Below are 144,179 nucleotides of genomic sequence, written 5' to 3'. Positions count from 1 at the left end.
CTACTACTACTACTACTACTACTTCTACTACTACTACTACTACTACTACAACACTACCACCACCACCACCACTACTACTACTACTACTACTACTACTACTACTACTACTACTACTACTACTACTAATGCTACTACTACTACTACTACTTCTACTAATACTACTACTACTATCAATAATGACATTAAGAACACTAATGGACATGATAAAAACATTAGATAATTTTCAGGTGCTTGTTTTTGTCGGAAATTTGAAAGGGGCACGTTTAATTTGGGGGTTTGGGATTTAAACGTAAGGGCGCTCCCGAAATCTACAGTGATATGCATGATCATTAGTAGGTAAATAGGGTAGAGAAGGGGAGAGAGAGAGAGAGGTCGACAGGTAAAGATGTGGAAAGAAATAGAAGTGGGAAAAGAACAATACAATAATACATAGTGAGAAACGTCACTCTGAAATTACATACTGATGTCAAACTGGTATAAATTCCAACATCAAAACACAGCGATAGCTCATACCACCCACATGCCATACATCAACAAATTTATAGTAAATAAACCAAAAACAAAGCAGAATAAAAGAGTAAAACAACGATTGAAAAAACAGGTTGACAGATGGCCTGGCCGTATTTTTCTCAAGCTACAATAGATACCCTTAATGGTTCTATGAATGGCTAGAAGGTTAGGTTGCACAAACGCACAGAGTTGAGAAGAGAGAAACAATTAGGTTAGACCGGTTCTCTAACGCTCCCTCGAGAAGAGAGAGAGAGAGCGTATGTGTTTCTACTCGTTCATGCGTTGTCAGTCAGGTTTATGCATACCTTCCGTTTTGCAGCATTTCGTGCGAATCGGATTCGACAGGTATACGTTTAGCCGATGCGAATTTTTTCAATCCGGATGTTAATGCATTGAATACACTTCATGTTGGGAAAAAATGCTTTAAAGAAACCTATTGCTTATGAGGTCATTATAAATAGGTGTTATCGTGAATGTAATATAATAATAATAAAAATACCTTGGATTAATATAGCGCTTAATACGGAATACCCGGTCATCGGATGCATTCACGCGCAATGTGTACCATCTCCACTCCCTGGGGAGTAATCCTACCAGATGATCACCGTGAAGGCATATCGACATTTCTAACACTAATGCTGCCTTGGCAAAGGAAATCAGTGCCGTGTCCGGGATCGAACCCACGACCTTTGACATTTAAGTGTTCCTAACTTTTTTTTCCTGAGTAATGCTTTCTTCACATCTACCTTAGATCGCAACGTTAGAAATTACACCAAGATTCCGCGAAATTAATTTTGAATGATCTAGTTTCTAATCATAACAATTACATAATGTATTTTTATTTTACTTCTTGCTTCGAAGGTTATCTGATATAGGTACGACGAAGACAATTATATGCCTTGAAGGGTCTGACTCAGAATAATTTTTAATCGCCCTCGTCTTTTCTCCTTAACTCCTTTTCATCTACAAGCGACACAAATTAATTTTTGAGTCAAAGAGCAATTGTAACGTCCTTTAATGGTAACTTTGTTGCTGGACCTGAATTAAATGTGTGTATTTAACAATGTAGGTACAATTTAAACCCTCAACGGAAAATGTAAGCACTTCTTGACCTTGGCGTTTTAATGACCTGTATTATTTTGTAATCCTCCCCGCACAGCGTTATCTCATGCATGTACAATGTTAAGTTGCTTGGAAAAAAAAGGGATATTTGACGCACCTAATGACGATCCTCAGTATAAACGAGTTCGTCTTTTAAATCGACCTCGTCTTTTCTCCTTAACTCATTTTCATCTACAAGCGACAAAACATTATTTCTAAGTCACAGAGAAATTGTAACGTCATGTTATTGTAATTTTGTTGACGGAACTGAATTCAATGTGTGTATTTAAATATGTAGGTGCAATTTAAGCCCTAAACGTAAATTGTGTGCATCCAACTTGGCGTTTTAATGACCTGCGGTATTTTGTAATCCTCCCCGCACAGTGTTATATCATGCTTGTACAATATTGTGCTCCTTTGAAAGAAAAAGAAAATTTAATAACCTTAATGAAGATCATTAGTAACTACTTTGTTGATCTATTCTTAATATTATGGAAACAAGTTACATGGACAATTAGAACGGTTATTTAAGAAATTGATTTGGGTTTTTTCATAATCATTAACACGGTTATCACTTGCGCATATTTTAGAGTGTTATTTCTTTTATCTAAATTATGTAATTTAAGGAAACGAAGCAAGCCATAACCAAACGAAAATCAATATTATGTATGATTTTTATTTTGTCATCACCAAAATATATTAATGTTTTGTATCAAATTTCTGTTCTTGGTAAATATGTCTGAGCCTTTATTTGTATACAGTCAAACCTGTCTACAGTGACCGCCCAAATTAATTTCTTGAAATGCTAGAGCGTATTGGCAGCCATGCTATAAAGCCGGGTAATAATTGTGGAGTGACAAGTCTGACAGACATGTGCGCTTAACAAGAACCCGCTAATGTTATTATTATTGGTCACAATTCAATTTATTCACGTCTACCGTGAGGTTTTAGGAATGATACAAATAAGGAATAACATTATTCAATCAATCTTGTTGAAATATTACATGCGCTTACCATCAGAATTATGCAACTTTACACAAGTCGCTTATTAACATTTTTGAAAAACCTAAGTTCCAGTGAGTTTGCGTCACATTTTGGATTTGAGAGCATTTTGGGAAGTTTGAAGAGCAATCCTTGTTCTTTCGGTGGCTATTTCTCCATGTACGATATTTTTTTGCAAAAGTAACACATACAGAGTGAAAACGTTTACACATTAGGTTTACCTTTAGCAGAGATCGACATTCTCTTAAATAGACTGCGAGTGCCATGTGCGCACATAATTTTTTCAATATGGAAATATCGAAACCTAAAAATGACCATTTAAACCCGGATACTGAAATATTTTTCATTTTGTATGGTCCAACCTCCTGTGCGGCTGCAAGGGCTGGAAGATGATTAAATGTGGTTTTTAAAGGGATCCGGTAACTTTGTCTTAGATCTTTAAACAAAAATCCTTGATTTAGCTCATGCTGCAATGATAATTATAAACCTTTAGGTAAGTCAGGAACCCCATGAATTTTAAAAGCCGATCGCCCGTCTGATTATCAAGATATTTATGATTGAAAATCGAAATCAAATTTTGCGTTTGCCAAACGGTTTTCATAACACTACAGTCTATTGGGGAAAACGAGTATGGTAAAACCGGTCACTCAAAGGTTTTTACTTTTTTGAGGCACTTCTTAATCATTCTGAAGCGCAATTTTTTAGGGCTTCAATATAACACCATATCATAGACACTGATAACACGTAGGGCCGTGCATCTCAGATTTAACATTGTTAAACGATCCCTTTAAGACAAATTCTTAGGGTACATGGGACTGAATATCAAACGAAGAAGTGCTCATTAAGGCATGTGTCGATAGACAACTGTATATTGTTGGGCACATTATAAGAAGAGAAGGCACAGTAAACAGGAAACTGACAGGACAAAACTTGAGGGAAAGATAAAAGCATCAAATACGTAGATAAGTTCATTGGGCTGCCTGGTAACAGAAGTAACGTCACTCTACAAAGAAACAGAGATAAGAGTAGATAGAAAGCCCCGACCGCCGACGTCTGGAACAGACAATGCCCCTAGCGAGCAAGCAATATGGACGTTTCAGTAATACAACAATTACCCATGTCCTTCTTTGCGATCGAGTGGGTATAAAGAGTATGTGCGTATGTCAAACTAAATATTTTGTTTCACATTAGGTCTTAATGAATAGTTATCTACGAAAGGAAAATGATGAATAAAAAAAAGGAGGTTTAGTCCATGTCACTGATACATGAAAGGGGAAATGGTGTTCTTTTCGTACGATAATATGTGCTTGCAGCAGAGGTCAAAAATACAAAGTAAAGTAAAAGAGAGCAAAAAGCAATGTCCCTTCATCCTATACAATTGAGCAAAAACAAAACATTTTCAGGACATACCGGTTTCCTGTTTAGTGAATGAAAAGGCCATTTAGAGGGAATATATTACGAACTTGATACATTAGCAGATCACGTCTTAAAATCCGCCTGATGTATCAAACGTAGATTGACGTATAGCTTTAGATTTTGAAGTATTCGAGGTGTGTGATGCGTGGGAAGGATGATTTACTGAACAGGCCGATTCAGAGTAGAGGAGTGCGCATGCGTGTTAAGCCTTCTCCTAATTGGCCCAATAACGATGTGATTGCAGCCAATCGCGTAATGGCAATTCTATCAGTAAGGCGTATGTGCATTGTGACGTATTACGCTCGACGAGATTATACTAATGAAATAAAGACGTGCGACGAGCTTTTAAAGTGCCGGTTGCGGTAGCCAAAAAACTTTTTTGTTGTTGTTCGCTGGTCTTTTCTGTCAAGTAGCAGAACGTGAGATCCCCCACGCGCTTGAACTTTTATAACATCTTCGCTCAGACACTGGCATGTTCATATTGCGTTGCCCTAGTAACGAACTATCCATTTTACTCCGCACTTGCGTTAGTTATTTTTGCACGGTGACGATTTGACGGGCTGACGCTATTGCGTGTGACTTTGCTGCCAGGTCTACGAGCCCCCTTCCGTTCGGGTGGAGCCGAAAGTTGCCGAAAGAGATTGGCCGAAGCGAGAGGGAGCGAGGACTTCCTGATTCGTGTAATAAAACAGCGCCGCTGTCAAGTTACCATTCATTACGGAGTGCTCACCGACGAACGAAGCGTGAAAGAGGTTACTCATTTATACGGTATCCTAGTGAAAATAATTGAATAGAAAAGAAGTAGCAATATGGCGTTGAACCGACTGAAAGTGGCGTGTTGCGTTGTTTTCGTTTATCTCTGCCTCGCTCTATTGACCAGTGCTAAAGAATTTTCTCCCCTAACCGGAGACGATTTTGCCAAGAACTATGACCCGCAACCATGGGGCGTCGACAACCCTGCACCGATGAACCTCCAAGACCCCCAAAACACGTTTTACAACGAAGCCGATGTCGGTAAGGAGTTGGACGAAAAACGAGGCACGAAAAACGACCGACTCCGTGGTCTACGACGCCTGAGCAGACTCTACGGTGAACTCGGCCTTGATCGACTTCGCCCTGTCAAGAAAACGCCCGAAACCGCCGACGATATGTACAGCCTAGATGACAAGAGGAATGATGCTGGTATGCCGAAAAGGGACGCTGGTCCTCATGCCTGGTATGGTACCGGGATGTTTGGCAAAAGGACCGATGAAAACAGGGGAAGATGGCGAATCCGATCACCACGACCACAGCCCTACCGAGTCGGACTCTTCGGCAAGAGGGACTTCGAGACAGTAGACATGAATGAACTTGCACAGATCATCGAAGCCATCAGAGGTAAGAATACAAATCATCCGTATTACGTTTGATCAGTCGACCTGGGCATCGTTTCATGAATCCGTCAGAAGTACAAGTTCACCAACATCCCATTGATATGTTTGCTAATTTACACGCAATTCAAGAGAATGTTGGCGAACTTGCACTTATGACGGTTTCGTGAAACACTACCCTGCTTACTGATGTATTTCAATTAACGCATGTTCCTCCCCTGAACCCCTGGGTACCAACCATGTTATCCTCCTGTTATGTATAATGCCATCTCTATGCATACGTTATTGCTATGCCAGGAATACTTCTGACAAATTTTTCCGAGCAACTCGTTTTCAAATGGTATGCATACAATTAGTAAACAAGTTTATAGATCAACCTGACATAATGGACCATATCGACAATTCAATAATAACTAAATACACGTTAACTTACCGGCAAGCCAATACATTCCCTTGTTAAACATTATGGTATCTAAATAGTCAGAATGCATACTGCATACATTAATTATTGCTATAAGTCGGACAAAAGAGTAAGGCTTTTTATAACCTTGCAACATGTAAAGTATGGAGTTTGCTTCTTACAAATTATTGAAATCAATTATCCATGACAAGGTGAATGAAATAACTCCTAACGAGGCACATAACAAAGACGCATGCATTCATTTGATTTCATGTCGGTAGCCTAAGCTTGTACGTCACCTAATGAAACCTACGAACTTTTCAATGATTTATTACGTAATACGAACAATCCGAATTGTACGAGGTATTCTATAGTATTGAAGGATACTGATTGACCTTAAGTTGATATCTCTCGAGGCTCTTTGAGATGTATTATTGTTGACATCGTATATTTGCCTCGAGCGCCGACATGCACACTCCCTGGTGTGCCAGGGGTGCTAATAGTCACACACAATTATTCCCAGATTAACAGAAGTATTTCAACCTCCATTTTAACAACAATACATCTCCGCTCATTATTGGCAACTTGTATTGTATTGTAGTTATAAAACATTTGTGGCATACTCTATTTTCATATTTTGCTTTGATAAACACCTGAGAACCCTGGCATAAGCTTGATATAATGGTTTTCTACCGGAAATAAGAATAAAAAAGGAATAAGAAAAACATTCATTGGTAAAATAACAACTTGTAAAAGTGATGCAGGATAACATCTCAGAGGGATTAAAGAGTTAAAAGGCAATTTTGCCTTTGTGAGATGGACTGAGTTGGTAAAAGCAGGAAGGGAAAACGTGTTGGAGAAACACGTTTAGTTTGTCGGTTTGAAATGATTAGACAAATGATGGCCGATTTGTATATGTTTGAAAGCTGGGATCACTAAATCTATCACAACCACAAATTGCCGAACTTGTTTAAAATACAATTCAACAAATAAAAAGAATAGCATATAGTTAAGAATGCTAATATGTAATCTATGAAAGCCTCAATTTGCCTCAGGGGTCATGTTGTTTAAGCAGAACACTTGAAGCAGAACACTCTTCTATGAACCTAAAGTTTGAAATGATTAGACAAAGGATGGCCGATTTGTATATATTTGAAATCTGAGATCACTAAATATATTAAAACCACAAATTGCCGAACTTGTTTAAAATACAATTCAACAAATAAAAAGAATAGCATATAGTTAAGAATGCTAATATGTAATCTATGAAAGCCTCAATTTGCCTCAGGGGTCATGTTGTTTAAGCAGAACACTTGAAGCAGAACACTCTTCTGTGAACCATGCAGTTGTTGTTATCTCGAAAGAAGTTATGTCCTTATCATTGCGCTAAAGGTTCATGTATTTGTTACTATAAACTTGTTTCTTTGAATCATTATTCAATCAATCAGTCCATCAATCAATCAATCAATAATCTTTGGCATCATTAATTCCAAATACTTTCTGTACTATAAGTATGTCAACAATCTTTAACATGAGCATGATTACTCTTGTTTTCGAGTTTTGACGTACAGTTGCAAATACGATGTTATCAATAATTATTTATGATCACATGACAGCTTTTTTTTCCAAATACAAATTCCAATAGCAATTACATCTACATACCATATCATAAACAAGCATGTCATAATCCTTCTCAAGCCTGAAGTCATCGAAATTGAAGACAAAAATTCCACGCTGTCCGAGACCAAAATTAAACGAATAAATGCAATAAAATAATAATATTAATGATGATATTCCGCTATAGTATACAATCAACCCATCATTCAAGTCCCGATGGTGATCATTACAACACTAATCGGTTTTGTCTTATTGCATTAACTTCAAACAAGGAAATAAGCTAAGTTTATCGCTCTGAGACTTTAATTTTACTCGAAGGTGATTAACCTTCTATCTCCCCACAATTTTCCTGAGATCGGTAAACAATTTTAGCCTAAATATGTCACATAACATGAAATACCGTTGATGGCATTTGTCCCCGTAGATTCAAACAAACATTTGCTCAACCACTGTCCTCTTTATAATAACCTTATATCAGCCTCCAATATAACACGCTAAACTGTTTCACATTACATGAACTATATAACACTGTCGATGTACGTTGTCTCTCTTTATACATGCCTCCCCTACCCCCTGAATAAAACATACCGGATCCGCCACTGAAATAATACGCTCAAACATGTCAAATGTATCACGTGACGTAGATAAGTCTCGAAGTAACATTGCCCCCGAAAAATAACCCCACCCCTACTTAAGTAATCCCTGATCCGCCACAGATATGACACGCTCTAATGTGTCGCACAACATAAAGTAACATTGTCGCTATACACATGTAATATCTCCCCTGACAATTCAGCTGCCCATTACACCTGCACAGCGAAGGCTCCCGGGTAGGTTTAACTGCATGATTGATGCGATTTTATAGAAAAAGACAAGAACACACTCCTCCAAAATAAAAACGATACTCATCAATTCATTCGTGATGGATGCAACACGGCGTGTTAACACCCACCATGGGCGGCAGGTGGGACAGTGAACAAAAAACGATGAAAAGAGAGAGAAAAAAGGTATCTAAATATCAATCGGGGGATGCCATAGACACTGATATATCTGTGTCTCTTACGTCAGATAAAAAAATAATCTAGATTTCGGGGATTTTATCGTGTTATAATGAGGTCTAAATTCCATCTTCAATTTCTCAATAGGAATTTAGAAGAATAATATAACATCATGTTACTGCTATAAGAGGACTACCTGTGTTATTAAGTTGTTCAATATTTAAGTAGGTATTTTCCCTCTCTAATGCTATGACTTTATATATCTGTCCCCAGAACAGCAAAAGCAACAAATGCAGAAGCCTTGTACCATTCTTTCTCTACTTATTTCTCATCCCTACTGCTACTACTTCAAATACTACAACGGCGACGACGATGACGATGAAGACGATAACATTTTAGTACAGCTGTGTTAAAAGTCAGGATCTTGCGGTTAAAAAAAAAAACTGAAAGGAGGAGAGGGGGAGGGGGTACCGTCTTCATTGATGGATGAAAATTGAATAATGTCATTAATTAGGAAGAGAGTTCGGGAGTAGGTCGTATCATCTCCTTTGTACGATCCCTTTCCTACTCTCTATCTGTCCTCCCGTTTTGTTCCTATTCAATGAATGAAGGTAGAGGGGTGCATGTCTATATGTCCCCCGAACCCCTTTGTGGCTACGCCACTATTGTTACGGAATCAATTATTGAGGCTGTCTGTCAACGTGTTGTAATCACCCCTTGGGGAGTGTGTGGGTGAGGGTTGTGGGGAGGACTATCATCAGACGTATTTACCTAAACTGATAGCTGGACAAGTTCTCTAGGCCTTGGGTGTACGCATGGTGTAAGAGACTGAATAACCCCGATACAACGAAGGTGCTAAACGGCTTCGACGGGTGACCCCATAAGGCCTTGCCACACAACTATGGGAAGGTGTGTGTGCGTATATGTGTTTGGTGGGGGGGGGGATTTGTCAGAAGAAATTTATCTCTAGGTTATCCGACCATTTTCCAACAAGAAAATATTTATTGTCATAGGAGGTTATAAAAACAATCCATCATGCTCCCATACCTCACCGGAGTTGATCCCCTTGCATACTCTAATTACCCAATAAAGGACGTAAACTCCTAATTTATCTTGTTCTCAAAGATTTCGGAGGGTGTCTGGTGAAATCCCTCTACAAATTTCCAAAAAGAAAAAGAAGGTCCTCAGATTTATTGTATAGTCGAAGGAGATCCAAAAAAATCCCCAAGCCCACCTTCAATAAATGGTATTTCGTTTGTTCTGCTTTTCAACAAAATTAGAGTCTTCTTTGTAAATTGTAGACATACATTTGGCATGATGTCTTGGCTTGAAGTTCAAAAAGGTCCTCAGATAAAGTGTCGAAAGACATTATAAGAACGCCCCACCGTGCATCCTACTCCCCTAAACATGCCAAAGGCCTTCTCTTTTCGGATTACCCATTATTAAAAGGTCGAAAGCTCCTAACTTGTTGTCATAGATTTTAAAGAGTACGTCAGATGTAATTCATCCAGTACAACTTAGCCCGAAAATGCCAACACGGAAATCGTTTTCGGATGTTGGTAATACTAATAGTAAAAAGAGGTTCCAAACACATTTTCACACATTCACTTTTCCTAGGTGAGATCCTAATTTGTCTTTGTTAAATGGGGATGGAAGTGCCACATACGTCCTTGTTTAATCTCAATACCTAGATCACGCCAAAGATGATAAACAGTCTCCTCGAACCGCCATCTTTAAGGAGAGGCTTACACCTGCCGTTATGAACTCAACCATCTAATCAACCGGAAGACTTCAATTAATTATTACTAGAAGTGAAGCTCACATAAACATTCCTTTTCTTTTCTTTTGAATCAAAAACTCCTAACAAAACTAGTTGATATTTTAAACGGCTAGGGGGAAGGAGACACTGTTGAATGATACTTCAAGAGCATGGCCCATTTCTAAAACCCTTTCAATCATGAACTCACTATATTTTCTTAGGTTCGGCTATTCTTCGTATTTACTCATCCATCAAATAACCGGGCGAATTTTTAAGACGACGTAAAAGGTAATTATACGCTTCACTATTTCTGAATCTTATAACAAAGAGCTCATATACGCGCAAATCCTCTGTTGTGCGTCGTTGCCGTTCCTTTTTACACATAAAAGATACCGCAGCATTTTTGTGTGTGCTCGTTTTAACGTGCCATATTTGAACAAGCCTTTACTTTACCATCTCCTACACAGTTTCATGAACTCTAAACTAAAATTCCTTAGAACGACACGTTTATGTGGCATAAAAGGAGTTCAGAGAGAATGAGGGGTGAGCTCGAGACGGTTGATAGATTCACACAACATCGAATGTTGAAAAGTTAAAATGTGTATAATTATTATAAGCGTCACAAAGTGAAAATGCGGTTACTATTAGCAATCCGTTTTCTACAAACCCATGGTGTAAAGGTGTGTAGGGGACGACCAGGTTTGGGTAAAACATTTAAATCGTATACGTGTTCATCAGTTCATACTCCTTGATTTTTATTTTAGTTAATTCTAAAGGCGTGTACAGGAATGGCTCGGTATACCGCCGCAAGAAAACCGCCGCGGTTATTTGTAAAGTGTGAAATGAATGGTAACAACGCGCGACAGAAGACTTGCGCGTATTTAGTGAGCTCTGTTTAAAAGATTCAGGAATGTGCAGCTTTTACATTAACGTCATCATACAAAAACCGCTGTGGTCTAGTCGCGTCATATCTGAACAGGCCTTTAATCATTTCATTAAAAATGATATCTTTCAGAGGGCTATTCATGCACATGAGTCATGAAATCTCTGTTGACAAAACAGAACTTGTCGTTGAATGTGCTATTTCATTTCGCAGCGAAGAAACTGCTTATTAGAAAGCACAACTCCATCCAAGCTTCGAAATATACTCTGGTTTCATAATATAAAATGTTCGTATCCATCAATGACCTTTGAGTTGGACGATTTCCTGTTTTGCAATCCGCATTTTCACTTAAAACTCACATTTGAAAGCAGTCGATTTTTAAAGAAAACGCACATGTTCATAGAATTACACTTCAATATTCTGCTTAGAATGATAAAAAAGGGATTCCTTACAATCTCCTGAGCATTTGTATGTCCAATAACCTAATATAAGAATCATTTTGGATTAATAAAAAACATTCCTACAATACGGAAAACATGCAGAATAACGTATTTCCTTTCTGCCCCCGAAACATCACTGGCACTTTAGCGGAGGTTGCTCAATACCATTGTGGTGTATATAATAATGTGGAGGCGAGGTTGGTACGCATTTTTTCTTAATTGATGGAAAGTTTATCCGTTTCCGGATCAAAATCGTCTCCCAGTGGATTGCAACTCCATGATGGCCACGATCAGTTATATATTCCCGTGCCATTAAAAGTCTTTGAGGAGCTCGGAGTTCACCGATATATCAAGATTTTCAATTCGCAAACAAACAAATTTCACGAAATGCGTTTATTCTTTCGGGCTAGAGAGGCGAAGGTCAAAATGGCAACAGGTTTGAGACGGTAGTTCCATTTTGTTAAATCATAAAATAGTAATAACTGTATATTTTGCTTGTATAGCGCATACCTCAAATATTTGCTATTTGCTGTAATGGATAGAAGGAAAGGAATAGAGAAGAGTGATATAAGCTTACCTCCTCAAAGAGAAGATTGAGTTCTTGGGAGAGATGAACGATTATTTGTATAAAACCGTTTTAATTGTTATTATGCAAGTGTGGAAGAACATCAAAGGAAAAGTCTTCCTTGAAAATCATGGCTCTTCAAATGCCTTCATATTCTAAATATGACATGTAACAGCTTAAGAATATGAGCCTCATTTTTATGCAACTGTTTGTGAAGTCCCATATTCACCTTTATGCACTTGTTAATTTTTACCTAGACTGGGCAAAATTTCTTATCGTTGTGATAATTCCAGAACCTTGCAGTACACACCTATCCATAATGCTACATGATCCCCTTTTTCTAATCGATTCCACACCGTGGCGTTTCTTTCACAATGAAATCGCATGAACAGAACTCAACTTGATCTTTAAGTTAGGTAACATCGGAAATCGTCTCTTAAAAGAATTGTTATAAGACGTTTTTTTTTAAAGTAGTCTCTAGTATCCCATTGAGGTCACTGAAATCTCCGGAATCACTCATGCGTGACCGTCTAGGCGCCATTTTGTCCGTTATCGGCCGTACTTTAGGCTTTTATTTCGCCCTACCTATCTCCACTTTCCCAGAAGCTACAGACTTCTTACAAATTGCTCTGGATAGTCCGAGAGAAGCTCTTTCGTTTGACACGTAGAAACACGAGCGTCATTGCACGCATATCGTTGTGACACAAATGCATAAATAGTTCAACCAAAAAGCTCTTTGCATCAACTTACTTCTCCACGATGTTTCGCCAGTCCCTACCAACTTCTTCAGGCGGTCTGATAACCGTTTAGTGGGACTGTGGGATGAAGTTACGAAAACGGGGAAGAAGGAGAAGATGACCGAGGTAGTCATTGATACCCAAGATCATCATGACCAAGAAAAAAAAGGGAAAAGAAAATACGGATTAAGAATAAATCGTCATTGTTATCGGGTCTGGCAAAGAGTGTCATGATTTTGTTTTCGTACAAAAAAATATTTGTAACAAGATACGAGACAGCTCGTCATTTGTAGCAGTTCTATCCCACTCTCAATCATCATGAATAAAGACATTGATATTGTCATTAATTAATCAGAAAATGAACTTTGAAATTTTATTGGAATACATTTTAACATGAAGCGGTATGTGATGAAATAAAACTTCGAAACGAATACAGCATTATAAATAATGTTTGTCTACGGTGGCAAGTTAAATCATGCTTATAAATATCCGGAGCTGGTAGAAAATGTTGACAAATTGTCAATGTAATCTAACGAATTATTAATATTGATGTTTACTAGCTTATCACTATTTTCGAGAATATTAGGCCTATAGTACATTGTTCCGTGGTAAACATAAAAACTCACGACAATAACAGTCGGTATAAATATTAATCTGAACTGTCTTTTTTGCGCATTTTATAGGATAAAGGACTGATTTAATTAGGGAATGCGGAAAAGAAAATGAATCGGAGAAGGATCGGAGGAGGAGGAGGAAGAAGATAAAGAATAAGAAGAAGAAGAAGAAGGAGGAGAAAAGGGAGAAGAGAAGAAGAAACAGAAGAGGACAAAGAAGAAGAAGAAGTAGAAGAGGAAGAAGGACACGGATAAACAAAAAGGGGAAGCTAGAGGAATCGAGGAGGAAAAAATATGAACAAAAGTTTTTGAAAAAAGGGTCACGTCGTTCAAGGGCACATCAGTGAAGAAGAAGAAAAAAAAAGAGAACATATGATAACAAAAATACCACATCTGACGACAAAAAACAGAAAAAAAGATTCATCCAGACGGCGCGAGCAAATTGACCGAGAAAATTCATTGAATTTTCCCCAAATTGAATTATATTACAAAAACCACGATTTTTCAATAAGCACAAATTTAGCCGTTTAATGAGACGATGTAATAACAATCGCCCTGCGAGAGAAAAATCACCTGTCACTATAGATTGCGTTCTTATTCATCAGAACCGCATCTTTTTATGGTGATGCTCAATTGAGGTGTTTCATACACGGGTACGTTCGCACTTCCCACAGAATATACACCCACGTTATTACCCCCACACTACTCAACCCTTGTGCCACGCATGCCTTGGTAGATTCTGATGTGCACTGCGAAGCGCGATTACGATCCCTTGAAATAGATGCAGTGTAAACGTTGCTTGGACATGATAGACTCTTCACCTCCCGTTGAGTCCAGCTTATTATTTGCCTTCTCATTTGTCCCCGATATTTTTTACGACACCATAGATAAGAGGGACTTCTCCCATGAGTTAAGTAATGAGCCTTGTTTTGTGGTAGGCAAGAGATACTCACTGATCTACTAATGAAGTACTCTCGTCATAGAATTCCAGAAAAAATGGGAATTTTTCTTATTGGTATATTTCATGCTCCTTGAGAATGAAGCAGGCACGGATTTGGAAGAATATGGAGAATAGGATGCTTCGCCGAGTATTTGATTGTTTATTGAAACATGGATCCTTTTTAATTTCCGTCTATAGACATTTATAGCCCTTTGACGTGCGCCAGCCCCCGCGTCTTAAGGCGAAAATCCGTCTCGGTTTTTCTTGTTGTTGGTTAATCCTTTGTCCAATTTCAAGCGGTAGAAGTTGATTGTAAAGTATTAGCAATATTGTTATGGCTGTAAATGTGAGCAAGAAGGTTTGTTTGAGCATTCCACTTTAATATTACAGTCCAATTTCTAATAAATTTCATGGCTAGAATCTCTGATATGTTTTCCCCATATATCGCACTATCGCCGCATGATATCAATAAGGCGTCTTTACACTTTTTGGAAAGGTCGGAGGACAATTTTCGCCAATCTTACACAACATGATAATGACGTCAACAAGTCATTTTATATTCATTGACGACGTGTATCTTTTCCATCACCTTTACTTGTTTTATTTTTATTCTAAATCCACAAGCAATTACTATTTCGTAATCTGTAGCAAATGAAGGATGAAAAGGGGACGGTATAAGTCCCTTTAATAGCCGATTCTTCTGCGTAACATATTCAGGCTTTTCAAGGGATTTTCACAATTTGCTGCCAAGATACAAGTCGTCGCTTGTACAATCATCCTCCGTCGATATTCAAGTTTGATGCATTTTCTCTACATCGCATTCCATGTTTGCTCCAATGGGTTCAAGATCCCCTATCAGTGTTAAAGCATGAATTACAAGGAAAATGGAAAAGCAGGAGTAAAATGGATTGGAAAGAGAGAGAGAGAGAGAGACAGGGAAAGCAAGTGGTGATATCAAGAGCGAATGATAAAAAGATAGATGCTGAGAGAGATAAAGAGTAATGGAAAAAAAGAGGGCGAGAGAGAAAGAGAGAGAGAGAGAGAGAGAGGGGGGGGGGTTTAGATAGATAGATATAAAGGGAAAGAGAGAGAGAGAGAGAGAAAGAAAGACAGAGATAGATAGATAGATAGAGAGAAAGAGAGAGAGAGAGAAAACAAACACACAAAATCTTGTTTTTCTGATGACATGATCGAGAGCCAAATTTAAGAAATTTCAACAGTTTATAAAAAGGTATATATTCGCCCTTCTGAATCAGTGAAATAATTGCATTTAAATGTGTTTTCGCGGTTTCCGCCGTTTATCTAGCTTATAATGGACTTTGATACGGATTCCATTTGTAAATGTGATAAATATTCAAAATTACAAATAAAGGAAAGTCCGTATAATTGTGCGGTAAGCTATTTGATTCCTAAAACAATACTACGGCCAAAGTATATCTGTATTAATCAAACCGCACATAGGATCTCACTTATAAATACAAGTTCATTTCATAATGAAATTCCGTTTACTCAATAGTGATTCATGATTCATGATGCAAGCTTGCTAGGTTTAACGTAGTGATAAACTAACCGCTTTTGTATAATCTTCAAATATTAAGTTGATTAAAAAGGGATTAGGCTGTTCGTTTCGATGAACTACTTCATTGCTTGTAAAATCGAGTGTTCATGATACATGTAATATATATGTACATGTTAATTGTACAGAGAGAGAGATAGAGGGAGAGATGAGGGGGCGGGGGGGGGGGGAGGGGGAGGGGGGGGGAAAGAAATACTGGCTTAGAAAAGAGAAGGACAGAAAAGAGTTTGAGAATGACGTAATGGATACCAAAGTGGTTTATCGTAATTATTATATTAAGTAATTATCTCGCTGAATCTTAGACACGCGAAGTAAAAGGCATACTTCAGCTGACTATTATGAAAATAATTCTTGTTGCGTGTTGCACAAAATGGCTTACTATAGAATCGTTATGGTTTCTGAATGAGTAACATCCAATCTCTTCTCTGCCTCGTCTGCATGCGAGCTGGAATCCAGTTATGTGTAAGGCCAGGAGAAGAATGCGGAAGATAGCGGCGGAATTATGATGAAGATACTCCACTTTGATGCTAGAAGGCTAATCTGTTACGGATAATAACATTATGTGGGTTTATCAATCAATTCTTAAATCTATAGTGAGATTATTCAAGAATGTGAATAGAAAACACTTCCAATGTATCAATTATATTCTGTCAAGGCCAAGGGCATTTGAAAGGGATTATCCATTTTGAGGGAATTCATTGTTTCTTACAGTGACCGGACATTCAATGACATTTGGGCAATCCCGTCCAGATCAATTGATGAGTTTTATTATCATCTCTTTCTGATGAGGCGGAAAACCTCACCCTTCTGCGTGGAAATGTCAGGGGTAAAGGGCAAGGTGGAGTTATTGCAACAAACGTTGTTTCTGAGGGGGCAAGGGGCCATGAACCCCCTTATGTGATGAAAAGTGCAGCATATATGCCGAATCCTAATGCACGTAATGCCTCAGATATCCCCTCCCCTAAGTATACCTAATTCTACTTAACATAGTTTATCACGATACTTGAACAAAGTGATCGAGATGGATGGTTTATGTCAGACATAAAACGGCGTTCTAAGTATGTACAAACAAATGTTGGCAGAGAGAAGAATAGAATAAAGAAGAAGAAGAAACAGAATTCAGAAGAATCAGGAAAAGAAGAAAAAAGAAGAAGATTACCATGATGGAGATGATGATGACGGCAGAAAAGCAATAAAATATAAACAAAGGGGTGCGGACATTTTCTAATTTGATCCGAAGAACCGTTTAGGGGGAGGTATAGTGTAGTTAGACCGAGGTTGCATGTGTGGGTTCGGTCGTTGTAGGATCTTTTACTAAGGAACCTTTTTTTTCATCGAAACATGTATCGTACACAATGATACACTCCTTGAACAGGCATACTGTAAAACTCCTTCAGACCAATGTTTTTGTTACCCGTCCCTCACACACTAAACCTCAAAATAAAAGTATTTTGAGTATAGATGGGCGGCAATTGGTGTTACGTTTAACGGTTCGGAATATCCAAGCATACTTTTTTCCAATCTGAGGCTTAGATGATATCACTTTGACTCTTGGCCAATTTCAAAGGAATTAATCGAATCTACCAGCGGACAGCGAGCGCGTTTCCTCCCAGAACTCCATCGGGTGCGACCTTACTTTCCGGTGGGGCTTTGAACACGGCATCGGAGATTTCCTGTCAATATTGAACGCGATCCTTGATAAATATCACCTTAAAAAGCTGGAAATTAAATCTGACTGAGTTCAAGATTACATGTTTCAAGCCGTGTACAAGTCGCATTGATTGATAAAGTGTTTTTTACGAACTCACAAGTATCAGTATTGGAAGGTCAGTTTGAACTTGGTCTTGAACTTTATCACCACTATCATCATCACAATCGTCGTCTTCATCATAATCACCACTATACCCGTCATTGTCATCGTCATCATCATCAAAACCGTCGTCTTCGCCATCATCATCTACGCCATCATCATTATCATCTTTATCATAATTGCTATCGTCAAAGTTCACGAATTATCTCTCTTTCAAGAAAACACCTATGCGATAGGAAAAAAAATGCAACAGCTCTTTAAAGGTATATTCGGATCGGACAAATTGAACAGCTCTAAGCAGCGCTAAAGAGAGAGAGAGAGAGAGAGAGAGAAAAAAAATAGGGAAAGAAGGTATGTGCATCGTATGTGCGGGCGAATGTGTGCGTTTTAACAACATAAAGAGAGAGAGAGAGAGAGAGAGAGAGAGAGAGAGAGAGGGGGGGGGGGGGGGGGGGGGGGGGAGAAGGACAGTAAATGGAATGAGGAGAAAACAACAACAATTAGACGGACGAAAAACAAACAGAGAAAAATCAAAATATCTAACACGATAAGGGATGCATCACCATGCAAGAGACGGGATGTTCCCCTCTGTCACTTCTTTACAAAATGATGCATTTTCATAATGCAACACCAGCGTAACTTTGAATAAATCCGCGAAGGATATGTTCTATTCGAAACACCCCTTCATGATGTGAGCCATTATGAAGTATATAAAGACAGAGATTGAAGAATAGACAATGTTGTATAATGATGTCGTCATGTTCTGTCTGACTTTATGTTGAACACTAATAGACTCATTAAGGTCTTGATGTCTATATTCAACAGTAATTGGATAGTTTTCGGAGAGGTTCATATATCGGATGATCTCGTCATTTCGCGCGCTTTTCTTTTGTCCCCACGACATTTCGCCCGAGATCGTTGTTTCACTCGGAGGGCGAGCAGGCGAGACATGTTCTTTGGAATAAAACAGATCCGCACTCATTAAACCCAGATCGAATAACTCACTCTTTCTCCCTCAAAAGGCGTCGGGTAGATAACCTTACATACGCATATCCTCCTTCCTCGCAAGATAGAGTAACTAAAGAATACATTCTGAAAAGCTTATTCCCCGATAGCCTTGGCGAACTCGAGAAGCAGTAGATAGAATTATGAAAACACCAGATTGCATTTCGCCATCTTCTCTATATATACGCCCTTTGTTTAAGATAACAATGATTGTAAGCCTTGTTATAGTAGGTAGGGGAAAATGTTGGAAAGAGTCATAACAGTTATTCATGATGATCCAGTTTCACCAAAGAAGTCGTGAAGTTAATTAAAGGGCAATTTCTGAGGCCATTCCGAAGATATTCTTCCTGCAGGCGTAAGCATAATTGTCGATGTTGATAATAACAAAAATGATTTAATTTGTCGGTGTGAAAATATATAATAATCTCTTCATCCCTACGAGGCGAAAGAATGTAATATAAACTTTGATAACATCAATTTATGAGTAGTCCGAAGGCTCTGTCTGTATGTTAGCATTTTAAAAATAATTAAAAAAGGTTTTGAAGTTTTTTTCTTACGAGAGAAAAATATAGTCCTCACAAAGCTTGAAATTTACACTTTCAGGGAAAAGCTCCTGAATCTTATGACGGTGACAAGGAAATCCAACCTTGATAAGGAATAACTCTAACAGAAAGCAGAAAAATCAGAGCGGCATACTCGTGAATTGTGAACTAAATCTGACGACAAAAAGACAAAGAAAAAGAGAGTTATGAATTATTGTGAAAGCTGTTATCACTATACTTATGGGAATTTCAAATTGGCGGAATCAGTAATGTCACTGTCATGTAAAGCCAGACATCTTTCCCATCTGTTCTAAAACCTTAAATGGTATAAATGTCATTTTTTCAATTTCTATGACTCTGGATGGTCTTTCCTTTTTAAAAGGCCTGTAATAATACACTATCCATAATATATTTTAGTGGTGCCCTAATGGCGAGGGCACTTGGGGTAAATTAGAAGTAAGTGATAATATTATGGTTGTATACGACAAGCGGGAAAGTTATCCGTCACTACGTCACAATCCACGGGCTATTTGCCGAATTGGGACTCGCTTCAATAACTACAGTAATATCATATTTCAAGCAATCATAACTTTTTCATTATAAGTCCGATTTATTTTTAATGTTGCCCCTCTGTTTTTCTTATTTTCATAACTTTTATTCAATTTAACTTTTTACAATGGTCGGATTGCCCTGTAGTAATTGTTCTTTGGACAAGGGGTCACATAGTTTTACGAAGCAGCATTTTCATTCCTGTAACATGTAATTATTTATTACATTTCAATTATGCTTTATGCTATTAACCTTGTACCTGTCATTGAGTGATTGTCAAATAATGATAATAACAATAATGAATGATGACTAATAGCACTACCCACCAAGATAATAGAACCAGGTACAGTGCATTTACAAGTTTTTGCCATGATGCAAAGGTGAGGGGGTTTTGCATGCCCCATTTCCCTTCTCGTCTGTCGGGAAACACCCCTGCTGCTCTATGACGTCAGCAAGGTATTATGAGAGATACCATAGCCATCTTCTTAAGTTGTTATATCGTCACAAAACAACATTTATTGTCCGAAGCTGATTTAATAACCATGTTGAGTATTGGAAGATATGAAAAATGAGATCTGTGCTTTTCATTATTTTTAGGTTAAGGAGGCGCGATGGCTCAGTGGTAGAGCAGTTGTCTCGTATCCAGAACATCCCGGGTTCGAAACCAGGTTGACGCGCTAGTGCCCTTTGGTAAGGCATTGATTATCAACCAAGTCTATTGGTGAGGACTTAAAACAGTCGGCCCTCTGGTTGCTTACTTACAAGCATACACATGCTTTCTTAGTAGCCAGGTAAAACAAACAGACAAACAATATTATCGTGGAAAAAGGTTCCAGAAAAAATGCCTCTCGAAAGGAATAGCTCTTCAAATGCCCTCTTCAACTCTCGTTCGAAAAAGGATAAATTTCTGGAAAAACACTTTCATACCACATGTTTCTTCAGTCCCTTATACACATATATGTTCAAAGAAAGATATTGTATCTTCCAGCACGACTGAGCCAATTTATTATCCTTTTAACCATTCCAAAACTTCACAGTATACACCGATATTACCCGTATGAGCTATGTACTCAAAACACAATCAAAACATAATCAGAAAAAGAAGCTCAAGGGGGATTTAATTATCCCATTGCACTTCCCATAGAAATCATATTCAGATTACGTAATACGTCACGCACAAGGCTTTTGAAATGTCCTTAGGTTTTCATTTTCGGAAGCAGATGCTATTGTGCTATAATATTCCCTAATCGCAATCAGAATGTCTCTTTCACAAAACAATTGCATCAGCAGAACTCATCTTTGTCTTCAAAGGCGACGTGGAGATCCGGCCATGTGACTACATGGTCATAGAAATTATCTGGAGAGGCTGATTACGTAGAACATGATAATTGATGTGTATTGTAAAGTTTTCAAATGATCAAAATACAAAGTAAATTTACTTGATGAAGATCGAATGTACAGCACACACAAATGGGTATAATTACTAGATACACAATTCCAAGTATTTCTTGTTATTTTTCGAATAGCAAGGCTTTTAATAAAGCAATGCTTTTTCAGGAGACATTCTACTCTATGATTTATTCCTCAAAACGGGCATAAAATAATGGAAAAAGTCGCACACACAAACACACACACACACACATATATATATATATATATATATACATAAATTTCCCTTACTTTTTTTAATTCAACTCAACCTTCTTTTTAAAAGAGATGTTTAGCAATATTCATGTACTTGCATTGTCAGTTGGTAGAAGTCTTTTTGAATGACTGGCAGTTTTGTGGATATATACCTTTCTTAGACACGCCGATTTAGATTCACCTGACAAAACAATACATTGACTTGACCCAAGTTGTCATAGTTTGATAGTGATGTTGCAGGTACCGTCCACCAATATTACAGTAGATAGAAACTTAGGATTAATATACATATTATAAATAGCTGCAATGAACAGTCAGATAACTACATAGCAATTAGATAATGGTTGGCCATGCAATAGATTTGAAGATTGATTATAAGTTAATATTTATTTTATAGAACCCTGATTTATTTATATTATTAATATCATTATTGTTAACTTTATCTGACCGTGAATGTCTTGAGAACGCTCTGAATAATCTTTGCTAGGACGCCCCTGTTTGTACTTTCATGGCTTTTCTCCTCTGTACCCGTCCGTGTCTCAATTAGTATCATGATCGTCCTTATCGCAAGATAACACATCACACTACACCTCATGAAAGGGCACCATGTGATCATGTTATAAATATTACATCCCCCTCTTTTTTTTTGACGGTGTCATGTATTTTCTCATAATGACTTCGGTGATACATCAATGTCAACACCAACCCATGAAAAGACCCAGGGAAGCACAACATGCAAAATGGAGGAATGACAAAATGTTAAGGGTTGAAGCGGGGTGTAATCACCGCCAACTCTTTTTTAGTTGTAAGTTAGATTGAGAAATTAATATACACGATTTGGTATTGAATTGAATCAGTAGGATTGATGAATAAACTCATCATAAAATCAAATTAATGAATTCCATTCAATTCAAGTTTATTTCCACAATCTGATAAAAATACCAAAAAAAATCAAAAGACAAACAATAAAACAACACAAGTATAACATAACAGATAAAGGTGGGATCGACAATATGCCTACAGGCCTTTCTATATGGTCAGTCTCTTTCTCATGAAAGTGAAAATGAATAAAAACCGAGGTAATAATTGAAAAGCGCCAGGAGTTTCAAGTTTGGCAGGCTTGAGCGCGATATAATAACCCACGTTTATTATTATTATTGAAATTATTATCATTATATTAGATAAATGAATAGAATAAATGAAATAAATGAATGAACAAATAACTATACAAATAAAAGTATAAATAACACACAAATAAATGATTGAGTACATCACATATACAAACTAGATAATTTAATAAATAAGGTAACAATGACGTATTGCAGCACAACCCCTTCTTTAATTTGTACACGTGTCATGCCACTGGTGCCAAGGCAATTCATGAAGGTAATTTCAAATTATTTGTCACGCCGTGTTGTTGTTTAGCGATCCATATCGCTTCATCTTTGAGGTATTAATATCCCAGCATTTTAGGGATAGACTCTTTATACATCAGACTATACTCTTTTTCCACTCACTTTTCCTGCCTTACTCTCTCTCTCTCTCTCTCTCTATCTATCTCTCTCTCTCTCTTTATCATCTCGGTATTTCTCTCTTTCTGTCTCTATTTTCCCCCTTCCTCTCGATATATCTCTGTTTCTCTCTGTATTTCTCTCTTTCGGTCTGTATTTATTTATTGCTCTATATATTTCTCTCTTTCTCTCTTTCTTTCTGCATTTCTCTCATTCTTTCTGCATTTCTCTCTGATTATCCCGGTCTCTCTCTACCACTGTACACGCAGACACATACCCACATCCCACATACACCCTCTGTATGTTTCCCATTGCACCTTCTCTCCCCATCTCCCCCTTTATCTCCCCTTCTCTTTCTTTCTCACTCTCTATTATTATCTATACCTGACTGTCTGTATGTCTGTCTCTCTCATTTTAATGTGACTTACGTCTATCTTTCTGTCTGTCAGCCTCTTTCTTTCCTCTCTCTCTCTGAACTTTATTCATCAATGATTAATGATCAACTTTTATTGATCACTGAAGTTCCGAGAAGGTAACGACTTTATCTATCAATAATAAATCATATTTTCATAATTATTATTTAATGGAAAGAATTAGAAAGGAATTATTCCAACTCTATTGGCAACATTATATGTACATACACACACCCACACACACACCCTCACTTTTTTAAATATAGGGTAATTTTGTTTTATTCCTCCTCACATATTCACACCCACACAAACACACCCACACACGTACAAGCAACCCCCCCACACACACACATAAACACAAATATATACATAGACACCCGCTCGCCCACACACTCCCATTGATAAATACTACATATATACTCACACGCACACATCTATCATCTACCGTCAAACTGCGGTCCCTTCACATCTAGCAAAGATATCATGTCCTCAGTTGGAACACCATCGGATGACGTCGTGCCTACGTTATGGTCACATGATATTGTCACGAAACATCGCTATTAGATACTGGATGATCGATTCATTAGCGTAATTACTGTTGTCATTTCTGTAAAAAAATAGCACATGAGGCCGAGACCCGCAAGGCCAAATAGATATCTGTATCTTTCTCTCTCTCTCTCTCCCTCTCTCTCTATCTCTCTCTTTATCTATCTCTCCCTCTCTTTCTCTTCGGTATTTACTCGCTCTCACTCTTCATCTCTCCCTTTATACCTCTTTCTTCCGCTTTCTCTTCTATACTTTAATCGAAATATGAGTAGCCCTCTCTTCCTCCCTTTCTCTCTTCTAAGCATTAATGGAATTGTGAAGATCTTTTTGCTTCTCTCTTTCTACCTGTCTCTCTCTCTATCTCTCGTTTTCAACTTAGTTTTCCCTACAGTGCTCTTATTTGTTTCTCTTTCATATACCCAAATTGTCCATCTCTATCTATGTATGCATATTTTTATAAAATCTATGAGTTTCTTTGATTTTCTTTTTTAATATTTACCTTCAAATTGCTGGTTGTTTTTCTACCTTCTATGTTTGCCCCTTCCTGTTCGTATCTATAGCAATGACATATGGAATAGCTAAGTAAACAACGATAACATTATTTTCTAGTAAAAGTTATATTCATTACTTAAAGTTAGTGTATTGCTTTAAAAAAAAATGTGACTCCCTGATAGAAAAATAAATTGAAACGAAACAAAGTCTTTTCAGAGAATCTCGAATGAAACAGGAACGATGCGGACAAGGTATATTTATTGCAGAAAAAAAACCAAACTGAAAGTGTAATCTTCCGCGTGAAAAAAAGCTGAAGATAATCCAAAATTTTCTTGGATTCTGTCATTTCTTTGTTCAAAACCTCATGAATTAATCCATATATTATACTGGCATTTAAGAGGTTTTTTCTACGTCATTGCCTAATTTGAATTGCTCACGTGAGACGAGACCAACATTCTTTTGGATAACGAAACTAAAAAACAAATGATATCCATTCCGAATATCAGAATATCATCTAATCCCGTCGATACCTGACACTGTCTTCCAAAATTCAAAACTACGATTATGGAAGAATAAACTGAGCCACCGCTCTTGACTTAGAAACCCCCACCTCACCTTTGCATCGCCAAAGATCTTGTTTCATTCAAGCATCATATGACAAACGTCAGCTAGAAGGGGCACCAGGTATTAGAGACGGAAAGATAGAAGCCGCTACAAATGTATCAGGTCGCCGAAAAATCAGTTTAACTTTGATTTTGTGCTTACGTTACATTTAATTGAGACCAGCGAACTCCGAGCCCCTTTGCCGTTTTATCTCTCCGGCACATAATTATGCTGGCATTTATTTTTTCGGGATTTCCTGCCTGTTCTTTTCTGTTTCTAATGTTTGATGCGAACCGTATTATTGACTTTTTTGTAGCTAACTCTTATGGAAATGCTATTCCTCTCTTGCCCATAAAAACTCAATGTTGCCATTAAAAACATCACTTTCAATGCTTCCACCTCCTAAAGTACAATAAAAATAATAACAACAAGAAGAAGAAGAAAATAAAGAAAAGAGGGAGTGAAGGATATGATGGAATAGAAGAAGAAGCAGACTGGAGGAGGAAGGAGAAGAAAACGAAAGAAAAGAAAGAAAAAAGAAAGCAAGAAAGAAAGAGAGAAATAAAGAAAGAAAAAGAGGGGAAAAAAGAAACAGAGAGAGAGAGAGAGAGAGAGAAAGAGAGAGAGAGAGAGGGGAAGGAGATCGAACGAAGAAGAAAAATGTAAATGATTGCAATTTCTATGTGTGATCAGCCATTTATCTATTATCATTATTAATGTCAGTTTTGAACGTAAATCTTAGGTTATGGTAGCGGCGAAAATAACCCGAAAACAAATTTCTACTTCATCTTAAAGTTGGAAGTCTTGAAATATAGAATATTGAGAATAAGTGTATATTGGGCTCGATAATTATGAGTCTTCATCGTCATTTTGGATTGTTCTCCTTTAAACAACCCATTTACGGCATCGTTAGCTGTGCAAAATGACCTTTCAAAATAGAGATCTATTAGGAGAACTCCAGATTACCTTTAGGTGTGAAAAACATCATAAACATTACCATTGCAAAATGTATCTGCCCTGGCTTTGCCGTGATCTTGTTAAAGAGAAAATTGAGTTCTGGTTTGAAACGAAATAAATGTCAAGCTTTCTCTATTTCTCTTCTGATTGTAACTTCCTTCTTTTCTTCTGTTTGTGATCACGTAATGTATATTTGCCATTTTACAATTATTCTTTGATAAGTATAATTCTGCTGCGTCATGATCTTTGTTGTTGTTCAACTTTTATTATTTTTTGTATGACAAATGGATCAATACATTAAATTCAATTCTATTCAATTTAATTATTTCAATGGCAGTGTGGAGGAATAGCAAGGTTAAAATCCCCCCAAACAGGCTGAAAGAGATTGCTTTCCAAATGTCTTCATATTCCACATAAAACACAAAATAGGTGAGGGATTTTAACATATGAACGTAGTCCCATGTACCCGTTTCTATGAGTACTGCATGCGTTTTTTTTCTTCAGAAAGCTCTGGTCGTATATGTACTAAAAATTTAACAAATCCCGATTGCTAACAGACAGTTCCTGTCACAAAAGAATCGCGTGTCCAGGACACGACTTTATCTTTAAAAGATTCTTTTACGACCGCGCTTGATTTCAACAAACGCAATTAGTTAAAAGGCTCCATAAATGTTTCATGTCTCGCAATAATTTAGTTTTACTTCTTGGTTTCACTGAATTCATCGTGGCCATCAGCATACCCGTAAATCACGGTAACCTTATCGTCTCCAGGGGTCTATTATATCCGTTGAGCTTTAGTCGTTTGGTGACTGATTCTCCCGTAAGCTGTGGGCGTTTAAAGGTGTTCAGTGATATTAGCCAGTTAGTGGTTAAAGACAGAATTGAGTTCTCGTAAAGGCATAGCTTAATTTGTGACTTTTTCATTCAACTTTCTGCAATAAAGGTTATGTATAAGGTAAACAATCTGTCACAGGGGATCTTAAATATATATGGAGGAATTTAACATTTGGATTTCCATTTTAAGAATGGATTTGAGTGTCTCTCGGGGATAACAATCTGCACATATTACTCTATCACGTGGGAGATATATTTCATTTTCACGTCGATTGGTAATATCTTGCAACCGGCTGAAACTGCCATTCAATTTCGCATTTTTCGTTTTTATTCCAAGACAATATAAAACTAGTTTATGTGTCACAGGCAATGCAGTATTTCAAATGATAGAGCAAATAAAGGAACATTAATGAGAAGAAAATAGGTCTGAATAATGAAGACAAATTTTTGCACGCTTTACTTCGATTGTCTGTCAGACTAGCGTGCCTATGATTTTCAGGGGAAATTTTCTTGAAAAGTGGATCAGCATTCGTTGGTAAATACTATCACACTGTGTTTCCCGCTACATTTTTAAAATTCTATTGCGTGGGTTAACATGACTCGATGTTAGAAGGGGCGTCAGCAAGGTGGAATTGGTAGTAACAGCTGAGACAATAACACAAATTAAACAAAAATGTATTACAAAATGTGAGGAAGGACTGACGAAGTAGAGGTAACCTGAAGATAACATATTGCGACCACTTTCCAGTTCTCCTCTCTTCCAGCGCCGTGATTTTCTTCACACCATCAACGCAATAATTCCGGTCCTCCTTCATTATAACAAAAATGAAATTTAACAATTCAGAGTAAAGTCAAAGAATGTGGTAACGCGACGGAGTATACACGTGTTATATACAAATCATAATTGTATTCATTATTTCTTACACAATACACTAGCGATGGCGTCATCATGAATAACCCTCATTCGATTTGAAAACCTTAGATGTTATCAAGATGAGCCAGTGAAAAATCCCAGGGGGCTCTGAATTATCTTTGGAATCTGCCACTTTTCGTACGATGTAGCACGCTATTGTAGCAAGAGGGGTGGAGCATAATCTGAAAAAAGAGGGGGAAATGTTTATTCTTGACTTCTCGAGACAACAAGTTTGGGGGCACACAACTTTATTATGGGGTGGCACATTTTATGTATTCAAGATATGCATGATATCCTTATTGCGGTTGACCGATACAAACAGGGCTTGGCGGGTGGGGGGGGGGTGGATTGGGGAAGTAAGCGTGATGAATTTTCTTGAGAGAGACTTGTGGCCTCTCTCTGCGGTGGGGTGGGGTTAATTGGAACTTTTAAAAGGGTTTCGCAGTTTAATGGCAGAGAATAAGGCAGCAGACTACACTCTAATCAATGTAGAACTTTTAATCAGCATTTAAAAAGGACAAGGTGTATAGCTGCGATCCTCCTATATACGTTGTTTTTAACAATCGATATTGCTTTTGAGCGCTGATACATATATTTGTAGATTACCTAAAATGTAACTTTACTTATACTTTACTTATTTCGTCTGTTTGCATGGTCTCAGTTAGAATGTTGGATGATTAATGATCTCTATTTCTGGCATGATCCTTCCAACGAAAATCATTTAACATGTTTAATTAAGAAGATTAGTAAGTGAGTGCTGCCGCAATCGTAGGATAACACATCTTAGCAAAAATAGCGAATGTGTTCACGTATGTGTTTCTGTTTATTTTCATTGATGTGGTGTATTTGTCATCGAGGATTAAGACATTGTTTCTTTTGCAGCAAACCCGAGCTGTATTGGTTCAACTTTGTTCATTTAATCAAGCGGTAAAGCCTTACATTATGTGTTCTATTTTAAATAATACGTCATTCAATCGGAGGTTGTGTTATGCACATCATCAAATCAACACGTGCGTGGCACGGCGATGCCAATATTTATACTATCCTATTTTCAAGCACATTGCTAAAGAACATTTGTCAACACGGATTATCGGAGTGCTTGCTTTGAAAATAAACCGGGCTTTACCGGTTCACATAATCAGTCAGTGGGGTAACCGAAGATAGAAAGTGCTGATTCAAATATAGAATCGCGGTCAATCCGGCGTAGCAGTATATCCGACGCCTAATTAACTTATAGGCTCGATTGGTATTATATTTCGATCGATATAACCGGGTGTCGGTGTGTCGGAAGGTATTTGAATTCTTGCAGACATAAATACACTTTTAAAAGTCTTGACATGTCTACTTTAAAGTTGTTTCAATTCATACGGTCAAAATGTTGACATTGTATTGCCAGCATATGAAAATCCTCCTTTGAATGTGAAGCAGATAACACTGACAGCATCAACCATCACTGATTAGGAATTCGAACTCTTGCCGATATTAATGCGCACGCAATAAAATTGCTCATTACACGGCTAAATAATCTATATTTTTCTCATATCGAAGTTAAGTTTTATTGATATAATATAATCGTAAACCACTCTCGCGATTACCTTAATAAAGCGTTTTCATTTTCCAATGTAAGTGTTTAATGTAATAATCACATAAATCAAATGAATTTGATATTCATTTCATCGCATATACTATATGCCGTGAATCATGACGACTATTTCAGTCCCATCGATAGATAAAGGTGTCATGTTTATTGGAATGCAGCAGTCGGACGTATGGTCACCGATGCATGCCTGGCCTCATGGACATATATGTTTGGGCCACCTGTTATGAGGATAACACCACATCTGCCAGAATGTTTACGACGAATCATCATTTTCTTTATATACCACACAAATAATCTCCCATGTGCCACATTGTATTAATCGTAGCATAGATATACCAAGGTCTTCAAGATTATTGAACTGTTTCCAATGCGAGATGAGTCCAAACTGGTGTTAAAAGAGTTGTCATGGAACTATATTCATGACCGGAAATGGTCATTTTACAAAGTCATTGTGTTGCACAAAGCAGTCCTTCTGTCACTGATTCAGCCGAGAACGCAGGTTCGAAACTGAGTCACGTCTTTCGGATGGTGACGTTAAAAGTCGGTCCCCAGACGTAAATAATCATATCTGATTGATACACGTCTGTAAAAAAACCCAAATACACACACACTTCTGTCATTGGTGTCTATTGTTTTGTGCAAAATTGCACGTGTTGCAAACAAGTGACCGTTGAGAGAGGTGAAGAAAGCATGGCCATATCTGCATATAGAAAAGAAAGATAAACAGAAAAGAAGCATTACAATTCACTAGCATTACATTTCGTGACATGTATAAGTACATGGTGCATATAGAGTCTTTTATTTAATTGAAAAGGAAGTATGTCTTGAAAATGGTTAATAAATACTTATTAACTTTCTTATCTTTTATCGCATTATACTCGTGTTACCTTCTGCGTATAAATACTACAGCCATTTCAAATCCACCTGTTTGAAATAATATGCTTACCAAAATCAGAAGTTCTAAGTCTTTAACAAAATTATAAATGTCCATCTTGTTCTTTTTCTCTCCTATCCCTATATCTTCTATCTTTTTTTCTTAAATAATTTCATGGAAAAAAATGTGATGTTAGTGCACCCATTTATTAAATATTACCAAGTTCGTTGTTTTATTGGAGATAGCCATCCCTAAAACGCTACTTCTGAAGAAATTGCCTGATTCTTTGATGTCTTGCAAAACGATAAAAAAAAATTGTCCATAGGCATAATTACCCCATCACGTGACCCAAGAGTGGCATTACCAAGCTACATGTGTTTTCCTCTTTTTTTCGTAATTGCAGGACGTTGAATATTACAGTACCCATCCTGGACATCCTCTTCTTTCTCGTTTTATTGCAGTTGTGTTTCATCTTGACTTCTGCAAATGTGGGAAAAGACGGAGGAAAAGGAACTTTCTGTTCCATCGATTAATATGTCAAGACCCCTCTGTGACCAGTTGCCTGGTTGCGTCATTCGAAATTCTTGAATGGTTGGGGGGGGGGGGGTAATTTGCGAAATATTGATGGGAGTCCCTCCGTCCCTTTTTGCGATGCCCCTGGCAAGTTTGTTCTGTAATTAAAGGTACCCTCAGTACAGAATTTCATAATTATTAGGATAAACATGTTCGTACTTTTGAATACTGCAATTCAATATTGCCCTACCTTTTAATTTCTACGCAAAGTTATTTAAAATACTACTCTTAATGTGAACAGAAGATTCTTCTTCCAAGAATAACAGAGGGCAAGGTCATTCCATGCAATTCGAGGTTCACGCCCTACGCCACTTTATTCGTATGTTCAAAATAATATTAGATAATGCATATTTAATAAACTAATAACAGTTTGGGTATTTGTAATGATGTTCCTCGGGGGATGAAACAGTACACTTTGATTTCCAATTTCCCCGTTATTCTAAAATGTTTGGTCACGTTTTGAGCCTTTAGGTCGCCAGAAACCATTTCATTAGCTATAGCACATGTTGTACAAGCACAGCTACACGTGTTTGTGTCTCATAATTGCTATTAGATTTCACCTGTAATCACCCGACAGACAAACACGAGGCAATTTGATTAAGCATTTTTATCATTTAGTACCTGCTCTTATTGACATTGTAAATAACAAAGGCAATGGAATCGTGGCATCAATTTGGGCATTTTTAAACTCAATATTTCCATTTTTCTAAAACGCGTTCCGGCTTTATGGGAACGTCATCAGTTATCAATGGCGCACATCCGGGATAGTTCACATTGCGCGCTGTGTCAACGTTACGCTATGCGTTGAGAATGGCAATGGAAACGTTTCCTCTCTGAGCTCATCAAGACAATAATATTTGTGATTGCATAAAACATGAAAATAATTAAACACTAGTCAAATCATAGTGGTAGCATGATTGATCACAGGAACGCCGAAACACCAAAGGGACGCCAAAGTGAAATGTAAACGCGCAGTAATGCGCAGGAAAATGTACGTTTGAAAATTAGATGTAGAAACCGACTCCAAACTAAATCAAATCAAGCAAAAAGCAAGGAGGTTATAGGCCTCAGCTTCGTTGAAATGATTTTCGTTGAAGCATTAAGATTAAAAAAACACAATATAAAGCTTGTAATGAGCTAATGATTGTATGTATATCAGGATCACAAATGATGACATGTTTAAAATGTGGCTCCATAAATGGCAGTTAGTGAGACATGACAAGACCAGATGCGATATTAATCGGTGTATACATCAATTATAAGTGTGTGCCTTTTCATTACTAGATAGTAAATCAATTTAATCAGCTGCCCCCTTCTAACATACCCATTAAAAAGAGCGATTAAAATGTATAATTTCATTCATAAAGCGCCTTCGTGAACAACCACTCCTGGTCGCCACAAGACCTTGGCTGGGATACGGGAGTAATGATCCGTGTTGTCCATGGCGACAGACTGACCTAAAAATGCTTAAGGATTCATATATCGGACAATTTCTCCCCCTCTCCCCTCAATGGCCTGGTAATTTCCTCTTGCCATCTTTAAGGGTAATCATTTAGCAACAAGCATCCTGACAGGTCTGCATCCTATCCAAAGGGCTTACCTGTAAGGCGATATTTGGGACCCCCTTCTCGTAATTGCTGTGATAGATCTAAACAATGTTGTACGCACAAATCGAACCCTTGGCGACAGATCAGAACGTGTGAGGATACATTTCATCATTTCCTTTTCACTTGGAACACTATCGCAGCTGTTTTCTAAAATTTAACCTAAAGCAACTTCCATAGCCTTGTGCGCCCCATTCGAAATTTGTGAAGATGAGAATAACGTATTACGTGATCCGAAATTATTTCGTAAAGAGTTGCGATGATCTTGGGGAAAATTTTGCGTTTCTATCGGCAGATATAAAATACGTCCAACTTCGTCAAGGCTAAGACCACTTTCAACGCCAGGCCGTCCAATCGGACGAGCTAGGGTCATTGATTAATCGGTAATTAAGCCGTCGACGTAGCCTTAATTTCCGGTGTTCTCCTTGTTTACTAGCTCCAGAAGCGATTTAGCATAACCAGATATCTTGACCATGGCTCATAACTGAGCGACAAAATTGAATGGTTTGTCCGAATTTTAATGACCAGTGGGCCTTGATTAATTACAAAAATGTGACGTCATGGAGGAAATTTGTTAATGGTGCTAGAAAGATATGCCAGAAAATATCATTCTCTGGTTTTTATATCCCGTGTCCCGAGATTGTAAACCTATTCGCAATTGGTTCCATTACTAAAAGTTGGGAGATGACTGTTGTCTAAATATTTTGTAAAAAATTGTGTTCATTTGTAACCAAATCAACCGCCTAATAACATTTTGAAAATGTCATTAAAACGTATTAAAAACGGTTCATATCAACCATAACATCAAGACTATATATAATGATATTTCATGAAAATAATGATGATGCTAATGATGATGATGGTACTACTGGGACTATTACTACAACTACTACTGCTATACCCATATTGTTACTGCTTCTACTATTTCAACTGCTACTACTTATAGTACTACTGCTGTTTCTACTACTACTGCTTCTACTACTACTACTACTACTACTGCTTCTACTGCTACTACTTTACGCCTTCTTCTACTACTACTACTGCTACTACTACTACTACTACTACTACTACTACTACTACTACTACTACTACTACTACTACTACTGCTACTACTACTACTAATAATACTAATCCTAATAATCGTAATGATAATAATATTAACTACCAGTGGAAGATCATCCGACCATGTGAGACATAGAGCATATTCGCTCACATATGATGTTACTCGCATAATCATGATTAAAATATCATTCAATCATGAATTACATGAAAGATAATAAACAAGTGATGATATATTTGCGTCACCGTCGTTGAGTAAACGGTCTGCTGCACGCAGTGTGCTGTCACGTGCGACCATGTTCATTGAGTTACCAGCCATCTGTGACTAACTAGGGACTGTAGGGATGCACCCAATTATTGTTCTATTCTTCACTTTTACCAGAAATGAAAAGGATGAAATAATTTGAAAATAAATAAATTGAATCCCGCTATAGTAAAGAATAGAACTCTCAAGGATTTTAATTTGAATCGTTTTAATTATTATTTGTATTTTGCAATGATGGATGATTTTCAAAATTGAAGTATGTGTTCTCTCTCTCTTTCTCTCTCTCTCTTTATATACATATCCTCTTTCTTAGAACCATCGTCATTGTATGTCAGTACATATTATTTCGATCGTTCTTGATTTTTACGCCCGCTATTCATATCATTATGTAGATCGTTATGATTATTTTCATTATTTATATTATTGATTATTAGTAGCTATACATTTGATAATTCCGCTCTTCGATATTTCTTAATTGTTGCAAATATTTGCAGTTTATTGATTAATTCTGATTGATTGATTTATTTAATCCATCAAACCTACGAGATCTACACAAGACAGTCAAAAGACGGCGCAAAATATTACATTCTTGCGAACGACTAAGATCGGTTGAGGGTCTTTGTTGCGAAACGGCAGAAGTTTTACTAACCGACTACATCTCGAAGCAAGCAAAGCTACCGCCTTCTCACCACCATCCGTCCAATATGTGATGAGCCATGTCATTATCCCTTTTGTAGAGCAATATAATCATTACTATTTTAGGACAGGTATTGGTCTCACCTTTCCCGACAAATGAAAGAGAATCACTCGCAAAAAAGGATGATGGATTGGTCTTCTATCTTAATGCCAACCTCACTTCCTATCTGACGAACTTCTGAATTGACACTATGTTGAATAAAAGCCAAACCAATTTGAAACCTTATCCAGTTACCGGTGGAAGATGAGCATTTAGCATACTGCGGTTAATTCGTTTTCAAAATATAATAGACTAATAGGTGAAAATAATAGGTGAAAATAGTGTACGGATTACAAAGCGTCTTATTAAAACACCCCTCTAACAAAGGGGAGAATGCTCCGTCACTGGCTTATGCAGACATATGACTCAAGAGGGGCAAACAATCTAAGCTTGCTGCCAACCATATAGTTCATTAAGGATACCGTTTTTTTGATGGCTCTGGTTTGTGCTACAGGGTGGGGATTTTTATTTTTATTTATTCATTATTATTATTATTATTATTTAATTAATTTTTTTATTTTATTATTATTATTATTATTATTTTTTTTTTTGGGGGGGGGGGGGGGGTGGTATTCTCAAAACATGACGTGTTTTGGGGATATAAAGTTTGTCTTCTGAGAATGTCTCTACATTTCGAGCGTTTCATGAGCACTGACTCACAAATTATTAATTATTCCCAAACCTGCATATTTACTACAAGGTTTTAAAATGTGGCGGCCTTCCTTTTCCTGAAATATGCCAGGAGGGGCAGTTTGCCCCCTCCCCTTTGCCCCTCCTTCAATTACGCCAGTGCGCCCCGCCCACGTATAGAAGTGGTATCTGCACTCATTAAGGTCAGGAGGAAAGGTGACAAAACAATTACACAGCCCATCTATCTAACAGAATGGCAAGAAACGCAGATGACCTCACGAGCAAGCTGGCTACAGTTTCCTGGTGATCCCGGTGTTTTCTCGGCCAGGCAATTCATAAACATGGTGTTGATTTTTGTGAGGAAAAAACCAAGGGCGAAACAAGAAAATCAATAGTGTATGACCAAAGAGCGCGGTTGAAAGACTTAGATTCACAAACAAAAATTGTTACAAGAAATCGTGCGGCAATTGCTAACTCTGTAATAAAATTGTTTAAAAAAATTATTCTGTTATCCACTTTTAAAATGCAATAGAAATCACAATACTTCTGATGTCGGTATGATTGTTGGATTGTTTGACTCATGTTGTTTGATTTTTTAGGGATTGTTTTGGTATTTAATTCATTTTAGGATATTACTACATGAGGGGATACACCAAGTTAAAAATTGAATTATGTAAAAAGACTTTTTTCTCATTATGCAATTACATTATAATTGCAATTGCAATTATTTTGTAAAGTCGTTTATATTGTTATTCAATTTTTGTGTTGTTGATGATGTGAAAAAAATGATCGTTTCATATGACGATTCCCTTTGTTTCGACATCGATACTCAACTTGAAGGAAATAAATGCATTCCGTGTCTCGTCATCCTTATAACTAAGTCTAAACCAACAAAAAATACTTCAAACCAAACCAACAAACAAGGAAAGAAAAAAAAAGGGAGAAAAAGGAAGAAAACATGAATAAACAGTGAATAGTTTCGTAATTGTTTCCGGTACTTTTGGTAGACTCTCTACATAGTTTCCTCTCGTCTAGCCCTCAACCTACGCACATAGGCAAACCGGAAAAGCATTGACACCATGTTTCAAAGCAATACATAACTTTTCAATTATCATTCCTGCACGATAGCCGATTATTGAGTGCTTGCCAAGACGATAAGGGCCATTATGACTATCATTATATTAATAATAATAATAATAATACATATGATTTATAAGGCGCCAAATCCACTTGACAGTCAAATGCTAATTAATTAATTATTTCATCTCTCTCTTTGTCTTTCCATTTTCTTTTGTCTATACAGAGGACGAGTCAAGGAGATAATTTAAGGGTGCAGATGCCGGGGAAAGAAATAGCAGTCTACGCTGGATGAAGGCTTACATACTTTACACGTCATGAGTTCCCTAGTCTATCCAGCGAAACAAGCAAATCATCCAACAGCTAACGCTCAATTCAATCTCAGAAACGTCCTCGCCCTTTTCTTCGGTCCATATGAAAAAATATTTTACAAAATATTTTGTAAAAGAAATCAATATGTATTCTTAAGAAATGAAACCAATTGGATAAAATATTCATCACGTTTATTGTCAAATTAATGTTATGAATGTTATGAAAAGCTTTAGAGAAACGAATTATCCTAAAAATTTCATTTTCTGACCGAGCCGGATGTAATTAAGGAATGAAGTAGTTTTATTCTCGTTTTCATTTCGTCAAGTTGTTGTTTGTGGCTTTTCTTCATGTAATTTTCATAACGTATTTAAACGAATAACCGAAGCGGAAGGCCTACAAATTGTGACAATGTTGGGAAACAAATCCCCTGACATACTTCATGGTCCATGCTATATCAATCGCATAAGGATATTATACATTAAATGAATTAAAGTACGATGTCCGATTTGACCAAACATGTTCTTAGTGTTAAATAATTTAAATATTGTGGCCTCCATTGAGAGTATAATTACACAAGTATTTAATATAGTTGTCATGGGATATTTCAAAACTTTTCGATTCGTTAATGGACTGTTTTACTAGTAGCGTAATAGCAATCAGAATAACCCGTTTAGATTGAATCACCTCAAAGAGCTGTATTTCAAGCCAGAAGGGTGTTAACACGCTTACTGGAACAGAGTCTTAAAGGGAGGCTTTACTACTTCAGCCAGAAGGGATTAGACCACCCAGTGAGCCAGCGAGGTCACTGTGACAGGTGGCTATCTCATTAACTCAGCTCCCATTTAACATAAGAAAAAGAGGATCATGGGGGACCAACAGGCACCGATTTGGGAAGTTTTCTATATAGAGGGAGCAAGTAGCTACAAGTAGGACAGTGTGCCTTTAACGCCATTCTTGCTCTAAATAGAAAACCATGAACACTCCTTTCCCATTAAATACTTTCTGGCTCACCATGGTCTTTTTTCATTTAATTTCCATTTTCATCTAAATTTGTGATGTTTATAATCATATAGCTTTAACCCTATATTTGTATGTAGCACGACTAAATAAAATATATGTCTGAAAATTTTATTTTCTGTTAGAAATAAAATTTATTGTAGACATTGTTTTACACTAAAAAAGAGGGCTCATGTATAATATTGCAAGTAAATTACTATTTTCTAAGCAGGTTATTATAGTGATGCTGTGGTTTATTTCATCTTGATATTCCTTTATAATGTCATGAAATAGAAATGATATTGTTAAGCTTACGTCAAAGACAAAGCAGTTGTTCAGTTCGTAGATTATGGACAAACGTTTACAAATCCTGTTTGGTTCTGTTTCTTCCCTATATTTCTTTTCATTTGTTTGTGTCCACATATCAATCAGTATGGTTAAAGGTCAAATCTTTCTTTCTGTTAGCTTTTGATGAAGAGACAAAAAACTTCGATGACCTTTAGTTTACGCGGAAACAACGTTATGGTGCGGTTAGCAAGGATTTCTTTGATTCGAACATCTGTCGAAATATTGCATCATAAACATGCACTCAGTACAGCCGTGCGGTGGCGGTATTCATGAAAACAAAATACCCTCTAATGCTCCTTAACAAAAATTGAAATAAATAAGAATACAACGAAATAAATTAAGCCTGCGTTAGAATATGTGTAATTTAATTCGGCTTAAAACTGAGCAGGACTCTATGAAATAAATGAGATGTTATTTGTGATAACCTTATCAAGTATTTTCTAGATAAAAGCGATATTTTGAGAACCGATCACATGTGTTCGCATCCATCTTGTATCTTTTCGAGGCAGCTATCAAACTTTATAAATACAATAGTATACTCTTTAACGAGTTCAAATTGAAAGTTTTATAATTGCTGATGATCGGTAGAGTTGGTGAATTATTAGTATAGTGAGATAAAAACAGATACATATGTATATTGCATTTGAAAATGGTAACTGTAAAATATGGTTATAATATTCTTTTTAATTAACAAATATTTAAGAGTCACTTGAGCTTTTTATGAACTTGGATAAACTCAGTTAGATTAATAAAGAAAATATTCCTTATTACTTTGCTTGTGTGCACATTTCTTATGTCTTGCAAAAGGACATTCTGAAGGCAAAGTGTATCAGTATTTTGATATTAATGATTATGTTGACGATGATAATGATGATGATGATGATGATACTAATTGCGATAATGATGATGATGATGATGTTGATGATGATGACGATGATGGGGATGGGGATGATGATGATGATAATGATGACGATGATAATGACGACGACGACGATGATGATGATGATGATGATGATAATAATGATTATTATTTCATTCTGGGCGATATGATCATTAATATCAAAAACTATGTTGCCAATCGTAATTATAATGATGGTGATATGGTGCTGGTGGGGGTGGTGATGAAGATTGTGGATAATGATGATAATCAAGATGAAGATTTCGATGATGAAAACATTAATTATGGTACTACTTGAGATGATCATGAGGATGACGATGATGTTTATGATGATGAGGGTTAAAATGGTGATAATGATGCTGATAATGTTAAAGGAAGTTATGATAATTATCAAGATGTCGACGGGGAGGATGATGGTAATACTGATGTTGATAATGATGAGGACGATTGTGATTGCTATAATGTGCCACTGATGGTGATGATAATAACGTTGGTAATCATGAAATCAATTATGGTTTTGGTGGTTCTGTTGGTGGTGAAGATTACGATTAGGACAATACAGAGAGATAGAGAGAGAGAGAGACACACACACACACACACAGAGAAAAATAAATAGATATACAGTTACATGGACAGAGGGAGAGAGAGAAAGTGCGCGTGTATGTGTGTGTGTGTGTGTGTGTGTGTGTGAGAGAGAGATAGAGAGAGAGAGAGAGAGAGAGAGAGCGAGCGTGAGAGGGAGAAACAGAGACAGAGACAGAAAAGGGAAACGAAGAGAAAGAGATATAGATTGATAGGGAGACATAGTATGCGTGTGTGTGTGTGTGTGTGTGTGCGTGTGTGTGTGTATGTTGTGTGTGTCTTAGATATATATATATATATATATATATATAGAGAGAGAGAGAGAGAGAGAGAGAAATGGAGGCAAGGGGTGAGAAAAGTCGAATAATATAAATTTGTGAATCGGTTGATAATTATTTGTCAAAAACATGAACGAGTATTTACCAACCGCTCCACAAATTTTATCCCTGATTTCATTTCATCCTTAACATGATCTTGAAGAGATTTTCTTTCTAAAGTTAGAAAATTGATGTCACGGACACTTAAATATTACGAACCGTCTTTATCTATATTATCATGAAAGCCATTTACCAGAAACGCCAAACGTTCTGTAACACCTCCTAAAACTTCGTTAGCACAGAAATAATGTGCGGTATGATCTAGTTCAATTCAATTAAAATGATTTTGTTTCTCATACAAAACATAATACAATGACATCGAAATACTATTTGCTATTTAGTTTAAGTATATTACAAAAATGTATACAATAAAAACAAAAAATGATATTAATGGCACGAGAAAAGAGGAACTAAATAAAAGCAGAACTTGTTGAAGTATTAGTTCCGTAAAGGATGTTTTACAATACATCTTGAAAACGCAGTATAATAGAAAATCAATATGTCTAAACATATGTATCAAAAAAGAAATTATGAATAGGGGGAACAGACGGGGAAAAAGGGGACAAATAGAACAAGGCAATACAGAAAGAAAGATAGAAAAGAAAATTGAATAATTATTGCAAAAGCTCTACAAAGAGGAGGTTAGTCTGGAAGGTGACAACTCGACTGAAACTATCTTTAAATTTGGTCAACAAGAGTGCATCCACCCATCCTTGCTGGAGTTGGAGGTACACATGTCAGTCAATCTCCGGTCTTCTGATAGGTGTTGCCCTACAAAGATAAATACACCTTAAGACAAACTGACGTTGAGAATGACGTCATATAATTCCATTCAATTAGTTTGGGAGGGATGATGTCATCGGTAATCACTTGACACCGCATACCTCTTGACTTAGTGATGCATGGGGAAAAGATAATTGGTGCTGTTTTTTCCTGTTTCCACGAACACACGCGCACACACGCACACAAACATGCACATACATACCCTCACACGCACAAACACACCCCACTCACGCACAAACACGCACATGCACAACCTCACACCCCACAAACCCCCACACACGCACACACAAATAAACACACACACCCTCACATTCACAAACACACCACAGACACGCACACGCTCACACCCACCCACACACATACGCACACATATTCCTCCTCACGCCCATACACGCCCGCACTCACCACGCTCGCAGTCTAACCCTTCCTTCCCATCTCGTCTGCGCATACAACCGTCAAACCGAGGACATTTCCGATCCCATCACACCTTCACCTGTACACACAGAACCCCACCCCTCCCCCAACCCCAAACCCCAAAAGAGGAAAAACAAAAGTACCAATTGCCTGCAGGATACCTATTCTTGTCGTAGTTTTTTAACATTTAAGGTGGTAATAATTCCGACTGAAACAGATCTTTGTAAACTCAACACCGAACCAGGAACACATTCCGGATAGGATAGTGAACGGCTAACGACAAAACATGATATAAATGATGATAGGATTGATTAAAATGGGAAGCATATTAACTTTCTCTCTCTTTGTAGGATTTTTGTTAATGAGAAACGCATTTACTAATTTTCTCTATGATACTCTAGATACTCCAAAATGCTTTGGCTTCGGAGGTAGGGGAGGCGGACGTCGTGGAGGTTTGTTTGGCTTGATGACCACCTGCTTTGTATGTAGTATTGTTAATGAAGAAATATGTATTCATTCGTTCTGAAAATTTAAATCAATTTTTGTTTGTAAACTATATTCGAAAAGAGATATGTTTAAAATTCGATCAAAGGTACTTGTAATACTTCAGGATGCCTCACAATAATTGTATTCTACCTCAAACTGATGGGGTGTCTTCTGTCTACAGAGTTGGGGACGGATCTTGTCAAAGTTTCTCATTTAAAATATCCGTTTAATATCATCACGGAATCGACCCCCACCAATTAAAAAAGGGTGGCTGCGTACGTCCCTGCGAAGCCACCCCTGCAGGAATTAGTTAAACGACACGGCTCCTTTGTGTTGAATACCTACACTGAACGAATTCTTAAAGAACTTATCTGGTGAAAATTCAACTTAATACATTGAATGGAAATGTGAATGAACATAGAATTCCAATGAAAAATAATAAAAAGTATTTTATTATTCAGTATTTCAAAAAAGCAAGTTCCGAACTTCTCTAAATTACGGGTCAACATGGGTCAAACTTGCCGCAGTCACGGCGACGACATAACATGTAAACCCGATTGGCTCACATGTATAGCTGAGGCGATGAGCCGTGCTTAGTTAAAAAGTCGTTGTGAATATGCGTACTGCACATAAAATGATGCCATCAAGTCCATAAGTATTTTCAAGGTCGCCGACTTCCGATTTTCAAAAAGCTCTAGACTTCGAGATTTCATAGATCCATTAGGCTACTCCACTTAATGACACACACATATCAGTCAATTGGTAGTATTGTTATTATTTGCTAACAAGCTTTCCACTGTCATATAATTCATCTATTTAATTATCCAACTTCACACAGAGTCTTTAACTAAAATTGTGGACCCAACACTATAAACGCAACTCTAACCCCAACCATAACTCTCAACGCTAACACCACTGACGAAATTTAGCCTGGAACTATTGCCGCAGGAGAACATTTTGTATCATCACTAGAACCACTAATAATACTTTAATTAAATCGATAAGGCCGACATTAGACCGTCAGCAGATCGAAAGCCAATATCTCCTTCACATATATTGCCACGAACCGGTCGGTTTGGGGTCAGTCTGAAGTCGGTCTGGTGTGTGTGTGTGTGGTGGTGGGGGGGGGGGGGGGCTGAGGTACAAAAGAACATACCAATTCCATTTAGCAAACTACGGTAGAGAACATTATGATAAAAGTGTAACATTGAATCTAAATGAGTGGAATAAAATGGAACGGTCAGAAAAGTAGAAATGAAGTTGAAATGTAAAGAGGTCAACAAATATTTCCGAAAGACCTACACGTTAAGAGTTTGAACATAAAAAAAAACCACTACGAACACAAACACGTCATGAAAGACCGGGCTTACAAGTGAAGAAGGAAACCCCGAAACACGTCCGGTTTATTTCAGCGTTATGCGTTTTTCGTTGTTTTAAATTGTTAAAATGGATACAAAAGTCTATTTACAGACCCGAAGTTGACTTCCAAAAAGTACGCCTTTCAAATAATATTATACTCTTGTAAATAGGGTGATGAAATTAAAGCGTCACGCTTGTGTTCAGCTGGGTACGTTTTTTAATCGGAAGACACTAATGAAATTTAAATGAAGTTTGACCATCGCGACTGGGAAAGTCATCATAGCAACATTCTTTTTCATAATATTCTCGCCGCTTTTGGCTCAAAAATGAGGACTGCGGGTAAATTGCGTTTTGAATGAAAAGAATGCGATGGATGATGAAAGATGACGGGTGGATTGATGAAGTTATTAGACAAAGACCCCCCCCCCCTACCAAGAGGAACGGAGATAACGAATTATAACCATACCCAAACCACATTTTGCCTAGAATTGTGTATATGATAAAGGGTTGCTTGATCAGCAGATGTAAAGAGCAACAGAGGTACCAGAAAGGTAACAGAAAGAGTTAAAAGTAGGAGAGAGAGAGAGAGAGAGAGAGCAAAAGAGAATAATAGACAGAGAAAGAGTAGTTGAGCAGAGAGTGGATTAAAATTAGGGAGGGAGAGAGAGAGAGAGAGAGAGAGAGAGAGGGGGTGAATACGAAGAGTGGAAAAATAAACGAAAGAAAGTAGAGAGGAAGAACAAAAAAAGCCAGGTCGTGTAATCACGGTGATAGTATTTGTATCTTTTCTCCAATTATTTGTATTTAAACTTGCTATCTCATTAATATTTATTACGCGTTGTTTTATGTTGAAGGAAATAAAATCAAACAATAAGAGTACGTGCAGGAGGCCTTATTGTATTTGTGTCACATTGTATGACTGACTGTTAATTTTTTGGCTTGCATGCTAATACCAAAGCATATCAAAATTTAATTTTACGAGCAGCCCGCGAGAGGGCGACAATGTCATGATCCTGAACTTTGGGTTACAGTTTTACCTCCTCCTAAAATCGTCAAGAGGCAATCATTATGTTTCTTAGCGAATAGCGTTCCCTTTCTTACAGTAGGAAATTTAAATTTAATCTAATTTCAATTAAATAAAGGTTTTATTGAAACATGTCTCGCAGCCAATAGCTGAATTGTGTTCATATATGGTGGTAAATTGAACAAAATGCATTTACATGAGTCGCTTGAAATATTACCATAATTTACACTTTATCAGCTTCAAATTGATTAAATCAAATGAAGATTGGTGTGAGGGGGAGGGGAATTCACTGGATCCCCCTCTTGAAATTAAATTTGTTTAACCTAAAAACACAATAAAACAACCTCCAATTTTGTTCTCTCTTGAATATATTTGGTAACGAATGACGGATTACATGCTTTTTTTATTTTATAATAATACAAATGAAAAAAGGAAGATATCAGAAACGGTGAGGGGGGGGGGGGGAGTTCGTTTATGTTCCTCGCAATTACCAAAGGCCTACATCAATGTACATTTCTAATGAAAAAACCCATTGTGTTCGCATAAACAGCAATTACTTTAAACAATTGACCAAGCCAAAATCTAGTTCTTATTAGTGATATAAATCAGACAAACGTGACCTTTTCCTTCAAATTGCGAATGATCGATTAGTTTTATCAGTGTAATTAGGTTTTAATTTAACTTGAGGTACAGCGCTATATGCTCCTATACGGATGAACGAAGTCTGATATCAAAATTGCGCTTGAAGTAAACTTGCACTGTTATGTATAATATAAAAAGTCCAGATCAGTCAAATGGCCCAGTGAGATTTTCTTTTTAAAAACATATCATGTTACATTATTCCATGAAACGCGGATCTGAGAAAAAATAGTTAGGGCCACAATAAATTTGTTATCATTAATAATAATGGCCACTTTCAAAGCACTCGCATTTGTCAGATAGTTCGTGGCGCTTAGACAATTTCCCCCTCATTGTTTATTGGTATCGTTCTTATTTGATTCGAAATGAATGTGCGATTATACTACTCCCGACTGCGGTCTAATTGGATAGTGAAGCCGCTTTTCTGAATCAGGGTGATGGGCCAGTGTACTCCTGGTAATATATTTATAACGTGCGACGTTCACACAATTTTGATTGCAGTTAGATTGAATTGAATCTTTATTTACCCCAAACATATCTCACAGATTTCTCACAGTTTTTACAATCACGATTTCATCTACTCTTTCTCGGAGAAAGAAAACATAATTTTAGTAATTCGGAAAAAAAAGTACCGAGATCACTGACCGAGAGTAGAGTGCACTATCTTTATAGATACTCTAACCGGGAGCAGAGCCATCTATACGCCATATTGTGTCCAACCAAACTCTGTGTATAGATGGCTCTGACCGGTAGCTCGATATAGCGCCATCTAGTGCTAGTCGCTCCTATAATACCATTTCCCAGCAGATATTTTTTCTTCTATCCTTTAATCACCATAAACAGCAATCTAAGATGGACCAATTCACACTTCAAAGATTTTTTTTTTTTTTTGGTATTACGATCGATCTCAAAACACATTTGCTCGAATAGAAAAGCCTTAAACTGTTAGGCCTTTATGCAACAGGAAAACAAAAAATGTTGAAATTAAGATTTGTATAATACCGTTTATTGCTATTCATTCTAAAAATGAGTTAATAGAGTGCATGTTGTTATATACACTTATTATGAATTGATTAGTGTTAAAAAAAAGAAATATATATTCCTCTGCCTTTTCAGCTATTTGTAGGCTGACTAAAAAAAGATACGAGGATGCATAATTAGGATATTCTAAAACACCCTTGCTATTGGGGAATTCGACAGTCTTTTCAGCAATACAGTTTCAAAAGGTGTATAAATAACTATTCCAGTCTCTTTATTCAGTTATTAATATAAATAATAATGCTTCAATATGTTCCACACAGAATAAGCCTAATTGTGCTTTGGTAGAAAACCTGATATCTCCTTAAAGGCATCGTTTAACAATGTTAAATGTGAGATGCATGGCCCTATGTGTTATCAGTGTCTGTGAAATGGTGTAATATTGAAGCCCTAAATAATTACACTTCAAAATGATCATGAAGTGCATGAAACAAATCTTTTTGTGACCGGTTTTACCATACTCATTTTCCCAACAGACTGTAGAGTTAAAAAAAAAAAGTTGTTTGGAAATTTCGATTTCCAATCGTAAATATCTTGATCATCAGACAGGCGATAGCCTTCTAAATTTCATGAGATTCCTGACTGACCTAAAGGTTTATAATAATGATTGCAGCATGAGCTAAATCCAAAATTTTGATTAGAATCTGAGGCAAAGATACCCAATCCTGAGTCCATTTTGATAAAATAAAGATGTAATTGCCACTCCAAATTGAAGAAAATAAAGATATGCTCCATTCTCTTTCTGCTACGAAAGAAAGTTATTACCCTTGATATAAATTGTTATGCAATCCCTTTGGCTATACGCACATCAAAGTTATCCCTCCCAGGCACGCTAGTCTACCAAAATATTTAGTAGCCATAACATAATATCCTTTTTAACTGCTTTTACCTCGAAACGAATGGGCGTTTGATAATGATCTTGATCTAAAGGCAATTAAGCCCATTAGAGAGATTCCTAACTCATTTCATAAAATTATCATATTGCTTTTATCTCCACCTTGTTTTCCCGTTTAGTGCATGGTAATGAAAAGGATTGAAAGCGAAACAGCAAATTTAACATCATTAAAAAAGAAGAAGAAGAAGTGAGCAAGATGTTGCAACTACTAATACATTTTGATTGGAAACATGTTTTTTTTGCATCATAAATTGAAAGAGATCAGAGATACTCACGTCAGACGATTTAATTTTAGACTGCTTCCTAATTTTTTTTTCTCTTCAAAGATAATCTTTATAAGTCGACAATCACAATGCGATATACTTTTGTACATTTTGTAACGAAAAAGAGTCGTTGTAAATATTTCGCTTAGATTTTGCCAAATCGCAGCCCTAATAACTTTTTTAAAGCAAAAGATATCTTGATCGAAGAAGAACTCTTGATAATTGGTTCAAACATTCATGACTCAGATTATCTATGCATGCCCATTATGCAGTTTATAAGATTTATACTTGATCATTATAGAAGTATATTCTTTAGCAGTTAATTTGGATGTAAGGAATGAAATGTAAAAAAAGAAAGAAAAAAAAAAGAGTTGATATTAAAAGTAATCTGAAGATGTATCCGCTTACCTTAAGCTTTAATGCATTTGCTGATTTTGTAAATATTGTCATCGAGTCATAGATGAAATGTTGTTGATGATATAATGTAATAACGTACCTCGAAAAAGGAAAAGAAAACCTTTTTATTTCCTTTCTGAATAATCCGGGAGCGATTTTTTTGTGTTACACTTTTGCCTTCCTATGATCCTTTAATATGCAAGCTAGAATTCTTGAAGTTCTGAACATGTGAGAGGAATTTAATCCCCAATACTTGAATGTACCTTTTTTATCGTAATGAAATTAATATATTCCATTTTTTCAATAATTAATGATCTTTAAAACGGTTGTGATGTAAATAACACCTTTTTTTTAAATCACTAAAATTTTCCCTTTTTTTATAACAAAGGGATATGTCATGAAAATATGCACTGCTAGCTTGAATTTTGCCTGATTCTTATTAATGCGAAAATGATTCGGAGTTAGCGAGCTGTTGTAAATGTCTTGCAGATATTTGTCCTAGTTCCCGGAGGGACAGTACTTTGATGTGCTATTTTTCTCTTATAAAGATACAATTGAGTTCTGGGAGTGCTTCACAAAGACTAAGATCGACTTTAAGTTGGACTTAAATATGCCAGGCCGTTCATGCCACTGTTTGCTATCACCATTATGATCTTAAGATAAAATATTTTTCCTTCAATAATGAATTATCAAAAAAAGGGTAAATTCTGTAGATTCGTGACCATTAATTGTACATCTCTTGAGAGACCAATGCTAGTAAAGGGTGAGAGCAAACAGAGGCATGAACAGCCTGCCACAGTTAAGTCAATCTTAGTCTTTTTGAAACACTCCTCTTTGCAATAAGATGGTGACAGAACCAGTCTGAGAGCAAATTTGATTGGCTGATTATGTAGCACAATGGGTTTTATAAACACTGTGAGGATTCTGATTGATTGAGTTGATGGGAAATTTATTAAATCTTTGTTTAAAAAAAGGAAAATGCTCTGCACCTAGAAACGGGTAAGTGGGACTACGGAGACATGTGGAATGACCAATGGCCTTAAGCTAATTATTTTGAATCACGAATACGAGGTCATTTTTAAAAGAGCAATCAATTTCAGGGGATATTTCTATTACTACTTACTTTCAAACTGACATTAACAAAATAATGTGTGTGCTGCTCTATCACTCTAATAGACTAGATATATTTCATCGACTGTTCAAAAAAGTCAGTTTGGGTCATAACTGTCTTTTCGAAATATGGCAATCATGCTGTTAGCATTATGGGAACATTTCTCCCTTACTGCTCAAAACACGACGCACCCACAGACGCACACAAATCACACACCCACTCTATCTCTACCCCCACTGCCTGTGTCTGTCTTTATCCTCTCCCTCCCTCTTTCTTTCTCCCTTTCCATCACACACACACTCACGCACAAAATACACCCACACACTTCTTCTTCTCCCCTTCTTCCCTTTTCACCCCTCTCTAGCTCTCTCTCACATAAAATAACAACCACATAGTGCACATAGCCACTCTATCTTCTCTCCCCTCCCTCTTTCAAATCCCTTTCTCTCTCATACATACACACACGAACACACACACCCACACCCACACAAACGCACACACACAATGCACACTCCCACTCTATCTTCCCACCCTTCTCCCTATTTCACTCACTCCCACACACAAACATCAAACACAAACACACACACACAAACTCTCTCACGCATACACACACTTAAACACACACATACACACGCACACACACTTTCTCTCTCGCTCAATCATCCATTCCATCTTCTCTGCCTCTCTCTCTATCTCTCTCTATCTCTCTCTCTCATATACAAACGCCCGCAACCACACATTGTCATTCACAATGCAAACAATTCTCTCTTCACACCCTCTCCCACATAGGCACACTCACTCAGGCACAATCTAACAATAAAAGCACAAAAGGCCACACATTTCTGTTTAAATTCATGGTGGGATTGTCATTGGTTGATCGTTTACATCACATCAAAACACGAAAAAGAAAACTTTGAACGATATATATCGAAAACAATTCATATATGAAAATAAAATTAAACGTAACCTAAAAAATAAAACGCAAGGTTATCCTGCAACTGTCTCGATTTACGCATACCCTCATGTACCTTTTTCTTCAATGTCATTTCTGTATTTTATGCAAAAAATCAATGCAGGCGCTGGTGTGCTTTGTCAGAAAAGGTCGCTTTGCATCTATCTAACAACAAAAACCAAAAAAGGTAAAGAAAGAAATACCTACAGCTTAATTATACACACATCAAATATATTCCTGCATCTCAATGTTACCTAAATAATCACTAAACTTTTCGAAAGCAGGATGATATTATCCTTATCCCTCCAGGATACGTTTTGTTTTTTTACATTATTTATATCAAGGAGATTGGAAGCCTATAATCGCGTTATTTCCTTGTTTTTAACAGAATGGAAATTTATACTAGTGGATAATTCCGAGCATCCGGCTTAGAGTTATTAAAACATGAGATAGACAAATTTACTTATAACAACCCAAACCTGTTTTTCATTAAAGACAAAGATATTCTAGATTGTATAACAGAAACCGTGATTTCAAAATCGTTGTAACTACCTCTTACACGCAATAGTCACTTAGTGTGTTTCAACAGATGCGTCACGTTAGGGTCTTTCAGAATTCAAACGCACAAGGATTTTCATCGTGAGCGTAATTTTCCTAATATAAAACGGTCCAATACACATGACACACGTCATCCATTATGTTCATTGGCTACTTGTTTTTCCTAAAATTATACATGAAAATTCTTTTCATATGAATATATAGAGAAATCTAAGATCAAACAAGATAAGTGCTATTTGCTTTTAAATTATATCGGCATTATGCTACTCCAAAATGAGTTTCATATTCAAATTTACAATATTTTTCATTTTAATAAAAAAGGAAAATTCCATTGAAAGATTTTCATTGTCTATAATATTTGGATACAACTAAATTCATATTCAAACAAGTAAATGCAACTAACTAATTTAAAGTACCGTAGATCATTATTTTTATGCCTTTTTCGGATAGCAATCGAGATACTACAGAAAAGTTTATGTAATTAAATCCTATAATCACTAATTGTGGTAGCGGCACTGACTCTTTAACAAAAATGTTAACCTGTTAATGTATATACAGAAACGTTTTAATGTTCATGAGATAAATTAGTAAATTTCATTCAAAACTTTAATTTTGAAATCATTTGTCACAGGCTCTTATCTGTAAAAACCCACTTCATTGACTTCAATTGGATGAACACGACTAATTCCTATTACTAACTGTTGTAAACAAAATCGTGAAGAGTATAGGAAAACAAAACCATCGACGTAAAAATGACAAAACTCTTTTACCATACAATTGCATACAACTTAGATATTCCTTTGTTTGCGTATTTTGGTCACTTATTCGGATTTAGGATAGAATGAATACATTTCACTGTGACGTAAGGTAAGTTAAATAGGTTTTGTTTTTGTACAGATAATAGTACATCTTGTAGAACGACAATTTTATGAATTAAAACCATGCCTGGTAGGTGACGAGGAAAACAATTAGGAAAATAAGAAGTATGACAAAACCTTTACTTTGCGATTTCTTGGAAAGTTTTTACCAATTCTATACTTTTGATCTGGGAGAAGGCCCAAGAAATGTTTTTAAAATGACGCAACATGACTAGATATTCTCTTTTTTTCGTGATTCTATTACATAATGAAATCGTGGACGTTTTGGAAGGATTGTTTGAAAGAAGTTTATCTTGGTTGAAGTCTCATGATGACACGAGATGAGGGGTCTTAACGCTTGCCGGCCTCTGAGAGCATCCTGTCCATGAGTGATCGGTAGAGTCTCCCGTTGGCCAGGTCTTGTCTGACCATCATGTAATCATTCTGGGCTAATGACCTTTTGTCAGTACTAGCGAAGAATATGAGGAGAAAAGAAAGAAAAACAGGTATACAATATTAATATTAATTTATTAATCATGCGACGAATTATACCTTCTTTTAATTGCATATTATCCCTCGTGACTTGCACGCCGGACAGAAGTTAGAGTAGGGATGCGCCTAAAATCGGCTTGTAGCGTCATATTGAAACAAGGCTCACCTATTTATTTCCTAATATAATTACTAAGAAATGTTATCAATAAAATATATATATATATATGATATTTATTTAGCGCATATCACACTAACATCCTTATTTGCTGTAATGGGAGAAAGAAAAAATAAAGAAAGAGGATACTAATACGACTCGGATACGCTAAGCATACTTCCGTACGTCATCGGTTAACATTGGAAATGGTTTCTAAAAAAAATGTGTTATTGTGTTTGAACAGAAATTTTCTACGTAAGGTATGAATTTGCTCAAAGTATGTCCTACTACATAGTCAAGCAGATCTATCGATATCGCCTCGTCGGGAAAAGAAAGATAAACTACAAACCGAAGTAAAGCGTTTTTAGTCAACATGTTTGTAAATTTAATTGAAAAGGAATATGCCCGATTCATCAAGAGACCACATATAATGATGCATGATTTGAAACAAAAACCTACAGAGAATAGCGTTTTACCAGTTTTTGTGTATTGCCAAATACTGCATACGTTGATTAATTGTAATATGAATCGTTGATGAAATAAATTGACTTGACAAACATGCCATTAACTGTCTACTGTCTGCAACATTCATATCTTATACAACATTTTTTTTCTTAACTGATACCATCTCGGTCTCTCCATTTCTATTATGTTATATGAAAGAAAAATACAATGCGGGTAAGAATACGAAATGTTACTGCAAAACGAAATTGAAAAATGGCGAAATCGGATCATCACTTTCGATTTTGAGCAACCACATGATTTGCCCATGGCCAGATACCAGACTCCATGTTCATTCAAATCATGCGAATTACTGGTGAAATTGATATATGGTGTATGTTGCCGCTAATAGGTATGGCGTAGGTATATTTGCCATGGAGAATAAAAAGGAAGAAAAAGAGGGAGAAGAAACAGAAGGCTAAGAATAGAGAAAGAGAAGAAGAAGGGAAAACGAAGGAAAAGATGGAGAAGACAAAGGAAAAGACAAAGAAGAAGATGAAGGAAAAGCAAAGCAAAAGAGAGAGAGAGAGAGAGAGAGAGAGAGAGAGAGAGATAGAGAGGGAGAGAGAGGTAATGAGAGAAAGAGAGACATAAAGGGAAGGAAATGGATATTCTTATGAAGGACCAGAAAAGAACACCCTCCCGCACACCACCTATCATCGTTAGCATCGCTAATTTTCATGTCATTCATGGAGTAACAACATTCCCCCTCTCCAAAGAAGAGCCATTGTGCCCGCTTGCTTCGTTCCCGCACCCACCCACCAACGCTTTGCCAATTGATTGAACAATTTCAAGTACTTGTGAAACTGATCGATGCGGCTTATACGTCGAAATTCTTCTCCTTACCTTGAGCGCTTTCCTGCTTTAGCCAACATTTCATTCATCGCCTGAAGGAGTCGGGTTCGTCTCATGGAATTAGAACGTTCTTGATGTCTCATGGCAGCAAAGTCGTTATCAGCTATCCTTTTAGCACTATAAAAAAGCAGAAATAAAAACAAAGACTTTATATAATTTCATGTGTTAGCATGGTTATCAGCAATCCTTTTGGCACTTTGGAAAATGAGAACAAAACACAAAGACTTATATTCGTTAGCATGGTTGAAGATGCTTGTTTAAAAGGCAATCCATCCTTTGTAATGAGTTCATTTTTATGGAAGCAGACAAATAAGTGGAATAAAATGGTTAAAGATTATAAATGAATTTACTTGAAATTACTGATTCAGCCAATTTGTAGTGCCCATGCGTCTTGCGTGTAATGATAGCAACTTCGAAAATTCTTTTTTTCCCCTGCAATTTCATTCACCAGTCTGCTTTTCTGATTTCTCTGCTTACTTTTAGATTTGCTATTGTTTACAAATCAATGTAATTCTCCCCCAAAATGAATAAAGAAAACATGTCGTGTCTTTTCACAACTTTTTTTCCAGGACAGATTTATTTAGTTGTCCCCCCAAAAAAAGAAAAAAGAAAAAAGAAAAGAAAAGCAAGGCAAGAAAAATGAATCAACAAGTCTAGAACAAGAAAATTATAAAACAAGAAGAAAGAAAAGCAGACTGACGCAATGAAAGTGACTCGGGTCATCATCATATACATGATGCATTTTAACGAGGGTAAACATTATTTGTGTTGAACCAAACCCATGTCATGCCTCCGTTCACTTTCGTATTTAGTCGTGGGATGCTTGATCGGTAATTGTGAATGTAATATGCCCGGCAAGTCTAATGGAACGGGCTGTTGAGTAGGGAATCGAGCATTAATGTTGCGTTATCAACTGTTGCAGGTAAGCCACTTACAGATAGGTTACCGATAGGAGGGGGAGGGGGAACCTTGCAAAACCCGAATATGAATACACAACTTAATTTCTCCCTTCTTGCTCAATTAACAAAAGGCTCCTTAAAATTATAATGACGATTTGTTTGCTTATTTAAAAAAATTGTTTTCTTGGTGAGTCTTTTTTAATTCCCCTTTTTCTTATTTGTGAAATATTGTGTGAATTGTGGCCCTTCCTTTTCTGGGAAAGTCCTTGATTCGCACCTGAGCTTAATAACGACTATAAGTCTGATAATCTAGCGCCTATAATTTGTTCTTTGACATCATTATCGTCCGGTTTAAATATTCAGTACAACGTTGAATATGAATGCCTAAGAGGCGATGCTTTCACAGTTGCCAAAAGAGAAATGGTAGCGGTAATGGGAAAAGAGCTATTGCTTTTATGCTTCTTACTCACACGTTTCTGTGATAAAATAGAGAAATATTATGACGCTGTGCAAAGTTCCTTTTTTAAAGCTTATAAAATGCATTCGGTCTTTGGAAGAACAGAAAAAAGAAACGCATAATAATACAAAAATCATGGTAACAAGACAAACCAAAAAAGGTCTTAAAAAGTCACATATGATCTTTACAACAATTGTTTCAGAGCGGTGAAGCTTTCGTGCAAAGCAAAAAATCTTGCATGTAATAGAGTTGTTGTGGTCTAGCGGATATGCCTCCGGACTGTGAACCACAAGGTACGGGTTCGAATCCTTGCCTGAGCGCGAAAGTCCTTTGGCACGATGTTAATCCACACATGAGAGGCAAATAGGTGCGTTGGAATGCACTGTATGCTGATTACACATGCCAGAGCTAATTAAAGCCGGCGGATAATTTTCATGTCTCTAGCAGCTTTATATCATAATGTGATATGCACTTTACAAGACCGCAATATTATTATTGATGGAGAAACCTACGAAAACATCTTTATGAACACCAACATTGCACGATACAATTAGTATCGCTACAAGGATTGGATTTTCTTTTTTCTTTTTTCTGGGGAAGGGGGATCACCGGCATGGGATATATTCCCAGTTCATTCGTATCTATCATACATCTGACTATTTTGGTGATCCTTAAAGCGAGTAATTGCTACTGGTAATGAACTTGAAATACCACTCAAGCGAGGTCCTCTCGCCAGGCTGTTCACTACCCTTTACTTCTAATGAAGCATAAAGAAGATCATCTGGTAAAATCCTCCCGTGACACTAAATCCCCCTTCAAGATAGCCTACGTAACGAACTTAAAGGGAAGGGGGTCCTTGAAAGGCAGACGTCTTTGAACTTGAGTTCAATGAAAGATGGACGTGGAGCTTAAAGGCAATGTTGGGTGAATTTCAATCTGCATTTTAAGTATTTGCAAAATTGTGTGAGTCTTTTTTTTTTAAAGCCTATAGATACAGTTGGTCGCATTTTACGAAGATATCTATGAGGTGAGAGTTGTTAATGAGGCCATTCTTTTACTTTCTTTTTTCAACATTTACAATAACTTAATAATTCTTCTATCAATTTTTTTGTTGTTGCCAGTTTGTAGTGGCCGAACAGCTTGAAATAAAAATATCTGATTCCCAAAGTGTTCCTTTGTTAGATGCCAAAACGATCAGGGGAATGTTATTACATTTGCATCCCTTCATAAATTTCTACCCCTGCCGTTTGATGATTTAAAATGTATTACATTGATAAAGAATTCGTCCTTTATTCTACAACTTCTACATCATCGCGATACAATGTAGCATAAGAACGGAGGAATAAAATTCAAAATCTGAAGCTTGATAGTGTACTCGACTGTTCATGAAACTAGACAGTATATAGAGCATGGGAGCGGTTTGATAGACACATTCTTCATGTATTCGCTTCTTAGGTTAATACATTTCGTGCTTTCCCATCGTGGCTGGGCGACCCACGATGGATGCATGACGTTTACATGGTGATCATTCTGTCACTTTCTTTCTGTTGTGATGGACATCAGAGGAGTGTCGTCATCTTGTTTTTGCCTAGGCACAGGTGTTATGCCACTCGGGTTCTGATTGGTCACGGCCAGTTGGTCACGTGCGTGTACCCTCGTGTGAAAACGATTTACGTGAAGGCGCCCATGCATTGAAACAACGTGGCGTGCAATTTGTCCGTTAATAAAGTGCTTGTTGGTTTCACTCAAGCCGCCAACAATTAACAACACCTTGTTTATCATGAGGAGGGAATGGAAGAGAGTGAGAGAGAGGTAGATAGATAGTTAGGCGGGGATATAGGAGAGGTAGATGAAAAAAGGGGAAAGCGATGATAAACAACTTGTTTATCATGGGGGAGTGGGATAGAGAGAGAGAGAGAGAGAGAGAGGGGGGAGAGAGAGAGAGAGAGAGAAAGAGAGAGAGAGGGGGGAGGGGGAGTAGTTGGAGGGATAGATATCAAAGAGAGAGGGGAGAGAGAGAGAGAAAGAGAGAGAGGGGGAGGGGGAGTAGTTGGAGGGATAGATATCAAAGAGAGAGAGAGAAAGCTCAGGTCGGGATGAGAGAGATGTGGAAGGAAAAGAAAAAGAAAGAAAGACAGGGGAAGATCGATAGAGAGAAAAAAAGAAGAGAGAAAAAATAGAGACAAGGAGAAAAAGAGAGAGTGAGAAAGAGAAAGAGAGAGACAGACAGACAGACAGAGAGAGTGAGAGAGAGAGAGAGAGAGAGGGAGAGAGCTAAATGTAGAGGTAATGGATCCTTATGTTTTTATAACAGTTTTTATGAGGGCATTGACACGGTTATTACTCTCGTTCCTCCATATCTGAATAATATATCATTCATGGCGGCAACAGTACACGTTTTATAACAAACTTTGAAGGTTCATAGTTATTGCCTGATTATGCTAAGATCAAGGAATATTTCAGATTCTGTCAACAACCGTTAAAAAACCTCACCCCAAAGCCAGCACAATGCCAAATTTATTCGGTGAAGATTTATTTTTTATTTTTTGTTTTTTATCAGGAAATCTTTGAACGTCAGAGATTATCAATGCTAAATTAAGTTTTAAAGAAAAATAAAAGGCCAAAAAAGGAAGGGGAAAAACGTCGCAAATTTAAGCAAATACTTGTCAAAAATCCCATGCGACAACCTAAACTATGCAATTAATTTGAGGATAATTTTTTGAACAAAAACTTTAACAATATTTTGGACCTCTCTATCGTTTATCAATACGAATATTCAATATATTCTTGGTGCACATCAATGCGTTTGTCCTACGTCCAAAACGCACATGAAAATTCATTAAAGCTATTTTTGCTCTGAGGAGGATTAAGGCAGGAGCCCGATTAATTAAGACCATCACGCTCGATTAATCTTAATCTGTCTGAAGTCTTGTTCGATGAATGTAAACTCTAAGAAGAAAATGAATGGTACCATAACACTTTCCTATGCATAATGAATTTTCAATCGGATTTGTTGTTTGGTAGACATGCTTATATTGCCCCGCATGTTTTATCCCCAAAATCGTTTCTGAAGTTGATTTCACACAATTTGCATGTTTGCGTAGGTTTAAGTCATTTCGGATTAACGGTAATCGGACGGGATTACCAATTCTACTCTAATTCGTTTTTCATTAAATGCTTCCGTGACTACGGATGCTATCGGTCATATTTTCTTCTTTTAATGAAATTCTCATTTTAAATTCTCATTTTATGAAAAAGATTGCAGACATGAATTCAGTTATATTATGATATCATAAAAGATATTTCCCCCGACATACTACAATTACGCGATGTCTAGTCGCATAAGCAAGTCTGTTTTGGTTTAGCCTTGTTGCCTTATAAATTTGCATGTGAAAGAAATAGGTTTTACTTTGAGCAGTCAAAAAAAGGAACCGTCCAGTCATAATTCCTCATTAACTGTGGAAAAGAGACAGACACGGTTTTAATTTTATTCTTAATTGACATGTATAAGTAATGCAAATTCTTGTTTTCAAGAACTAGACTAAACCTTTTTGCAGTCAATGAATGATTAAATTCACAATAAATTAACCGTTTGGTCATCTCATTCATAATTCTTATTAAGGAATAAATACAGACACGGTTTTCATTTCATTCTTGATTTGAATGCTTAATGAAAATCCTTATGTCGAAGAAAAAACTGAACTTTAGCAGTTTATGAATAATTCATTTTTCGAATAATTTAACCGTTCAGTCATTTAATCATAGTTCCTAGAAATTACTAAATATTGACAGACACGAAATTGATGTCATACTGGGTTTACATCCATACATGATGTATATTCTTTTGAAGAAAAAATTCACATCAGCCGCCTTAGAAACATGGCCGGTTGTTTGAAATTGTTCGTTGCTTAGTTTCAATCAGAACTCCATCATAACAGACAAAGAGTTCACAATTGTGAAATTGTTTGGAGGACCTACGATCAACCCAGATCCATTACAACTATTGTCTTGTGGTGAAAACAGTCACTAGATTTCTATTCGGAAAGATTACACCGCCCGAACTTTTTTCCATCAACTTGAAGGTGATTTTTGTTTGTTGATATAATATAGTTAGGCTTTAGATGCATCATAAAATGCAGTATTTTGCTGAACATTCATATTTAACCTAGTGATTTTAAGTAGCGGCAACAAAAAAGTAGTATAATGATAATATTATATATTTAACAGGGGATGAAGAAAGCCAAATCCTTTCGTCAATCCTTTTCTCACCAATTTTAGAAAATTGCTTTCTTTCCAAGTAACCAATGTGTTTAAATCACAATAAAGTGATATTAGCCAAGTCCCAAACTTTCAGAGCGAAAAAGGTTTGAAGCTGAAATACGGGTTCAAATGAAGCTGTATTCATTTCACGAGGTCCTATAATTGAGGGCAATAGTTAAAGTGGGTGGGTAGAAATTTCATCCTACGAAATTTAGGAACAAAAGGTTGTTGCACGGATGCGTACGTGCATGAATGCGTGTGTGCGTGTGGGTGTATGGATGGGACTGTACGTGGCAGTTTTTGTTCAAGTTATATTTCCTTGGAGTAAACAGATTAAGGTTAAAAATCTTCGACATGCAAATCCATCCAATATTGGCGTGTAGCCAAAATACGTCACACGTTAGCAAAATTCCCGGCAGTTGGGAATACAAAATTTTAAAGGAATGATATAAGGAAAGCAACTTATTATCAAGAAGGAATACAGAATAAAAACATAACTCCCCAAGACGCAAAAGAGGTCGAACAAGGGAAAAAAAAACCAAGAACAAACAAAAATGAAATGGAAACGATGAACTTGTGGAGAAATGTTTCTTTCTTGGAACACGGTAGAAGCAACAATTAGTTTAACACACAACAAAATCAGCTGCCGCAACAAAACCAAATTGAATTTAGGCAATGCTCTTCAGGCGGAAATAACAACAACAACAACAACATCAACAATAACGGAGACGACGGCGACAACAAATGAAATATGAACAATAAACATGTCAGTAATGCTTCCTAATTGGAGTGTGGTAATACAACCGCTCCTTAGGGATGGTGCATCAAAGTATCTGATGCAGGTATCACTTGATCGCGATAAACGAACATGAAATAATATTATACAAAGTTTACTTCTTGTTGATCAGTGTTTTTATGGCGATCAGTCAATTTTGACTATTATCACCAATAATTGTTATCTTTTTTTATAATCATATGTAAAATACAACTCACTTTCTTCTTGTTTTGGGGGTAGTTATTTTTCTTTTTAAAGATAATTATTATATATATATATATATATTTTAAAGATAAAATAGTATCATGGCAGGCTACCGAGTCCTGTTGGTTCTAAATTGGCACCATCCTGACAAACCTGCTCGTGTTTTGTACGATGGTTTCTCGGAAACAAGTTTCCCATGTCTCTCGAGTGCAGACAGGGGGCTCCCTTTGGGGTTCCTCAATATCTTGAAACTCGAAAAGAAAGGAATATCAAAAATCAAAGGGAACCAAAGAAAGATCTTTTCCAAGGAAATTGGTTTCGAGCGCAATCTCGCATTTCTATCAACAAGAACTCAATAACAAATCTCCTTTCCCTGTTATGACGGGAGGAGGGTAGGAGGGGTCGGAGGGGTGCGGATTTGTCGAAAATTGTAAAAGACTCACAACTCATTTGTCCTGAAATCTTCTACTTCTTCTGCATCATCCCACGTTCCTGGTTCGAACCCCTCCATCTCGTCCGACGGAGCTCTCCTTTCACGCTGTTGTCTAGTAGAAGGCATTACAAAGAAATAATAATAATAATAATAATAAGATATTTCAATACCGCAAATTTTATTTGCCTCTAAGCGGTTTAGAAGGAAAATAGTTGATATGTAAAGGAAACATTACAAATTACATCAATTTAATTAACATTACAACTTTGCAATTGAAAATAATACCTGTACATAATTACAAATCACTTACAACCAAAAAATAAATAGTTCATAAATTAAAAGTATCCTACGTCAATCTACAAAAGATATAAAAGGCAAAAGGTCACAGAAAGACAGAAAGAAAGAGACACCAAGCTGAGGTTGGGAGGCGTAATGGTTATGATAAGAATTGGGTTTAAGATTTGCTTTAGGTACAGGATTGTCGTTATGACGGTACAGTGAAACCCCCCACAAGGGAGACAAGAAAAGTGATCTTTATAGGCAGGTGGTCTTTACGTTCAGGTTCCTTTAGTGCATGTTTTAATAAAATGAGAAAGCATTTTCAAGGGAAACAAAAAGTGGTCTTTGTAGACAGTCGGTCCTTGACCATAGTACGAAAGCCATTAAATGCGTGACAATATGTGCCCAAGTCAATGTCATTTTCGAAACTCCTGTATTCGACATTTTCATTTCCATAATTTTCCATGAATTCTATTTTGAGATTAGATAAAACTCTTGATTTTAAGAGCCATGTCCCTTGGACAGATACCTGAAGTGGCACTAAAGTTATTAAGAATAATATTTTGCTATATTCAGCGAGGCTGAAACGAATTTATATTATTGTAATAAGAGGGGTCAACGTGGTATAGTAAAGGTTGAGTTCTGGAAAAGTCAAGAATAACAAGTGAATTTTGTATTCTGTTCTGTTCCCACGCAAAGGGTTATGATAAATAGCAATGGCAAGTGAGTTCGACACGCTGTCATATTTCAGTAACTTAGTCTCACGATGGAGCTCGGTTTTAAAAGGTACTACGTCCATAAATCTGAGAAAATCACGATATTTGAAGTATCATATTTACCAATGTTAGTTTGGAATGATACTTTGACTGATTTTACTATTGTATGATACAAGACAATTATAAAACCACATTAAAAAGAAATCTAAGTCGGCACAAATAATTTTTATGATTTTTCTTTTTAATGCAAAGAAATTGGATGTAGTACTTTTTGGAACCGAAGTCTTGCATACTGCATGCAAGTTTAAATGCATGGCTTGAATGGAATTAGAACCTTTTGGAACCGAACTGATTTTCAAATGCCATTTTAAAACCCCTTTTTTTCTCGGAAATTTAGCTTTTTAGAAGTGTCAGGGTATGAGGCTACTGGAAATGTGTACATTAAATGCAAACAAAAAACATGGAAGTAGTGCCTTTTGGAACCGAGCTCTTCATATATGGATGAGTGTGTATGGTCTTATTCACTGCATGGTAATTTAAGGAAGATTGGCTTGGTTTAATATATTTTTATAATTATTAAAATACGTATTTTACAAACGTCTGATTGCAATACAAATCAACCATTTCCAAATAAGTTGTACACAGTCAATTTCACATCATCATCAATCATCATGATCACTAATGCCTTGCCAAAGAATGTGAGTGCCGAACTGGGATTCGAAATCTTCACCTTAGGAATGAGAGTCAAGTGTAATAAACCACTATACCACGAGAACTTCACCCTGATCTTCAAAACGGGTTTGTCGTACTTACCGTCGCGGCTTCTGAAGAAAGTGATTTTCCTGCAAAAGTCGCATGAGTTAGCAAACTGTTGCCTTTCATTTTTATTTCTGAAAAGCCTCTTGAATATCAATTAGGGAGTTCTAATATTATGCTATTTGATAAGTGCTTGTTCTTAAAAAAAAGAGGAAAATGTGACCGTATATAACCTCTCGAGGTATACCTGGACTTTATAATGGGGATATTTTTGTCTCTGCTCGTGGAACTACATGACAGAAGTGTTCAGACACTTTGCTTTTTTAGGAGTCCTAGGGGAGAAAATCCCATTTGAATTTCAGATGTTCTGAGCATAACTGTTACAACATTTTGAATTGGAAAATCTTTTCAATTTCACCTCCTGAACAGATAAGATTATCTTTTATCGAAAGAGATATAAAATATTTTGCTTAAAGTATGACTTCAGTATGGTATTAATTGTATACAAGGGGGTCCTTTTCCTGAAGGCTAGTTCCCTTTTGACACAAACATGACAGCAAGCTTCTTTTCCATTGGCTAGTAACAAATACACCATTCTCTTACAGTGAAACACATATAAATTTACGTATAAATCGGGAATTAACCTACCAATATCCGGGAAACCGTCACCCGTATTCGTTCAGCGATGTGGACTATTTGTATTATTATAATGTTTTTCATTTGGAATCATGCTTTTAGATGAGGACTCGAATTATTGATTTGAAAATGATTTTGTTTTCTTAACCTATTAGTTCGATCTATTCCTTCGGTGCCTAAATTGAGAAGCTGGAAAGTTGAGAGACGGTCAAGCTAGAGACGCATTGCTCTTGCACGCTTGCACACGAATATATATTTTTAGAAAGAGCAGAAAGAAAATTAGGAAATAATGTACAGCAAAGCATCTGCTTCACTTTAAGTGAACATTCCTATAAATGGAAAACGCACGGCTTGAATAGCTACTTTCGAACATTATAGTGCGAATTTGATCTAGCGGTAAAATCTATGAGTGCAATTTTCGGGGTAAAATGCAGGGAGTATCATTTAGACCTTTTAATGTAGTAAAAGGCCTACTTGATTTCCGAAAATGAAAAAATGGATTCAGAGTTTATCAAAGAGATGTAATACAGGAGCATGCACTTCAATTTTCAGAGAGTGAAAATTGCTATCATTCATCAAACCAGTTAAATGTGTTTACGCTTATGAATGAGTCAAGTAGTCTGCTAACAAGTCGATTTTATATTCAACGAGATAAGTTTCTTTTAGAGAAGTAATTTCGAATCTGATATTTGATCATATAATACGGCATTGTATCAAAATAATTCAGACCAAAATATATTTTTTCTGATAGTTTTAAACCTTTCTCTCTTAGTGTGTGCCTTATTGGTCTATATACTTACGGAAGCACATCTGTGGCTGTAGCCAAGCCTAGTAGCACTGCCGCAAAGACGGCTGAAATAACGACTAGTGACGACTGCATGGTGAGGGTAAAGGCAAACCTAAAAACATAGAAGAAACAAAAAGAAGAGAAATTAGACAGAAAGGAAAATAAGAAATGTTGGGAATTCTATATTATTAATTGCTTCATAATTATAACATGCCTTTAAAGAAAGAAGGGGATTTGATGTGCATCGTGTATTCCTTTTTATGAACAGTATGGTAAGCAGTCTTAAGAAGGTCGAGAATTTTTTCACAAGTGTACATGTCGTATAATTTGTAATAATTGTGAGCCTTGTGACAACATTCTTTTCGTCTAAGCACTACCAGTTTCAGAACAATACTTAAAAAATTCTTTTAAAGAAAAGGTGATATAATCGACCGATATCGTAAAAACAGAACCGATTCTTAATTGAAAACATATTAAAAAGACTACTAGAACAGGTAATCCCAAAAGCTGACCTAGAAAATGACACTTTTGGACTACACAACTGTCTATGTATACCGGCTGCAGCTGCGTCACAACCTAAGCAAACCTTGATTCTTATAATGAAGTACGTGTATCTTGTTCAAATTTGATATGCATATCATTTTCAATACAGTGCGTATCAAAACTGGAGCAAATACATTCGAACCGAGGACATTCACACACGTTCGTGGAAACAGCGTACAAAAAAATGAGAATAAATGAATATCAGTCGATGCCGGGGTAATTGATAATCAAATCCAGGAATTCTGAATCACCTTCCCTCCCCGCAATGAATTGCCACACCACCATTTAAATCAACGCTCCGATGCTTACTCATACTGAAATAATTTGTTTAAGAAACGCAATTATGACGTCATCATCTCTATGAATAGAGGAAATTATCAACGTGTCCAAAGGTGACCCTGTACACGTGATAGAGCGTTTCAAGTTTTGCTTTTGAACGTAGGAGACTATCAGGTTTTGAGGGCATCCTTTTCATGCAAGTACAAATGTGCAAATTGTATTCCGTCATATGGTTTATATACATTGAAATATTTTTGAAATAAGGCAGGAAGATATCTGTAAGTTGGCATCGGAGGCTATGTACAGATGATTTTAGACTTCCCTGTGTCAAAATTTACCATTAGTAATGTCTGTTATACTCTCATATTTCCTTTATATTTTGAATGTTATTACGTTATTTGTACTATGCATGTTTATAATTTCATACTAATTTATATTTTGAAATGTACTATGCAAATTTATATGGGATTTTGATAATGGTAGTTAATTAAATTCAACTCATAGTTGGCGAAAATGAAGGGGAAAAGCACAACCATCAAGAAACAAAGAGTCAAACAAATATGGCGATGACTTGGCGATTGTTACTGATATATGTTTTCATCTGGTTAGTTTCTACCTACTTAAATATTCCGTATTAATATTTGCAAATGAAATTATATTTTTCAACCCTCATCATTTGTTAAAACACACTGATGCATTTGTTTTTATCTTATTTCGTGTTGGTTTAAAAGAAATATGAAAAACGGTGTATTTCATACCTTATGGGAGATATTCCTGATAATTTTTGATTTTCTATTGTTTTATTACCAGTTCTTTTTTTAAAGATTCTCATGTTACATGAACTTGAAGTAAAACAAAACTATGTCGGATACAAGTCAGAAAAGCGTTGACGGATAGATATTGGGTCGATTCCATGTAATTATGCATTGGTTTTTCAGTGTTTGGAGGAACTATTCCCTTTCTGATCTGCTTCTTTAACTATTTGTCTTCGTGATAGACTTAACTTTGGATAGAGTCAATCAAAATTGTCTTAGGATGGACTTGAGTTGTCATAGCGACAGATCAGTGTGGAACTTGGAGATTTTGATAGGATTGTAACAGTGAACCGTAAACAAGCAAAATTATAAACTAAATGGAGGGGAGGAAAAGGAATGGTTTCATAAGAGCGATGTCTTCTTGCAAAACCAACAGATATCAGATACCTTCAGGGCCTTCTTTGATAATAGAGGAGTAATTTTCAAAGCTCTTTGGAAGCGCACCGGGTCGTTATATCGTGATGCAATAACCGTTACTCAAGAACGGAATGTTACATTTTTTTTTTATTATCATCATTATCATCATCATTATTACTATTATAATTATTATTATCATTAGTAGTAGTAGTTGTAGTAAAATCATCATTTTTATCATTGTTAATGTTTATCATTGTAAATGTCATATATTTGCACATATGTAAGTTAAAACAAATTGAGACAAATGATATAGAAAGCAATAAATCGAATACAATACACTAAAATAAAATCTACTGAGATTTTTTATTCTCTACTTGCAATTCTATTAGGAGAATAAGCTTTAATTATCGTATTTATCCAAACAGATGTTGTCGTTTTTAACTGTTTTCTTGATTGTTTGTGTATGGTAGTTGGGTTTTTACAGACGTGTATCAATCAGATATGATGATTATCAGATATGATTATTTAGGTCTGGGGACTGACTTTTAGCGTCACCATCCGAAAGACGTGACTCAGTTTCGAACCTGCGTCCTCGGCTGAATCAGTTTGCAACTTCCATTGTTAGCTGGATAACAGGCGCACGCCACAATGCCTAGCTGATTGATTAATGTTTCTTTTGATAAGCAGTGTATGTGAATAATTATCCAGGTCAGCAGACTTTGGAACAAAAAGTTGTGACAAAATTGGTGCTTCATGATTATTTTTTCACATGTTTTCTTTAGTTCATTACCTTAATTACTAATCAGCTGGTCTCATTTTCATCATTTCCACCTTCCCGCGGAAAAGTTACTCTTATTTTACGTTTGTTACACTGCTTACGTTTCATATTTTTCATTTTCCTTCCGCATTCCTCGAGTCCAATGCAATTCATTTTCCACGAAATTAATCTTCGAAAGAAACCTTAGATTCTTCTCTGCTGTCAATACGTAGGCCAATACACTCCCGGTCAGCACGATCAGGGAATTCAATTACATGACTGAAAATAGCCTCGCTTTTGTGCTATTTCTCTTACGCATCAGCCCGCACGTTTTATTTTTTATTTTTTATCACATTCGTGCTTGTGCGTACCCGTTAGCCACTAAACAAATACAAGCAATACCACTACCGAGAGTGGTTCCATGAATAGTGCTTCAACACACATGAAAACACCGGTGAACACTCAAATGGCCTATACAATCACGGTGCAGAAAATGACACGTGATCCTAATGTTAAAAATATGTTTCATGTTTGTTTTAATTTGCTTAAAAATTATAATTTTGTGAAAATCAATAAATTCTACTTTTTCACATTATATGCTAAGATTTCTTTATTTGGATAAAGTTTTCCGTCATACAATTTTCGATTTATATTTTTTTTCAATTCACATTTAGTGTTGCCCGTTAAGCCGACAATTCAGAGAATACACCTGTCTACATATCAACAAGTAAAACAACAAATAAAGCAACAGCAGCAACAACAAAGTCGTCTTTGATAGCAATTAGTTATTGGAACTGCCTTTATTCAATTAAATATTTACTATATGAGTTTATTAAAAAAATTGTCTGAGTACAAATGGAAGTGGGTGACCGGTGGGGGGGGGGGGGGAGAACCCCATTGTATGTTTATTATCATGAGGCCTTTTGATCACACATGTTATTGTTGCCATGGTTGTACGTACTACAGTATATTTCAAGTAAAGCTTAAAAGTAATTTTTCCAATAAGCGCCCATGAATTATTTATGCAATAGATGAAAGACTAAGTTTAGCTGAGTAATTGGCGTTCACTTTACCTGGGGAAATGGTAAAGGTATACATATACAGTTAACAACTGATTTATTCATACCCTTTGTAAATTTGATGTTTTTCGTAACTAAAAAATGAAAGGTTGACCGGTCGAGTTGGGGCCATAATTGAAAACTTTAAGATGAAAGACTTAGGTTAGCTGAGTTATTGACGTTCAATTTATCCGGGGATATCCTTTCCGTAATTTTGTATTTACGATAAGGATACCGTTATTTTTAAATTAAATTACTGAATAATTACTTTTACCCTTGTAAATTAAATTAATAATTACCCTTACCCTTGTAAAGTTGATTTTTTTTAATGTGTCTAACGTATCCCAAGAAAGAAAGGTAGACTGTTTGAATAAGGACCTTTATTTACTAATTTTAGTTGTAAGCTTTGATATATCACTTTCTCAAGATACATAAATCGGGACAATCAATATTTCACATACTTTAACAAATCACAAATCTTGGTCAATATATGAATATATATATATATATATATATATATACATATAACTGTCAGTGTGTGTGCGTTATAGTGTGTATGCGTGTCTGTATTTGTGTGGGAAAGATGTCAAGGATGTAATGCGAATTGAGAAAAGCAGTCTTTCACATATTTGCATACTTCGAATACCGCGGACACAAGTTCAGTTGATTTTGGAAAGCTCTTCATGAGCAAGGAATTTTCCTAAAATTTGTTTTTAATTCATAGTCTTTAGTGATATTCCACATAATGGTCAATACCATTTATAACTCGATTTAAACAAAAACACAGTGCAACATAATGTTACATTTGTTCCTCTGCATAACCAAGAACATTTTACCCTCTTAACATTTCGCGTCAAACAAGTCAGGGCAGACCAACGGTTGTCATTATACAGAGGGGGAAGGTTGAAGCAAAACGTTATCCTCAAGTTATTTTCTTTCTCTTTCTCTCAGAAACGGCTCTCAACCTCGCCGCGACTTGACCAGAACAAATCCAAACCTTGCTCAACATAACATGATAATATCAATATCCGATGCGTAGGAAGCTAGATGAAAAAAAATCAATTCAAATTCAAGTAGCAGTCATCGAAAGGTAGAGGGGTTATTCCTTTTCCCTTACACTTCTACACCCCTAAAGGAATTCAACAAGATTAAATTCTTGTCCTTATTCAAACAATCCTTGCCCTCGCTCAAACGATACAACATGTAGTGTACTAAGACACATAATAGAGGAGTTCACACCAAAAAATAGTGCGATTTGGATCGCGATGCAAAAATTGATTTGTTTGGGCGACATTCACACACAGGAAGAATTCTCGCTCGACGGCGAGAATGTCCGGACTGCGCATGCGTGAATCTCGACGATGTATACGCGCATGGAATCATGGGATTGAATAAATCGATTTTTGATTCTCAATACCATTTACAAACAGCAGCGTCCGGCAAACGATCGCCATTATTCTGAAAAAAATCGCAAGACTTACTGCGAATTGCATCGCGATGCGAATCGCGTAGTTTGGCGAAATATTCTGTCCACACACGCAAAAACTAAATATTTTTGGATCGTGATGGCAAAATCGATTTTAAAATCTCACTTTTGTGTGTAGGTGTGAACATGCCTACTATGAAACGTGGCTGTCCAATCTACCTATATATTCTATTTAAATTCATGACCTATTCCTTGCATGTGGAATGCCTTGAACCAAAATTCGTTCTCCTCCTTGCTGTAAGGCAAGATGAAAGGAAGACATTCTTACGGTAATCTTTAGGATATCAAATTGGTCCGTGAAAATGACTTTTCATCATTCTACACCGACGCAAAAAGTTCCTTGTTTGAGCAATATCATATAGGCTAATTGTACAATGACGTCATTTTAGAATCAGACGGGTGTTGACCCTTCCATGAATTCCTTTTAAGGCTAAACTGATCACATATTGTTCTTTAAATTGGCAACAACAGTATAATGTGCTTGTATTGGTACGTTGTTAAAATAAAGTGTAATGTCTCTGAAAACAATTCACATGGGGAAGAATGTTGTCAAAAAGAAGGAAGACAAAAAACAGCGCACATTTTGAAGGAAAAACAATGATTTTGAATCTCTCTACGTGTTGCCAATTTAACGACTTTATAGCTTATATGCCAAGTAACATTCCTTGCATCAAACGAAATAGAGTCATGCAGCAACATTGGGTACAGTGTGTGGAAAAACAGACAGAATATATCAACAGCCAAATCAAAGTTATCATTTCCAAAAGATTAGATATGGGGATATGTCATTTGGTAGTGATTTTTGCTGTAGACCTTTAAAAATTCAAATAATTGAGTTTTATAGAGGCAGAAGCAATATTCTATAAGTAATTATTTTGTTTCTATGTGGATGAGCGTCCTCATAACCGCCAATGCTTCTACGATTAAAAAATTATGTATCTGAATAAAATGTTACGTTTGTAGATGCAATTATAAGTATTATGTATAATAGGCAGAACTTCATACACAACAAATTTGTCAGGGTTGTATGGTGAATACAATTTTGAAGGAAACATCAACAGTTGTACCTTGTATATGATACATGAAAGAATTTCACATACCCCGCGTTCCACGATCTCATTTGCTGTTTTCCTAAATGGGCGCAATGGGGGGGGGGGGGGGGGGGGGGGGGGGGGGGGGGGGGGGGGGGGGGAGGGGGGGGGGGGTTCGTTCGATTTATGTACCGAAAGATTCGGAAATCCTATTCAAAGATTCCAGTCAGGCATTACTGGGAGTAAAGTTGAAAGTGCATGCCTAAACGCTGAAAATGGAAAGGATTAGTTAGTGACATTTAAAGTAATAGATTTATCCGCGTGTAGTTTTAGTGGTGATTGGGGTCTCGCTCGAATATGAAATTGGCAACTTTGTTGAATTAAAATTACGCAATCCAACCGTATACAAGCGCTAGTGTGATGCAAAAGCAGGTCAACTTCTCCGTTTGTTCCCCCACAGAAAAGATGAATTTCTTCAAAATATTAACGATTTTGTTTTTCTTCTTTAGAATACAATTAGTAATAATAGTTTTCTCTGAAATTAAATAATGAGGCAGTCTACGCATAATTTTTATTATGATATCTCTCCCAGTGAGGATCTTTATCAATAGATCACAACGATTAATGATGTCATTTAATTAAGTCAAACTGATGTTTTAAATTTCCAAGAACTAGACACTTTCTGTAGTCTAAGTCAACAATGTGAATGTAAACGAGAATAATTTATATGCTAAATCAGATTAATAGACAATTGAATGAAGAAGAATACTTAATTCAATGAAATTAATTATGTCTGTCTAATATGATTACCTAATATCGTCGCATTCGTCTTCTCTAATCTTTTTAGTATGACCAAAACTTGTCAATGAATTTATCGGAAATCTGAGAGGATAGTGGGTTTCTACTGCAGCCGAGACGTCTCAAATCACATGCAAATCTGAGAGTTTTTAGCCGCTGGGTCAGTGCCTTTATATTGTGAGAATGTCAACTCTTTTCCTCTTTTAATCACTCATTTCTTCCATTAATGGAAGGAATGGCGTAGTCAGGGAAAAGGGGCACTACCCCCATTTCATGCCCCCCCCCCAAAGGAAAGTGAAAGAAAATTGGGATAAACAGAAAGACAGAGAAAGGGTGTGAGAGAGAGAGAAGAGAAACAAACCACCACGCTAGACTGTCCGAATTAGCACCATGAATGATACGTCTACAAAATAATTAGACAGAATCAACCGTCAGCCGGCTTGGGGATTTTTAAATAAGAGTGTCAATCCTCCCCATACACAGAAGGTTACCCTAAGCTCATGTACAAGGAGGGTGGGGGGGGGGGGCTCAACTATAGCTGGTTTTCACTGAAATCCGACGAACAGTTTGCTCTCGATTTTTCTTTATCTAGACTTAACAGGTTGATTTACAAAAAAAAGATGATGATTGGAAAGATAATAGATCTAGTTTTTCACTTGGTCAGGTCTCTGTCTTCACTTACAAACTGACTCAGAATGACCCCGGTTGAAACGGAATCACGTATTTCGGAGTGTGACGCTAAAGGCCGGTCCCCAGACGTAAACAATCATATCTGATTAATGCACGTCTCTAAAAACCCATTAACAAACAAACAACTAAGAATGTTCTATTCTGCTCAAATACTAATTAATTGTGTAACCGTTTATGCTCATAACTCTTCTTAAAAATAAAACTGACATGTGGGCGCAGAGAAAAGCGAAGCTAAAGTGATATTTGATTTTTGTAAGAGGAACAAGAATAAACTACATGCATCTTACAAAGATTTGACCGCATTACAATGTCATTAAATGGGCCCGTGGCTTTTGATCTGAATAATATTATAAAGAAGTGTGGGGGTGATTTTCTTTCTTCCGGTATCCGCCCCTGCTGGGCGCTCATGGCTCTTCCTCAAAATGTCTTTCAGAATTCAACGTTCCAGTGCGTGGACAACAAAATGCACGCAACTCAAAGGATCACTTTCTGAAGAGCGCCCTGTTCACCCCAATAAAAACGCCACCAGTTGCGCGCGTGACGCATGCCACATTAAGCTACACCTGTCTCTCGAGTAGGTGTCTAGCACCAACTTAGCTCTAAAGTTTAACCCCTTGTCAACAGAGCTCGTGTTTAATTTATGTGGAACAACCGTGAACGTTAACCGGGGGTGCAATCAAGGGGTTAAGGCGAGACCATGGCGTCACGCACTGCCCCTTGTCTTAATGAAGTTATGAGGGGTACATTGAGATATATTTACAGAGGGCTTGAGATGACGCAGTTTAAACACATGACGGTGGCGAAATCTTGGAAATATTATCTGAAAGTGGGAGGCGTTATTATTCAGGCGTTTTTGTATTATTTGATGAGAAGTGGGATACATGATCACGCGTGTAACCTGTGCCACGGAATCGCAAGGATGGACATTAAAGCAGCATGTCAATACCTTGAGCTATTCATTTCTCTCTCACCCCACGACCCCACTCCCCTCTCTCTTTCCACTTCGTGATCTTACATGCATTGCCTATTTTCATTTAACATATAAGTTTGTGGTAAATATTCATTATCAAAGAAAACAAAGCAAAAGGGCAATAGTTTAAATACACCAAACATATTAGACGATACCCGCTGTGGAAAATATAGCGTACAAATTAGTCTCACAGATTTGGGCGCAACAATAAGTAAATATGTTTTATTCGGATAGAGATAAAAAGAAGAAAAAGATATCACAAATATTTAGATTCCTTACAAATTAGGAAAGTAATTAGTATATGCATGGTAGTTACTAGTTCCATTGTATACTCTTGTAGGTTGCAGACTTTAAACTGATCAGTGTCCTTCAAACAAGAGATAAATTTTGGTTCTCAAAGATTGATTTTGCACTTCTTACCTATCTGTATATGTAGCACGCACTTCTGCATAAACATGTGTGTGCCTTACACATATTTTACTATCTATTTTCCCACAGTGTTTGCTATTTCCTTTGTGTGTTCTTATATTTTTTAATTCTATTAAGGAATGTCTTAAAATGTTTCAGAACATGGCGTCAGCAATTTATATAGATTAATTTTGACACAGTTATGACTGAGCGATGCTTTTTGCCTGCAGTGGAGATCATGCTGTCAAATTGAGTTTAACACGCACCCACAAAACATCACCCACACACAAAAAACTACACATTCTTACACATAAGCCAGTACCATGTTTTTCTGTATGCATTACGAGTAAATCTTCTTAAATTGCTAGCAAAATTAATCACTTCATCTCATGCTTTTAAGCCGTTATTTTCTCGTTCCACCCTCTAAGGATGTCGTAATAAATTCGTCTTGTTATTTCCGTTATAGAATTACTTTAATCCTTTTAACTCTTGCCCCATTTCTTATAATAATTTTTCCTGTCATCTTCTGTTTTCATTCTTAGCTCATATTATTTGTCTAATCCTCATTCTACTCCCACGTATCAATTCTTTCTTTCTTTCGACTTCTCCGTCACTTTTAGGTATATGGCAGTACTACAGAGCCGCAACACCTCGGATTTTATTCATGTAATTAACCCCTTTTCGACCCGAAGTTTAATTTCGGTGGGGATCCCATAACCATACGGGCAGTAAACACAAAACGATTCAGAGAGCTAACGTTTCAAACAGATAATTCCTCCCAACAAAAAAAAAGCCTTTTGAATATAGAAGACGCTATAGTATTACCGGTCACCGACTTCTGATGACGAAGAGGAGGGTGAAAATACCGAGCTTAGCACCTGCATCGGTTCGATCTCCGTTCAGTCCTGTTGCCAATATATTCCCTATGACACTAAACGCCAATGAATACCTCTGAAATGAAATTGGGTCCAGTATGGAATTATTGCCTTATCTAATTCCCAAACGGTCAGAAAGGTCGGTTTAGACGTCATCTTTCTCTCCCCTGCAACTGAGAAACCCTAGGTTGGTTAATCCGTGTATTTTCAGATACATTTAAAGCTGTCGGAACACGCCCTCTCCTGCTTAAACAAGGTATTTTTGTTCGTCTCTCTCTGACGGCCAGACAGCGAATCGTTTGGTATTTGTAACCAAAGCGTATTGTGATCCGCAGATTTAAGTAGGTGCCCCAAATCTTCGTTTGCAATATGTATAATTGCCAACTCCCGTTTTGTTTGTGGAAATGGACACGACGTGGGAGAAACAGTTTGCACGGAAGAGAGAGTGAAGAAAGAAAGAGAGAGGTAAAACGAGTGATTGGAAGAGATGGAAGTTGAAAAGGCACGAAATATAGGCATTAAGTGATATTTAGAGAGAGCGAGAGAGAGAGAGAGAGAGAGAGAGACACACACACACACACACACACACACGCACACACCACAGGAGGAGGGGAGTGAGTGTATCACAACGAGATGCAACGAATTAGATAGCTCGTCAGGTGTGAGAGAGACAGAAAGAGGCAGAGGAACAGAGAGAAATATTAAGAGAGATAGATAGAGTGCTAGGGAGAGAGATGGACACACAGGCAGAGAGAGAGGAGGAGGAGGAGGAGGAGGAGGAGAGAGAGAGAGAGAGAGAGAGAGAGAGAGATATATCAAGGAGAGGGAAACAAACAGATGAAGGCAAGAGGAAGAGAGAAAAGCAGAAAGAGGCCGGGATGGAATAGATCGAGATAGGGGAAGGAAAAAAAGGGGAAAGAATTCAAGATATGACAGTAGAGATGACGTGCCTGGTGCACTACTAGTAAAGACAGCTAACTTTCATCGGGTATCTTTTCAGTAAGAAGAAAATATCAAATTAAATGCTGTTACGATTTCCATTTTTGTTTTCTAATAAACAGAAATCACCGAAGGTGATTGAAATTTCGCTCAACGGCTTTTCGAAATTGTATACTTCGATCGAAGTTAAAAAAGAGCCACCTTTAATCAATCTGACTCTCCTGCTTCAATGAAAAAGCATATTGTTTATCTGACGGTTCGACCAACTAATGTCACATCATGCTAGATAGTCATCATTCACGCGTTGTCAAAACAATCATTTCTACATTATTTTTACCGAGGTTTACTCAAATGGTATAATTAGGCACACATGTTGCTTTAGTCAACAGATTAGGACTTCAACCCACGGGTAATAACAGTTGATATACCATGATTAAGCTTGTAATTGGTTTGCCTCATTCGGTGCTTTGACACGCCCATTCTTGCAATTTGGCGGGTTCGTCTTCAATCAACTTCCCCCTAATCGTCTGCGCTTAAAAACGCAGCCCCACTCTCATTTTCATCTGTCCTCCTAATATTCCGTTCAACAGCTATGTTGATGTACGATGACTTATGGTGGCAATTTTGACACAAAAACGGGCAATGATAAACAATGAACAATCAGTCTGCGATTCTCCCCTTTGTTATTCCGCTTAACAATTAACAATTTGTTGATGTATGGCCAATTTGGAATAACAAAAGAGAGAAGTTTATTAACGATGAGGAATGACGGACACATGGGAAGTGAGTCAGGGGTAGCGCTGGGAGGGGGGGGGGGGATAAAAGGATTTGCAAAACATGGTACACAAAATGTGCGACCATTTTCGAGCTATTTTAGAAACATGCTTTTTCTGAATTCTGAAAATGTGGAAATGTTTCCCATTTCAGGGTTGTAGGGATATTCAAGGTGACGCAAGTGCCCCTCCCCGTAATATTCAGGCGCCACTCCTCCAATGAGTGAAGGTATGGCCCGGAGGTGCATCATACATGAATAATAGCACGAAAATGATGAACACGCCCTAGAGACAAGCACAAGAAGTAAAAACATTCTCGAAAAAAAGCAAATCATGTGATAAAATGTTTTTCTTGCACATCGTCAATCAGTCGCGTGGGCATTAGAATCAGCAACATGAAAATGATCTGTTGTAAAGTAACATCCGAGCATAAATTCAAGGAAAGTGAAATACAATAACGTATATCATTCTCTGAAAGTATTAAATAATTAAAGACTGCGTTGTCAAAGTTTCCCACGGGCCCTAGTGACATGTAATAGGTATAGCGTTCAAATACCCTTTTGTTCTACTGAAAGCAGAGTAGGCAGTATTGCTCCTAGGGTTTAGAGACACCTTGTCAAACTGAGATCACTTTATTCAACTCATCTTTGCAGACAACAAGTGTTACTCTAAAGCCCAAATCGATGCCGTAGCGTGAGTCGAACTATTGGGGAGGGGGCACTGACTTGAAGACGGGGGGGGGGGGGTAATATACGGTCTATGTAATGCAAATATACAGTGCAGCCGACTATAGGAAAGGTGCAGAAAGGGGGCCAAAGATCATCGTTGTTTTTCGTTAAGCACCTTTTTTTCCGTGTCTCGTTTAGTGTTGTGGTAGAGTGGTCAATTTACTAGACTCTCAATCCTAGGGTTCAGGGTTCGAATACCAGCCCAGCACTAATAACCTTTGGCAAGACATTAATCTACATTTGCCACTCTCCACCCAGGTGTAATTCGGTACCAGTCAACTGCTGGGGTAATACTAATTGCAAGGCCCTCAAGAAGAACAGCATTGATGCTGATGAGGCTTCACTAAGTAAATTCTTTTTAAAATCTCCCTTTCTCTCTCAATGCCCCCATTCAATTGGACGGGGGGGGGGGTACGTGCCCATGTGACCCTCCTCCGTTGCAACGTCAGAAATCCTACTCCTTGTCTTCGGTTAGGAGGGAAATCCCTTCCCCAGCTGAGCAGTGGCATAAGGCAATGACCCCGCGGTAACTTGAAGGTAGCAAAGACATCCTGACCTTGGTATCTCCTGAGACCTCGAAAACCTGACGAACCTGCCACAGGCGAATCCACCAAAAGTTCCACAGACATAGTATTTGTCCCATTTCTGGAATATCCAGGGAATCTTGAAATTGTTACACCAACAAAGCCATTGGTCGAAAGCCTATCATCCCGTCACCTGGTTGTGACCTCGACAAGCCCCAGTGGACGTACAAGATCCGCCATAACAGGTCTATACAGTGATCCGCTGTAAATTATCTACGACCATGGTGACGACAATTGCTTCTAGGTTTAGTTCATCAACAAATAGGAGAAGGGTAAGAATAAAGATTGCGATAGGGATTTGGTGTTAGGTTTATGGTTAACGATGTGGTTAATAGGTATCGTGGTGGGCGCAGGGGGGGGGGGGGGGGATTGGAACTTTGTTTAGTCAAGTGACTCAGGAGAAATTGTCGCAGGTGCCTGTGTCGTAGAACTGGGCAAGGTTTCACAAAACTGTCATAAGTACAAGTTCGCCAAGAGCCCATTGAGACTCGTGTTAATCTTAATAGATGCGTTTCAATGAGAGGTCGGCAAACTTGTTCTTTTGGTGGTTGCGTGGAACGATGTCTGAATCTTGAGGGGGGGGGGGAGGGTACATCGTGTGGATTGGCAAGCATATTCCTCCAATCTGAAGCAGACATACAAAGACAAAAAATATCGTTTGTATTACCTTGTACAGAGATATGAAATCGATTAGGCAACCTAATTATCATGCTTTTTCTAAACGAATGGCATTAAAAAAAAAAAAAAACTTTCATATCAAACCGGATTTCCATCTATTTGGAAGCATATGTTTATTTGTGTACAACGTACATTACAAACACCTCTTAAATTCAGTGATGAACCTTTTAAGAGTAGAAGTTAAATCTACGCCGCTTTAATTCCCATGCATATCAAATTAAAAACTTCATGTTTTCATATCATGCTTGATTTGTTTCTAATTCTCTTTTAATTACGTTCACGGTTGAAATCGCTTGCCATAGGGTGAGATTTATTTGAAGTCAGAAAACACGATTCATGTTATTTTATGATCCCTGCGAAGAAAACGAAAACAAAATCATGAGAGGAACTATCGTAACCAGGTGATTATTATAACTAAAAGTTTAAATTCATAAAAATCCATCATTTGTAATAATGCTCATCTTTAGACCATTACTTATGCGCTATGTTCCAGGTGGTTTTTGATGTAGGTGAAAACGAGCAAATAAATCTAATTTAATTATCCTTATACATTGGAATGGAGAAAAAAAAAAAAAAAATATATGAATCTGTATACAAATATAGAAAACATAGAATTGTATCCATTAATGGTGCACATGTATTAATGAGCATAAATATTTGTTGAACTAGATATTTATTTGTTAGAAAAGTGATAACTATAAAATATGAAATTATGAAAAAAGGGCTAAAAGGGCTAGATGGGATATATAAAACGCCCTAGCCCCCATTCCGAGTTTTTTCTTTTCACTTCGTCTACACTTTTCATAATGCAAGTTAAAGTTTGCGGACATCAAGAAATTATTGTGTTTATTCGAAACTTATTGATTAGAAGTTATTTGCTGTCCAATTTAGTGCCTTATCATTCAAATACTAATGATTCTTCACCTAAAAATCGGACAGAATGTTTGTACAAGCAATTCCTTCCTTCATGTGACCGCACATAAACTCACGATTGCTATTAATCTTTACTTGTTTTTAGTAAGAGTGCATTCTGTGCGTGTGTATGTGTGGGAGTGGGTGAGCGTGTGTGTGTGTGGGTGGATAATTCAGTAGCGTTCCTCCTTCCCACACCCATACTGACGATATGAACCCGTTAAACTTGCCTTCCCTTACATTGTATTGAGTATGCTTCCCGTGGCCTTCGTAACTCCAGTATTCGAAAACTTAAACGGAAGGGGTTAATAAAGCGATATAATAATAACAACCGTGTCTCTTGCAATCAGTAAAGAAGGCTGATGCTAAGATGTCTCCCTATATTTCATTAGAGGGCGGAAACTGGCACCAATCAAAACATTACTCATACCCCAGCCAATACGAATTTAATGAGTTTTTTTTCTCAATATAGTTCAAAGCGATTGGCACATTACTCGAATAATCATTTAATCAATATTCAATACCTAACGTCCCCAATCTGTCCATTTGAATGAAGTGCCTAACCTTTATGATACTATGAAATGCTTAATGTGATCGCCTTATACGAAAATTAAGGTGCATATTCAATCAAATGACAGATAACTTTTCCAAAGAAAATTTCCAAGTAAAGAAATAAAGAAAGAAAGAAAGACAGACAAATATGAATACAATTTTTTTGAAAAGATAATAAATAAGCGAGGAATAAATAAATACGATAACACATATTATACTGGTAAAAGTTGGAATATTAAATTTAAAAGAAATAATGCTGTAATATGTAATGATGGTAACTGGTCATCAAAAATCGTAAGTATTTCAAATTAGACCTCGCAAACAACTTTTACCATTTTCGTTCTTCACAAAGAGACTTGTTTTAATACCAAAAATGTGTTTCTTTGATGATCATAAAACAAAGAAAAAGATTGATTGAAGTCGACGTGACTGGTTATTTCGATCTATACTGTAGATGAGAACAGATATTGGATGTGATAGAGATTCAGTGGCGTGGCGTGAGGTGACCCATTAAAGGGGCACTGGAGCGAGGGGGGGGGGGCGGTATATCTCGAAAATGTATTGGGCTACATACAAGGGGGACGCGGGATGTGGCCCAATAATCTTCTTTTCTCTTCCTTTCCACCATTTCCCTGTCCCTTTTCACTTTTCTCGCTTAAAAATAAAAATAGTTTGGTCACTTCTCAATTTAAGGTGGGGGGCACGTGTCCCCATGCCCCTCTATAGCTACACCCGTCTCGAGACTGTACGACTACATATCCTTGACGGGAATATCGAACTCGACGACAAACATAATTGGTATCTCACTGTTACCTTAATTTCACATTACAGCGTTGTAAATTTCTATTAAGATTGATATTCTAACTTTAACAATGAAAAGATGTGTCAGCACGTTTATTTATTCTTCAGTTATCTATCTATTTTTGTCCATTCAATTGTAAACAAAAACGAGGGTGACGCTGAAATTCCAGGCTTATTACTAAATGCGCAATCATTCGGCTAATACCGACAGGCCTCGTAACGGCACGCGCGTTCGAAACAAATACGAAAGTGGATCTACTATAGTTGGTTATAGTCCAACAGGCATATAAGACGTAACAATATCTAAATGAACTCGAATTGAAATGAGAAATTCAAACAATTTAAACCAAGGTAAGGCGGTACCAACCAAATCCTACGCAAACTAATTACCACACAAACAATGAATATTTCAATTATAACGAGATCATGAACAAAATGAATAGCAGTGTGATCGACCTTACAAATAAAATTCTCAGAGAGATTCTAAGAAAATTGTGGAATCATCGGGAAAGCCACCATAGATCCCCCTCCAAAAAAAGAAAGAAAAGAAAGCAAGAACATTTCAAGAAAGAGAAAGAAACATAATTTGGGGAAGAAAATACAATTCGGTATACAATATGGTCATTGAATATGACATTTTAACAAATTGCCTACTGACTAAAGGTGTTGGTAAACATATTGTGGTAAACAATCTATAACGAAATAAAGCATTAAATATTTGCAATCAGGGTAAGAATAGAATACTTAAGACAAATGAACGAATAATAATGTACCAATGTTTATCAAGTTAACTTCCAAGATAAAGGTCATTAACATCAATATGTAATTCATAATTTTAGAGAAATTCATTTATTTACCTGATACTGGTGGGTTCTCCGGGGAGCGGGTAGGGGTGATTGGCTTGAGAAGAAATGCCTTCGTGCGAGGACAGGTTTTGATGAATAGATGTCTTCAGGAGCAAAAGGTGAAGGAAACTAAAATAAAATACGTCCTGTATGGACTGCGAAGACTGATGAGGGAGAACAAATTCTTGGTGTATCTTGTGGCTTTCTTCCCAGTGCGAGTTAAGTGTTTTAAGACCGTGTTGCGACAGAAATGGTCGATTGGCGGGAAGCTTTGTGCGTTTTATAGCAAAAAGTGTATCGTCTGCTCTCCTATGTCGCGAAAGTGCGTTGATGGTTAAAGCGCATGCGCAGGAAATCCAACCGGGGAAAGTGGCTACAATGATACCACAATCAGCATTATTTATTTGCAGTGTGCTGCGCTTCAATATCTCGGTTCATTTGACTATCCCATTAGTTTGAAATTAGCCCCATTATAGGCTAACGCTACATATTAAGATGATCAGAAGTAAATGGAAAGTCACGAATAAAAGAGGAAGAGGAAAATCCCATTTAATTTCCGACGTTCAATAATTTTTTTTATTCACATTTTTAATGAAAGAATTTTTTTCATCAGATATAGATAGAATTGTAGTATACACATCGGGTACACGATTAGGTGTGTGTTTCGCACTGAATAATGCTGAACTACCATTCTTTAGGTACGCCTGATTTTTCAGAAATAAAGTCGTGTACTTTACATTTAATAAAACTGCTTGACGAGCATACTTGTGCGCTTGCGGGCGACTTTAAGGTTGAACTGGGAAAAACCTTCCCATTAAAATGAACTTGGGGACTGTCCCCGATGTGAAATAAATGCTTGTCATTAAAGATAAACTTTTTTTTTTTTTATTGGAAGGCATTCGATGCAAATATGCGGACACAATTTCACTGCCGCGACAACAAGTTCGATTTGACGGCATTAGCAATATTCGAATATCAGTTATTTGAGATGCAATGCCCTGAGTACGCCATTGACACTTGTTTACAACCTACGAATTTTAGGAAAATAAAGTTTGTTTTTGAATCATCTTAGTATCAGATTATTAAATGTCATATTATACTTGTTCATTATATTGGCAATACCGTAAATAAAAAAAAAAAAAAAACAGAAAATGCAATAAATTTTCAATAATTTATTGCATTTTACCCCGGTCCCCAACATAACAAAATTCCTCTTGATGGCCATGCATTATGGCTCAAGGCATGGGCACACAGAGGATTGTTTTATGTTGGGGACTTGGGTAAAATGCAATGAATTATTGAAAATTTATTGCATTTTCTGTGTTTTTTTAATTTATGGAAACTGCCCCCTACCCTAGCCCCCGCTGCGTACAGTCATGGTTCAGTGACAAAGCAATAGCCTCGTAACTGTGAGGCCCCAGGATCAAAACCGTGTCGATGTGCTATATTAGTGCCCTTTTGTGGGGCATTAATCCTCATTACTGTCAATTATGACTTAAGGGCGTAGGTCCCCTAGCTGATAAGCATAGTAGCATACACATGCTTTAGCAGTCACGGAAAACACACATTGGCAAATTATGTTATTCAATACAATCTGAGAATGTATACTATCATCTAGATCTATTATTTTTAAATTATTTTTTAAATAATTCCATAAATTGGGGTAAAACAAAAATATTCCAACTATATGAGCGACAGTGTATTTACATGTCCCTATTTGCATTCACATATTTTAGGAAACTATTCAGAATTCTGTTTTACTTTGCTGTGCTTTGGGGATCGACGGATTCAAGTCCTCTCCGAGGGACTTGGTAGTGGGGATCAATGGATGTACATTTATTTACTATAACGTTATGTATTGTAATAGTTTAATTATGTATTTCATCTGTTTATTCATATGTATTTTAATGTACCGTGTGCGGACATGCTGAAAAACAACTATGCCAAGCCTGAAGCATGTTTTTTAGTCTCCGTATTTAAATAAATAAACAAATAAAAAAAAAACCAAAGGGCACTTGCGCATCGACTGGGTTTCGAACCGGACCTTTAGGTTACGAGACCACTGTCCTTTCACTGAGTCATTGCTTGGCATCAATTTGCGTCACAGCTGACATGACTGAAAATAGGTTTATCAGAAATCTCCTTTCACAACAACTGTTTTTTTGTTGTAATTCAATCAGGAGAAAGCCACTTAGGCATACAAGATAAAAATGGAAAATGCCTTTTTGATCAATATTTTACGTATATTTTGCAGCCTTCTTGACAAATTGAATTCCTTTCATCTTCTTATTCAAATCAGGAGAAAGCAATTAAGGCACTAAAACATACAAGAGGAAATGAAAAATAACTTGTTGACCAAAATACCACTCATCCCTTGCTGCCTACTTGAAATCTAAGAATTTTAATCATAATATGCTACATATATTTATTGTGTTTGTAGCTAATGTTCTTGATTTATCTTCTAAATAATGAAAAGAATACGAACAGCCGAAATTTAGGTACATTGAACTCTTCTGGTCAGAATAACAGCCGAATCGGCTTTTAATCGTAGACAATCGTACTACTGGTCTGACGTCACTACGTTGATGAGCCGATTTATCATTATTTTCCAAGGAAGCATAACATCCCTTGAAATTTAGATTTTCTTAATCATATGACTATTCAGATCCTCAGTCATTAGGATGTTACATGTTTGAGTGTTCGTATCAAATGATATTGCAAATTCACCCAAAATGGGATCTAAATCTGATCATATAATGTGTGATGGGCTTTAGGCATCACGTAAAACAATCATTACGAGATGATCGATCCTGATTGATAAGTTATGTCCCACCTGGTCATACAATACACTTTTATATTTACAGCCCATTATGTGGCAGGTGGGATTTGCTAAATCTAATTTATAATCAATCCATTATCCAAAAACAAGAAAACCTCTAAGATGTGTTATGTAAAATGTTTCAAAACGAGTGCACTTGATGCGCTATTAATAATGATGAATCGATATTAAGCTGTCTAGAATAAAGTAGGTAGCCACACCAAACCATTCCCTTTAAATCTTCGGTCGCGTATCCTTTTTTCTGTGAAAAATAAGGTTAAGAATCACAACCAGAAAACAGTAACAGAAACAACAACAATAGTATTTCTTGATTTATTACCTTCCGATGATTAATTAAGTGAGTTTTTTCAAAGATTTTCCTAAATACAAACAAAATATATTTTTAAAAGGCATCACTTTTAAATACGCATAATCTATTTTGACTACATTTGAGGAGGACGTGATTCTTTTGACTAGTTTGTCAAAGTATCAGATGACAAATAAATATATTACGTTATATTTCAATACGTTAGAGTGTATGTAACCCGTTTTTCACAGGACAGATAACATACACGAGAATGTTCTTTACGCTTCTGATGTAAAGTAAGTAGCTTCAAAATGTTTGTTTGCTTAGGGCGATAAAGACAAAGAATAAACAATTTGAAGGTGTTAACTTTTAAGAGAGAAAATCAAACAAATTGAAAGTAAAACTGCAAACATTATTCAAACACGAGAAAACGATTTGTTTTCCCTTCAAAATTAATTTCCATGTAATGGTCCAAATAGTCTCCGTATTTAGTCGTCAACCACGATCAATTTATCACCTTTGCAAACTACACTCATTAATCTCTTTTTTCAGGACCCTTTGAAAATCTGCAACTCGGCAACGTCAGGTTAAGAAAGAAACAAAAAGATTAATGCGTTCTGCCTAAAATCTGAGACTAAGCACGCGTCATAAGGTATGTTTTCATCAGCTCGAGATAGCTTGCTACTTCTAATTTGGGAAATAATCGCGAAGTTACATATCGCATCTTTTTATCAGCTCGGAACTTGACCTCAAAACTTGCTATTTTGCTCAGCGATCGCGCTTAGTGCGAGTCTTCGGGCTGGTGAAAAGGCACCGGACAAATAGCAGTATATTTTGCCAAATAGCGGGATAATTTGCAAACTAGCCCAATATATCTTGGGATGATTATCTCGACCAAATATCCCGCTAATTGCAACTTCGGGATGATGAAGACGCAAATTAACTGGATAATTTGCGATCGGGATAATTCAAATAGCGGGATATTTGGCAATCTCGAGCTGGTGATGACAGGCCTATAGAGGTGACTAAGAATACGGAAATCTCTACAACCTAGGCAACGGTGCTTGAACTAAGTGATTGCTCCAATGTTGGTTCGCGTCAGTTATTTCGGAAGTCCAAGAAGTACAATTCTTCGTGCTAATGGTTGTAATTTATTAGTAAATGAAGCGATTGGAGTGATGGCCAAAGTTCGATGGAAGATTATAAAGTACCGTATCATAAGCTGATTGATTTCAGTGATATAGTCATTAATCAACGGACAGTTATTATTTTCCCCTCACAATACACTTTCCATTGACTTTTTAATAGTGTTACTTAATTTATAGTAACATAAAAGCCATCTTGTAGCCAATGTACATAACAATAACATAAAAACAAACCAAAGGATATTTTAATACCGTTTTTAATAGCGTTACTTAATTTATGGTGAAATAAAAGCTATCTTATAGACAATGTACATAACAAATAACATAACAACAAACTAAAGAATTACTTCCTAACTAGAAGTGCTTAATAAGAAAATACTCAACTCGCTGTGGAACAGAAAAGGTTATACATGCATTAATTTCATCTCGTATTGATTTCGGAAATGCTCCCTTGTTCAACCTGTCTCATAATCAGCTTGCCAAATTACAACAAATTGTAGAATGCCACTGTTCGTATTGTTATCCTCTCCAACAAACACAGTCACATCACACCGGTTTTCAAGGAACTCCATTAGTTAATTATAAAAGAACGTATTGCTTTCAAACTTCTTTTGCTTATGTTTCATTGTGTTCATGGCGCGGCTCAACAGCACAATATTTCTTTGATTAATCACTACGTATACACACCTGCCAGATCTTTACGTTCTCAAAACTCTGGATTAATTATTCTTGCAAAATTTTATACAAAGTGGGGGGGGGGGGGAGGCCTTCGCTCATGCCGAACCACCACTCCGTATTTGTTTACCTAGAGGGATCAGAGATATTCCCACAGTAGAATCTTTCAAAGCAACCTTAATACTTTTCTTTTCCATTTGCTTCAATTCGAACAGATTTTTACTTTTCTTTGTGTTATATTGTATTTGTGTACAAGAATATTGATGTTTTATGATGTTTCGCCTTGAGCATTTGATTGTAAGTGGATTTGGCGCCTTATAACTCCAATATATTGTTATAAATCATTTCTATATATTAAGATGTTAAAAACTAAAGGGTTTTGAGAAGAAAGAAAAGGATTGAGTGCACGATTTTATGTTTTTTTCACGAGATTTCACCCCCACAAACTATTATTTTTCTGTAGTAAAATATTAATAAAGTTAATTCAATAATTCAACCATCTTGTGTAATAATATACGACACCCTTTATTGCTTTTCAGCATTTCTATTTGGACGGAGAGAATACAAAAAATGAGGAAAAAGGGAAGAACGCTCGCTAAATATATTTGATGAATGTACACTTTGTATATTCCTTAAATTGTTGTATTTTTAAAACCGATCACTGATGCTTGTGGGGTTAGCTGTAACCAGTAAGGATGTATATTTAAGTCTGTACCCCCTCTCTCTTTCCGGTCAAACAAAACGTCATAATTGCCTTCAATTCGATTCAACCTCAACACTCCTGTATAAAGTTCCTAAACAAATTTGTGTCTGCGCGCTTCTAATCCCTGCTGTGATTTAACGCGACAGGAGTGGGATTTGGTAAGCATTGTAATCGAACCCGTCTTAACTCGCAAGGGGGTTCCTTTTTACTCATCCAAGGAGATTATACCAACGCATGTTATCCTAAGTTCGGGCTTCATAAGCATGTCTTTGCATTATTCATCAAAATTGGGATTCGAATGAAATAATTACATACTACCTATCACTGTGAATTATTTGGGATTTTACTGAGAGCTTTGCGGTTTTAGGCTTAATTGGATTTCAGCAATGTATACTCTCCATTTTCTTGCAGTTCATTTAATGAAGGATTTGATAGCTCATCCAATTTTGTTGTGTATATGAGATCTATTTGTCTTTAGAAGAAATGGGGCCACGTGCTAATTTGGCGGCATTGTCTCACTTTGTTAATTGTTACATATCACAAATCTTAACTGTATATGTGTTATGGAAAGTTAGTCATTCGATGTCGAAAATTATGTCAAAGCCTGTCAACCGTTGTCTGAAGAGTTTCATTTCCAAATGTGATAAATCAACTAAAATTTATTTCAAAATCATTCAAAGTTATTATCATCTTTTATGATTAATTATATAGCTTGAAAGTTAATTGCACATGACATGTGGTTTAAATGAACGATTTTGGTCGCCACATCGATGGATTAAGCGCCTTTTAGGATGAAACACAGTTTGACGCCATTTTAGTAGAACGTACATTTTAAATCAGTAATTTATACCTCAAAATAAAAATAAGTTATATAGCGTCATTCGTTTACATGTGATAGATAAGCCTATTAATTGTAATCTAAACGGAAAAAAACATAATTCCATGAAGATAACTTCAGCGTCTTTCATGACTTTCGGAATAATTGTTTAAATACAATTGTGCCTGCTCACTGGTTTTTATTTTAAGGGCTCTCGAAAGAAACCACATCACTTATTTCTTTTTAAATCAATAAATTATCATCTTCCCCTATTCTTATTAGATAAATATACCTTCAATTTTTGCAACAGATTCTGTTTCATCATTCAGGCCATTCCCCTTTTCCATCTCTTTATTTTTCCATTGGTTATAATGTGACCTCCTTCCGTTTTAAAAATGTTATAATAGCTTTCCTTAGTTTTTACTTGCATTTCTGTTTTAATTCATATCAGTCTCTCTCTTTCTTATTCATATTCCTCCAATTTTTGTTTGTTATTGTCAAATTAATATTCCTGTTGTGTTACAACAAACACTTATGGAAGCGCAAACAAATAGTACCCCTTCTTTCTCTGTGTCTTTCCCCTCTCTCCCGTCAAACTATTTCGGTTTTTTAAATAGATATTTAGGTCTTTAGGTTTCCGCACTCGCAAAGGAGAACGTTCTATAAATTAACATATATCACACTATTCTGATGTTTCGAAAACCTTTCTTTGGTCAATGGCTACATTCGCAAGCGCTGCGAAACGATTTAAAGGTGGGGGGGGGGGTGCTCGAAGAAACTGAATTGTCTAACGTGCACTATGCTGTTTCGGGGAGAATAAAATGTGGGGGGGGGGGATGCTCGCGTTCTCCATGTCTTCCCCGCCAAGTACCTAATTTTATACAAAATTAGTCGGTCTCTTCCCAGTCTATTTATTCCTGTAAGGTGTCGCATCAATCAATAATGTACAGAAGTCATGTAAACATCGTTTTCTTGCAATTCTACTCGCATATATCTCTCAAGGGTTCGGATATTCCCCCAATGACATATTACTTTCGTTGAAGTACGCTGTGTCACAATTACAACATGTTGACGGTAATGTCCTTTCCTGTTTATTCCGAATAGCCTTCCAGAGTGAATGTGCTGCCAATTAACTGTATAAGAAATTGGTTAAAACTTTGTATATTGATTTAATTAGTTTAAACATTCATTTTCAGGATATAGCTTGGGATATGCGTGTGTGTATGTGGGTGCGTGGGCGGGTGGGTTGGTACCGAGGACACGGATAAGAACTGTACCTTTACTTCGTCGACCACTAACACATCGAGGACGTCAAAGGTTCTAGAACCCTGCAAATTGTTACAAATATTAGGCCCTTTCATTCTGGAGTACGTTTTTTACGTGCTCTATTTGCACAGAAAAGGTACGTCCTCGGTTATGCGGTAAATTCTCACATTGTCCTTGGGGTGCAATATTCACCAAACATCTACATACATGTGTGTCCTCGCAGATCTAAGGGTATTATGTTACATACATATATTGCTTTACACCAGATAGTTTAAAGGCCATCTGTACTAGTTTGGCTAGGAGGGATTAGACCACCCGGGAAGGTCGCTGACAGGTGGCTATCTCATCAACTCAGCTCTCAATTAACATAAGCAAAAGAGGATCATGGGGGGGGGGGGCAATGGTCACCGAGTAGTCATTGTTTTCTATATAGAGGGAGTAAGTAGCTACAAGTAATACAGTGGCGCAGGCCTTTAATGTGTATGGGCGGATGGCCGAACATAATGGGGGAGGGGGCATTTTGGGCCCCCGTCAGGGAATTGAGAGATTAACCAAAGATGATTATTCGTTTAGATACTATGCATAACTTTTCCCATCAAAATATCAAACAATTCATATAGTATTAAAAACCGAACTGTAAGATAATGGCAAACTCATACAAAAAACGACAAAGAAAATGAAGAAAAAAAGGGCAAACTCTATTTTTTCCAAGGGGAGGGGGGGGGGGGGCGTTCTGCTTGAAACAGTCGAGATATGTTTTCAAGCATCTATAGACTTGCATAGGTGTATGAAGTTTTGCAATTACGTATCGATGAGTTATGCAGGGAACGAAATTATTACGGATCCGAGGTGGATGAAAGGAGCGGCAAAACAGGGCGACTTTCTTACTCTTCAGTTCGCGAATATTTGAAATCGATCTAGTTTTATTTGCCCCTTCCTAGGATAAAACGAGCATTAGAATTGCATTAAAATTGAGATACACGATCTTCTAAGGCTTAGTTACTCTAGTCGCAAGCGTTGCATTAACCACAATGTCCCCGATTTGTTATACCAAAATAGAAATAAAAAGAGAGTGCATGTCTTTCCCAAACCGCTAATGTTGTTAATGTCACGAAGTGCCGAAGTAAAAATACTGACGAATGGACTATATAACAATAGAATCAGTCGTGCGTGCAACACGCGCTGAAAAAGACAAAAGACCAATTAGTGAATCCGTAGCATTACTGCCAGTTTGAGTTTACAAGGTTTTGGTAGATTGAGGGTTAACAGTATTGTTGAATTTTGAGCTACCAATTTTGTATTTATTTATTTATTTATTTATTTCTAATCTTTTGACAGGGTAGCCCATTCACCAATAAGTAGTGGTCTTCCATGGGGCACCGAATGAACATGAACATACTTACATCGTTTATAACGTTTATACAGTACAGTTAAAAATAATACTCGTTTGCAATATCATTAACTTAATTCAACAGTAATGTCAATAGGAAAATATTGATTAAGTCGCAATTATGTGAATATGTCATGTTGATATTACATAACATGAACGTAGTGTATGTTCGGCTGAGCCATTCACAAATTACAACTTTGTTTAAACAATCTCTTAAATGAATTGACAGAGGAAGCCGTTCTCATCGAATTATCTAGCTTATTCCATTCAAATATGGAAGAAACGATTGGGCTACATTTGTAACAATCAGTGTGAAATCTAGGCACATGTAAACATCCACTATCTATTTGCCTTGTATGATGCTCATGTACATCATTAGGATAGATTAAGCCTACCTGAAGGTACGAAGGTGCTAAGTTATGAACGCATCATCATAACGCGACTTAACTCAAACCGTTTCAAGATAAAGGTATCAAAGATATCGTCCACATTGCTTTCATTAAAAAAAACGCTCCCTAAATAAACTCAGCTGAACTGTCCCCTGCCTTATAGTTCTTTCGGATATGATATTTATTCAATCATTTATTTATTCATTTATTTATTTATTCATACAATTTTTATTATTTTCATTTAACTGTATTTATTTTTCATTTATGTTTCATTATATACATTTATTTTATTAATGTTACCACTATGGATAAACTTGCCTACATGTGTATGCTTTTCGGTCCCTACAATCTGATGAGAAACTACCGACCCCTTTGCTTTCTCATATCCTACTTTTTATTCTGATAAATGGGTTCGAAAATCACTTACATACACATGATCACTCATCTTAGATTTCGTGAAGAATAAAATGGTCAAAGCCAAACCGCGATGACACATCAATCAACATTCTAATTCACTTCACGTTTTATTTTACAGCCTTTGTTATGCTTTTGATTTATGATAACGGTCTGCTTGCTTTCCGCATAATTATTTGTTTAAAATGGCCTACATCTTTTAAGATTCATCCTTTCTACCGTATACATTTATTAAGCATGTCAACTTAGTGGCTGATGGCAAATTGTGCTAAATTTGTAGGTTAGGAGGGTGAAGGAATTACACTTATATGAAAGTCTAAAATAAAGAACGATACACTTTTCAGGAGCAAACAAAAATATGCAGAGTTTTGGTGGAACTAAACTTGATTGATTGATTAATTCATTTATTCAGAAAGGCGGTCAAATAAAAACATCAGCTACTATAAAACTGGTTTCAGAAGGGGCCGTGAAACAAAACAGATCGGATATTACATGTACATCACGCAAGAAGTAGGCATTATAATCATAACAGTAAAGAATGATAATATAGATCTCCCTGCTTTTTGTGTGGTTAATTTAACTTAATGAAGTTAGTGCACTTTGTGCAAAACGTGTTCGACGCCATCGTATCCGTTTTAATAAAACAAACAAAATAATATTAATATGGGAAGTAATAGGGATTGTGTACACACAGATTTGAGAACAAATTGATGCACTGGTGTCGTATTAATTATCGCCGTATTGTCAAAAAGCACCTATTAATTGACTGCATTAGGACAAAAAAAGTGTATAATTCTGCAGGATATGATGCAGACGAAAATGATAAATTAATCCGGATTCATGGAATCTGTCACATCTGCCATCTACGATGACAGATTAAGTATAATATCAGCCTTGGGTACACAAACACTTAATCCAACGTCATTGCTAGAGTGCTTTATAAGTCTATCGCATATGCACCAAACTGAAACGGGTTCAGTGTTTTTGTTTCGTTTTTATTTGTTTAGTTTAAGTTTAAAGATGAAGTTGAGTTCTGGTCATGCGATTGCATTATGAAATAAACAGTGTGGAATCGACCAGAAAAGGTTGATCATCTAGCACATAAGAATTTGTGTGTATTGTAAGGTTCTGGAATCATCAAAATGATAAGAAATTTGGCCAAGTCTTGGTAAAGTTACAAACACTGTACACAGAAAGATAATATGGGACTACACGAACACGTGGCGTAAAAATCCGTCCCTGGATTTTTACGATGTTACATGACATATTTAGAATATGAAGGCATTTAAAGAGCCATGCTTTTCGGGGAACATGTATTATCTGATGTTCTTCCACACTTGCATAATACAAATGATAACGCTCACAAATTATTTTCACCTCTTCCCAGAACTCAACCTTCTCTTTAAGGAATATGAGTATGAATTCAAATAATATAACGGATCCCAGTATAACGCGATAAATGGTCATACCGGATAGTGTGGGCCCACTATTATTTAATTATATTTATACATTTTTTCCTTTTATTGCAAATTTGTTATACTTTAACACATCGTTGCACTTCAAAATGCAATCATTTGATTCAATCCTCCAGTATCCTTTGGAAACCCATGAACGGAAGCTAAACGTTAACAATCGGCTTGGTTTAAAAACAGGTGCGAAACTACTTTATGAAGGGCTTAGAGGTATTGTAGCCAACTTATACCTTAGCAACACCAACAACACCGACACGAGACCGACAACAGATTTTTAATAATCAAAATGGCGACCCTCGTGGAAAGATGCTGAGTAAGAAAAGGGCTTCTACGGCACAATATAGTAACGGTGACAATATTGCTTCGCGTCAATATCATGCATTAACCGATAGGATAAAATAGCTTTATCTGGTAGATTTTGCACAGCTATAAACTTGCATATGCATTCTTGCTCATCTGATATGCTTCAAGAGTACTTCTAATTATGGAGTTAGGCACAATAATTTGAGAAGGCTAAACAAACTAAACCAGTATCATATTTTATTTCTCGCAGCTCTCAATGTCATGAATGACAGCCACGACAATCAATTGAACTCGTAAAATAATAGGGTTGCACATAGTGGCGTATCTAAAGTTTGGCCAAAGGAGGGGGCAAAGCATTTAACTTCCCTTGATTCATATACCTCGTTTGGATTGTAGGGTTTTTCATGCTACGTTCACAAAGGTTCGTATGAACGATAATTTCGTACGAATCTCCCTGCTTTCCATTGTCTTCCCGAATTTCCAATTTTTGAAAATCGTTCGTACGGCGTTCGTAGCAGTTCGTAATGGCATTTGTGACCGAGGCTTAATGACTGCTGTTATTATCATCACGATACGTGGTAGAAGCAGCAACGGTAGGAGCAGTAGCAATACTAGTAACAGCAGCAGAAGCAGCAGTAGTAGCAGAAGCAACAGCAACAGCAGTAGAAGCATGAATTTGTCTGGATGGGCACTTCGCCCCTTGCCCCCTCCTTCCAATGCGCCAATGCGTGCACCCACGTCTGCTGTAATCCGCTGCCATGAGCATGAACCGAAAATACGAACTCGGTGGCGTCCCAAATATTATTTCATTGATACTTGGGGAAGATCGCATGATGTTTTGGCGAGACATCATGAGCAATGTGAGCAGTGATGGACGCAGCTAAAGGGGTCACGTCCCCGGTCTCCCAATTGATTGGTAAGAGAGAGAGAGATAGATAGAGAGAGAGAGAGAGAGAGAGAGAGAGAGAGAGAGAGAGAGAAGAGAAAGGGGAAGAGATAGAGAGAAAGAGAGAGAAAGAAAAATGTAGAGAGAGAAAGAGGACGAGAGAGAGAGAGAGATAGAGAGGGAGGGAAAGAGGGGAAGAGGGTAGAGGAGTGGAGGTAGGGAGAGGAGAGAGAGAGGAAGAGGGGGAAAGTGAATGAATAAGGGAGGGGAAAGGAAAAAGAGAGAGGGTAACGTCAACATACAAATTAAATGATATGACCACATCCATCCTTAACCCTACCTCACTCCGTGACTTCTTATCGCGCATTTTATATTAAAAGCAAACTGGACACCCTACGATCCTTCTGCGATCCGATGTTCAAAGAAATCGTATAGTTGCGTTGGATATGGGCATTCAAAAACAAATGTAATCTTCCTCATGGCGTATTGAATAATGATATAAATATCAACAAGCGAATTTCTAGTCAGTTTAAGCCTCCTTGTCAGCCATGTCGGCGTAAAGGACAAATCGGCTTCAAATCGTACTCGATCGCACGACTGAAATGACGTTGGCCTACCTACGATAGCGCAATCAAACAAATTTAATCTTCGTCATGGAAGTTCGAATAATGATATAAATATCAACAACCTAATTTCTAGTCAGTTTAAGCCTTCTTGTCAGCCGTGTCGGCTTTTATGAAAAATCGGCTTCAAATCGTAGGCGATCGCACGATTGAAATGACGAAGTCCTATCTACGATTCTAAGCCGATTTAAATTTCCCTCCTATATGGAACTTGCAACCCACTGACATTTATGTTGTATCATCCATGGTATTCCGAACATGTATTTTGATATTAATATTCGACATGTGTGAATGTTTATATCGAATGCTATTTCAAATTCTTCCGAAATCGGATCGGAGTGTTGTGGTCTTATAGTGTACGGGGAGTAGAATATGTCGTTGGCGCCGCCTTCATTCAACCATCCACCCCTCATCCCTCTCAATAGCTTTACCAAAGCTATGCATCACTCAGTCAAAGTATAATTTACATTCAAAAGTCATCAGTGGATACTGGTGATCATTCAACCAAATTCCCGCCATTTTTCATGTATTCGTTTGCCATCAAAACTTGGCGGCTATCGATTGATTTAGTTGAGCCAGTTTCTTGTCCATTTTCCTGTTCTTGAAATTGAATTATCTTTGAATCAGGGATTTTCCCCTAATAACAGAGATCTTGACCGCAAGGTATACAAGTCATTGGAAATGCTGGTCTTAATTGATAATACAGCAAATGTTTGCTTGATTATAATTTTTTCGTTAAAATTTGGTTTTCAAGGGACCCGATGATAAGAGCTTTTATTGAGGCAGATGCCACGATACTACTACATTAGGCAATGCCTAAACCAGTGGTATAGGTACAGTGTTACAATGGGTGCGTACCCCCTACAAATATGGTGTTGGTCTCCTGCGTTTTAAATTATCTCTCTAATTTATTGAAAATATTTCATATTTCTTATCTTATTGTATGCTTCATACATGTTTATCGTATAATATATAATTGTACATGATTTTTCATTTAATTACTTTTGTAAACATTTTATTCATTGTAGCCTATTTGTTATTGTTCTAATTTTTGTAATTTGAATTTGGATTCGTATACTTTTGAACACAGAAATAAAATAAATCAAACAAATCAAACAAAATAGGTTGGGGGGGGGGGGGGTAATAAGCAGAGAGAGAAAAAAAGGAGAAAGCATGGAGGAGGGGAAAGGGAACGTCAAATGGAGATGCTATAAGAAACCGTCCCCCTTCTCACTCTTAATACTTAGTCAATTAATCTTCTCCATGGTGACGCTGCCCAGTCTTTATCCAATGATTAAAACCCAAAGGCTTTGGCGAATCTACGATTGTCATAATGTGGCATAGTCTCCATCAGTGAAAACACAATACCCGAGAAGTCGCAAATTTAAAGCGCATAAGGTGTAACTGGAAATATAAAACTGTATAATTATGGACATGTCAAAGTGCAAAGTAGCTCAGCTATATGTCACCTTTGACCTTCTAAGACTTGGCTGATGCTCAAACCCGTACCATGGGACTCTTTATATAAGCGTGGAAGTAACATCACCATGACAACCAAAGTTCATATGGAAAAGTTACACAACTTAAGATTCAATTTGACTTTTTTGTGGTCCTTTTTTGTATAGGACTCAATACCAGAACGAATATGAAATATGCATGAATTGCTTTCCATCAGTATGCCAATACAACGAGGGCCTAAGTGATTTTGGAGTGTTTGCTAACCTCTTGTTCCGAAAGGTAGAAAATAAAATAAAATCGAACCGGAAAGCACATCTTTCACAAATATGTTTTCCCATTATTAAACGAGGGAATATACCGCAAAGAATTCTTAAAGTGCTACTTTTTCCTCCCTTTTTTCAAATAATGGATACACTCACCACTGATGAATGTTACTGTTCTCGCCTGCAAATAAAAGTCATTTGTATAAAATGTTAGTTAAAATAAATTGTATTAGGCCCAATTATAACAAAACCACGTCTAACATTTCTAAATTGTAGTGGCTTACCGTAGACCAACATCTCCATCTGAACCCCCCTCCCCCCACCCACCTCCACTCCAGTAATTACTATTCTGAAATGCATGTTTTTGCTTCACCGGTTATTCCTGTTTTCGTGGAAGCAGTGAATAATGATTCAAATTCTTTCCCATTTGAGTAAAATGTACCAATTCTAAAATAAGCCTAATTACTAAAGCACGTCCCTTCAAAAGACAAGTCCGGCGAGGAGAAAATGGGAGAAAAAAACAGATGTATGAAAGTTAAAGCCAATAGAGCATAAGAAATTATTTTCGAAGTTTCAGTCGATGAAATGCAATTTGGCAGCGTTGTGGTTAACCTTGCAATACCAATATCATGTATCATTTAATGTAAGTAGGGCGCAGATATAATGAAACAAAAATCCTGTGAAGAAAAATGAAATTCCTGCATCAGAGTTTTGAGTATGTAGAACAAAGAGTTTCCAATTTGTGTTTGACCAAGCGCAACTTTAAAACTTCATTACTTATAACTTTTCTTAATCATCATGTCTTCCACAAAACTGTCACTGACCTATTTATCTAGTTTTAAACTTTATTTAAGCCATAATTATACCAGTGGACGTCACTTTTATCATGTCTAAGACTGCTAGTCCGTATACAACATTATCAGACAGTTATAATCTGCAATCATCGTTAGTCAGTCACAGAAAAGCTGAACTTTATGTTCATTTCACAACCTGTATTTTTAACACGTCAAATTAACGGATATTGGTTGACATGCACTATTTACATCAACCTAGATGTAAAGATTTCCACAAATCGGCTGTCAGCGCACTTTAAATCACTTTTACCGATGACAGAAAAAAAAAAACATCCCAGTGTCACTATTATTCAGTACTCATGAACCCGCGTGAGAAATGAGTGAAAAGAATGAGAAGGCTGGAAAGCTAAGATAGGATAATTATCTCTAAATCGATTTTTCAGGAAACAGAAGTTTACCACAAATCCATGAACAAATTCAAACGCCATGAAAGAGATGGGCATTGTTACGCCCCCAAAATAGATAGGAAATGCACTTCATTCAGGATTGCCGTTAATCTCGAACCATGAAGCATGTCGATGCATGAGGAGAATCATTTGAGACAACAAACATTTGATTTTGAAAGGGGTGGATGTAAGCTGAAAACAATGAGAGTCTTGGGTTCTAATAAGTTAACAAGAGCGAATTTGGAATTTCTCGTAGTCTTAAAAAAAGATATATTTGTTTAAGCAACATATATAATGTCTGCGATCGATATGATTAAGAGATCGTGCTTCGACATAATTATAACACGGTCGTTAAGAGTTCCGAGAAATCATCCAAAGAGAAACGTTGATACTTACTCTCTCTAAAAAAAAACGAGTGATCACGAACGTCACTCCTCTGGAAAGTGAAAATGTAGTGAAAATAGAGTGAACATTCACTCTTTTCTTCTTAGAGAGCTCTCTAAAATCAATCGATTTTCACTCCTAAACAAGTGATCATGGACGTCACTCCCAAGAAAGTGAAAATAGAGTGAAAATTCACTCTTTTTTTAAAGGGAGTATTGTACATTCTATTGAAACCATGTTAGGATCACGTAATACCCAATTTTAATATTCGCACATTTTAAAGGTTAAAGAAAAGGCTATTGAAACTGTCTTGGGTTGATTTTTTTCTCCAAAATGTTTCTAATCGTGTTTTTATTGTGTGCGTGCGCGCATGTGTGTTCTATGTGTGTGTGTGTGTGTGTTTATTTATATATAAGTGTGTGTGTATATTTGTGTGGGTGTGTGCCCCTAGTGTGTGTTACATCCCTATGTCTGTTGTTATCTTCCAAGTCACACCTACCTACAATTTCATCTAACCTTAGTTTTAAATAAATCATACCACCCCTCTCTCACTCTGTTGTAATCTTTCTCCATTACCCCTCACCAACCATCCTCTCACCCCCTAACCACCGATTATTCACCCCCATCTTTAAGAGCTACCCACTCTACGATACACCGTCTACCAGGAGCCCCCGCGCTACCATTAGCTGCCGCACTCCCCGTGTTTGCTCTCCCATTATGCTCTTAACGTGCAAAAGCGAAAACGCCATTCAACAAGTCCCACTTCCTTCCGCTCTGAAAATGGCGGCACTCTTTTTCTCAACCTCGCTCCATCTCTCCTCAATTTTGTTATATATATTTTTTTTCTATACTCATAGCTATCTCAATTATAGAGATTGCGCATCAACAGCTAGTAATCGATATTAACTTGTCCGCAGTTTAAGAATCCTGTTTAATATTGCTGTCCAGTCCTTCCCAGGCAACGTTAACATGGTTGGCGCCAAATAGATAGAGTCATTTAAATGGCATTTTCTTACCGCGAAGTACTAACGCCGTGGCAGAGCCCGGGTACGTCACATAAAGTTATTATGCAATTTTTTTAAACTTTCAACTAATGAGAAAGTATCTATATTCTGCCCGGCCTGTACTGTCATGCATAATTATGAAGATATAGGCGCATCACTTTGGAATCGAATAAAGAGGCTATAATTAATACAATGTTTCAAGTTTCAAGTTTCAAGTTTAGTTTATTTCCACAATCTGATAAAAACACAAAACAATCAAAAGACAAACAAGAATACAACTTAAATATAACACAACAAATAATTTTGGGATCGACAATAGGCCTACATACCATTATATGGTTTAAGTATATACATGACAGTTTTTAACAACATGATTTAAGTAACTAACAATACGACAACAAAAACTATAATATCAAAACAAAAAGGGATGGGGAAAAGGAAAGGGAGAGGAAGGGAGAAGGCAAAATTAACATAAATTTAAAAGATGATTTTTATATGTTTGTTTAAAAACTAAAAGACTTTTGGTACATTTCAGGGTATTCGAGAGATTATTTCACATGATCGGCCCTAAGTATTTGATAGTACATTTAGAGACATTATATTTATAATTAGGAACATACAAATTAATGTAACATGCGCTATGCCATAAGATAATGTTTGCATTATTATCATTACTATTATACTATTACTATTACTACTACTACTACTACTACTACTACTGCTACTACTACTACTAATACTACTACTATATATTTTTGTTTAGATGAAAATATTCATCTGAATTCGTGTTTTATTTTTCAATATGTCTTGTGAACATAAAATGATAATAAAATGAAGAAATCTGAGGCTTTATAATTTTGCCTAGTAGGCTATAGTCTTCATCATGATTGTTTTTCTTTCAGAATGAGGGCGGTAAACCCTCTTATGTCCTTTTGTATACGCCAACTGAGGTAAACAATATGCACAGCGCTTCTGGGTTAAAAATAAGTTCACGTTTATTCAGGATACAAGGTCCACTTTCAAGATTAACCGGCAAAAAAAAAAGGCGGCAAAAAAATAGAGCATCTGCGTTTCGCAAAATTATTCGTCCGCACTCGAAACGGAAAATGCGGCTATTTAAAAAATCTGTGCATGGCCGTTTTCAAATCAGTATTAAAAACAACTGCTATTACAGCCCTCTAATCGGCAACAATTATTCCGCCCTTCCGACCCTACAACTCCGCGATCCATCACGCGCGTTGTTAATGAGGCCCTGATTACGTAAACGAGCACGCACGGCGGACTTTGTCTGGTAGATAATTGATTATACAGGACCCAATTTGCAAGTGCAGGCGGTCGGCCGGTCAGGGCACGCCGGTCATTGGTTTTAAAGGTAGAGTGTTCTCCGGAATCATAAAGTGTGGCAAGGAGAGTGTGGGGGAGAGGGAGAGAGAGAGAGAGAGAGAGAGAAAGAGAGAGAGACACACACATACACAGACAAAGAGTGAGAGAGAGAGAGAGAGAGAGAGAGGAAGAGAGTGAAAAAGAGAGAAGAGAGGAGAGAATGAGAGAGATAGAGAGAGAGAGAGAGAGAGAGGACAGAGAGAGAGAGAGAGAGAGAGAGGAAAGAGAGGGAGGGAGAGAGAGAGAGAGAGAGAGAGAGGGGCGTAGATATACGGGGGACATGGGAGCATTTGGCCCCCATTAATAATTGCCACCCCACCCCTAATTTTCAAGTACAGGCGGTCATCCAGCTGCTCTCCGGTCATTGATTTCAAAAGGTCGCCTGGATCAAAGTGGGACACAGGGGGGTCAGTGTGCCGTGTAGCAATTTGCGGGGGCACAGGGAGTACCGTGATCCTCATCAAATTGAGAAAGAAAACAAAAGGTTCAAAAACACGACCACAGCTACTATCGACAAAATTAACCTACGACAACTTTAGTAGCCTGAAGCTTATATTGAAATATGCGAACATGAAATAAGGTATTACGTTTATTCGAACATCTTTTATATGGGATGTTCCGAATAGGGTATTGAAATTGCACTGTACTTGATTTCACGAAAATAGCTGCGATCGTGTTATATAAACAAAAGAAAGAGATTTCAATTTTCAATTTCAATTCAAATAATTTTATTTCCGTAACTAAATAAAAACATGAAAAAGATGCTAACATAAAATAAATATCAAATGAATTTGGAATACGAATAGAAAATAAAACTTATTTGCTTTACTGCACTATTAAATATTAATAAGTAATCAAAGAATATTAGGATAAAAATATAAAAGCATATTCTGAAATAAATCGAATTTTAAAGGAAAAGAGAAATTCACTAAAAAGCAGAGCTCAAGTTGTGTTGGCTATGTGTGGAATATACAAAAAAGAAGATAAAAGATCGGAAGAAAGAAAGAAATTGAGAAATGGAGAAGACATAAGAGGGAAGGAGGTGATGAATATGATAGAACGTCGTGCCCTACCCTCATCACCGACAAAGTTGATTCGCAATTAATTCATAAAGTGAGAACGGTGCGCCCCCGCCCCCCCCCCATGTATGGACCAATTTTACGCCACAGAGTTAGTGACGTAGTCAATGGGGGTCTGATCGAAAAGAAAACGGGTCAATTAGAGGGCATTTCGGTATCTTTACTTTAAGTATTCTTTCGAATAGGTGATGCTTTTTTTATTTTCTATTGAGGTTTCGCAGAATAATTGCGGAACCATGCATTAAAGATACTCGGGCATTTATCGACTGTTTCTTAAAACTGTGTCAAGAGACATGGACATCGTTTTTATTAGGGAGGAGGGGGTGGTGGAGGGTAAATTCATTTCGCCCTGATACGAGAAATGTATCCGTGTCCTATTATTTGTTTCCAATTACATTTCTGAATTGAGCCAGTATGGGTTTTCAAGGGTAACGCCCCTCCTTTTTCAATTCGTGTAAACTTATAGGACTATTATCATTAAGTAAAATAGACAAACATGGGGTAGCGTCTTCGTTAGGGAGGGGGGGGGGGGGAGGGGGTGCACCAGTCTAAGTCGTTGGATGAGAGGCAATTGGCCTGGCCATTGATTTCATAAGGTGAGGTGTGGGATATGGCCATCAGTCCTCTTGTCTCGCTCTTTTCCACTTTTCTCTCCATCTCCAATTCTCTCTCTCTCTCTCTCTCTCTCTCTCTCCCATCTCTCTCTCTCCCCCGACTCTCTCTCTCTCTCTCTCTCTCTCCCTCTTTCCTATGGCCATTCGGGAGGGGGAGGCGTGGTTCCCATGTCACTGCATTGTCCTGCAGGTATAAAATCATTGCATGGGCCATCCTAAATCTAAACTTAATGTTTTCAAAAGTTTGAGAAACACACTACTTACCATGGCCCGGTATCGATCAGACTTGGGAAGGAATTTGCTTTCAGGGTTAGATATGAACTTATAACGTCATTATCTTTATTTTCTGTATTCAATTGTCAAGCTTTGCTTATGATTGCGGTCTCCTGCACTTTTCCAACAGAACAGTTCGGATAATACTTTAAATTTATGATAATATGTTATGGAAATATTAAGTTTCGTTATTATATGTACATATATTATGTAAAAATACATTTTGACATGAAGAAATTATTGTTTGTATAATTTGTTGTATTATACCTTACATTTATATGTTCTTTGTTATTCAGTTATATTTTATTTGGAAAATGCAGAAATAAAAATAAAATCAAAATCAAATCAATTGCAAATGCTAATTTTTGAAAACAAAGGGAAATAACGAACGGTCTAAGCCTATCGAGTGTCGACAAAATATGCATCAATAGGTGCTATTCTCTTTAAATGATAACAAAAAAAAGATAGAAAGAAAGCCAAACAGTCAGACAGATGGAGGAAGAGAGGGAGGAGATGAAGGAGAGGGAGTGAGAGGAGTGGAGAGCGAGGAGATAAGGAGAGGAAAAAGAGAGAGTTGAGAGAGAGAGAGAGAGAGAGAGAGAGAGAGAGAGAGAGAGAGAGAGATGGGGGGGGGGGGGGGAGAGAGAGAGAGAGGAATGCATTCAATGAATTCAATGTACATACATGCTTTATAATCTATTCACCCATATCAAAACTTTAATGGGAGATTTTTAATATTTTTTCTCTTTCTTCTGATCATAATTCTTGCTATTTCTTTTAGAATACTGTTCAACATAATATTTGATTCACACGGTACGGTTTGGCTTATAATGCTGAATGTGCCTATAACACGCATTTACTTATTTGAGTTGATTTATATAAAAGCAAAAATTGAAACCTAAAAGGACGCCTGCAATCACTCAATTGTATTGACATGAGAAATTCGAGAGCCTGTGGTCATGTGGTATCTTAAATATATACATGTGTATATTTAAGATAACACATGACCACAGACACTATATCTCAGCTATCCAATCGTTGAAAACCTCACAATTGTCACAAATACATGAACGAATTATCCACTAAGATTTGTATGACTAAGATAATTTGATCGGTAAGACATACAGGCCCCATGGTATAATAACATGTACTTGCTAATACGGGATAGGCTTCGAATCGTATTGTCTTTTATTCAACCGAGGATCAGTGAAACATACAGCCAATTATTGCATGGATTTTTGTCTTAAGCCTTGCATTAGTTCCCTACGCCTCGTAATAGTATGTTACAATTATTCTCTAATCTTATGGGAGTTCATTCTCAAGAAGGATGGTTCATTATAATTATGTGGGTGAACCGATTGTTTTGGAATTAAATTACAATATGGTAGAATCCCCTAAAGAACATGCTTAGAACAGAGTTTTATGGTAATAAACAAGGTAATTTCCAAGTATATTCTCACGTTCTTTACATTTTATTCATAAATAGTTTATTTGTTTCCAGACGTTCATAATTCCGAAGGTACATTTTTAAAGATTCATACATGTACATCGTGTATTTAGAAAGGTTTGATACTCTCTGTGTTTGTGATTCCAAAGGTTCGTAATTCTAGAAAAAAAATGTACGAGAGCTTTATTTCATATTTCAGAATTAGGAACCTTATTTCCTTTCTAGTCATTTTAAACCTTATTTATTTTTTGGAATGAGGAGTCTCCAGAATAATGAAATATTACTTCATTTTCGGAATCATAAACATTATTTCACATTTGGAATTGGTTTGGAAATGCATGAACAGTGTATTGGAATTACGAACCTTTGAAAAAGCCAGTGTGCATTGGTAGAAGAAGAAGCAGGAGAAGAACAAAAAGAAGGAGAAGTAAGAGAAGGAAGAGAAGGAAGAAAAAGATGAAAGAAGGTGAAGAAGAAAGATGAAGGAGAGAGAGAGAGATGAGAAGAACAAAGAGAAGAATAAGAGAAAAGGGAAAACATTGTTAAAGATGAAGAAGCTGAAAAAGAAGGGTGGCTTTGAGCAAATATGTAATAATGTCGTACAGTGCAGTTTTTTTGTATACATATGAAGTTTTATAAAACACCCCTAGACAATATCGTTTGTTTGGACCTAGATGGGTGCCAACTCATATGCTATAACACAGAGTTAACACACTTCTGGCTCTGAAAAGACATTATCATTTTGTTACCTCTCATGACCACTGTCACATCTAGCCAATAGATGTTTCCTGTCAAGAGCAAGCCAGCTTTTACTTGGCAAACTAATAAATATGTGTACAGCATACAAATGTCAGAATTTCAATATCTGTTCACTTTTAATGTTTCGTTTATTCAAATATCTGTACATGATTTATGGAGATCAGCAATCTCATCTGTTGTATCATAAAAGAGTGACACGTTGTAAATGTAAATTTATTTGATGCAGCAGCTTTAACAGCCTAATCATATGACAAAAAATGTACCCTAAGAAATTATTAGTCAAGAGTGAATTGAGTAGGGGCAGGGTTACCTCGTGAATTACGCTGTACGTTTGTCAGTTGAATTATTTAAGAAGCATCTTAAAACACACCTATTTACATTGTAATTAACTGCATTACATTTCTATCATGTTTTTGGTTTGGTTTTAATCCAATTTATTTGTTTTGTAAAGCGCTTTGATCAGTTCTAAATTGGATATAGCGCTTAAAAAAAAAAAAAAAATCAATTCTTATTATGTGAGGATAGACTTGGGAGCAGTAACAGCAGTAAAATAATGAAAGCAAACTAAGCAAACAATCCAAAAAATATCAAAGTTGCACAAAACAAAATACACATGTACATGTATAATGAAAAATGAAAAAATGTGAGGGCATGGGAGGGGGGGGGGGGGTCATCTTTCATCCATAATGCTTTGCCCCCCTCTTCCTTTTTCTCACTATTTTGTCACGACTCATTCCCCCCCCCCCCCCATTTATCTAAAAAGATAGAGCATTCAATTCAATTCAATTCAATTCATCTTTATTCAACGATATAAAAGAAAATAGTACAATGCAATAAAACATATTGACATAATCATATAAATGTATAAAATTAACATATCGTTGAGCTAGGAGTTTTAGATTTGTCAATACAAAACAGAAATATGAACATTCAATATCAAGTTGAGTTCTATGAATGATATTTTAGGCACAAAAAGGGTTATAACTTTTGAGTTAACTTGAGACAGTTGTTAAAAGTTAAATAGTTGATTGTCCATAATGTCCTTTTTTCTCATCATGTGCCTTGCGCTTTGATCTTATCGAGTAAAGCTTCCATGTGGTACTTCATGAGAGGCTGCCCTCTCCGTGACTTCTTCTTCAGCTTCTGATGCGAGTCCATCTTCTTCTTATTGTAGCGCTCCAGGGCTAGCGCCCTCTCTGTTTGCTGCTGTGTGAGGGCCTGTAGAGAGAAATAAAGAAAATGTAATTTAAAGGGATCCGGTAACTTTGTCTCAGATCCTTAAACGGAATCCTTGATTTAGCTCATGCTGCAATCATCATTACAAACCTTTAGGTCAGTCAGGAACCCCGTGACTTTCACAAGCCGATCGCCTGTCTGATTATCAAGATATTTATGATTGTAAATCGAAACCCAATTTTTGCTTTTCTCCTAACGGTTGTCATAACACTATTACGGAAAGAGAGAATGGTAAAACCGGTCACTCAAAGCTTTTTACTTTTTTGAGGCACTTCATGATCATTTTAAAGAACAATTTTCTTAGGGCTTCAATATTACACCATATCACAGACACTGATAACATGTAGGGCCATGCCTTAAACAAAAATGATACCCCTTTCTCTTATCTATTTTGAATAATGGATCAAGAAATATTTGACATTATGATTTCTAAACTGTGCTTTTAATACATTACTGACAGTTTGATGTAAATAAACAAGACAAAAAGAAAAAGAGCTTTCAAAAGTGAGGTCACTAACTTCAATACATGGAAATCATGAAGATTGCAAATATATTTCAAAGTTACGTACTAATTGTCAACCCAAAAAACAAATAAAACTTCAAGTACATAAACACGTACAACTTTTCTAATCTTAAGACTCACAGACTTTACCAGCTTGCCCCAATTGTTAGTACATGTATTATATTATTCTTTTGTTTCTTATTGAACAACAAACAAGTAATATGCTATTAATTTTGAGTACAGCCCACATAAAATTAAAAAGTTAGAGTTACAGATATTCTTTCATTAAGTGATTTTCAACTTCAAAAAAGTTTCTCATTCATTGTTAGAAAATGCACTTGGCCAATCAAATTCCAAATACAGTAAGTGATTATGAATAACTCTGTATAGCTCAAAGTCACATACATGTAAGTCAAAGATTCCTGTAAGTCAAATCAATCCTTTACTATGCAAAAGGCATGTTCATTCCGCCTTCCTAAGTCAAATTTTGCAGAAGTCAAACTCTGAACAAACTTGACTACCGTAATAAACGGTGTATTAACCGCACCTTTTTTTTTGTTAATGCCCCTCCACCTGGCGCTATGCCTGGCAATGTCTCCCAGCTAAGTAATCTGTGTGTTGACTCACCACTCGGAAACTAGAACAACACTCAAATTTGTCTGTCCTCTTGGTTTGAAAGTAATCCTTCTGATAGATTTCAATATGTAGTTGATAAAAATAATTCCTCCAATTTTTCTTCTATGACATGGTGTACTACAAGGTTCTAACCTAGGTCCTCTAGTGTTTTTTAAGTCGGCAAAAAAAAAAAGGCGGAAAAAAAAAAAACCCCGGGGTAATGCAAAACAAAAACTGTTATTTGTCACTGATGACACGTTTTGTGAAATGCCCCCCCCCCCCAGTACTGTAAAACGTGTCACTTCCTTTAGTTACTTTTTACCTGTAATCTCATCTCCTCAGCTCTTTTCTTCTCTGTGAATTCCGCCTGGGCTTTGGTGAATCTGTTCTTTGCATTTTTCTTGCCTCCTCGCTTCTTGAATCTCTTCTTTTTCTCTGCCCCTTCTCCAGTTTTCGGATCACCTTTATCCTTTATCTCACTCCCATCTTTATGTTCATTCCCCTTGCCGGTTTGTCTGCTCACATTGCTTTCTGAAGCTGAGTTGCTTTTGCCTTCGACATTGTCCGCTGTATCTCTTTGAATGTTTTGCGCAAATGCATCAATGTCAGGAGCGACTGTTTCATTGTCGGTTGTGCTCTGGTTCCTCTCTGTTTGAAGTCTGTGTTTTGTTCTCAATTTCTGATAGTTGTTGAGAAATCTTCTCTTCCTTTTGTCGGCATACCCTTGACCTGCATTTGAAGATTTGATTCAAAAGGGAAAAAAAAACAAAGGCGTTAGGTCTAGATCTAGATCTGACAAAGAGTTGAAACTGAAAATAATGCTAAACCAGGCTAGAAATTCTAGTAAATCTATAATCCTACAAGTACAAATACTACACTACAGTTTACACTAAGAAAAGTAACAGACTGCACTTGTGTCCATCATTAATAGAGATTAATCTTGATCTTTATCTTGGCATGCGCTGGCTATGCACCTTGTCCGCTGAAAGTCCCGGCTCGGCGGCCGGAGCTCTCAAGCCGAGCCTGCACCACTGGCCTGGCTCGGCTGCTACTTGTACTCACGCGATCACGCGGCTGAAAATCATAATTCATAGTCGAGTTACATTTACGAATACGATACCTTCTTTTAAATTTCCAATGACTTTTGACCGATAAGCATGCTTCAGCGATGACTTCATTCCTGGAGATTGATTTCTGCTATTCAATCTACTTTTAGCTCCAAACTTGTGTGAATTTCCATCTCGATCTCGTGGTCTGTCCATGGAGAGCGCCATGTTGAATGAAGAATAATAGCTGCTTATATCTAGGCGGTGTAGTTTGGAGGTGCCAATTTGATAAGTGCATGCTACATCATAAAGGTCTACTAATATTTTTTTTGCGAGGCTAAGAAGCAACCGAGCAGCCCAAAATATCCTATATGTATTGATCGATAGCTAGTAAATAAATAAATCTCGGACATCATTTGTTGGGGTATTATTAATTGGGGTAACCGGTTGCAGAATCAAAACAAATCATTCATATGTAGTCATGACTCAGTTTGTTTGTGTCTCCTTCGGATCAAGACAGTTATGTAAAGTTCTTTGATTATAAAATTAAATTAAGTTAAATTAAATGAATAGATCTATATGACCGACTTGAAATATATTTTATTTTACAATAAAATTGCAACTGTCTGATCATGACGCTGTGAGACACTTCATATCAAAAAGTGTTTATTTCACAACTCAGATGGCTGGCATATTTGGCGATTTTGCGTCAAAACAAGGGCAGAATATAGGCTCTAAGTACAGTTGTACTTATGTTTGTCTCATGGAGGAGGGCCTGTAAATATAAACAACTGACAAAAAGCATTCCATTATCTGCCTGGGCAAAACCCCACATACACATTGCATGTGTTTATATGTTTTGTTTTGCACATGCAGAGTGGGATATGTTCTTTGCTCGTATCGTCCAAAATTTAGTTTTTGTTGTCCTTGCTCTTTCAAGTAACTGTTTTCCCCACCAAATTTCTAACTACATGCATGCATAATGCCGGTTATTCAAAGTCATTTTAAGAGACACCACACATTAAGCAGTAATTAAGCTAAGGTTCTCAAGCTAATTTACTTTGTGATATTATTTTTTCGAAATGTCAGTGACTCACGGCTAGCTATATAGCCACAATAGGGGGCGGGGGGGGGGGGGGGGAAGGTTGGGGCTGACATGCCAAAATAATTATAACAATGGTGATAATGATATAATGACAATTTTGATTAAATTTTATTACACATAAAATTAATATAATAATAATAGTTATAATTAATAATAATAATAATAACAATAGTTATAATACTAGATAGATAGATTATTTTATTAACCCATCAAGGTGGACACGGTGCAGGAGGGAAAGTAGAGAAGAGGATATCAATAGGATAATAACGATGATAGAATTAATAATGATAGAAATAATAATAATGATGATGAAATTTAAATTAAAAAAAAAAAAAATCGTCCCATTTTATGTTGGTTGGCACATATAATTCTCCCCTCCCACTCCCTCTAGCCCAATTTTATGAAACGATCACCTTTGAGAATTCAATCACAAATTTGGCAACGCAACTTTTCATCAATTTAAACGATACAGCTCAGCCTCCTTATTTTAAGCATGGAGGTGTAGGGAACTCGAACTGCCATCGAAATCGATGTTTATTTAGGGATTTTATATTACATGCAATATTAATTTTCATATTTTAGATACTCGTAAGAAATCTAAGATCATGAAGGAGGTTTTGATGGTGGCGGAGAAGCCACAGTTAGCCCAGTCTCTGGCTAAAATCCTGTCCCAAGGAAGTCTGCGATCTCGCCGCGGAATGAATGGAGCGTGCAGTGTCCACGAGTACACGGGGACGTTCCGGGGACAGCAGGCTAAATTCAAGGTATGAGTTGGGTGGGGGCTGCTCCAGGGTTCAGCCTTCATTCATGTCAGGCCGGTCAGCCACTCAGATCATGACCAAATACAAAATCTAAGAAGATGTGCCTGTGTTTTGAGTTTGGCTTGATTGTGTGTGTGCATTATGTTGCAAATTGTAGACTATTTCCAACACATTTTTTGGGGGGCAAAAATTCTCTGGATTCTGCCCAAAGTTGAACTTGAAAGTAGAAAAATAGCCTGGAAATAGAATAGTTGGTGAAACTGAAAGTTATGCACTCGCAATCGACATGTCTAAAATTCAACCAACCCTAACCCTAAGTAAGTACTGTGGTTGTGCACGTGCACGTCTGAATTCAGACAATCATGAAAGTCCAATAATCATGAATCATTACATGATCATGACAACTTATTTGTTATTTTTCTATCTGTATACTCTTTCTTGAATTAAATTCTCTGTGCACTTGTGCAGTCATATAACTTTCTAGATCTAGTCTACTTCTATTTCTACTTTATGTCACCAACTGTTGTTAACAAAATGTACGCATTCACAGGAACGACACATGACAGACAACAAGGTACAGGAAATTTATAGGGAAGGTGGGCATGAGAAAGAAAGAGGTTGACTGTATTGAGAAACAAGGATCTTCATGTTTGTGTCTCTCATTAGCCATGCATAATTAATAAGGGGTCTACATGTTGTCGCCATCTTCAAAAAAGGAGATAGAACTCAATGTGGAAACTACAGAGGAATATCGCTATTGTCAATAGCAGGGAAAGTTTTTGCCAGGATCCTTCTGAACAGATTGAATACCCACATAGCACCAGATATATTGCCGGAGACGCAATGCGGATTTAGGAACAACCGCAGCACAGTAGATATGATCTTCTGCCTCAGACAACTACAGGAGAAGTGCATTGAGCACAACCGATCCCTCTATGTGGTTTTTGTCGATTTCACGAAAGCCTTTGACACTGTTGGTAGGACAGGTCTTTGGGAACTACTACGAAAGTATGGATGTCCCGAGAAGTTCACCGGAATGGTAGAGTCCTTACATACGGGTATGATGGCTAAAGTCAAGGAAGCAGGCGAAACATCCCATAGCTTCCCTGTAAGTAACGGTGTAAAACAAGGATGTGTGTTGGCCCCTACGCTGTTCTCCATCTTTCTCTCGGCGATGCTGGAGGAGGCCTTTGCGGACTTTGAGGAAGGCGTTTACATACAATCACGTCAAGACGCCGACCTATTCAATGTCGCACACTTCAAAGCTAAGACGAAGTCTACACAGATTCTCGTGAGGGAACTCCTCTTTGCAGATGACAGTGCTCTTGTTTCTCATACACCAGAGCAGATGCAACATGTTATAGATGTATTTTCATCAGCTTCATCATCTACAAATAAACATCAAAAAGACTGAAGTACTATTCCAACCAGGTACAGACCACCTAGAGGAGGAGGAGATCCTAGTGGATGGGACAGCCCTAAACCAGGTAGATGACTTCACTTACCTCGGCAGCACTATATCCAAAGACGGACGCATCGACTCTGAGCTGGTGAAAAGAATGTCAAAGGCCAGCAGTGCCTTTGGAAGACTGCGAACCAGGCTATGGAACAACCATCATGTCTCAACAAGAGTGAAGTGCAAAATCTACAGGGCTATCGTCCTATCCACTCTCTTATACGGTGCGGAAAGCTGGACTCTCTACACAAGTCAAGTAAAGAAACTTCACGCGTTCATGATGAGACACCTTCGAGCAATCATGAGAATCAGTTGGAAGGACAAGGTGACCAACAAAGAGGTACTAGAGCGAGCAAACCTTCCTTCTATGGAGGACCTGCTCATCAGGAAGAACCTACGATGGACAGGCCATGTCATCAGGATGCCCTCTGATAGGTTACCATAGCAAGTACTATTCTCGCAACTACCCGCTGGCGAAAGAGGGATTGGTCGTCCACGGCTTCGCTACAAGGACACGATCAAGAGGAACCTTAAGCGGAGGCAAATTGAAACCAAGACTTGGACAACTGCTGCAGGCCAGCGAGCTGTATGGAGAACAGCTGTAAAGTGAAAATGAAGGCGGTCATTGTCGCTTCGCGACAGACAGCTACTACTACTACTACATGTATACAAATACATCTACTCTTATATTTTCAAGAAATTTTCTGCAAGCTTATATGATCCATTTGTTCATTGTTTTAGCAATGCTCTCTTTCTTTCTTCTTGCTTCCTGCTGGAAAATGTTGATAGAAGAAAAAATGAACGAACGATTTCCTTTGGTTCACATATTTTCCTAGTCTGGAGAAGTATATTTGTATAGAATGTGCAAATCAAGGGTGAAGTTTAAACATTTGGAGCTAAAAAGGCAATAATTTGATGCTACTTAAATAAGGAGAATAAAAATTACTGGCTTACTACGTAAAAGTTATCATTATGAGAGAGATTTCACATCAAAATCGCTCCCTTACCGTATATGTACAGTATATGTTGGACTCGCCAACATCCATGACCAATGTTTTTGTAATCATTTGTTTACATCCTAGATGACATCAGTGTGTGGTCACGTCCATGGCCTGGACTTTCATCCTCGTTTTAACAACTGGGATAAAGTAGATCCAGTAAGTAGATATAAAGTCTCCTACTACCTACATGTGCATGTAGTGTTTAGTCTTGTTCATGTATGGCCGGGTAAAAATCCCACTAAGCCACAGCTACTTAAAAGATGGAGATCAAGATAAGAGATTCAACAACAAATTAATTATTATTTAGAAGAAGAAGAGGAAGAAGAAGAAGAAAGAGAAGGAGGAGGAGAAGGAGAAGGAGGAGGAGAAGGAGAAGGAGAAGGAGAAGGAGAAGGAGAAGGAGAAAGAAGGAGGAGGACAGGAAGAGGAAGAGGAGAATGAGGAAGAGGAGAAGGAGGAAACAAATTGATTTTATAATATACAGATCACAGAGTATGCAAAATATACTTTATATTGACTTCTACATTATACATCACACCTTCGTTACCAGCATGTGCCATTCATTTACATGTACAATACTTTGCTGTTGCTGGTTAAGAGGCTGATTTTAATCCTTTGTTCTCCACAGCCACAAAAATAAAAAATGATTTGCCAAAACTCTTCAGTAAGAAACTAAACAAAGTCAGTTATTCAGATTGTTAGATCATGCTAATATAAACAAATATAAACAAATTGAAATTTGTGCTCAATTCCAAATAGATGTAACACATTTACTTACATGTATTTGTAGGCTATGCATTTGACAAGAATGTTCAACACTGTATCACTTTCCTTCTATAGTCAGAGTTGTTTGCTGCCCCCACAGAGAGGAAGGAGGCCAATCCTAATCTTCACATGCCTAAATTTCTCGCTATAGAGGTGAGAAGATATTTGATTCCTCTAATTTCTTGGACACACGTCATGTCATTATTCTCTAGTGCAAGATGCACGACAGTGTATTACCCACTTCCTTCAACATATCTTTGATAATTTACTTGGATCTTTGTCATCTCCTAATTTCTCATGAATTATTGTTATGGAACAAAATGATTGAACAAAGTAAATTGAGTCATGAAGTGTAAAAGAGAAGTTGACTTCAATATGATGTATTTGTTTGTTCATTAAGGTTTAGAGTTGTGGCAATTTTTACCATTTAGAGCAAGGTAAACGAAATTTAGTAGCAAAAAGAAAACAATAACCTTGGCAAGTCAGGTCAAGTACACTCGACCATATAGTAACTAGTCTTGTAACAGATTGAAGACGTGCTCCATAAATCTGTAGATAAACTATATTCACTTTCCTGGGGTTAAACTTAAAACGAAGACTGAAGTTAGTATGCCTTTCTGAATACCAGTCTATAGCCTTCACACAGACATGTATTATGAGGTGTTCTGGTCATGTGGATACGTCACTGGACTGGATTACAAGGTAACAAATTGAAGACGTGCTCCATAAATCTGTAGATAAACTATATTCACTTTCCTGGGGAATAAACTTTAAACGAAGACTGAAGTTAGTATGCCTTTCTGAATACCAGTCTATAGCCTTCACACAGACATGTATTATGAGGTGTTCTGGTCATGTGGATACGTCACTGGACTGGATTACAAGGTCCGCGGTTCGAGTCTCGCTGCTGCACTAATGTCCTTTGGAAAGACATTAATCTACTTTTGCCACACTCGACCCAGGTGATGTAAATGGGTACCTGGCAGGAATTAATTCAGCCATGCTAAAGCCGGAGTAATAAATGTGGAGCGCCAGGAGTGTCAACTTGCTATACAAGAACCAATTATTATTATTACGGTATGCACATTTTTCCCCTGTGTATGCTTTGCAGGGCAAGGGCTGTGACTACCTGGTGCTATGGCTTGACTGTGATAAGGAAGGTGAAAACATCTGCTTTGAGGTTATCAGCTGCGTACAGGGTGTCATGACGAGACCAACCGGAAGGGAACAGGTAAAGGAGGAATGGGAATGGCATAGTTGCCAACCATACCTATTTTGGAGGAATGATTCCTATTTTTTGGTCTTCAAGATACTGTTTGGAACCCTAGATTCATCTCTTTTTCTGAAATGTTTTTCTTTCTTAAAGTGAAACTGAGATCTTCAATTGTGACATTTGTACAGTGATACCTGCTTTAGCACCAATTTGTACAGAATGACCACTTGTCTGCAAGACCAAATTTGTCATTCCCTTTGAAAAGTGATTAGCATTGACACCTGTACTACATAGAGACCACTTTTCTTGTTTCCCTTAAGTGGTCTTTCTTTACAAGATGCACTGTATTGAGATGACTAGTGGGGCATGCAGGAAAGTTGCAATTGATTGCAAGTTTTAAAATTTGCAACTGATATTTGCAATCGATTGCAACCCCCTGTTTTGCAATGCCCCACTAGTCTCCCAAATTTCCTTGGATTTTGTTAGGATTAAAGTTTTAACAATTAAATTAAGTTCACTAGATCTAGCTTTTATTCTCACCCTCTCTCTTTCTCTCTCTCTCTCTTACTAATGGGGCGGTGCAAGAAATTTGGGTTGCGATTAATTGCGAATTTGCAATTAATCGCAAGACTTACATGTACGCTTGCAATTGGTTGCAACTTTCTTGCAACCCCCCATAATTGAACATTGAGTTACATACCTTCTCATCATCTTTTTCCACCTCTCTTAAAACTAGGTAATCTTCCGTGCTAAATTCAGTGCCATCACAGACAAGGACATCAGACAGGCCATGAACACCCTGGTAGAGCCTAACGAGAACGAGGCCTTGTCTGTCGACGCAAGGCAGGAACTGGATCTCAGGATTGGATGCGCTTTTACTCGCTTCCAGACCAAGTACTTTCAGGTATCGTGAGATCGTAGACCTGTATTTCATGAAAACAGAGTAATCTAAACTTTATACAGTAGGCTTACGGTTGTACCATGTCAGAGAGAGAGGGGGGGGGGTGGGATCGGAGAGTCCTGAAAAGGACTGTCAGTAATCTTTCTGTCTTGAGTGTGTGTGTAGTCCTGAAAAGGACTGTTGGTAATCTTTCTTGAGCCTGTTGGAGAGGTTGGGTGGTAGGAGTGGATCAACATTTTGAACATAATGACTTTCCGTCGTCAATCTAAACTAAACCCATAGCTTTTCAGAATTTTCAAAAAGGTCTACAGGAATCACCTATTACCTAGCAGTTTGAATGGGGCTTTGGGGGCTCAAGCCCATAGCTTAATTTTGGGGTATTTATATTTATTTCACTGCTTCAAACAAGATAAAACATTCCAAAATATATCATAGCATTTTTATCTCAAAATACGATTCCCATACCAAAGCTCAAGATTAAATCTCTCTTTTAAATTACATTGTTCATGATCTGTTCAGTTTTGTACCAAGCTCCAACCCTAGTTTTTGTTTATATTTGTATTTCAATGACAGTGATTTAGCTGTAGAATGATATATCTCCACAATTGTTATTTTTCTTCATCTTCTTCTTTTATTCTCTCTCCTTCATCCTCATTCTCTCTTACAGGGTAAATATGGTGATCTGGACAGTACCCTGATCTCCTACGGTCCTTGTCAGACTCCAACCCTTGGCTTCTGTGTGAACAGGCACGATAAGATCCAGTCCTTCAAGCCTGAACCCTTCTGGGTCATTCAGATACAGGTACAGCACCTAAGATGTGACCGAGTAGCATAAGCCTCTTCATACGTAAAGTCAACCATTTTAAATGTAAATGTGAACTTGGCAACTGGTCATCTGATTGTATGGTTTATAGTTACCCTGAACTGACTATGCTGTGAAGTATGCTTGGTCAGTGCCAACATGTTTCCTTCGGGGCTAGTAGGGCTATGCCATCGTCAGTCTGTATGGTTGGTACACAACAGCAACCATAAATGAATGCACTGCACTCCCCCCCCTCCCCCAGCCACCCCTACATGAGTATCAATTATCAAAATGACTAAGAATGGCTTTAACAAATAAATATTCATATTAATTGTTATTATTACAGGATGTTTTTAATTTTCAATGAGCATAACTATTCATACAGTCACTGTACAAATCTTAGAGTTACATTAGATGCAAATATTACATACTGTAGCATTCAGAATTTCTCAAATAATATTGTATTTCAAAGAAGCCACATGCTGAGGTTGAAATATAATAGCATGATGAGGGGAATCTGAATTGGGAGGTGAATTGAACAATGCAATGCATACAATGTTTGTTATATATATACTTCAGGTTAGTTGGGATCTCGTGCCTTGTTCCTTTGGAGTCGGGCCCTCTCAATTGCATTCACGCCTTCGCGTCCGATGCGCACAGCCAAGACAATGCAAGCAATGGATACCCACAGGGAAGTGAGATGCACAGTGAAATCATTTGTCTTGCCTTTAATTTCTCTTCTAGGTAACTCACGAGAGTGGAAGAAAGCTAAACCTTGACTGGGATCGAGTGAGAGTCTTTGACAGAGAAGTGGCTCAGATGTTTCTCAATATCATCAAAACACAGAAAGATGCAAGGTGAGATATATTTAGATTCCAAGAAATGAAAGAAATGAAGTCTGGAATAGTACATTTCAGGATGTCATATTCTTTTCTGTCCTCCTTCCTCATCGTGAAGTTTGTTTTTCACATCATTTCCCCTAGCATAAGTATTACTGGCCCCTAATAAAAGGAGCAATTGAGCAATACGTTATTTTGATTCCACTTGAAAATATTTCAGCTATAAAGTAGATAACTTCAAAAGAGTTTCAGCGCCAATCACCAAGATTTTTTTGCATAGTCTTCTTTTAGCTTATGGATCAGATTGATAGTTGAGGAATCAGTGTCATTGTCACCTTCAATTTTTTTTTCTTCTGGAATATTTCACCTTGTGTTGTTTTGAGTTGTTTTCTTCATGTCACAAGCTGTTTGGATGAAAATGATGTTCTATCCCTGAACCCCAAATAATAGCTAATACTTTTCTGTCCTCCCACTAGGATTACATCGGTGTCGCAGAAGGAGAAAGCCAAACAGCGCCCCCAGGCTCTCAATACGGTAGAGTTGATGCGTGTGGCGAGTTCATCGCTTGGTATGAGTCCCCACCATGCCATGCAGATAGCCGAGAGGCTCTACATACAGGGATACATCAGCTACCCAAGAACAGAGACAACAAGCTATCCTGAGAGCTTTGACCTTAAGTAAGATCACATTAGTAGTTACCAATGATACAGAAATCTTTTCATGGTTGGGGTAATCATAACATGTACATGTAGTTAAGCTACCAACCTTAAGCGTTTAAGGTTGGTAGAAGCTTATACTTCATGTTAGTATTTACCAGATTACTAACAAAAAAATCTAGAATTATGAATGATGGCTCGGTTGATGCAAGGAACTGTCATAAATTGCAAATATTTAATGTTCACTTTTAACTATTCACTTTTATGCTGTAATAAATGAAAAATTTAGAAAAATATATTCTTAAAACAATGAATAAAGAAGAAAGTGCATCAATATTTTGTTAGATCCATCAGTATGATGGTAAGCATTCCGGAACAAATCCTCCAGACATTTCAAGAAAGTGAATCAATAAAAAAATAAAAAACCAGCTTGGCATACGATATTCATTGAAAAATGCAACTATTCAAACATCAAGCTTATGCTCATTTCTCTTAATTTCGTGGAAATTCTCTATTGACAGCATACTATCAATATGCATTTTTATTTAAGACTCATAGGAGTGGATTATCATACTCATGGGAATTTCTAAACCATTTGATGTTTACCCAATGATGGATGTTGTCAATCCCCAGGGTTAACTTTCAATGACCCACAGACCCCATGTAATGCTCTGCATTTTCCACCAGTTGCCCCACATGAAAAAGTCAACATCTTAAATTTCCCTCAGATGAAGACTCTCTTCATTTCTTGGCGGGACCACAGGTTTTCTATGTGCGAGACTTGTACACTCATTAATGGTATTTCCACCAAGTCTTGCATTAGTAAATTATAACCTACTGCACATGGAAACTGACGACCATCTCCCTCTAATTTCTAGGGGTACCTTGCGGCAACAGATGTCGGCGCCCTGGAGGTCCGAAGTAAAGGTCCTCCTTGACGGAGAATTCACCAAGCCCAGGAAAGGAACCGACGTAGGAGATCATCCTCCTATCACGCCGATGAGAGCCGCTAACGAGAGTGAGGTGGGAGGAGAGGCGTGGAGGCTGTATGAGTATATTGCCAGGCACTTCATCGCTACAGTGAGTACATTTATTTTTTGAAATTAGGGGTTGAAGGGTATGCGATGGGAAGGTATTCTCTGAATGTTTTGAGGGATGGACTGAAAAAAAAGTGTTGTGATCCAGTGGATAAGTCTTTGAACTGTGAACCATGAGGTACAGGGTTTAAATCGCTGTCAAAGCACTGACGTCCTTTGGAAGACATTAATCTACACTTGCCACACTCTACCCAGGTAAGGTACCTGGCCGGAATAATTTTTTGGAAATGTTCGAGGGTAATCATAAGAGAGCAACAGGAGTGGCGAAATGCCAGACATGAACACTTTACAAGACACTTCTATTATTATTCTTATAAGTATCATCATTTGTTACTTTTTTCACTTGTGAACATCACCTTCCTCTACATCATCACATGTATTTCAATACTTCTGTCCCTTTCCTCCAGGTGAGCCCCGACTGTCGCTACCTGCTCACCACCATCCGTCTGATGATCGGAGAGGAGGGCTTCAGCTGCACCGGTAAGACCCTGATCAGCGATGGCTTCACTGCAGTCATGCCCTGGCAGGCCATCCAAGATGAAGAGAACCTTCCCAACGTTACCAAGGGGGATATGTGCTCCATTGAAGAGGTAATCTCTTCTCTTTGTACAGTGAAACCTGTCTATAAAGACCACCCAAGGGAGACACGAAAACTGGTCCTCACAGGCAGGTGGTCTTTATGTACAGGTTCCTTTAGTATATGCTTCAATGAGAAGCCCTTTTCAAGGGAAACAAAAAATGTGGTCTTTGTAAACAGATGATCTTTCTATACAGGTGATCACTAAAGCAGGTTTGACTGTACCGTTTTTTGGTGGTGTCGTGGTATAGTGGATACGGTTCGAGTCCTGCAGTGTCACTAATGTCCTGTGGCAAGGCATTAATCTACATTTGCCACTCTCATCCAAGGCGTTAAATGGATACCTGGTAGGATATGAATGTTAATGTGGTCGGAGTGGCATGTGTGTACATGTAAAATGGTGCCTTGCTGGAATCCTTATACATTTACCATGCAAATACCACAAATTTCCATCTTTAGATGGACAAAAGATATGAAGCTTATGAATCTTCTAAAATATACTGAAGACCTACCTTCAGAGAGTCCTACTTTTTGCTACAGAAGGTGGCAGATATGCAGTTCCTTTCACAACTCGACTAATGTTCAAACAGTGACTGAAGTAATGCCTTCATCGTACAGTCAAACCTGTCTATAGCGACCGCCCAAGGGAAACACAAAAAGTGGTCTTTGTTGACAGGTTCCTTTAGTAAATAGTACATGTTTCAATGAGAAACCAGTTTCAAGGGAAAAAAAAAAGGTCTTTGTAGACAAGTTCCTTTAGTACATGCTTCAATGGGAAACTATCTTCAAGGGAAAACAAAAAAGTGGTCTTTGTAGACAGGTTCCTTTAGTACATGTTTCAATAAGAAACCATTTTCAAGAGAAACAAAAAGTGTGGTCTTTGTAGACAGGTGGTCACTATCAGGGCTCAAATTAATTTTTTGTCCACGGGGGCTCTTCCCCCCAAAAAAAGAGCCCCCGTGAGCCTTCTCACGGGGGCTTTTTTAGTACTGACGGGGGCTCTTTTTTATACAAATATCCATTGAATTGGTACGTATGATACTCCTCAATTATTTGCTATTTCATCATTATCATTTCAATCAGCATTTTCCCTCTTACAAATTTACAAGCTACATACATGTAGCTGTTACTGGCCTGTGTATATAATATATACGCATACAACACTGATCTTTATGATGTCTTTAACGTGACATATCTTCTTCTCCCCTTGCAAACGAGAAAGAAAACAAGGTCATTAAAAGGGATTAGGTGACAAATAATGATTGTGATTCAAATTGATGCGAATATTTGTTTGAATAAGCACTGCTATTCACCCGAATCTTCTTTGTAAAAACAAATTTTACAAATCTCAGCCATGCTTATTGAGTTGAGACGTTCCATTCAATGTAAAATACTAATTAAAGAATACACTTCTCCTAATCTGAAAGTGATCTTACAACACAGTGGCAGATTTGCATGGCTGAGATTTGTAAAAGTCGTTTTTACAAAGAAGATTCTGGTGAAAAGCATTGCTTATTCAAAAAAATCCTTGCATCAATTTGAATTACAATGATTATTTGTCGCATGATCCTTTTATTAAATAACCTTGTTTTCTTTTTTTGTTTGCAGGGGGAAAAGAAGCTATGTCACGTTAAGAAATCATAAAGATCAGTTGTATTATGCGTATATACATTATGATACCAGAACAAAATGTTGATTATCAGAATGTCATTTTGGAATACCTCTATACAAATAACACATTGTCTTTAGCCCGTATCAGTATTAGTATGATCCAATATAAAGCTATTATTCTTTATTTAATTCAGTATAATGCTTTTCCTCAAAAATAATTTTGCCATTTTGTTAGGGTTGAGACGCTAAGAAATGGTTTCAAATGTACATTACACGAACCCTGAACCATTGCAAAATGATGGTGGTTCTCTCTCTCTCTCTCTCTTTACCTTAATCATGCATTATCAACTACATATAAAGCAGCAACCAAAAACTTAGGGTTATCTGAGATAGGTGAAAGTAAGAGTTAAAAAGAAAGTCATGCTAAAACGGCGCTTCACTTCCCCCCCCCCCATGAAAAAAATAAAATAGATTAGTAGTCCTCCTCTCCAGCACCCCCCCCCCCCCCCCGCTTTAATATCACATTTTCACTTGGTAGCCCAAGGGGGCCGGGGGTGGGAGGAGGGTGTTAAACCCCTAACCCCCCCCCCGTAGATCTGCCCATGTTACCATATCATTCCACGACATCTTGGTCTTCCTCTTCTTCTCAATAGGGACTTTTAGATTTGCGTGGACGTGGACGTGTTACGTCCTTTTAAGGCACTGGCAGTCACATGTGACGTCCTTTTAAGCACTGGCACTGCCTTAAAAGGAGGTCACACGTTTCAGTCCACGTTACCATCGTGCAAATTTAAAAGTCCCTAATATTGATTTATTGGTCGAGGTTCATTATTTGCTAGTCATTTGAAATCACCAGATTTCAGCGGGTAAACGCTTTCACAACGAAAAACTTCTCCATGACCAGGTTTCTGCCCTTGCGCGATCGCCTCCAGCTCCAGCAGACATAGCGCGGCAGCGTGCACACGTACCGCTACTAAGGGCGCAGTATATAGGCCTATAACCACTGCTGACGGCGGCACTGCACTGTGAGCTGAATCGGTAATAATAGGCCTACTCATAAAACAAGAAATCTTGCACGCTAATCTAAGTTCCATTTCATTTGAAAATTGAAACTCAATATTGTGTTAAAGTTATAACAGAAAAGATAATCTTTATTTTATAATTCCACGGGGGCGATTTTTAATTTTGCAATCGCCCCCGTGAGCAACCTGACGGGAGCGATTATGTAGCTCACGGGGGCGAATCGCCCACCGCCCCCGTGTATTTTGAGCGCTGGTCACTATAGCAGGTTTGACTGTAGTAGTACACAAGTGCATTCAGTCAATGTTTGTATTCCTATCTCTCTCTCTCTCTCTCTCTCTCTTTCTCTCTCTCTCTAGGCCAAGCTGAGTGAACGCCAGACCAGCCCTCCCGACTATCTGACCGAAAGTGAACTGATCTCCCTCATGGAGAAGCACGGTGTAGGTACAGACGCCAGCATACCCGTTCACATCGAGAACATCTGTCAGAGGAACTATGTGAAGGTGGAGAGTGGGCGTCGTCTAGTACCCACAAGGCTTGGCATTGTTCTGGTCCATGGATATCAAAAGGTAATTTTTCTCCATACCTTTTTTTTTCAAACGCATAAATACTGATTTCTTTAGGAAGATGCTGAATGTTTAATCACTTTTGATTCCTGCACATACAATAATATTATGAATTACATATATTGTATTCTTATCTCCACATGTGTTCTACATCCATCTCTGCCTGGAAATAGCAATATGATTGTTTGTGAAGTTTCTCAATTTGAGCTTCACAAATATTGCTTTGGTGACTCAAATTAGGCCATTCTTTGCTAAGTTATTTGTTATTGGACATTCTGTAGTCACATTTTAGCCTGAAATCTGAATCGAGATCCATCTTAATATACCACTGTAAAAGGAGAAATATACAGTTTACAGTGATTTCATACACAACTAGCTAAGTAGCAGTGCCCATGCATCGACAGTTACTGCATTGTGTACAAAATATAATACACACCTCTAATTGTGCTTGAAATCTCATTTTGCTGCTTCCGATTAATAAATTGATCCAGACCTGTCTCTACCACCATGCGATCTCGGTTGAGGAGCAGTTAACCTTCTAATTGTGATGAAAAACTCTCATTTTGCTGCTTCCAATTAATAGATTGATCCAGACCTGTCTCTTCCCACCATGCGATCTGCGGTGGAGGAGCAGCTAAACCTGATCGCGCATGGCCAGGCCGACTTCAACTCTGTTCTGATACACACCATAGACATCTTCACCAGGAAGTTCCTCTACTTTGTAGATCACATACAAGCAATGGACGATCTCTTTGAGGTCTCCTTCTCGCCTCTGGCTGCCACCGGGAAACCCATGTCAAGGTAAATGATAGTGATGATGATGATGATGATAGTGTTGATGGTGATGGCGATAGTGGTGATATTGATGATGATGATGTTGGTGATATTGATAGTGATGATGATGACAATGATGGTCATATCAATGATGATGGTGATGTTGGTGATAGCGAGGATGATGATGGTGATGATGATGATTGTGGTGGTGATGATGATGGTACAAGCCATAGATGATCTGTTTGAGGTTTCCTTCTCGCCTCTGGCTGCCAACGGGAAACCCATGTCCAGGTAGGGATAGATATGATGAGGATGAGGAGGAGCAGGAGGAGGATGATGATGATGGTGGTGATGATTATGATGATCATGATGATCAAGAGGATTATGATGACAGTGATGACGATGATAATGACGATGATAATTATGAGGAATGTTATTGTATCTGTTTTTATTTAAACAGGGTTTATAATTTTGATAATGATTGTGATCAGTGTAGTGATTGTGATTGAGGTAAAAAAATCTAATACAATGATAGTGTGTACAAATTTCATGGTATCTTGGATACATCATCACATCAGGAGTCAAGTGTTTTTTTTCATTTTAAGTTTCATATTCACTACACTAATATCATTTAGAGGTGTTGTAGTCGAGTGGTGTAATGCAAAGATCGTGGGTTTGATCCCTGACAGGTCACTGATATCCTCTGGCAAGGCCTTTTATCTACATTTGCCTCTCTCTACCCAGGGCCCTGTCTTATAAACACTTGTGATTAATCACAAATTATTTATGATTGATATCAAATTTATCAATCGCAAATATATACATCAGAGATAGGAGACTGTAAAGTTGTGATTGACTCAAAGACATTGATTGCAACTCTTGATAAGATGGGGTCCAGATTTACATCAACATGTAGTAAATGGGTACATGCTATGACCCAAGTACTAAGAACGTTCTGCAAAACACCCTTTCCTTTTGTCATCCCCAGATGCGGAAAGTGCCATCGCTTCATGAAGTACATCTCGGCCAAGCCGATGCGTCTTCACTGCCCTACCTGCGAAGAGACGTACAGCCTCCCTCAGAACGGCTCCATCAAACTCTACAAGGAGATCAGATGCCCCCTGGATGATTTCGAGCTGGTCCTGTGGTCTTCAGGGCCGAAGGGAAAGGTATTAAAGGGACTTTGTACATTGTTTAGATGAGAGGATATGGTGCTAAGGTAGTGACTTCAATACTAGATGTACAAATAAAGATAATCTGAAAGTTTGAGTGAAAACGGACCATTATTAACGATAAAAATTGGGAAAAAGGTAAGGATTAGTTGTAAAAGAAAAAGAGAAGAAAAGAGAGTTGGGATAGGAATAAGCGCTGAGACAAAGAGAATAATGAGAGCGAGAGAGAGAGAGAGAGAGATGGAGAGACACATGTATATTAAAGAAAAATGATGAAGGAGACAAAGTAAGAAAGAAGGAGAAACAGAGATTAAGAAAGATTGAATGTAGAGATAAGAAAAAGGAGAGTGGGAGAAAAGGAAAGACAGGCAGCCAGAAAAAAAGGGGGGGGGGGGGGGAGTGTGCAAGGAGACTTATAATCTCCCTCAAAACAGCTCTATTAAGCTCCATAGATTATTGAGGTTTGTTTAAACTGGAGTGAAAATTGTTATGAATGTATCTCATTCTAAAATGTTAGCACTCATTTTCTAATGATTGTTTTTAACCACTTTACAGAGATTGAAGTCGAAAGTCTATTGCTAATGCATTGGAAAAAGCAAATGATCAGAAATTATGAGTAATCATTGTTTATAACAAAATCAGCATGAAGATCTATCTATGCCTTATAGCTTGGAGGCAGTTGGGGCAACAATGAAATGGACCTTGAGACACAGGTTCTCCATACCTTCCTGTCTTCAGCTGTTCTAGTTTTGCATGAACATAAATCTCAAATGAAGAAATGAAGAAGGGCCAGGGGTGCAACGAATGCACCCATCCCACCTGTGCCCACTCCTTAACCATGCTGGGCGTGGCTCAGTGTATTGAATGTTAACCTGTTTTTGACCCTCTCTACCACCCACAGAGCTACCCGGTGTGCCCCTACTGCTTCAGCCACCCCCCTTTCACGGAGATGAAGAAGGGACAGGGATGCAACGGATGCACCCATCCCACATGTGCCCACTCCTTAACCATGCTGGGCGTGGCTCAGTGTATTGAGTGCGATGAGGGGGTAATGGTGTTGGACCCTTCCTCGGCACCCAAGTGGAGACTCGCCTGCAACAAGTATGTATATTGATGATGATGATGATGATGGTGGTGGTGATAATGATGATGATGATGATAATGATGGTGATGATGATGATGATGATGATGATGATGGTGATGGTGGTGGTGGTGGTGGTGGTGGTGATGATGATGATGATGATGATGATGATGTTGTTGATATCGAAGATGCTGATGACGATGATGAAGATAATAATAATAATGCTGTCCACTTACATAGCGCAGCTACTATATGAATATAGTACTCTACTACGCATACAGAAACAAAGTATAACATTACTCGGGCTGTAGCTGAGCTGCCATGATAAGGCGCTAAAGCATTCCAGGAATTTCTTCCTACCGGGTAGCCATACTATGAATCTGGGTGAAGAGAGGCAAATGTAAATGAATGTCTTGCCAAAGGACATCAGTGCCGCGACAGGAATCGAATGTGGTCTACAGATGATGATGATGATAATGATGAAGATGATGACGATAGGGAATAAGGGAATGATAGATGATAATAATAGGTGCAAATTTGAGGCTGCAAAACTGATCAGTGCCGTGGCAGGAATCAAATCACAAACCATGTGGTCTACAGATGATGATGATAATGATGAAGACGATGATGATAAGGAATAAATAATAGGTGCCAATTTGAGGCTGCAAAACTGATCTAAATACTTGCAGACTCTTAGAAAAAGTGTGCTTTTAAGGATTAATCCTTTCAGTTTTTTAATCTTTAATATTTAACCACAGCCTTGTGTGACTATCTTTCTCGAACTTCTATGTCTACAACTCTGCATAAATCATTTCCACAGGGGATCAGTTCACACATGGATGAAACATTCATAACTGAGGTCAGCCTGTATAAATAATCTAAACCCTAGGGGGATTGCATGCATGACTTGAAAAGGTCCTTCCCTTACTATTACTCATTGATATCATATCCAAGGACTAAATTCATACTCTTCCCCCCACGTTCTCTTGCCGCTGAATTTATGAATTATTTTCCATGTTCGAGTTGATACGCAGTATGATTGAATACAAGGTCTAAGGCGGCATTATTTATGGACATCAGATCCGTAAATAACGACATGTTATCCTCGATATCATATCCAAGGACTAAATTCATACTCATCCCCCACGTTCTCTTGCCGCTGAATTTATGAATTATTTTCCATGTTCGAGTTGATATGCAGTATGATTGAATATAAGGTCTAAGGCGGCATTATTTATGGACATCAGATCCGTAAATAACAACACGTTATCCTCGAAATCTGCATTGACCTTTCATTGTTATGAATAATCCATTAAGCTTCAGTGAGCATTATTAATTGATTGCTTTTACTTTCTTCAGTCGATGGATACTTTTCCCCAAAGCTCTGTCACCTCAAAGAAAAATGAACGACCTTTTCCAGCTTTTGTAGCATGACAATTTGTCATCTTCATGTCAAAGCTTTATTCTTTTCCATACATGTACTTCTACTACCTCTTTTTTTCAAGGAGTAACATTCATGAGGCCTGAATGTTTGCAGCAGTCTGTTTCATATTTTCTTTTATTTTCTACCTGTGTTAATTTTCACGCCTTTATAACATTATTCATTCATTCACTCATCCATTCATTCATTCATTTATCCATCCTTTAATTATTTAATTCATACACTCATTCATTCACTCAATCAGTCATTCAATCATCCATCCATTCATTCATTCATTCATTCATTTATCCATCCTTTAATTATTTAATTCATACACTCATTCATTCACTCATTAATTCATTTAATTATTCATTCATTCTTTCTTTCAATCATTCATTCAATTATTCATTCATTCACTCATTCATTCATTCATTCATTCATTCATTCATTCATTCATTCCAGATTCAAGTTTTATTGTCCATGTATATTAATACAGAAATTTGTGGCCCATTGGGGTTACATGCAATATAAACATTGTCATAAACATGATACTGTATGCGGAGAGCGAGAAGGGTGTTGATTCAATGTTAAACAAGGATGAGTCACACCCTCAGCAGGCAGGCAGGCAGTACATAACAAGAAAATTCCTTTGTTTAAACATATTTGTGGCTTACAACCAGTAAATAAGATCGATTGATCGATCTGTTATTGAAAACAGTCAGAAAAAGTTTTATAAATGTAAAACTTCCTCAGAGAAATTTCAATTGTTTAAACATTACTCTGAGTCACATCATGCATTTACACATAAATAGCAAATGATATAAACAACATCAACAATACTGCAACTTTCCGTGATGAAAAAAAGAAGAAGAGACAGCTCGAGCAAGTGAGAGAAAGAGAGGGGAAAAAAAGGGGTAAAAGTCAGAAAGAGAGATATAGAGAGGGTAGAAATAAATCGGGAGCTGCAAAGACGTGAATATTTCTAGGCTTTCGGTTCTCTTCGAGAGACCTGGCAATGAGGATTATTCTGAGTCACATCATTGATGCATTCGCACATAAATAGCAAATGATATGAACAAAATCGACAATACCACAACTTCCTGTGATCAAAAAGAAGAAGAGAAAGACAGCTCAAGCAAGTGAGAGAAAGAGAAGAAGAAAAAAAGAGGGGTAAAAGTCAGAAAGAGAGAGGGTAGAAATGAATCGGGATCTGCAAAGACGTGTACATTTCTGCTCATAATGGTCTCTTGAATAAATGATAAATCTGAAGTCTCTGAGACATCGTATGTCTTGATTTATTCTCTATTTGACATTCATTTGAAATCTATATTGCCAGGATATGAAATCGACTCCACCTCGATATACAACTCCCCATCCATTATAAATGACTAACCTTGAAGTCTTATCACTTAAGACATCACTTTATTTGTACTGTATTTGACACTGATATGAAGTCTTATTTCCAAGAAAAGCATTTACTTAGCTGTAATCTATCCTCAACCCTCAACATTCATAAATAGTTATTTAAGGTCTTATTTCTTTATTTATTTTGTATGTTACATTGTTATCAAGCCTTCGGTTCACGAGTCGCATTACGGAAATTCAATCTTCACATTCTCCTTACACCTCAATTTGAATACATATGAACCTCTAGCAAGAAAACATTGCTGCACTATTTAAAGATAAAGTTGAGTTCTGGTCATTCGATTGCATTATAAAAGTAACGGTGTGGAATCGATATGAAAAGGTTGATCATGTAGAAATTATAAGTAATGGTGTGTACTGCAAGGTTCTGGAGTCATCAAAAGGATAACAAATTTGGCCCAGTCTTGGTAAAGTAACAAGCACTGTACACAGAAAGAAGGATATGGGACTAGACAAACATGCAGCATAAACATCGGGCCTCATTTTAGGCTGTTACTTGTCATATTTAGAATATGAAGGCATTTGAAACGCCATGCTTTTCAGGGAATATTTTTTCTCTGATGTTCTTCCACACTTGCATGAAAACACTGATAACGCTCACAAAATATTTTTCAACTCTCTCCAGAACTCAACCTTCTCTTTAAACTTTCTATGCTGAAAGCTAAATACAAAGCTTACTAAATTTCAACAATGTCTCTATAAATATTCTACTACTAAGAACTTTGTTCTTCTTATTGAGCTTCAAAAGAAGTTATTTTTACCATGCAACTCCAGAAGAAAGGGGATCGGGTATCTTGAAACAAAGAAAAACAACTTGCGACACTCAAGTTTTGCGTGGTTAATGATTGGTCAGGTCAATAATCCTTTTCATAATGCATGAACCTGGGTGCACATGTATTTTGTATGAGGTCTATGAATGATGGAAAAAAGGGTGAATGTCTGATGATCCGGCACCTCTGGGGGGTGTTTCACAAAGACTAAGATCGACTTTAAGTTGGACTTAACTATGACAGGCCATTCATGCCACTGTTTGCTCTCACTATTGGTCTCTCAATTATGATCTTTAGATAATATTTTTTCCTTCAACAATGAACTATCAAAAAATGTAAATTCTGTAGATTAGTGAACACGATTTATATGTCCCTTTAGAAACCAATGCCAGGCATGGTAAAAGGAACTACTGGCATGAAAGGCCTGCCATACTTAAGTCCAACTTAAAGTCGATCTTAGTCTTTGTGAAACCCTCCCCTGCAGTATTATCCCTCATCTTGTTTGAAAAATTGATGTGGGTGTCTGCGGTGCGATCTGCTCTTTGATGATGGAAAGTTGTTTTCGTCTTTAATGATGGTGGTCTGTAGGATAATGGATGGCATTCCACTTAAAGAGGGGTGGGGTGGCTAATGAGGTGCATTGGCCCGTAGCCCCATCCTTTTTTTTTCACAATGAGTTCACCTACTACCCTAGCTCACTGCCTAGACTGTTTCCGTGTCACACGCCCAATCCGCTGAGAAAACAACACGTCCTCAACACTGAAAAAGTGACAGACAGTAGTCCTTGCCTCTCATTCTCTACCCCGACGGTCCTTTTGGGGGACTGCGCGATGATTAGAGATACCGCGCTGTGTCAGGGATGCGTGTAAAGAAAGGAGGACACATGTGATTGAAGAATAAAGAATATATAAAAACAGACAGAATTTGGACTACCCCTCCCCCCCCCCTTCCCCCCTCCCCTCACACACATCATTATGTGTGCATGAGTTTCATGACTTGGATAATAACACATTCACTTTCAAAACCAGTCAATAGTGGTCGGAAAGGAAAGCCAAAAGTGGCCACAATAGACAGGTAGCCACTAGAAACTGGTCGTCAGCTATTACAATGTGATGTAACTGTCAATTTTTAAAATTTTCTTTTATGCAAAATTAATCCGGTAATACATGTATCTTGACATTGATTTAAATATATAAATTTTCTTCCACCATCTCCTTCTTTTGTCTTCCTTTCTCTCTCTCAGATGCAACATCATCATGAACATCTTCGAGGATGCTCACAAGGTGACCTTGTCGGGTCACCTGTGCGAAAAGTGTGATGCTTCCATTCTAAATGTCAACTTCAACAAGGTCAGTTGCACAAATTTGTGAATAGGCCTGTCATCATCAGGTTGAGTTTGCCAAATAATCAGCTATTTTAACTATCCCGATTGCAAATTAGCCAGTTAATTTGCGTCATCATCAGCCCGCAGTTGCGATTAGCGGAATATTTGGTTGAGAAAATATCCCAAGAAATGTTTGTCTTGTTATCAAAATATCCTGCTATTTGAGAAATAGCGGGGTTAATTTGCGCCAGTTCAATCTAGTTTGTGATGAGCGTATCGGTCTGGTGAAGAAGCAATTTCAAGCTTCAGGATAATATCCAGAGTCTAAAAATTGTGGGTTATTTGGCAAACTCTAGCTGATGAGGACAGGCCTAATGAGAAGGCCCAAGTCATTTGGTTTTCTTTTAGACCAGAGCCTGATGCCCCAATTAAACTTCTACATGCAGGACAATGGGACAAATACATATTCCATTGCCTTTGACATACCTAACACTTGGCTTGTGAGGTCAGGGGGGTGTTTCACAAAGATCCTAAGTTGAACTTATCTCTAAGTTGGACTTAATTGAAAATATTTTGTAAAATTTATTTTAAAAGGCATAAAATGTTGATTCAAATCAATCATATTTTCTATTATTATGGAAGATTTCATGTTCTTGATGGGGAATTTATGAAAAGTCTAAAATACCTTAATTTTTGCTGGTGAATATATTTTATGTTAAGGCTACAAATGGCTCTCCATAATTTTTAAGTCCAACTTAGACTTAAGTTTGACTTAGAATCTTTGTGAAACACCCCCCAGGGCACTAAATGAGAGAAAATGTATTCGAGCTCCGGTGGTCACGGCGGGTTTGCGAGCCAAACTGACTAGGTCCCAGTCATGTGGTTGTACCACTCGTGCTGCAGCAACAATAACTCTGCAGTCAATAATCTTGGTGGTTTATGAAGGAATATATATATATTCCTTACAGAGGTTTAATAAAATAGATGTGCGATGTTATATTCAGGTCACAGATGGATTAAATATTAATTGGAAGGGGGTGGAATACTGATATTTTTGTAATAACGTGAGTACTTAGAATGAATATCACAGAATTTACCACTATATTTTTTGGTGATTACAACTTCAGAAACTCATAACTTCTTGTTCTTCTTCTGCGCCTTCCTCTTCTTCTTCTTTATCATCATTTTTTAGTGGATTTTCCTAAACAGTTACATTATTTTTCTCATTTTTCTGCTTTCGTTAAAACCAACTGAATATCAGGTTTGACTTCCCCTTTAATGCAACATTTATCTCTGCCTCTTTTTTCCTTTTTTTTGCAGACAAGTAATTTATAAATTGCATGTACATGTATGTAAGCCCCACCATTCTCTCTCTCATTTTTAAATTTTAATTATTCCTTTTTCTTTTCCCCCAGAACAAAACTCCACTTGAGGGTGGCGAGACCTACCACAAAGGATGTATCTTCTGCGACCCCATCTTGACCCCTCTCACGGAGGCCCAGCATGCCAGGTTCCGTCGCAGGCGTGGCGGAGGAGGGGGTACCGTCGGGAGAGGGCGTGGTAGGGGGAGGGGCAGGGGGCGGGGCCGAGGAAGAGGTAGGGGAAAACCCAAGGACAAGATGTCACAGCTGGCCGCTTACTTTGTTTAGAGGGTTTGCATGTCAAAGGTCGGAACTCATGCTGGGTCAAGCTTAACTCTTTAGATGCCACAAAAATAATCTCCGTCAGCCACACTGTATTTATCAAGTGATAGATACACCAAAGGCTTCAAGACCATTCAACTGTTTCAAGTGCAAAAGTAATGTGTACCAGTGTTAAAGACTCTGCACTAGTTTGGCGTGGAGGGATTAGACCTCCCTGCAAGTTCACTGACATGTGGTCATCCCATCAAATTAGCTCTCAATTAACATAAGAAAAAGGGCATCCTGGGGGATCAACCGGTACTGCTTAGGCATTGTTAGCTATATAGAGGGCTCAAGTAGCTATAAGTAGTGCAATGGGGCTTTAAAAGGGTTGTCATGGAGCTAATCAAGACCAGCAAATTGACAATTTTTTTAATTCATTGAGTTGCATAAAGCAATCCTTTTGTCATTATTGAAAAAATGCTGCATTTTTGCCACTTTATTTCTGGAAGATGCTTTAACCACTTGACTGCTCACCACGTACATGTACGTGTTCTCGCTCTTGCATGTCTGTGCGCACCACGTACATGTAAATGCTTAGGGCATTGCACTTTCAAGACCGTAGCACTGCATAATGCCAAGCCCTGCTGTGTAATTAGCACTGCAATGATGTTATACAGGTCTTGAACAGTAGATGGCGCTCTTCCAAAAAAAAATCTGGCTTTTTGTGTACAGTGTACAGTTTTTGTCAGATTTGAGTACAGTACAAAAATGCTGTAGCACAAGGGATATGAACGCATTTTAAGCCAATAGCAGTCAAGTGGTTAATCAGCAAACAAGACGATCTACTTTCCACGCCAAAGGTGACAATTGATGCATAATGCATATTTGATAACAATATATAATTGTATCGGTCAAAAAAATCCCCTGAAACATCAGATTTTGCCAAGAGACTTATTGTGAAGATATCATTAGCTGTGACATCAATGTTTTCTTAGTCTACAATTACATTTATTCAAAAGTCAGAAATTGTCCAGCATACAGGATAAGTGTGAGATGAAGGAAAGTACATAGAAATGTATGTAAAAGTGTATTTTATTTCATCAATTGTCTGACATGACAAACCATCCTTTAACAAAATTGTAGATGGTTGCATACCACACAATATAGTACTTAAAATAGTTTTTTTCGGTTTCTTCTGTTTTCCTCATCTATGGGATATTATTTTAGAAACCTATTTTTAATTGAGGCTTATTATATATAATTGTTATATAATTTCTATATACTAATTTCTGTTAGATCAGTCGATTATATGTGGTTGTTTTTTCTTATTCCATGTCATTTTTTCTTATTATGATTATATACTTCAAGCCTGAATTCCAATTCAATTGGCCAACATGTATATGAATATATGTTGACAAGGTGTTGTGGTCTGGTAGATACAACACTGGACTGTGGATCACATGGTTCATGGTTCAAGTCCCGGCAATGTATTTATCCACATTTCCCACACTCCACCTAGGTGAGGTAAATAGGTACCCGGTAGGAAGAAATTTCTTGGAAGCTAAGCTAAAGCCGGGGTAAAAGTATGATTGCAGGGCCCTCAGTGAGAACAGTATTAATACTGGTGAGGCTACCCTGGGTAAACAGGACATACATTGTATTATTTGTATAGAAGATCTTTCAGTCATCCAAGAAAATCATTGTCCAGTTGGCTTCAGTTACTGACCGTTATTTGCCTCTTTAAAAATGTAATCATTTGGGACCCGTTTCACAAAGCCTTTTTCCAATGAAAAATGACAAAAATCTATGGCAAGTCTGCTGATAACCAATCAGAATCAAGGATTTCAGTAGCTTATAACAAAACTGTCATTTTTCACTGATGACAAGTTTTGTGAAATGGGGCCCTGTTTGGAGCCAAAGGGGCATTAAAGACAGTATGTTACCAACATTGCTATCACCATTGTTGAGTATTTCATTTCTGACATCTTTCGGTGAAGGCGTACATAGAGCGATTTTCTGGTTCCTGTTTCCAAGCATCATCAAGCATGCGTCATCGTGTGTATTTTCACAGTCAAAAAAGCCATTGGAAGCAAAATTTATATGTAATGTTTGCATGCAAAGACCAATAAAATAATCTCGAATCTTGAATCTTAAATGCAATGTGGGGCATGGCTTTTAGATTTCTGGTTCTTGTACCCAAGCATCATCACACTTTCGAGTCATTGGTTGGTGATGCATTGTGGAACATGGCTGTCGACACATTGGCACATTGGGAGCAGCAGATGGCAGTAAACGTAAATCTGAAGTGGTGTCGGTAGAATACATTGCCTTTAACTTATATACTTTAAATTCACATACATGTAGGCAATATCATACATTTAAGGCAACTCCAGTAGGAAATGTAATGTATATTTTTCCTCTCCCCCTTCCCTTCTTTTCTTTTTTCTTTCTTTGAATGTAAATTTGTCATCCTTAATATTTTGTTGAATTCTGTAATAAATCTAATTTTTCTCTTGTACCAGAATTCAAGAGTAAAACAGAATTATGATTGTAAATTATACTATGCAACAATAAATGGCATTCGGAATGCCATGCTGAAAGAAAAAACTCTTTTTTTTCTATCTCTTTCTTTCTGTATTTGTTTGAATGTAAAGCCATGGCTTCACAGGGGAGAAAAGAATGATATATCATCAGCAGCAGCAGCGTTTAGAGTCCATTTGTCCCACTTTGTGGTTTTGGACATTTCATTTCATTTCCTTAATGGCTGCTTTCCAAGCTTTCCTGTCTGTGGGATCCATATCCATAGAAGAAGATGGCAAAACATCTGGCATCTTCTTCTATGGTTTCCCTCCCAAGTTTTCCTGGGTCTCCCGCACGTCTTCTTCCGGTGACCGGAATGTTTAGAGCCCTCTGGAGCCAGTGTGTTTCCTCTCTTCTTGCCACATGTACAAACCATCCAAGTCTATTTATCCTAATATAGAAAGGATGATATAAAATTGAGTGTTATTGGTGCGTGTCTGGTTATGGCATCTAGTGCGTGAAACCCAATCACCCAGACAACGACGGACCTGGGACCCGTTTCACAAAGCCTTTTTTCATTGACGAATGACAAAAATCAATGAAAAATCTGCTGATGACCAATCAGAAGCAAGGATTTCACTAGCTGATAACAAAAACTGTCATTTTTCACTGATGACAAGTTTTGTGAAATGGGTCCCGGGAAAGGGGAAGTACACCCTGGTAAGTGGAATTACTAAAAGCAGACAAAAGAGAGAAACAAATTAGTGAAGGTTTGAGCAATTTCGGATTATTACAAGTAGATAAGTTGTGAATTTTTAAAGCTGTCATCAGTCAAACACAAATTGGCAACACTGTTACGTATTTTGCTATAGGTCCTCTCATTAAATTTGTACTATATAGAAATTGTTATAAACGTTAATTTTCTGATTGATTGATGTAATAGTGGTAGTTATTTAACCTGACAGCTAAGGAAGCAATAAATGCTTTTTAGTAAGCAACCAGAAGACCGACGGCTCTATAGGTCCTCTCCGAGGGACCTGATAATGATGATTAATGCCTTACCAAAGAGCACTAGCGCATCGACTTGGTTTCGAACCTGGGTCACCGGATTACGAGACCACTGCTCTACCGACTGAGCTATCGCGCCTCCTCATTAATGATGGAAGAGAATGGTTTTATACAGGGGTTATATAAAAACATATCTGCAATAGGTATACGTGTACTTAGGCAGCATGTAATATTGAAAATTTCTAGGGGAAAAAATAGAAATTTCATATTTTATTACTACAGAACAAATTGGAGGGGACCTCACAAAATACGTCAAAAAGTTGGTAATTTGTGTTTGATTAATCGCAACTTTGAAAATGCATAACTTTCCTTTTTTCAATCAGATTTTGCTCAAATTTTCACCGACATGTTCCTCTTATTTTCCCTGCTTCTACATGTATTAAAACCAACTCACTTTCAGTGTGGACTTCCCCCTTTAAGTGGTCAACTCTAGTTGATAAAATGATGCTTTCGTGGTAGCCCTTCCTTGGTAGAACTACTACACTTTTAGGCGTCCTGTTTAATAGTTTACCATTAAAGTGCATTATAAATGGCGTGTTATTCCTGGTGCATGTACTTCATTGTTTTTAAATCTTAATGGTTGTGATATTGACCTCGGAGACTAATGAAGTGCTCTACTATTAGTAGACTTGAAGGCCCGTTCAGACGGAAGCTTAAAACCCACTTTAAATCTTACTTATTCCCCCCAAAATGCCCCTGCCGCATTAAAATCGTTGCGCTAATAACTCAGGACACATAGGCATATATTGCTAAATGGCGCTTAAATGCGATGCTTGACACTGAAGCAGTGTTCCGTCAGGCAAAAATTACAGACTTTTATGTGCGACTGGCATAGTACCCATTGAACTAGATCCACTTCAATTGCGTCATTTCCATATTATATTATTTTTTGTTTTCAATTACGCCAGTATATCAACGCAATGCTTGCAATGCTTGCGTTGTTCATTTAGCGATCAGTGTTTTGTATGATTTCACCCTCAACGCGGTGCGTCAAAATGACTGCACCGGTAGCTGACGCAGACCTACGCCAATCCAATGACGCATCACGTGCAACGGGCCTACAGTCTGAACGGGGCTTTGTGATGACGCAGTGACCTTAAGGCCCATTAGAACCAATACTCGGCTTACACCCGCAGACACAAGGTTGTGTCGCGGCGATGATCTTAGCCATTAGCTAATTGACAAAGTCTGTGTTGTCCGTGACTTATTACATGAGGCGAGTAAATTGTATCTATTAATAATCGCTGCAGGAGATATCACTTAGCTATATTTAGTTTTCTCACCTAAGCATTTTCACTTTTTTTCCCCGCGCCTCTGGTTTTTCACTTATTTCTTCAACGCAAAAAGCGACAAGACGTACAAGAAATAAACATCAATATCAATAGCCCTGTCTAAGATCTTCTGAAATGTGCCAACTTTACAGTTATAGCAATTGTCATAATCCGAGTAATATTTTCTATTGGCAATGATATACTAGGGCTTGACGTGATTAGGCCAAATAAAAAAAAAACATGTTTAGCGTCCTGTTTTTTCGAAAAATAGGAAGGAGGAGGCCCTTTTTATTTTTTATTTTTTCTTTCAAAATGGCCGCTCAAAATGGCCGCTAGGTACATTTTGTTTGTTTGTTTTTATTTCTGCATTTTCAAAAAAGAACATAATCATATACATAACGTAACAAATATTTCTTCATTTTACATAATAATACATTTTTTAAGTACATTAAATAAGATGCATACAAACACAAATATAATTTAAATGAAAAAATAAGATAAATTACAGAAAACGCAGGAGACCGCCATCATGAGCGGTAAGCTTGAAATCGATGGCGGCCTCGACAGCCGAGGCTATTTTTTTTCAAGATGGCCGCCGACAATTTTTTTTTTTTTTAAATCAGAAATAGAGCCATTTTAGCAGTGTTTTTCATGTTTGTTTTTTCCAAAAAAAAAAAAAAAAAAAAAAAAAAAAATAGGAGGCGGCCCCCAAAAAGGAAGCGGGCGGGGACGCTAAACATGTATATTGTTTTTAATGGCCTTAGATTGCCAACTAGGGGAGTTCGTAAAGCCATTGCGATTGTGATTTTCTGTTTTCCATTTCTTTTCTATAATGGTTGTCTATTTGTTTTCTTCTTCAAATTCTTGTCTTTTGAAATTCATTCGATTTATTTCCATTTATTTGTTGATACCGGTGGATGTTTCATGTTCTCTTATTTTCTGTAGTGTATTAGAACTAATGCAAAATTAAAATGTTTTAGGTATAAATGTTTCGAGTCACATGAGTACAGTAAAAACATTGTGAATACTTAACTTATAGCCTGCCATAAGGCTGCACGTACGCTATCGCTATGCTGCTTCGAACATGCGAGAGAGCTACCTATTGAGTGCCATGTGCGTGCAAGGGCGCTTTCGTAGTAGCAGTTGTTCATGCTCATTGGACTGTGCTGTGTGTTTTGCACTCGCCATTCATAGAACCATTGCGTTAATCAGATTATCTCCAAAACAACATGGCACGGGGGATTTGGGGCTTGGCACACTGGGGATTAGCCCTGTGACATGATAAGAGTTAAAAGAGACTTCGGTCTATCCTACTTACAAAGCTGGCCAGGGAAAGAACTTAAAATTAAGATGAATAGAGTCGTGAAAGGGGGTAAAAGAATAAGATTGTTCGAAATGATTGAAAGATTGCATTGCTCCCCACCCACTTCTCTCTCTCTCTCTCTCTCTCTCACTCTCCACCCATTCCCTTCCTCCCCCATCTCCTCCGTCTGTCTGACTGTCTGTCACTCTCTCCCACCTGCTCCCTTTCTTCCCAATGGCTCCACCTCTCAATGTCTGTCCTCTCCCCTTAAATCTGTTAATAGGAATTTGTTCATGATATACGATGTCATTCAGGAAGCTTATATAGGCTCGTGTCATCTTTTACATTGCACCCTATCCCCATCTCTTTCTCTCTCTCTCCCTCTCCCCCTCTCTCTCTCTCTCTCTCTTCCTCTTTCTCATTACCTCCCTCCCCCTCTAACTGGCTATCTCTCTCTCAATCTCCCACTCCTTCTCCCCCTTGACGCTCCTCTCACTGTCTATCCTCCTTAAATCTGCCAATATGATTTTTTTTTCATTATGTGCGATGTCATACAGGTAGGGCTCGTGTCATTTTTGTTACACTGCTCCCCATCCCCATCCCTTCTCTCTCTCTCTCTCTCTCTCTCTCCCTCCCCTCTCTCTCTCTCTCTCTCTCTCTCCCGTCTTCAATCTTTCCTCCTCTCTTTCTCTCCCTCTCCATCTTTCCCCTTCCCTCCCTCTCCCTCTGGATTAGAGGAATTTTGAGCAATCATGATAACGAATATTCTATCAAAGTTATGTCTCAATGCCTGGATATCTCCCTCCTCTATTTCTCTCTCTTTCTCTCTATCTCTTGCACCTCTCCCTCTCACCCTACTTGTCCCTTCCATCTCCCACTCCTCCTCCCTTGTCCGCCCTTCCACTATTTGAAGAGGCACGACTTGCCCCATGCCCCCCCCCCCAGTACCTAGGCTACGGTTTAGAATCGCCCTCTTCCGTGCCCTTGGGTGAAGTGGAGGAATGGTTAGCAATCATGATCATGAATATTCTGTCAAATGTATGTCTCAAAGGCCTGCGCCAGAATATTTCTCTAATGTTCGATCCGTTTACATGTCTGAATATGGTACGTCAGAGAGCAAGGGCCACGGGCATCCCCTCCATTTGGCGAAAAGAAAGAACAAGGAAGAACTATAAAAATGGAAAATAAAGGAATGGGATAGAGGAAAAGGAGCGTGGAAACGAGACGACACCCCCTTTTTTTTAATTGCTAAAATTAAAAGGACAATCCAACAATTGTAACAAATTGTATAAAAGCAGAAAAATAAGACAAAAAGAAAGGCAAACGTTTGCAATAAACTGGACCAATGATAAGAGAGTTATTATTGCTTGGAAAACGAGATCACAAAATATATCAATTTGACAATTTTGCAAGTTGATTGTGACGTAGTCTTGAACAACTCTCTTCTTTGTCATGTACACCATACATCAATTTCTTTTTCCTTCCTCGGAAGTGCCTTCTTCGTCAGGGTACTACTCAAACTTTATTAAGTAACGTTTGCTTTAGGGGCGGTGGTACCTATCCGGTATCTGTTCTTTAAAAAAAAAAAATTCTATACTGATAACTTTAACTTTAAAAGTCCTCCAATTCATGCATACATTTACCTGAGCATGCCGGTTTATATTGATAGCATAGAATAAGTATCAGATGCAATTGATATTTTAAAAAATTGAGGTTGAATTTCAGAAAGCTTTATCAGGTATCTGGTTTTAGTTTAATTCCATACTAATGATTGTAACTCAAAAAGTCTTCCAATTCATGCATACATTTACCTGAGCATGCCGGTTTATATTGATAGCATAGAATAAGTAAAAGTTACAATTTGATATTTCAAAAGATTGAAATTAAATTTTAGAAAGCTTACAAGATCTCGATAAGCGGACCTTAGATTTTGTATTCCATTAGTAAATCATGACAACCTACGGGTCTTTGAGTGTCTACTACAAATATAGGTCGAATCCATCTCAACTCAATAAATTAAGCTACGACAGGGACTTCCCTTCATTTGATTTCTTCATATTCATAAGTTTCATCGCATCAATCAAATAGTAATAAGACGGTCAAACTAAGCCTGCTAAGCATATTAATCAGGTTATCAAAGCTGTGGAATCTCTTGAATTTTTTTATATTCCGAATCTGCCGTTGCATTTTGTAATGATGACAATTCAATTGCTTGATGTAGGTACGATGTTAAAATTGAGGTCGAACCCAACTGAACTAAACATAGAGACCCAACGAGAGCTGTCGTGTCTCTTTACTATTTACTCATATTGAGGCGTTACATTAATTTGATTATGATGACAACCCAATTTACTTTAGAGTTGTCCCATGTAAAAATGTAGATCGACCCAAATAAACATATGAGAACCGTAATATCTCTCTCTTATAATTTCTAATGTTCCAGATAAATAATTTCATTATAAAAAATGACTGCAGTTCATGCATTACTTAAATTTGAAAACGTAGGTGAACGAAGAAGGCGGGGAGGCCGGTAAAATCCCCCACCCACTCACAACAAATACTAACATTCAGTAGCAGCAGTATTTATTTGGGTAGCCAAATTATTAGTTTTATATCAGGACCCAGTCTTATAAAGAGCTGCGAGTGATTCGAATCAATCGCAACTTGAAATTAATTGCAACTACCATTTCTTAAGTACATACAGTTGCGATTAGTTTTGAATTGGGAGTGATTTGAATCAATCGCAACCCATAATAAATAGATCTACTATATTTTTATTACGAAATAAATTTCTCACTATATACGATAGTGCCTGTACTCGTTTTGTTGCTCGCTTTGCTCTCTCGCAAAATTTAGAGGGCATAGACGTCAGGCACCTTGGCAAAATAACATTTGCCCGTTTATCGATAATCACATGACATCTGAATATTTTTTTTTGTTTACTATAACGCTTGAACGAGAGTGTGGTTCGACACTTAAATGGAAATACTTGAATCTTGTGCTGCATTATATAGGCCCATATATATTTTTAAAAAACGTCATAAACATAATTGTAAAGAGGAACTTGGCGTGACAGTAAGGTATATGATGATAATAATACTAATAATGAACGTTACATGTTTAGCACATATCACTAACACCAAAAGGGCCCTATGCGCTTAGAAAAGAAGGATATAGAGATAGGGCAGAATTAGAAATGATAATTATGCCTAATACATGGAAATAATTAATTACAAACAACAATAATGATACGATATATCTCGATGAAGTGTAACGGGAAATGTGCAAGGTCTTGCCATCACTTATGATGAACTGTGATGCATATTCTGGTCACGTTTGGTCTTCATTTTCCTCATCTTAGTTTCAGGGAATTTTTTTTCCTGTACCGGTACTACTCAAGTAAGACTCATTTATTCACCTCACCTCGAGGGATTTATCATATTTCAGAGAGAGAGAGAGAGAGAGAGAGAGAGGAGAGAAAGGGGAAGGTTGATGATGATGCTGGTGCTAATGATGATCAATAATGAGATGAAGAAGAAGAATGGGAAAAAAGCAACTAAAGAGTTGAAGAGGAGAAAGAAGAAGTAAAAGAAGAAGACCATGAAAACGAAGGAGGAGAAGAAGGTGTAGTACAGAAGCGACGAGGGATGACACTAGTCCAATTTTCGTCTTTATTCCAAAATAAAACCACATCCAACCGGAACCCACTTTATATCTTCTGCATGCCGCGGGAACGTGTTATTCTGTACATAATTTATGATATGATCTTGCATAATTCTATCCATACCAGTCGTCGTGGGACAGTGTCAACGCGGATAAGGTGTTGCATTGTTTCTATGGCGTGATAAAGAGATAATGGGGTTAATTGTGACAGAGATGGGGAGAGGGAGGGAAGAGGGCGTGGTAACTAAAAATTAGCACAGTCTGTCTAAAAGAGGAGCAAGAAAGACAGAGCGAGAAAGAAAGTAAGCGTGGAGGGTTGTGCGTGTGTGTGATTTTGTGTATGTGATCGTGTGTGGGTATGGTGACTCGATTATATTGTCTCCTTTTTTGTGGGGGCCCTATTTGGTATATGGTCCTGACCATATATTTGCTTTGTATTTTGTTATTTTTAAGTATTCTTCTTTCTAATGAATGTTTTGCTTTTATGGTTAATAAATTCAATTCAATTTAGAAAAAATAAAGTGGACATTTACAAGTTTATCTCACCTTTAATTTCAATTATCATATCATGAGTATCGTTCTGTTTCTGATTTATTAACTTTGACGTACATATTTTGCATTAAGACTTGCATTGATATTAAAATGCGGTTGTATCGTAAACAAAGCTTATCAGTACTCGTGTCCTGTATGATTTTTCACACATTACAAGTGAATGACTATTCATACTATACCTAGCCTTCTTTTATTATTTAAAAGCTTTTGACTTGTCAGTTTTGATTGAAGGTTCACTAAAATGGTGTACCTTGTAAACGAAAACGCCTGGTGTTTTGAGCAATCCCTGAGCTACTATAGTAGCAATAAGTCTGTAGCTAGCGAGCACAATAGAAATTTAAAATTGATTCGGACAAAGCACGGTGATCATCCTGATGTTATGCTAACAGTTCCTGATAGTACGACGATTGAGGTGATGATAATGATGATGCCTTAGATGATGATGTATCGCAGGCGCGTACACAGGGGGGGGGGGTTAAACCCCCCCATTTGGTAATTTTTTGTGTGTAAACCCCCCCTAAATTTCCCTAAACCCCCCCCCCTTTTGGATTTTTTTTTTTTTTTTACCAAAAAAAAAAAGTGTCCTCTTACCCCCCCCCCCCCCCCCACTGAGCGACTTTTTGGTTGGCTGAGTCGTTGCGATTTTTTTTTGGACTACCAAAAAAAAAAAAGGTGTCCGCTTACCCCCCCCCCCCCCCCCCCCCCACTGAGCGACTTTTCGGTTGGCTGAGTCGTTGCCATTTTTTTTTGGACTACCAAAAAAAAAAAAAAGTGTCCGCTTACCCCCTTGTAGTGTTTTGTCAACGCTTAGAAACTAATCTTTACAGTTTTGACAAGTGATATTTTTGAATAAATAAACAAAACGATATTCGGATAATATCAAATAATTTCTTTATCTGACAAAGCATTACAGTTGAAATAAACGTAAAGGCATACTTTCATTTCAAAGAATATCATATATCATCAGGCGCGTACATGGAGGGGGGGGGCGGGGTTGGGGGGTTAAACCCCCCCTTTGGTATTTTCCTGTGTGTAAACCCCCCAAAACCCCTCTAACCCCCCCCCCCTTCGGATTTTTTTTTTTTTTTTTATTTATTAAAAAAAAAAAAAATATATATATATATATATATATTCCCATGGCTGACCTAAAAAGCTGACCTTACCCCCCCCCCCAACGGAGCAAAATGTCAAATTTTCAAAGTTCGAGACCAAAAAAAGAAGAAAGTGTCCTCTTACCCCCCCCCCCCCCCCTCCCCCCCTCCCCCCTCCCCCTCCCCCTCCCCCCCCCCCCGCTTATTCAGCGGTCGGCTGAGTCGTTGCGATTTTTTTGGACCAAAAAAAAAGTGTCCTCTTACCCCCCCCCCCCCCCCCCCCCCCCCGCTTATTCAGCGGCTGGCTGAGTCGTTGCGAAATTTTCGGCCCGATTTATAAATGTTAACCCCCCCCCCCCTTTAGAAAATCCTGCGTACGCGCCTGTATATCATTGTTTCATAATGTTGAAATTATGTTGTAAAATGTACACTCATGACAAAATAAAAGCAAACGTAATACAGTTAAACATTTTAAAGAATACTGTACAGCTAAGATAATTGAAAATAACGTCAAATTGAATACCATACCTAGGAAAAAACATACAGTATTTCGAACAAATAGCCCTAACATTATTGATAACAAGATTTTGGTTAAAAAGAGAGCCCATATTGTGGGTAATGATATAACAAAAAAGTAATACTTGTATGTACAACTCATTGAGGGATGAAAGAGAAAAGCACACACTAAAGAAGAGAAACGAATAATACGTCTTCAGAACTGATGAGATTACAAAAGGCCGTGTGTTGTTTTTAGCTTGGAAAGATGTTTGACAGCGGTATGCAAACAAAAAATAGACCAACTTTATATGCCTACTTATGTGCGATTTGATATAGATGCAAACGATAATAAAGTTTACTGAATTGCCTGTAAATCTATATTTTATTAGTATACATAATACAAAGTATCGTGAATTTACATGCCTTTACAATAAAAGAATTAGAATCATAAAGTTTACCTAGCATAAAGTATAAATCAAAAATATATTTATAATAATATTAAATATGACGACTTCGTATCGATCTAGAAATATTGTGTAGCACCGGAAGGAAATATCTATATCGTTTTATTTTTGAAAGTTAGAATGAGTTGTCATTTCCCAATCAGAGCTTATTTATAATCTTATCCATTCGAATATTGGTCCATGTGAATACTTGAAAAAACTATTTCGTTAACTCTAAATCCATCGAAAAAAGGGATTACCAGCCTAAATAATATATTGAGGTTCAGCTGTTTTTTTCTCAAACATTCTGTAGCCCAGAAATACTCTCCAAAACGCGTTGTTCAATTATTACAGTAATGTGTACATTATTGTGATTCTAATTTCCATTATTATATTGAACAATTAATTATCATGTATTTTTATTTTTTATTTTCTATTCACTTTATATCGGGTACGGTGGTAGCAACTCCTAAGATGCCAGCCAGATTTCAAAGTAATATAAAGCAGAAATAATCCGTTAGTTTATACTATCAAATTCCTTCGTGAGAAATACATATGCCTTTACTTCAACTGAATTATATGACCAATCGGAAAAGCCTACATTTCGTTAAGGCTTGATAGGTCTGCAATGCATAAGGATTTCCATCTATTTCTCCTATTGACTTATACAAGGCATAAGGAATTTCATCTATTTCTCATATTGACTTATAATAGGCATAAGGAATTTCATCTATTTCTCATATTGACTTATACAAGGCATAAGGAATTTCATCTATTTCTCCTATTGACTTATACAAGGCATAAGGAATTTCATCTATTTCTCATATTGACTTATACAAGGCATAAGGAATTTCATCTGTTTCTCATATTGACTTATACAAGGCATAAGGAATTTCATCTATTTCTCATATTGACTTATAGAAGGCATAATGAATTTCATCTGTTTCTCATATTGACTTATACAAGGCATAAGGGATTTCATCTATATCTCCTATTGACTTATACAACAAATCCCTTCTTGTACACAAGAAGCTTGTCTCCGTCAAAGCCTACAAGGTTGCCAGAAGAAGTTACGAGGCAAGGGCTGTTGAGGGAGCATGGGCGTGATTCCTTGTACGACACAATCCTCCTTGCATGGATGGTGCCATCACATGACACCTGATCAACTGCGTAGATACTATGCTCTCTATCCCAGTATGTGATGTAGAGTGTGTCTGTCAGTTTGTCAACGTGACACAGTGTCGCGCCAACCGATGATGCGCGCCACTCATCAGATTGTATGACTGCCTTCTCTTCTCCTGATCGTGAGATGACACTGAATTTATCATAACCTGTCTTCACAACGATATCACCTGACGACAAGGCTTGTATTGTACCCCACACCTCCTTGCCCTGCATCGTAATAGTGCTAACTATCTTACCATCAGAAGGATTGATGACGTAGACATTAGACTGCTTGATCTGAGCAGCGAGGATCATCCCAACCCTGTCAACATCAACGAATACATGAGTAAAGAGGTTATTCCTCGATATGGTGATGTCACTAATCACCTTCCATTGTCTGTTATAGAGAGTGATACGTCCATCCAAGCTGTCACCCGTGTAGCCAAGTCTCCACTTACCACATACTATTAGGTTGCTGCCTATGGGGGCGCATGATGAAATGCTCGCCTTACTATTGCCTAAATTGACTTTATATGTGTGTTCAGTGCTGATATTTGTAACGTATGCGGCACCGGGTGTGGGAGTGCTGCCTACTTCC

The 144,179-nt window shown here is 37.4% G+C and overlaps 4 protein-coding genes across 4 annotated transcripts in view; 1 reads left to right on the top strand and 3 right to left on the bottom strand.

Moving 5' to 3' along the window:
* Window positions 1–48,925: 48,925 nt before the first annotated feature.
* On the bottom strand, window positions 48,926–79,833 carry LOC755899. Its single transcript, XM_001192435.3, has 5 exons — window positions 79,549–79,833; window positions 62,671–62,769; window positions 59,494–59,595; window positions 52,447–52,572; window positions 48,926–50,922 (listed from the first exon to the last, which is right to left on the bottom strand). Exons 2-5 carry the CDS (start codon window positions 62,748–62,750, stop codon window positions 50,805–50,807), a joined length of 426 nt encoding a protein of 141 aa, XP_001192435.1. The 5' UTR covers window positions 62,751–62,769; window positions 79,549–79,833; the 3' UTR covers window positions 48,926–50,804.
* A 22,906-nt stretch (window positions 79,834–102,739) lies between these two features.
* On the bottom strand, window positions 102,740–106,303 carry LOC579591 (thyroid transcription factor 1-associated protein 26 homolog). Its single transcript, XM_779698.5, has 3 exons — window positions 106,122–106,303; window positions 105,324–105,730; window positions 102,740–103,866 (listed from the first exon to the last, which is right to left on the bottom strand). Exons 1-3 carry the CDS (start codon window positions 106,273–106,275, stop codon window positions 103,702–103,704), a joined length of 726 nt encoding a protein of 241 aa, XP_784791.2. The 5' UTR covers window positions 106,276–106,303; the 3' UTR covers window positions 102,740–103,701.
* Window positions 106,304–107,629: 1,326 nt separating this feature from the next.
* Window positions 107,630–130,705, top strand: LOC591288 (DNA topoisomerase 3-beta-1). Its single transcript, XM_030989368.1, has 16 exons — window positions 107,630–107,916; window positions 110,452–110,526; window positions 111,211–111,288; window positions 112,247–112,366; window positions 113,085–113,252; window positions 113,917–114,051; window positions 114,796–114,908; window positions 115,367–115,567; window positions 116,425–116,626; window positions 117,051–117,233; window positions 120,211–120,420; window positions 121,001–121,218; window positions 122,180–122,360; window positions 123,265–123,464; window positions 128,303–128,408; window positions 129,799–130,705. Exons 1-16 carry the CDS (start codon window positions 107,758–107,760, stop codon window positions 130,030–130,032), a joined length of 2,583 nt encoding a protein of 860 aa, XP_030845228.1. The 5' UTR covers window positions 107,630–107,757; the 3' UTR covers window positions 130,033–130,705.
* A 12,711-nt stretch (window positions 130,706–143,416) lies between these two features.
* LOC105447127 overlaps window positions 143,417–144,179 on the bottom strand; it is a 2,241-nt gene continuing 1,478 nt past the window's right edge. The window contains exon 2 of the mRNA XM_011684817.2: window positions 143,417–144,179. This exon is cut by the window's right edge and continues 955 nt beyond it. Within this exon, the coding sequence (XP_011683119.2) occupies window positions 143,417–144,179 (763 nt within the window).

Source organism: Strongylocentrotus purpuratus, unplaced genomic scaffold, assembly GCF_000002235.5.
Source record: "Strongylocentrotus purpuratus isolate Spur 01 unplaced genomic scaffold, Spur_5.0 spur5_scaffold_18, whole genome shotgun sequence".
Classification (NCBI taxonomy): domain Eukaryota; kingdom Metazoa; phylum Echinodermata; class Echinoidea; order Camarodonta; family Strongylocentrotidae; genus Strongylocentrotus; species Strongylocentrotus purpuratus.
Note: the sequence above shows the minus strand (reverse complement) of the source record. Positions and strands in the feature narration are given on the sequence as shown.

Coding starts and splice junctions, on each gene's coding strand:
- LOC755899 (XM_001192435.3), bottom strand. CDS start 62,750: ATGCAGTCGTCACTAGTCGTTATTTCAGCCGTCTTTGCGGCAGTGCTA. Junction 52,573..59,493: donor GATTTCAGGACAAATGAGTT/GTGAGTCTTTTA, acceptor GCTTTTTTATAG/TGCTAAAAGGATAGCTGATA. Junction 50,923..52,446: donor AAAGCAGGAAAGCGCTCAAG/GTAAGGAGAAGA, acceptor ATTCTTCGCTAG/TACTGACAAAAGGTCATTAG.
- LOC579591 (XM_779698.5), bottom strand. CDS start 106,275: ATGGCGCTCTCCATGGACAGACCACGAGATCGAGATGGAAATTCACAC. Junction 105,731..106,121: donor CATTGGAAATTTAAAAGAAG/GTATCGTATTCG, acceptor CTTCAAATGCAG/GTCAAGGGTATGCCGACAAA. Junction 103,867..105,323: donor CTGAGGAGATGAGATTACAG/GTAAAAAGTAAC, acceptor TTCTCTCTACAG/GCCCTCACACAGCAGCAAAC.
- LOC591288 (XM_030989368.1), top strand. CDS start 107,758: ATGAAGGAGGTTTTGATGGTGGCGGAGAAGCCACAGTTAGCCCAGTCT. Junction 112,367..113,084: donor GACCAACCGGAAGGGAACAG/GTAAAGGAGGAA, acceptor TCTTAAAACTAG/GTAATCTTCCGTGCTAAATT. Junction 117,234..120,210: donor ATATGTGCTCCATTGAAGAG/GTAATCTCTTCT, acceptor CTCTCTCTCTAG/GCCAAGCTGAGTGAACGCCA.